The following is a 144,179-nucleotide window of genomic DNA, read 5'->3' as shown; positions in this document are numbered from 1 at the left end:
CTAGTCATGATGGCTTCTAGTATGGAGTGCATTTAATATCAGAGGCAACAAGTCAGAGCTTGGAGAAGGCTATTATCCTCATGCTCTGCTTAAGACATCGAGTTAGCTACTGTGAGAACTGTGGCAGACTAAATGGATCTTTGGTCTTATGCAGCTGGACTTTTCCTATGCACAACTCCCACCTTAAAGAGGTTTGGCTTGTCCTTTCTCTTTATATATATATATTTTTGGTAGCTTGTAAAAACAGTTTTTGGTGGTGTTTTGAGGTGTTTGTCTGTTTTAAACTGATCTATCTCCTTGATTGTGTTTTAGTAGCACTGTTTTCAAGCTCTATTTCTATTGTATTTCTAGTTTTACTTTTGCAAGCCACCTTGGGGGACCTATTAAGGCAGGGTAGAAATGATTTTTATAGACAAATAGTTAGATAAATACACTTTTGAAACAGAGCTCCTCACCACAGTTTGACCTGAGGCTTGCTCCCAAATGGACTAATCTGGGAACTGGTTTATTCAGCTAACTTGACTGCATAATGGTAGAAGAAAGAGAGAATATGAGGGTTATACAAAATTGTCTGCACACACACCCCCCACACACACACCACAAACAACCAAAAGGGTGAATCCTGAAAATAGCGACAGTGCATGTAAATAAAACAGGCACAGGAACTTTGCGAACTACACCGACTTTGACGCTTGGGTGAATCAGCCCACAGTAATGGCTAATTTGATACAACTTTGTATCTTTTGTGTAACTGTGGCAGCAGCAAAAGTTGCCAGAAAGTTCTTACAATTGTAAGAACTCTGGTGGCAATATTCCCCCCAAACAGTTCATTTGCATTAGTTAATGGCTTCTCTTCAATGGTGCTTAATCTTCTAAAGTGTACAGAAGAAAATCTCATTAAAATTGAATTTTGCAGAAATGTCTCTGTAGAAGATCTCTTTCTTTAATGGAGCTAAATTTCTCCCTTAGAAATAAAAGCTTCATCCTGTTGCTTCAGACAACGGAACAGAAAGAAGACCATGGAAATGTCTCAGATTGGTTTTAATCATTCAAAGGCTGTTTACAGTTAAATCTCTGCAATTGTGGTAGCACAACCCTTGGGGGGGGTACACACTTTGAAAAGAAGCACAACTGAGGAAACAATGCAGAAATCTCTCATTCTAAAAATAGACAATTTCATAATGCCTATCTTGTCCCACTGGGGCAGTGAAGGGTTTATGGGGTGTTAGGGGACGCGGGTGGCGCTGTGGTCTAAACCACTGAGCCTCTTGGGCTTGCCGATCAGAAGGTCAGTGGTTCGAATCCCCACAATGGGGTGAGCTCCTGTTGCTCAGTCCCAGCTCCTGCCAACCTAGAAGTTTGAAAGCATGCCAAAAAGTGCAAGTAGATAAATAGATACCACTCCAGCAGGAAGGTAAACGGCGTTTCCATGCACTGCTCTGGTTTCACCAGAAGCGGCTTAGTCATGCTGGCCACATGACCCGGAAAAACTGTCTGCGGACAAACGCTGGCTCCCTCAGCCTGTAAAGCGAGATGAGCGCCGCAAACCCAGAGTCGTCTGCAACTGGACTTAACTGTCAGGGGTCCTTTACCTTTACCTTAGTACCTCTGGTGGGGGACATGACATGCTCCTTCTGGGGTAGTCTGACCACCTTTGGGCCCCACCCTGCACTCATCTGTCACTTTTGGCTCCTAAAAGCTATCAGCATATGACAATGGCCACTGCCCAGGAAATGGCTTTGACTGGCCAGCTAAACCACGTGAAGCTAGTCAATGGGACTCAAACCCTCAGGGAGTTAGGCAGATCCTCTGCATGTGAAAACAGACTCTGGTGGATTGAGTGGGTAATACCAATAGTGGGGCCAACAGTCAAGAAGGCAGTTTCTGCATGTGCTGTAGAGAGAAGTAAGGGGCAGTAAAATCAGCCCTAACTATTGGCAAGCTTCAGTTCACTAGAAGTTGAGCACCAAAGAGGTGCAACAATGCAACCTTATCCTTTGATCAGAATGCACAATATTCGATGGGCTGAATGTACCTTGAGTAATAGTGAATACAGCTAATCATTTGTCAGTATACATTGGAAGAAAGTTGGAGTGATTATTTAGAATCAAATCCCCATGAAGCTAGCTGGGTGGACATTTTTACTCTCTGACTGGGAGGATAACATGGGGAGGAATGAGGTCTATTGCCTTCAGTTCCATGGCACCTTGAACTCCATGGAGGACAGGTGAGATTTTGAAAAGTAAAACAAATCAGTAACTACTCATCTGTATTCCCTATCATGCTGTGAGGAAAATCTTACTACATTCCTGTACATGATCAGAAGTCCAGGTTGTGGGATAACCAGTCTCTTATAACCAACATGGGGTTAATGCCATAGAATAAGCTGTCCTGCCCGGCTTAGCTAGGTCACTCCCCTGCATCTTGGGAAGAAACTCATCAAGCCTTTGTTCTCCCAGTCTACCCGAGCAGCTCAGCATGTAAAGAGGTGTGAGCTGGTTGTCCCAAGCTCAGACCGCATGGCTCTCACCAGCCTTTCTTGAGTTCCTATACCAATAATTTAGGAATTTTCACCACTGTAACTAGGCCAGTTTTGACTGCCTGTGCAACCTTTTCTGAACCGCGCTCAAGAGGGGAAGTTTGAAGCGTGAAACAGCCTTTAGTATTGTACCCCGGGATGGGGTAGGGCCGTGTTGTACCCCGGGGTCGGTGGGGAAGGGTGTGAGGAGAATGAAATCTTTTCCCGAAACAGTTTCACCACATATGTTCTAGCGCCTGTTAATTTAACGGGTTTAAAGCACTAGTTATACATATAACAGCTCCTTTCTTGTTGTCCTTCCTCCTCTGGCGAAGACTTTATTGTTCCAAATGACTTTGGGGAACTGACTGCTTTTAATGAAAGGGCTGGTGCCATGCTGCTTTTATTGTAATTTTTGGTATGGTTTTAAAATAAATTTTATATATGTATATAGTTCTAATTCCATCAATGTTTGATTGATTTTTCGTGGGTTTTTTTTCTTTCTGTGTTTTTAGTGGTTCTTATTTTTATTTGTAAGCCACCTTGAGTCCCATCAGGGGAAAAGACAGGAAATAGATAGATAGATAGATAGATAGATAGATAGATAGATAAAACAAACATAGTGCATGGTGAAGATACCATTTGGCAGAGCAGTCATTCATATTCAATCTTCAACATGGAGCCTATTTATTTACTAGCTGTATTATTATTTTTTATTACAAATCTAGACCTTTAAGGTCTGTTTGTTCATGTGGATCTGTACAAAAGACGTCACAACCAATTAATAGGCAGTAACTGAGATACAGCCGATTTCCTGGTGATCCCATACAAGTAATGATGCTCTAAATAGTCTCTCTTCTTGAGAGAATGTGAAAAATCTGCAGGTGGTTCATGTCAACACCTTGTTTTTGCCTGTTGTAGCAGAGTAACAGGGTCTTGGAGGCAGCTGCTGCCTGCCATGATGCAGATATGCCTGAATTGGGTTGTTTTGGTACTTCCCGTGTTTGGGCATAAATTTAGTCTCCTTCTCCCTAGGCTTGTGAGATACAAATAATTTTATAATGCAAGAATGCACTTACTGTTTGATGATCAGGGGTAGGGGAGCCAACTTGAATAAAATATTGGGGGGGGGAGGTAAGCCCCACCCCACATAATCAATCACATGACGTGGTTCACGCACTCTGTTTGAATGGCAATCCCCATCAATGGGGGGGGGGGGACACACAGCCCCCTCAAATATTTTATTAGGAGTTGGCTCCTAATACCAGGAGTGTAACCAGATACATGATGGGATTGTTTTTGCATCTTGCATCTTGTCATACTTGTGTGAACAAGTCTGAAATTAACCTGCCTACAGGTAAGCCTTCCAATAGGACTTTTCTGTTGTGGGATAAGGTCCACCCCCTCCTTTGCACAAATCTGTAAAAGGGCATCTGCATGTGTAGCTGTTCTCCCTCAACCCTCCGGATCATATTTGTTGGGGGCATGTAGTGGCAGGAGAGGGAGGAAACGTTGGGTTGTGCAAGAGGAAGTCCTTGGGTGAACGAGACAACCTTCTTGGATACAACGCCAGGTGTGTATATGGTGGCAGCTCCTTATAGGTTGAGAGGTTATGGCACCTTTGGTTATGAAACACCCTCCCATTCACCACAGGGTAGTTCTGAATGCTAATTTTGGAAACTATAATGCTAGGTATGTGTACAGTCTACCAGTATTTTAATCCCTCTCAAAAATGTGTGTGCATGCAAGGTCTTAATCCTGTTCCTCACAGAGGCTACACAAATCATTTCCCCATTTATGAAAGCAGCAGACCTGAAGCTAAAATTCCATATAATCTGCTTCTTTTGCACCTGTAATGCTGACTGTTGGATCAGGACATAGGAGAAATACTGAGGTTTACTGTGCTTCTGGGAAAAACACATTTTTACCTTTGGTGATAAAAACTGGAATGGAGCACAGCCTCCATATCCCCAGAGGTTGTTTTTTTTTAGGGCACTAGCATTATTTTGCTATATCAGAAGTGCAGCAGTATTAAAAACATAAAGAGTTGCTATCCAAATCTCTTTCTTGTCTTACAAAACAAATGCTATATTATAGACTCTTGTTCCCCCTCCTTACTTTCATTTTCTGTCATTCTTATACACTTACAGATAATGTTTAATTATTATTTTTATACCCAACAGCCCTGAAATTGACACAATGTTTTGCATTTTTGAAATTAAATTCTAAGAAATTAAATTCTAAGAAAAAAATGATGCATGCCCAGCCCTCTGTTGTCTTAACTGTTGTATCCTAGGGTGGAACACTATGTAGAGTTAAGACAATTGTTGCATCAGTGCAAGAATTTCTGCTTGCACAACGAAATGTTCTCCCTGACTCCTCCCCCTGCGTACCTCCTAAATCTGGTGTTTCTCTGACCCTCTGGAGCAGATCTGGGGAGGGTGTGGGGTGCATGCAGGAGGAGGAGGTGGGAATGTTCTGTTGCAAATGTGGAAATCCTTGTGATGGGACTTGTTAGCAGACTACTGTTCAAAGAGCCAGTTCAAATATCATTATCTTCAAAATATGTTCCAGCTTTTCCAGGAATCACTCGCTTGTCTAAATTTGGGTGCTTGGAATGTAGATCCAAAAGTACATTGTTGGCTGATATTTGAATGCATATCAGGATTTATTTACATGAGATTTATTTCTTAATAAATGGGCATGTAACTTTACCAATAGGGACACAGGTGGCGCTGTGGGTTAAACCACTGAGCCTAGGGCTTGCTTATCAGAAGGTCGGTGGTTTGATGGGGTGAGCTCCCGTTGCTCGGTCCCAGCTCCTGCCCACCTAGCAGTTCGAAAGCACGTAAAAGTGCAAGTAGATAAACAGGTACCGCTCTGGCGGGAAGGTAAACGGCTTTTCTGTGTGCTGCTCACCAGAAGCGGCTTTGTCATGCAGGCCACATGACCCGGAAGCTGTATGCCGGCTCCCTCGGCCAGTAAAGCGAGATGAGCGCCACAACCCCAGAGTCGTCCGCGACTGGACCTAACGGTGAGGGGTCCCTTTACCCTTTTAACTTTACCAATAGGTACTCTCTGTCTTATTCTGCACACACATAAGCCTTTGCTATGTTTTTTGCTATGTGTATTTCAGCACTTGGTTTTGCTCCACCTCCAGGAAGATTTTCAAGATCAAGGGTTTGAATTATGCACCAACAATGCCCAAGGGGTCCCTGCTAGTGGATTATTATAATATTTTCTGGGTCAGGTTAATAATTCATGGGCTATTTCTGTGTGAGAATAAGATACCGGTACATGGCTTGTCATTTCCAGGGCCTCTAATGGGCCTGAGAACAAGAGGTCCGTTTTTTATGAGTCTAAGCATCTGACACAAAAAAGTGGTTGGGAGCAAAGTGAATATATGTATGGGAAGAATCCTTGTCACTGAAGGTAAAACCAAAATAGTAAGGTGCTTTAAGGATGCGATTCACTGCGATTTTAAACTGGGAAAGGATTTAAGCCAAGCTGTTTCCTTTTAACGTCAGTAGGGCTATGGCTGTAAACCTAAGCCACTTAGTTGGATGCCTGTTCCACTGAACTCAGTGGCATTTATTTCCAGCTAAATACATATATTGGATAGCAATCACCTCTCTATGTCTTTGTTGCTTTTGGTACAACCACCTATGATTTAAGGAGGCACACTTCTGCCAACACTGCAACCTTTTAAAAAAATGAACTCGTTCCTAGAGTCAATGTTCAATCGGTTGAGAGGCTGCACAGAAGTCCATTGTGTGTTCTGGAAGTAGAACTGCCCTGAGATCTACGGATGAAGGGAGGTATAACCATTTAATGAATAAGAATAAAAATAATTAGGACCTGTAACTGTTTTTTTATATATAAATGTGCCAGACCCTGGAGTCCATTATATGCAGAAAGAGAACACTCTTCTCACAGTTAAGAGATCTAGAAGACCCCAGTAGTGATGCAACGCCATCACATCGGCTCATTCTGGGGGAGGGAGGGAGCGGCTGGGGAATGGCAACAGCTATGTGGCAAGTGTTGGGAGAGCTCTAGGTGGCAGTAGTAATTTATCCCCATCAAAATTTTGTGGGAGACTGTAGTCAAACATAACTATGCATGACTGTTAGTTAGTGTATGAATGGGTTAAGACTAGAGAGTTCTGTTCCTAGACTCAGCTAGGCCACATCCGCTCACATCTGTGAGAGAGGAAGTAAGGCTTCTTCTCTACCTGTTCTTCCCTCACTCTCTCTGTGCCATGTAATCCACCAGGGAGGACATGTCTAAGCTTTGCTCCAAGTTTAGAGGACATGTTTGAAGCTATATTTCTGCACTTGCTACCCAAGAGTATTCTGCCCGTGTTCTTCTTGCCGCTGTGTGGATAAATGCATGAACCTGACCTTTGGAAAGTTTTGTAAGTAAAGCATTTTAAACTCAACAGTGTGTGATCTGTTCATTGCAAGAGGGATAGAAAAAAGGGACAGCTGTATGCAAATAAAATAAAGAGGGATTAGCAGCCCATACTCCTATGTTATAGTGCTGCTTGACTTTCGTGTGTTTAAAATCTGCTATTGGTCTCTCCTTGTGGAGAGTGTCCAAAGAGCCCACATTTTGATTCCAGGCACTCAGCCAATTATTTTTTTATTTACCCTACACGCATGGGTCACAGGGATTCCTATTTTCCTCCCACAAATTTCGGCCTTCCTGCCCCCCAAATTCCTGCTAGGAAGGAGTTTGGCTCCCCTTGTGTCCTGCTGCCCCAAAAAATTGAGCCAAAGATTTGCCACAGAGAACTTTCATCAAATTCATACTCATCAGAACCTATGTGCATATAGTTTATTTATCTGTGAATGTTTATAAAAGGCCAGTAAGCTAAAACCTGTTTCTCTCTCTAAGCCAGGGGTCAGCAACCTTTTTCAGCCATGGGCTGGTCCACCGTGCCTGGGGTGGGCCGGACTATTTTTTTTTGGGGGGGGATGAATTAATTCTTAAGCCCCACAAATAACCCAGAGATGCATTTTAAATAAAAGCACACATTCTACTCATATAAAAACACACTGATTCCTGGACCGTCCGCGGGCCGGATTTAGAAGGCGATTGGGCCACATCCGGCCCATGGGCCTTAGGTTGCCTACCCCTGCTCTAAGCACATTCAGTAACCCTGAGGATGATACTTATTCAGTCCTCATAGCTCGCTTAGTTGCTTTAAACAATTGCTCCTGGTACCCAAAGAGTTCCCTATGTGGAATACCAGCTAGATAGCCTATTTGAACAAAAGGTTATCATTGAAGAAATACCACATGCGCCTCCTTTTCACATGACATTTAAAGCCTTCCAATTAGCAAGTGGTATTAGATAAGCTGTCAAAATCTCTGTTTCAGTAGCACAGCCTATGCACATATTACAAGATTTGGACATATGACTTTTTCATGACATTTTGGTTGGCAACCATCTGCCTCTGTAAAATAATAGATTTCCATTGTTGCTTTGGGTGAAAACCAGGTTATCTGAATGAAAGCCTGGAAGTGATAGGGAGACCCATACTTGCAACTGAGTTATCACCTTGACCTCACAAGAAAAGAAAATACTTCTGTGGCTGGTTTAGTTGTAGAGGATTTCTGGAAAGTAGGCTATCTACTCAAGCTGCCTGATAGGATCCAGGGTGTTGTGTTTTGGGATTTTCTTTCCCCCCTTTTTTTCTTTTCCAGGTGAACTCTTTTGGCCTTTATTTCCCCTGAGAACAACCCAAAAGACAATGAGGGCTGTAGGTTCATCACCGTGAAGTGCTATCACCATTTATTTAAAACAGGTTTATCTCTCGGTCCAGACCTACCTTGCAGGGTTGTTGTGAGGATAAAATAGGATAAACCCCAATTTCATGCCAAAAGCTACATGTATATAGTTGTGCATTCATGTACTTTCTATAGATTTCTGCATTTTTGAAATAATCTGAAACTTGACACACTACATGCAGTATTTAGGTTCTTCTCCAGAAGGCTCCATGATGTTGTCACAGAATTTGCTTTTCAGCATCATGCACAAGTAGATGTCACAACCTATAGTGCATTAATGAGGGTTCTTATAACAGTGATATACCATTGAATATGCATTTCTACATATTTCCATAATATATGATTTATTATTTTAACATTTTTATATGATTTTTATTGTATGGCTTTGCATAAAACTGTTGCAAACCATTCCGCTTTCCCTTTTCTGAATACTATATTACAACTAACTAAACAAATAAAGTTACTTGGGAACAAGGCTCATTGAGTTCTGTAAGACTGAGTAAACCGACAGAGGACTGGGCTGCACTATGCTTTGTAATAGGTTGGAGGGAGGATTTTTAAAATGGTACTTAACTTCTAGAAAATAGGAAGGCATTTAGCAGATCAAACAGTGAGAAAGAGTTCGCTCTTGCTCTTGGAAGCAGAAAGGCTAATAAGAGCTTTTAGTCTGCCTGATTCATGTCTGAATCTTGCTTGGGAGTGTTATGATTCCATTTAGACTGCTATTATCAGGTCATTAGACCTGCATCCAAGCATAGAACTGAAGGTTAAGACGCTATTAGAATTTTGTTTGTGCATCTGTGGATGGAGGAACGAGCACAGGGCTCATACCAAAAGTTTCAGCAAACCGGGTATCATCACGAACCAGTAATATAGGAAAAACAATATTGTTCCCTTGAAATGTTCTGCTTCCCATAAAGTTTACATTAGGGTGCAGTTCTAAACATCCTCCCTGGAAGATCATCCTATTGGACATGGTAGGACTTGCTTCCATGTAAATATCTGTAGGATTGTGCTGTTCTCCTAATAATAAAGGTGTAAAATACATGGCAAAGTATTCCTTTATTCTACACTAAGTGTTGCACCTGACTCTTTCAATGTTTTGTAGCATTTCATTCCATTACTATGGATATTTACACAGAGATGTAGGTCAAGGTGTGTCATGACTTTTGATTTATTCTCTGGTCCTAAACACTTGGATGTGTTTCAGTGAAATTTATAATAAGGGCTTGATCCCTTTTATGGTTGCTGTTCCTGTGATTTTAGCTTTGTTCTTACGTAACGCTGCCTTACTGCAATTTTCTTACCAGTTGTGTAGCATCTAAGGAGGTTTTTCTGCCGAAGGATGGCTTATAAATAAAGCAACAACAATAATTGCTGCTGGAAGAAGTGCCTGGGAATAAGCAGACAATGCCCAATCCTACATATGACGGGCCAGAAGGTTTCAGCACCCGAGATGATCCTCAACCACCCACCATTGTTGGGAAGACGGCTGCTGTCTGCAAGCCACCACTGCCAGGAATCAACCCTGCATGGACCCTATTCCACATTTGTAGCCCCCGTGTGTGTAGCACAAGGTTCATGTTGATTTTAATTGTGCCAGAGAAACCACCCCAGAATTGGGATTTTCCCTGACTTAACACCAGATCAAAATATGTGGGGTCACTCACAGAAATAACTAGCCAGATGGAGTGGCACCCCTGTGATTTGCCTTCTGGGAAGTAGTTCTGAAACCCAATTTATTTCTGAACCAGGCCTCAGTTATTTACATTTGGATCCTTCTCTTTCTCCAAGGAACTTCACAGACGGAACTGGAATGACCTTCACACCACGATCCAGATAGATAGATGGCGCTTTGCCTTAAAATGCGACACTCTTGCTATTAAGGTTTCTAAAGTATTCATCTATAAATGCAGGATGTGAATGTGGCAAGGGTTGTGAAAAATACAGGAATGATAGGTAAGATTGGCTGTGACTCCCTGTTGAGTATATCCATGGTGATGAATCCTGATTTGTTACACAGTGTGGAGAAAGGGAATAGAGAGACTTTTTTCTCCCTCTCTAATGAAACTAGAACCAGGAGTTGGTCAATGAAGCTGAATATTGAGAGCTATGTTACCTCACAGATGTTACCTCACATGGATATGTTACCTCAAAATGTGATGCTGTCCACCAACTGAGGGGGCTTTAAAAGGAGACGAGATAGATTCATGGAGGATAAGGCTATCAATGGCTACTAGTTACAATGGCTATATGCAGTGCTTTTTTTAATAGAAAAAGAAGGTGCTGGAACTCACCATGAACACCTCTCTCATTCTCTTAGAATGGCAATGGCACCCACCTGAGAGGTGATGGAACTGAGTTCCGGCGAGTTCCGGCTGAAAAAAAGCCCTGGCTTTATGACCTCTAGTGTTGGAGGCAGTATGTTCCTGAATGCCAGTTGCTGGGGAACAGGAGTGAGAGAGTGCTGTTACGCTGATAGGCTTTTACAAGGTTATGCATGGCATGGAGAAAGTGGATAGAAAAATGTTATCCTCCCTCTTTCATAACAGTAGAACCAGAGGCAGACTTTCATATTTCAGCAGCATCCTATGAGAGGCCCAATTTTTCACCCTCTGCCTCTTGCCTTCCATTCTGCTCAATTCATTACATCCTAGTTGGGATGCCCTGCAGCGTCTCAAACGTTCAGCGCCCAGTTTGGTCGCGCTGCCCTAAATCTGCCTCTGCTAGAACTCACTGGACATCCAGTGAAGCTGAACATTGAAAGATTCAGGACAGACAAAAGAAAGCACATCTTTATGCATCACTTAGTTAAACTATGGAACTTGCTCCCACAGCAGGCAGTGATGGCCACCAACTTAGCTCAGTTGGTTAGAACGTGGTGTTGAAAACACCTAGGTCACATGTTGGATCACCGAAAGGGACAGCTGCATATTCTGGCATTGCATGGGGTCGGACTAGCTGATCCTAAGGTTCCCTTCCAACTCTATGCTTCTAAGTGGCTTTAAAAGAGTGGCTTTTTAAATTCATGGAGGAGAGGACTCTCCAAGGCTACTAGCAATGGTGACTATGCTCTGCCTCAGTGATGCTTCTGAATATCAGTTGCTGGAAACCACAATAGGGGAGAGTGCTGGGTCTTTCTTGAGAGTTTCTCATGGGCATCTGTTTGGCCACTGTGGGAACAGGATGCTGAACTAGATGGGCCATTGGCCGGATCCTGCAGGCTCTTATGATGTCCAGCTTGGGGGCTTCTCAGAGCAGCTGGATGGCTAATGCAGAAAGCTAGATGCTTGACTAGATAGGCCAGGAGGTGGGCAGAGTGCTGTTGCGCTGATGTCCATCTTGCAGGCGTCCCAGCAGTACAGTATCTGATTGGTCAGGATCCTAGACAGGCTTATCTTATGTTCTTCGATCTGATGCAGCAGAACTTTTCTTATGCAATATATGAAATGGTCATTATAACCAGACAAAAAGAGTTCACATCAACATGTGTAAGAAAAAATGTACAAGTTATAGAAACATATGAACTATGGCAATAATTAGCAAAGCCCGATGATAGTGACATGCCATCATTGAAAAATGAAGCTGCAAACCTTTACCTACTTACCTGGAAGTAAGAGGCAATGAACACTATGGGACTTATTTCTCAGTAGACGGGGATAGGATTGCACTGTTCATGAATATGTGACAGGGTACTAAAATTCAGTGTGGTTGTTATATAGTTCAGTCTGTTTCGTTTCATTTCATCCTGTTGTCAGTTTATTCCTCTTTAGCATGGCAGCTGCTTAAAGAACATAACTTGTATCTCCCAGTTGGTATAAGATTTCTGTCATACCGACACTTGTCCCACCCAGTCCCATTCACAAGCTGAACTGAAGCTTTCATTGCTGCTTATCCTTTAAATTAAAAGGGCTTAGTCAGTCCCTTTAAACTGTCAATTATTTTAGAGATGTTTTGTTTTTTTAAAAATAAGAAGGCACACAACAATATAATATCTGACAAAAGCATTGCCCACACTACAAAACGAGTTAACAAAACAGATTGTCAGTTTCCTTACAGTAATTTTGCAGCAGGTGAAAACGACTCATTTTTTGTGTTTCTGCTCATTACATAATTAAGCAATATGCAGAAAATAACACAGATGTAGTTGGGTACAGAGTCTCGGTGTTTTGGAAACACGAACAGCATGCAAGGCATAATTACATACATACTACATTCTGAGCTAAATATTGTCAGTTTCTAAAACTGAAGGGTACAATTCTCAGTGTGCTGTTGCATATCTCCTATTCATCTGAAGGAGACTTGCACAGGAGATCCTAGTGGATTGTGCTTGCGTGCAAGTTACTTAGTACTATAAAACTCACGTCCTGGTTTTCGATCAGAAAAAGTTGGACGGTATGCTTTCATGCAACGTCATAGTTGATATTAAGCATATGACAACATTTGCATCGTGTCTTTTACCAAATCAAATCTCATTTCTTTAAATTTGCAACTCTAAACTGACAGAGTCACAGTTTGGTCCAATGTGCATATAAGCAAGTTGTGAAACTTATCAAATGCCCCAAAAAAACAACAACCCCCAAACCCACAGGTGTCTAAATGTGATGCCCCCTTCAAATTGTGGCCCCAGACCAAAGAGTCCTTTTGTGCCCAGCATCTCTGATTGGCCCTTTATGGATATGGCTGCTCCCAGAGCCCTAAAAGAACAACAATGTCCATTCTTGTAAGCTTCACGTCTGATGCTTGCCAGTAAAAAAATAAAATAAAAGCCAGATTTATTTGAGCGTGTAATGCATCCAAGAAACAGCAGAATAAATTAGAGCTGCCATATGTTCCTTTTATACCTGTTTTTGTTCTTGTATTGCCATGGACCTGCCTTTTCATTATCTAAGCCTGGGAAATACTCATTTTGAAAATAAGTAAGCGAACAATCAGGAGCAAAGGTGAAAATACCTGTTAATGATCAGCGTAGCTATTTAATTATCTGTTCTGGGCTCATGTGCAATAAATACATAATAGATACTGAAACTGGTCCTACAGGCAGGTACACAGTGGTTGAGATCGGCTTGTATTTTATGGGAGGGATTCAAGAGCACATTGCAAAGGTAGATTTGCACAGTGAGAGAGGATTGAAGTGCCTCATCAGCCTGGGCATAACAAATCCACTTAAAAAAATAATCCAGACTTTTTGCAGTTAGGAAAGTGATGCACTGAAAAGTGTGAGATGAGCTAACAGTTACTGGGAAAATGTAGATCCACTTTGCAAACAAAGCAGGATGAATTCAAGACAATGGCGTAGCGTAGTATGCTGAGGCGCCTAGCATTGGGAGGAGTCTCAATAGTAGGCAGCCTCCACAGCAACAACGGCAGGGAGCCATGGCAGGGTGTGTAAGCCTGAGCTCTCCCAGCACAGGGCCCCATTAGTGTGTCTGCCACTCCCATGCCTTGCCACTGCCACCCTTTCACTGCCTGGTCTGGCTGAGAGGAAGGGGGAGGGTGCCACTGTCCCTAACCACCAAGGAGAGGAGAAGAGGAAGGCAGAAAAGTGCCTCCCGAGCTCTGTTCGCCGCCCGCCTAGGCTTTGCACATGACCCCTCCCCTGGGTGCCAGCAACCCACACTATGCCACTGATTCAAGATGAAACTCATTGTCATACAACTTTCCTGTAAAAAAAAACCAATAACCATCAGAAAAAAATGCTCAATAAAGGCCAGATAGGATCTAACCTCCGCATAAACCGTGTGCAAACAAATCAGGATGAATGCTCAATAAACAGGTCTGGAGGAGCTCATAAAATAGTTTGGGCTGATATAGCAAGAGTAAGGTTACCAGATGTCCCCATTTCCCAGGGACAGTCCCTGGATTTACAAATCAGTCCCCATACAAAATCCATTGAAGTTGAAAAGTGTCCCCGGATTCATTGAAAAAAAAAATCTGGTAACCTTAAGCTAGAGGGAAATGGGCCAAGACTGCCCAGCTCTGCTGCCTGTGGTTTGTGATTTGTTGAATGTTTAGGTTTGAACTGCCCTTGACTTTGTTGGCTCTGGAGGAAAGCCAAGAGCAGCATCAGCCCTGCTATTGCACCCATCAATCCTGTAACAGCACAGCAGTGTCACATGGCCACGGCACATGAAGGAAATGGCTATGATGTTTCTACCAGAGCTGGCTTTTTCAGCTGCACCATGCTAATATGTTGGCTTGGCTACCATGGTAGTGCGATTCTGAGATCATTGTACTGGCAAAGCACTGCTCGCATTATTTCAAAAATGTTTATTTCCATTGGTTGGGTCGCTTGATTTTAAGTAAACTTTCTCTGAAGCGAGTTTCATTAAAACCCAAAGGATTTGAATGGAGTTTAGCATCTGGGACCTGCTGAAAAGTTTAGAGACTGGAGTGGCTAGATCCCTTTACTTTAAAACCAGGCTTGTTGCAGTTAGCTTTGTGCTTAGCATGGGTGGAAAGACAGTTGCCCAACACCATTGAAAAGGGTCCCCTAATCTTTATTTTCCCCATGCTACTAGAGACACTAACATGGTAGCTTCCTTCCATGCACATATCATGTCTAGCTAAAGTGGGACACTTAGGTCTATCATCATAATTGCCGAAAACAGGCACGATTTGCCATCTTTTGGGAAGCTGAACACATTAGACCTAGTTACAGGTGGGTAGCCGTGTTGGTCTGCCATAGTCGAAACAAAATAGAAAATTCTTTCCAGTAGCACCTTAGAGACCAACTGAGTTTGTTCTTGGTATGAGCTTTTGTGTGCATGCACACTTCTTCAGAATCTGAAGAATTCTGAAGAAGAGTGCATGCACACGAAAGCTCATACCAAGAACAAACTCAGTTGGTCTCTAAGGTGCTACTGGAAAGAATTTTCTATTTTGTTTCCACATTAGACCTAAATTGCAGCCATAACAATAAACAATGCAAGCATTCAGAAAAAAATCTAAATCCTAAGAACTCATGGATTTTCTTTCTGAATACATTTTTTTAAAAAAAGAACAAACCATTAATCCAGGCCCATCTTACTTTTAATGAGTGTTATGTTGTATTTTTTTATTGTTATTAGCTGGGTTGAATTTTGTGCATTTTCATGTGTAGGCTACAATTTAATGTTCTTTGTAAATTGTCGTATTCTGTTAAATCTCTCTAATTATTATTTTGCACCAGATAGGTATCCAAACCAGTGTTGATTTTCAGCATTACTCACAGCCATCAGAGAGATCAAGGGTTACTTGAGAGCACTTTTGCAAATCAAGCAGCTGCTATTTAGAACAGAGTACAACATAGCATTAACAACTGTGGTCAAAATTATTCTGTGCCAGTTTGGGTTTATATTTTTTTTATGCTTAGGAAAGTGAGGAGGTGAAATCTGTTAAGAGAAATGATTGACTGACAGTGTGTGATTTAAATTACCATTTGTAATTGTTGAAGATGATTTAGTTTGAAGAGCAGTTTCATAACTGTATCCTAAACGAATTGAGATTCTGCTAGTCTTTGTGAAGAATTCTTGAAAACAAGTGTGAGTTATAGCTGTTGTCTAACTATATTTCTAAAAATAGCCAAACGAAAACTGTCTCAAAGAACAGCAGGCCCACTCAGTGTCTGATCTTTATACAAACTTATGTTCTTTATCCACCCAGTTATTTATTGTTTTGAAAAAGATGCACTCCAGCACAATCATTTCCTTCCCAGTAGATGTGGGCAAGATGTCATCCTACTGCAGGTGAAAAGGGCCTTGTGGAATTATCTTCCTTAGGATAAAATATATGTGCACACACTGTGCTGAAATCACTATTGAACCAGAGTTGCAAAACTCCCACGTGAACAAAGACACCAGGCAAATCAACCAGGCTCATTTCCGCAAAGTAGTTTTCTTTGTTGACATTTTGCTTTCTTTCCTAAGTTAGATTACATATTGCATCTCCTTTCCTTTGGCTATGTCATCTCTGGTGCAAGTGCTTCTCACGGTGTTGTGGGACCACCTATGTACTTTGCACAGGAAAGCCATTTATCTTTCGAGAGAGAGGTCATTATTATCGCTTATCCAGGAACTACTTACAGAAAGCCTTGCTGATTTAGAATTGCCAAGGGATATATTAGGAGTAATGCAGAATTTTGGACAATACAGATGTGCTTTGCAAGCATACTTTATAACACTTTCCTTGGAGCTGTCTCTCCAAAATTTATTATTTGCTTTCAAGTAAACTCGGTTATGAGAAGGCTTGTAAGTCACCGAATTGTTGCTGTATTTAAAGAAGCTGTTTATATTGCACACACACACACACACACACACACACACACACACATTCTTCTTTTTGTTCTTCTTTTCAGCAAGCAGCTCTGACAGCTGATGAGCCAAACCACGGTTCCAGTTAAAGTGGCTTGCCTCTTAAGCTGCTATGTCAAACAACTATAGTAGAGAACCTTGACTGCCTACACGATTCTGTCAAGGTCTTCTAAGTTACTCCTTTGAACTGTAGCCACAAAAATCAAAGAAACAGAAGGAAACCTGAAGACCCACTTCAAGGGCAATGAACTTAAGAAGACCATCATACGTACAGACCTGTGGGAATCCCACAACCATACATTTCCTCGAGGCCCTTTCAAAGTCATCTAAATTAGTGACCATTACCACATTTTGTGGTAGAAAATTCTAAAGGATTCAACAGAAGAAGCGATACGTTGCAGAAAGTGCCTGCCAGAGAAACAGTTGCTGCTTGCTCAGTCCTAACCATACATTACAGAGGAAAGCAAAAGCAGAACGGCTGTCACATCTGCACCGTAGATTTAAAGCACTCTTAGGCCATTTCAACAGTTATGGCTTTCCCTGAGGAATCTTGGGAAACGAAGTTTGTTAAATGTGCCGACAGTTGTTAGGAGACACCTCACAGAGTTACAGTTCACAGCACCCATAACAAACTGCATGATTCTTTGGGAGGAAGCCATAAAAGTTCAAGTGGTACAAGAGGGCTTTTAATATATGGTGTAGATGTGAATAGGAACTATACTAGTTTAGGGTAAAATCCTCCTCTTTGGCATTAAGGATGTGTGAGCCATGAAATACTATGGGTACATCCTACAGTGCTTACAGTGGGTAAGAGTGAGCATGCGAGAGTACATAAGGAGGGCACTGGCTTAGCAAATTTATCTATTTTACTAATTTCGAGCACATCTTTGTATTGTTGCTGTTTCCGCCGCCGTTTGCAAACTGAAGAGGGAACAAATTGATGTGCAAATTACTTAGGCGAAGGTTAAAATGTCCCCCCCCCTCCCTTGGAAGCAGATTATTGTTAAGCAGGAAAATATAAAAGTACATAGATGAGGAATCTGAAATGTATGAATTGGCAAAGTCCAGATCAAAGAAAGAAACTGGGTCATAATTCTGAAAAGTCCTATTCATTTATCGTCTCGCATATATAAAGCTTAAACCAACTTGTTCAAAAATGCTAGTTGACAACATTTCAAAAGATTTTTCCCATTCCTAATCACCCGTTTTGAAAAACGAAATGAAGAAAAATACAGGATTGGCAGACGGTAGATGGCTAAATTAATTATTTTAGCAAAAACACTTCGCCGAGTTGATGCAAAGACAGCAGCTTGCAGAAATACAGAACTGGAAATAATAATAAAAAAAGTGTTTGAAAGCCATCCTGCAAATTGTCTTTCCTGACACCGAAGGATATTGCTGATGTTTCCATGGCAACTGCTTTTTATTTATTTCTTTTTTAATTGTCTGTGCATCTCATTCCGGCTATTACGTTTGCACAACTAAAACTCGACACTTTGTGGTTTTTGTTTCATTGATGTACAGCTTTTGCAGCCTACCACCTTTTGTCATTTTCCATATTTTTTCAGGGCTTTGGTGGTCCACTGTTCTTTTTATGCTTCACACTTTATTTATATGGCAACAAAGAAGGAGCAGCATGTTTTCATATGGTAATTTTGCAGTTTCAGATGCAAACAAGATGCAAGGAGACGGGTGCCTTGACACCGCTCCACTCAGTGTTTCTTGCATACAAACACACAGCACTTTGATGGCTGTCACTTAAGAGGACTGATAGATGGTAATGTTACACCATGTGTCTCCATTCATTAGATATTGCTGAGGATGTGGGTTTTGACATCAAGGCACTATGATGCAGAGGCAAATCCAGGTTTGCTCATGAGTGTCCATCCAGCAGGGAACTGTTGATTATGGCTTTCAGATTAGTATACCTGTAGAATATGAGCACATAGCAGCTTGTGAGCACATGTTTGTTGCCACCACATTTTGCATGTTGAGGTGTACCCTTAAAACATCTCACTTGTCCAGCTACCAAATTTAGTGTTCAATGGGAACTCAAAGGTCAACCAGCCCAAACCCTTTCTGATGTAGCAAACCTGCAGCTACATCTTCCCATTTAGCCTCTGCTTAAAGTCCTGAAATGAAGGAGAATCTAGCACCATAGAAGGCAGCCTGTTCCATTGGCAAACAGCTTTTTATCACCAGGAAGCTTTTCCAAAGCTTTAGTCAAATTCAGATTTTCTTGTCGTTTGAACCCTTTGGGGACCTTCCCTCTGAAGCACAGATAGTCAGAGTGAGGCACACCAGATATTACTGGACTACAACTCCCATCCTCTCTGACCACAGGCCATGCTAGCTCTGGATGCTGGAAGTTTGAGTCTGACAACACCTGAAAATCATCCCAGGTGAGTAGGAGGTGAAAAGCGTAAAGTTGCTCGTAAACCAGAGAGTGAGATTCTGTGGGTCCAGAGTGGACTTTTGGGGAGTGGCAGAGGGGAAGTGATCAGGCTCCCAAGGTGGGAAAACAATGTTGTTGTTTTAGTTGGTTGGATGGTGTTTTGTTAAATTGGATGGTGTTTTGTTAAATTGGAAAACTAATTGTTCTCCTCACTGATGTTTATTTTATTTGCTTTATGATCATAGAATCATAGAAATGTATAGTTGGAAGGGGCCACAAGGGTCATCTAGTCCAACCCCCTGCAATGCAGGAATCTTTCACCCAACGTGGGGCTCAAACCCATGACCTTGAGATTAATAGTCTCATGCTCTACCGACTGAGCTATGATGGAGTTGCTAATCTTTTTGTTACTTATTAGAATTGTTTCTATGAATCCTGTAATTTTTATATATCCCCACCCCCCAGCCCATATATCTTCATTCTTCTTTGCTCTGGGACTGAAATACTCAATGAATATAAATACTACTGCTGCTGTACTATTAGTAGTAACAGCAAAAACATCTGTATTTCCTTATCTTCGCAACTGTGTTCCAGTTTTCTATATCCAGCTTAAACTATGGTATCCAGAAATGGGCACAGTGAGATTTCTGGATACCATACCAGAGTAGAGTGGTATTTCTGGATACCAAAGCAGAGTAGAGTGGTAACATTACTTCTTGAAAGCTAAATTTAAAATTAAATGTAAGTTGATTTTTTGCGCTCTTGTTTTTTTTTTTTTGTATCTAGATATTGTTGTAAACGTCTTTGGTATTTTATATGACATAGCAGTGTATAAATATTTTTTTATAAACAAATACATTAATGGACAAGAAGTGAAGACTCTAGCACTGTTGCAGGGGAACAACTTGTCTCCTTGCAAGATCATGAGGGTCCGTCTCCAGCCCAACTGATATTTAAATAGCAGATATCAATGATGATATAGTGTGGATATACATGCTGATTTCTTTTTCTTTTTTTCAGAGACATTTTATGGAGAACCTATGGCCTTCCAGCTATCACTGGTCTGCATTCTCATTACTCCAGACAATTGGCCATGCTGACTGGGGTGGATAGGATTTATTTTCCAACAGCACCTGGAGGACTACAGACCCCCATCCTTGCCCCCACACTACATCCCGGTGTTCATTGGTTCTTCGATTGGGTGCAACCATCGGATCTTCATCTCTGTATCCTTGTAGTCAGGGAATCACGTGCCATTTGCCAAGCACAGGAAATAGCCTTAATGTGGAGAAGCAATGTAATAAAGCTAATAGCAAATAATCCTCATTTGGTGCAGTTCCAGTTTTTGGGGGGTGGAGGGGAGGTTGCAGTGAGAAGTAGAAGCTCCCTTTTCTTTTTCAAATGAACTCTTTACACAGTAATTGCTGGGGAAAGCAGAATGTCCTTAAAAAAAAGATTATGTGATCATGCTGGCTTAATGCATTGTGCTGAATGAAAAGTGCAGCATGTTTACAAGATGGATTTATGGTAATGACGCACATCGGCATTCATGGATATCTCTCTTCCGCTATTGTGTTATTCTGTAATACTTCATGTTGCCCCCAATACAGCAGCTTGAATCCCTCCTATAATGCATACGAAGGGTGTTTTTTGACACAAACAACACATGACACTCAGTTTGTCTCCAGTAAGATTATATGCTACAAAATTCAGCAACGGAGTCTTCTGTCTAGCTATTTTACTTACTTGTGACTAGGGATGGAGGGATAGGTCCATTTTAGTTTAGTTTCAGATTCTCATTTTCCCCAGGCTCAATTTTCAACATCAGTTTCCTTTTTTTAGGGCGGGGGGAGTATGAGTGGTCATGAAAATTCACCATCATTATATAGTGCACACATTGCCTAATGCACACATTGTTGCACAACAGCTTTTCTAAAATATCACCCATTCTTGTATTTCATAAGGTATTTTGGAAAGTGCAGATTAGGTAAATTTGGGTTGAAATGCGAACTGAATCAAATTTCTCCTCCATCCCTGCTTATGGCATTTGTATTCTGCCCCATAACAAAGTTCTCTGGATGGCTTAATAAACAAGCAAAAGAAAACTTAAAAGGGATGGAATTCCTATATAAATACAGCAAAACAACAAAATGGAACGTGCCACACCCTCCTAATAATAATAATAATAATAGCACCATGTTATTTAAGTTATTTATTAGTCTACAGTTGCTCTGGTCCATGGGGTCACGAAGAGTCGGACACGACTGAACGACTGAACAACAACAACAAACTCTTTGACAATAAGAAAGAGAAGAGAAGAGAAGAGAAAAAAGAAACATTTTACCAGTAAGGTGAAAAGGTACTTGTAGATGTGAGATTTTTATCAGGAAGACTTGGAAGTGTTAAGAAGCTCCCACTCATGCAGGCTTTCTATATTAGCAGCCCTAACTTGTAAAGAAGAACTACATGGTTACATGCAGCTGCGCATTCCTAACTGCTTGCCCTGAAATAACTTTTTGTCCAAACATGAATGTAACACAAACACAAAATGTATGTTAGCCAGAATACGTATTTGCAAAAACAAATGCCTCTATCCCACTATCTATTCCACATTAACAACAATCACATGAGAAAGACCAAATTGCTTGTTTTATTTTTCTGTACCCTCCGAGTACAGATCATTTAGCACCTTTCAGAGCCTCCCACTCAATCCCCCCCCCCCCGCTTGCTCTCACAAGGCACAATCGACAAGTCTCGGTACTATGCATGGTAGGCTAGACACTTTCAAGGATCTTGCCCACATTACAGGGCCAAAACAACTGAAAGAGTTCCTAGCAGACCTGACCCAACAGTTCTCTGTACAGTTCTCTGTACAGCTCCTTCAGAATTATATTATAGTGCTACATAGGAAGCTTGCTTTTACTAAGTCAGACCATTGGTCCATCAAGCCCAGTACTGTCAACACTGACTGTCAGCAGCTGTCCAGGGTTTCAGGCAGGAAGCTTTTCCCAATCCTACCTGGAGATGCTGAGGATTGAACCTGGGACCTTGGGCATGCAAAGCAGATGCTCCGCCACTGTGCTATGGCCCTTCCTCAGTGTTGAGTGCAAATGTGAGCAACTTCACCCTTAAAATACACTTAAGCTCAGCACAACAGACTTCTGAGTGTTCCAAAACCTGTACATTTGGGCTAGATTTCAACTTCCCATTAACCTTAGGAATAGCTTTGCTGATCAGCAAGCCCTAGGCTCTTTGATTTAGACCACAGCGCCACCCGCATCCCCTATAGCTATATGTCAACATTAAAACCAATTTAATATTAACTTGTGGGTTGATTCTTTCTACCATACTGTGGATCATCGATTTATGAAATCCAGTTTGATTCTGGAGCCCCGAATAGATAAAGCTAACTTATATGAGTCGGCTAAATCGTTTCCTTTACAAACTGTACAAAATATCTCTTTTGCTTATTTCCCTCTTGTTGTGATGCCCATAGATTTCTCTTTCCTGCAGCCTTCTTGAGTTGTCAGGCAGCTTTCTAACATCACTGCCCTGAATTCTAATGCTGTCTCATTTTCCTATTTTCATGCTTTGCTTTCTGAGTCATTGCTTGGTGTGAAGTTTTCTCTAGATGTCTGTCCCTGGTCCAAATGAGAACATTTATCTGAAGCTGCAGCTTAAGTCCCTGAGTGGGACTATGCAGAATGATCTGTAAGACAACTGGTCAGAACAGTGAAGATTCATTGGCTGCTTCTATTCAGAATAAACACAACTGGTACCAGAGCAGATGAAAGAAAAGTGCTGGATGGCCAGAAAATGTAACAAAGTTTCACGCAGGCAAAGACCAATACATTAGCATGGATTAAAAAGTGATTATATGTAAAACAGCTTAGGAATCAGACTGGGTATTTTACTGAGACTCTAAGTGGAATGTGAAATACCACTGACATATTGGGTCCAGTTCAGTTCTGGTCAATACTGTTTTGTGTGTGACTAATGCCAGAAAGTTCAGGCTTGGGCATGAAATAATTCCACAAAACACCCAGTGTTCCTCACATGCAGTAATAAACACCCAATAACCATGAAATCATAATTAGAATCAAGGCAGGTCTTCCTTCATTTCCTACAAAGAGACAGCCAGCAGCTGCTAAACTAACCAAAGAGATTGTTTTGCCTGAGGAAAGGACGTATTATAGTACCGGTAATAGACAGATTAGTAAGGGAACACTCCCACATTCCCAGTTACTCACAACATATACTCCCCGAAATACAACAGTGGTGTATTCATTCCAGTTTGCAACTTGGATTTGGGCATTTGTGCTTGCCAAACATGGAAAAATCCCGAGGGAGTAGGCTATATATGGATATAGCCTCTCAACAAACACCCAGGAGCTGAATTAGTAAGTAGCATGTAAGGAGAGGAAAATGTAGTTTATAGTAAAAGCTTGAATTTCTGAAATGAATTTTCAGGCATCATCCATGAAAACTGTCCCTCCCTCCTTCCTACACTTGGTTGCTTAATTCTATACTTGGCCTCATCCGACTCTAGCAGTGGCCAAAGCTAACTGGGCTCAGATCCCATTTAAAGATGGAAATCGTCCATTATTTCTTCCATTACAGGACTGAATTAAGCCTTATTAAAATACAAGGAATTATTTCCTTTGGGTCACCCTGTTTGTAACAGCCCACAAAGCCAGCCTCTATATTCACACCCAATCCTGAATATGGCAATAATTCGCTTCCATTGTAAAGAAATGAGAGGCATAATTGCTGGACGATCATTCAGTAATTGCAATCCAGGTATTCTCAGTTCCTAAATAAGCTTGGCTAGTGCATGAATAAGCCCTGGGGATTGAAGTCAATTTGTTTTTTGTTCACTGCTGTCATTTCCTATATTGATGGACTGAGGCAGTAGTGGAGTAATGTAAACGTTGAGCAATTAAAAATGTGAGGCGGTAGGAAATGCTCTTGGCTTGTTCACCAGAAATCTGACAGAAATGATTACCAGTTTTTATTGTCACTGCACAGATTGTTTAGGCTCATGCATTTTTATCTTATCTGTAAATATACTGTATAAATTCAAAAGACAACAGATTGGATCCTATCAAGTGCAAAAGAATGAAGGATATGATTCTGTATTTGTGTGTGTGTGTGTGTGTAAAAATTCCAGTACCATTTCATCTTCTTTGCAACATGGCAGTCTTGCAAATGTTCAGAATGGGATGAGTTTGGGAAATAATATTATATCTATACTTAAACTTCAGTTGGTTTCAACTGGCTTAGCAGTCAGACTTCTATCTCCTTTATAAATCCCTGGGTGATATCAAAAGGTACAGTAATAATACTCAGAGTAGACCCATTGAAGTGACTTCAGTCTGCCAATTGCAAGGGGTCTGCAATGCCTATGACTAACACTGGAAACCACCCTCTATAATTATATTAGCAGGAGCACAATTATCTTCTTGATATAGTTACTTGTTTGTTAAATTTGATTCCTGTATTTTGCCACAGCAGCTCATGGCTGCTGACGGTAATAAAGGATATATTACGAAATACACAAAACAACAACAGAATGCAACCGGGGGGGGGGGGGAACCATAAAAAGAAATAAGAATATATATTTATATTTTAAAGCACTCTTTTAAAGCAATTTATGATATGTTTTCAAGACAGCTTGTGGGCCAGAGGCATGTCTGAAGAAAAAATCCCATTGCCTGCACATCAAGGGGGCTAACCAAGGCCTCCCTCGTAAAAAGTTCCAGAGCGGAGAAGACTCTCTATAAAATTCTCTCTATCTGCACTTCAGTGGCTGGTAAAACAGAGAGAATGGCCTTTCCCGAGGATCTACAAAACTAGACAGGCTGCTATGCTGAAATCCTTTTTTTTTTTTTTTTATAAGAGTTTATTGGCATTTTCCAAACAACATATACCCACACCCACACCCACAAATACAAAACAAATATAACAAATACAAACGGTGTCAAGTTTCTTATAGCATCTTTCTAAAAAGAAAAATTTCTTTTTCCCTATCTTGACCTTTGACTTCCCCTGCCTTTTCACCTTCGATTTTATATCCTTAATCTATTTTATAACCATTTCTTCTGAAAAGTAAAAAAAAGAAAAATTGGTTCAATTATATAATTACATCAAATTATCTTTTCAACACCTTACTAGTAAATACATCACCATGATAATACCTCATCCTAGTTCTTCTTAATTCAATCTTATCAATTTCTTAACTTAATCTAAATCTTAATCTTACTCCTCTTATTCCATAAACTTATATACCAGCATCACTGATCCTCACAAGTCATTCGCATCAAATTTAATTCTTCTATCCTTAAGATTACTGCTAATAACATAAAAACTTGAAATATCTCCTTTCATGTTCAAATAAAAATGTAACAAAATATTGTTGACAGTATTCACCCTCCAATTTCGATTTGCCGTATTAGACTACTTTAAATTTTGTTTAAAACTTCACCCCACACCCCCTCTGTCCATTATTCTTCTCCTGGTGGCATCGGCACTGAACATCCATGTAACTTCTCTCTCCCAACGTCCACAGATCCAGGCACAGTCCATGTCTCTTCTTGCCACGAGTTCAGAGGTGTCCATCTCATCATCTCTCTGCTTCTTCGGTTCTTTGTAGCATTCCTTTTCTTCTTGTAGATACCTTAATTCTCTGTCCCTGGCCCCCGAGCTCACACCCCGGGGACTGGATATAACAAATCTTAACATCGCCTTGGGGCTGCCACCCCCAACAAGCGAAATTCTTCTCCGAAGTTGCTCACTCATTTCTCTCCATCTTTCCATCCACTCTCTCAGCTCATTAGCAAGACATTCTTCATAAGTGTCAAAAATTTTAAAAGCCTCCTCTGTGGGCAATTGGTTCCCTTTCAGATCCCCACACAAGACTTTGACTTTTCTATAGACAAGTTCCACCTTCAAGGCAGTGAGTCTCTGTTCATCTGTTAGTCCAGAGTTCAATACCAGTTCAAGGACAAAACCCAGCATACTGGCAGAGGAGGAGGAAGTGGGTGTTATATTTCTGCTCTCCTCTTTGTTCGACGCCATTTTTCTGAGCTGAAGCGCAAACACCGCAACTTTAAATGGAGATATTTTCCTCTAGTTAACTGCCCGAAAAAAGAGTTTGCCAGTCTCATGTGTCAATTTTAGCTACATTGTAACCAGTTCTGTAGCAGTAATCCATCAATTGGTTACATTCATCAGCTCGAAGGGAGGGAGGCAGGCTGCCATTCCCCTTCCCCCCGGATCGTTCCAAAAGCACTATTTTTAATCCAAATCTTTACTCACGACCACCGGGTTCCTTTAGCTCCATTCTTCACAGGTAGAACTTGGACGCTCACCGCGGGCTTTGTCGCCGCATTTGCATCCCGGTTGGGGCATGTCCCCTGAAGCCCGGCTCCGGTTGTCCCTTCACCCCCACTCCCCCTTTACAGGGGGGCAGGGGAAGGGTTCGGAGCCTCCGCGGGCACAGCCGGGGAGCCCAGGGTGCGGGACGCTCTTCCCGCACCCCAAACGGAGCCGCGCGCTGCGGTAGCGCGGCTCCTGACCCCCGGGATGGACAAGGCGCCTCGGAGCCGAGGCAGCCTTCGACCACCCGGCGATGGCGTCGCCGCCGGAAGTGCTATGCTGAAATCCTGTCTCTAGGGCTAACCAAACATTTCTTTGTCTAGCTCCTCACCACCTACCATAACTTTATACATACCGGTAACTCTCCCTTTTAACTTGCGCTTTCTTCCTACTTTTGTCAGTAGCATGTGGTCATTAGACTAGAGGGATTAGGCTAGTCCCCTAAATATTCCCCTGGTATCTCCTTCCCAAAGCCTGGGAAGCTTCTGCATGGCTTAGGGAGGGAGGCATGATGCTCACGCACACGACATCACACACGTGACATCATCTCCCTCCCCCCCCATCATAAACTGGCGCCTCTGGCCCTAACTGTGCTCCTGTGACAAATTTCACCGCATGCCACTGGGGTTGCTATCAAAGCTCTTGGTGGATGAAATAATCTATTGGAGAATTTCTAAAACCCTCAAAAAGAAACAATTCCCAGGGATGATTATTCAGAGCAGGCCTGAATAATGAAAGCAAGCTTATGACCCGCACTTACTGGGAATTCCTCGTTCATGGGGAAGAATTGCAATCCCCAATCCCCATCACAAATGGGGTTCAACGGGTTACCCGCACCTGTCGGTGTAGGGTAGACACATGCTGAGCCAGTCAGTGTAGCGCACATGCAGTCCCGGACATCTAAGGGCATCACAGCTAAGTGTATACCATATATGGGGAGTTTCCATAGAGTCATATGCTCAAGTCTAAATTTCTTCTTAAGGATTTTTGAGACATTTATTTTATTAGTATGTTTATTATAGAAAAAATCCTGAGGGAAATGGAGTGCAAGCTCAATTTGCATGAGATGTGCACTCTGCCACATTTCTCAAATGTTTTAATGAGCCGCTGTGGGACTATATGCATGCTTTCATCTTTCATGCTATATGAGAAGCTGCGGACTATATCTTTCAAATCCTGCCACACAGGAACGCAGCACATGTCTGACAGCGATTATATGTTGCATGCAGGAGCAAAAACAGCACTTTGAGAAGCAACAAGAGATTAAACGTTGCACTGCATTGTTAAACGGTAGTTCTTACTCCCCCTCCCCCCCCCAAATCAGTGGGAGTAAAGAAAAAAACCTGTGATAAGATTTTGAGAAGCTATTGAAAGCACAGTGTGCTCAGATCTGGGATGAGAGATTGCCAGACTGCTGACCGAAGACATTTAGAGGAACGGAATGCTTCCGAGGCCTGCCATCTTTTCCATCTTGAGTGCATGGCTCAGGTATGCACACCTTGAAGAGCCTTGGGGCTATGAAGCTGTATGTTGAAAACTGTCTTAGTAATGGCTGCTGTTTCCTACACTTGATGCTTCCAAGGAACTGGCTGCTTGTTGCATTATTTACTAATATCTGACTGCACATGGAGGTTTGATCACATCTGAGTTAGATATTTTGACCATCAATAACATAGGTAGTCTTGCCCTAACTGACAGTGACTTCTCCAGGGCTTCAGGTGAGGACAGGGGATTTCTGGATATGCCAGAAACTGAAGATGGGACCTTCTGCACACAGTGTGGATGTTCTACCGCTGAACTACAACCCTTGATAATGATTATAATGAACTTAAAAGATCCAACATTGGCCAACCAGTTGCCTATTGGAAGCCCAAAAGGCAAGGCATGAGGAAAGCACCCCTCTGCAGTTGCCCTCTCTAGCAACATTAAAAACATTCAGAGGCACACTGCCGCTAAGCCTGAAAGTAATATAATATAATGATTGCATGACTAGTAGCTTATATTTGTGGTAGTATATATGTGGAATTAGGATCTTAGGAGCATCACTTTTCACTTGCTTACATTTATCTGTGTATCACATTTTAATGTCCATTTACCCAATTTGGAGAGAGACTTTTTGGAGTGCCATGAAATCCCTTTTTTGTTTTTACCACCCTGAATAAAACGGCGTCATTGGCAAATTGGCCACATCCCTCACTGACTCCGAGTAATTTTTGAACAAAAAATGCACACCTCTCAATATTCTTCTTATCAAACCTTTATTAGGCATTTACGCCTCTCAATATTAATCCTTTTGGGATCTGTCATGTGAACTGCCCATTTATTTCCTCAGCTTCCTCTTCTCTAGCCAGTTACCCGTCATCTTTACCAGATGTGTTAAGTTTGCTGAGGTGTTTTCAGTGAGGAACTCTGTTTGTGAGATCGCCCCTATCCACCTGTTTGTTGAACTCAAAACATAAAATGTAAGTTACCTTTGCATGTTGATTAGTTTTCAACACATCTTTAAGCTAATTGGCCTTTACGTTTCTGGATCCCCGGTGAAAAATGTTGTTACATTGGCTCTGGGCTTTGTAAAGACACTGGTCTTTTCAAATCTGGAAGACAGCAGCTGCTTACTTCTCTCAGAAGCCATGTAGCTGTTCCCAGGTGATGATGGTTGTCCCAGACTAATACTGGAGGAAGAGGAGAAAAAGCTACATTGTAGACCAGTAAAGTTAGTGTGGGCAGGGATGGAAGTTACCTCAGAGGCCGAAGGAAGAAACAGCAGCAATCTGAAAGCGTCTCAGATGTGTGCGTTTCCTATAATTGCATAATGGTGATAGCCAAAAGGCCAAACTGAGTTCCACACTCTGTGCCAGTATTATCTGTGAACCACCCTGAGACCTCTGGGTATAGGGTGGTATATAAATTCAAAAATAAATAAATAAATAAATAAATAAATAAATAAATAAATAAATAAATAATCTTATCAGTGCGATCATGGCTGCTTGACTAAGTTGGTGCCTCTTTGTAGTGGAAAAAGCCTCCACATGAGTGCTACTATTTTAAGCTTTTGAGCTCTACTCAGCTTAATCTGTTGAGTTACATAATTTGGAAATACTCAGAGTGCAATGGAACTTGCTCCCAAGTAAGTGTATCTAGGACTGCAGCTTAGCAGTGCAGCAAGTGCCAGCAAGGGGGGGGGGGGCTTAGCTAAATCTTTTCTCAGCATATATATCAGTGTCTAGTTACTTAATGGGTCTGCTTCAAGATTTTGCTTTTTAAAAAGCCCAAAACATTTATTACAATGCCATATAGGAAACAAGTCACTTGCCTGAAAGGAGGTGGAAAAAAACCCCATCCTGTTTTGCATCCCTACAGTCTGTATTATTAAATGCATGCAGATTGTTTTGATTTAGGGATGGGAGCTTTGTTTTATTTAGTGGCATGTTCACTGATTCAGATCACAAATTCACAGTTCTCATAAAAAAACAGGCACATCTTCAGCTGTTTCAAATTCAATTTCATGCAGGACGAGATTGTTTTGTCTCCAATTAGCATCCCATTGTGAAGTGCCCATCATTTTGATTTATCATTTCAAGGTGGTAATTTTCATACTGCATCTAAGATGATTATTCAGAACAACACTCTTAATAAATGTTGTCATCCACTTTTATCGCTGTGGTTAAATAGATGTAGGAACTTTGGTTAAAAGTGCAACATATTTTTAATATGTGAAAGGTTCCCCGGTATAAAACATGGCACTGCTTCTTAGCATTCACTCTGTCATTCATTCAACCTACCTTCCTTCCTTCCTTCCTTCCTTCCTTCCTTCCTTCCTTCCTTCCTTCCTTCCTTCCTTCCTTCCTTCCTTCCTTCCTCCCTCCCTCCCTCCCTTTCTAAAATTAAAAGCATTTTTATAAGGGTCATACCTAATTGAGCATATACTCTTGTGCCTTGATTAGCTCCAGAGTTATTAATATAGTAGGGATTACTCCATTTACAATAAATTAATGTTTGCTTGATGTGCTTTGCTTGATTATAAAATTTACAACCTTTTAATGATTTCATTTATGTATTTGGAAAGCATTAAATATCTCCGACTCAAATGCTTAATTAAATGAGATTTAGAAATGCAAAAAATAGCAACTGCATTCAACTGCTTCTTTCCAAGTTTTCTTTTCTCTTGTTTATCTACCAGTGGTACAACTATATGGGTAAGAGCCCAGAGTTAATTTTCTTATAACAATCAAGTTATAATTATATTCGATGCTAGTAATTAGGTGTACATTAATAACTAAGAACTCCAGAGAAGGATGTGCATCTCCATTCACATGAAAGATCTACCCCAAATTCTTCAGTAGGTCTACAATGAGCATCAGTGCTTATCCACATGCAAATTTGCATCAGCTACATCCATGTGACCCTGAATCAGTTTGGGGATCCCCCTTATTGGATAAGGGGAACAATGTTTAACATGTGGATCCTGCAAAATGTTGCAGTGTACACTCACAGCCTGGAATGCTCCTGTTCAGGATTCTAACCAGCCATGCTTCAGGATCCTATAAACTGTTAGAAGCTCAAGAGGGGTATCCTAATCCTAGTTTGGTTTTTTGTTTATTTGTTTGTTTACTGCCACTCTCATTCCATGACTACTGAGTATGCTCAGTCCACACTGGTCTAGGTTTTGTTTCTTTATATTGTCCTCTTGGGTTATATATTTGTACTTTGGCAAAACCTGGGTGTTCCCAGAGCATGCTGAAACCTCTTTCATGTTCCTCAGTGGTCTGATTTTGGCTCCAATCCTATGTTGGCAGCCCCCACCTGAGTTTACTATTAGAGAGTGTAGTTCTAAAACAAGACACTCAGCGGAGATGTAAAACAGATATGGACCTCAAATGTCTTTGTTAAATAGGCTAATAGTCATTTTCCCTATTTGAAAGAGTGGTCATTGTAATATTCTCTTTAGGCCAGGAAACAGCAGTTAAGGCAATATATTTATTTACCGAGATATAAGAACTTGTTATTTCTTATTAATAACAACCGCTACCAGGTCCAGCCTGTATAAAGCTCTTTCTCAGCATCCAGGCATGTGATTAATATCCTCTTACGAGACATCCTTTGGGAGCTGCTCTGAAAGCAGAGGCAACATATACTACAATTATAGTGTTGAAGTATCATTCATGCAGGTGCTATGCTATTTTGTGCACTGCAGATCAGAGCCTGGTACCACAAAAAGGATAAGGGAAACATTGACATAATGAGTGGGAAAATACAAGCTTGGAAGCATGGTGGTTGTCAATGTCAGTTACTGTACTATCCGTGTCTTGTTCTTTGATATTATGACTTCAATGGTGTTATGTAAAAAAAAAATATAGTATTAATAATTAGCACCTTATATCTGAGACAAGAAGCTGATGCAGTCAAGATGGGTCTGGATTTGATCCTTCCAGAAACTCGTTCCCCAACAGGAGTATACAGTGCTTTTTCTGGGGGTACTCAAGGGAACACAATACTGACACCTCTTCCGCCCTCCAATGTGAAAAGTGTGGCACTTACTGTGACAACTTCATGGTGAGTACAGACACCTTAAAAAAAAAAAGCACTGGAGGCATATCAGGTCTGCCAAAGTGTTCCAATATCCTCCCAAGTCTTTGCTTCTTTTTCTTTCCTCTGTCTCCCATATTTTTGTTTCATTTTTGTAAAGCCTAAAGGAGCGTCTCCACCCACACTGTTCAGCCCAGACACTGAGGTCCAGCGCCGAGGGCCTTCTGGCGGTTCCCTCACTGCGAGAAGCAAAGCTACAGGGAACCAGGCAGAGGGCCTTCTCGGTAGTGGCACCCGCCTTGTGGAACGCCCTCCCATCAGATGTCAAAGAAATAAACAACTATCTGACTTTTAGAAGACATCTGAAGGCAGCCCTGTTTAGGGAAGTTTTAACGTTTGATGTTTTATCGTGTTTTTAATATTCTGTGGAGAGCCACCCAGAGTGGCTGGCGAAACCCAGCCAGGTGATCAAGGTACAAATAATAGTAATAATAATAATAATAATAATAATAATAATAATAAGAAGAAGAAGAAGAAGAAGAAGAAGAAGAGTAAGGCAACTTCTGTTGGAGGGTATTATAGCTGCCAAGTAACCCATGGCACAGTACATGCTTCAGTTTAACAGAGTAACATTAGTCATTCCACCTTGGAAGATAAATTTGAAACTGGATGTCCAACTACAACTCCCATCATCCCAGTTCATTGGCTATGCTGGCTGATGGGAGTTGTAGTCCAAAATATCTGGGCAGCACCAGATTAGGGAAGGCTACTCTTGACAATACGATGGAAACCTCTGGTGGTCTACTGCAGCAAAGGTAGCCCTACCGAATTGCAGATTTCCTGAAAGCTTGAAAAACATGGTTAAGGCTGCTGTACCCACTTAACTGAGAGTAAGGCCCATTGAGCAAAACAGGTCTGAGAAGACATGGAGAGGATAGCACTGTAAGATAAAATATGTCCAAGAAGACAATGCTGGAGATAAGTTGTGCAAATCAGGTCAGAAGCCTGAAGTAGAATAATTTGAGGCTGGTGTCAGTCACACCCTTGTATTGCCTTCAACAGATCAGAAAAGCTGACGATTTGCTGTGAATAGCAATAGTGTGAAAAAGCCAAACATCACATATTTTTCAACAGAAATATTTTGTACAGTCAAAACTGTGACACAACAACTAATCTCTATTATAAGCCTCTGTTACTAATAAAAAGAGTTTTCTCGAACTCATTAATCCTTGAGTTGTCTGTGTCCCTCCACAGCGGCCCACCACAGTAAATAGTTTTGGCCCTAATATAGCTAATTAAAAATAAGTGATAAACCAAAGGGGGGAATATTTTGGAAAGTGTTTGAACAAACAAGGCACAGAGTAAAGTTTAAATGTGCTTAATTTTACTGATAAAAGAAAACATTTGCCAAATTTATGATTGGGGGAAGGGAGCAAAGAGGTAGGAGAGCAGAGTTAGTGAGTTAAGGCATGCCAAATTTGAACAGCAAGTTACTTTCTCATATATCCAACCCCCCCCCCCCAACACAGTTAACGGAAAGGATGACTGACAAGAGTTGAAAGGGGAAGGAAACCTTTTAAACACCACCCTGGCTGACATGTTAGATTTCAGAAACACCTGACTGGTCACACTATTGGAAATGGAATGCTGGACCAGATTGGCATTGATCTGATCCAGAACAAAGGGTCTTATATTAATGTTATTTATATAAACACATGCACAACACCACACAAAAACAAAAGCTGAACAAATAGAGAAGAACATCCTGTTGGATCAGACCAAGGATCTATTTATTCCAGCATTCTTCCTGTTTCAAAAAAATGATGAGGCAAATGCCACTGGGAATCCTGAAAGCAAGGCATGAAGGCAGCAGGCACTCTCATTGTATCTCCCAGCAGTTGTTACTCAGAAGTCTCTTGCCTCTGAACATGAATAAAGTCAATACAATGTTCAGCTTTCTTTCTAATTACAGTTTCCTTTTTAATGTCTCATTATTGAGAAGTTCTTTCCCCCCTGAAATTAAATGTGCTGGTGGACTTTTTACCAAATTCCCACTCTCAGAGATTTCGAACTTGATAGTACTGAGGTCATTCTTCCTTAGTGGTTTGCCAACAGTCGTATCTCTAATGATCTCTATAAACAACTCCTGGGCACCACTCTGCGGTGAACTCCCTCATCCTTTCTTGGCCTCTTCTATTCAAAAGCACAATAATGGGAACATATCCCCCAAATTGCCAAAAACATTCACAGCGAAATGTGAGCATAAACAAAAATTAATGACCAATTATCATAACATTTTCTCTTTCTGATTGTTTTCTTCCCCTTGACTCTGATCAGGGAGGAGATAGTGTGCCCTCACTGCTGCATTACATGTTTGGTCTGGCAGAAGAGAAAAAGACTGGAGAAAGGAGATAATGTAGCACAGCTGGTTTGATAATTCTAGAATGGAAATTTGTCAGCAGGCCAAAGAGAATCTGCAGAAGAGTATGGATCAATCCTTAAGTCCAGATGTCTGAAGCAGCAGAGGTACTCTTGTCCAGACATTAAGTGGCATCAGACAAACATCTCTCCTCTGGTGAAAGAAACAGCACAGGCAACTCTTCCAGACCCTTCAAGTGTCCCTATTTACAGAAGCCGTCCTGGTTTCTAATTTAATCCCAGAATGTCCCACTTTTCCTTAGGAGCTCCCTATTTTCATCGGAGGGTATGGAATTATGAGACTCCAGAGCCAGGGAGCTAAGTAACCTTTAGAAGACATCTGAAGGCAGCCCTGTACAGGGGCGTTGTTAAATGTTTAATTATGTTTTATATATTTTGGAAGCCACCTAGAGTGGCTGGGGCAATCCAGTCAGGTGGGTGAGTTATAAATAATAAAAATATTATCATTACAGTACTATGGAATAGGACATCCCTTTTTTCATTGGGGAAATGTTGGAGGCTATGCTCTTCTGAGGAACAGCAGAGGAAGTGGGGCCACTTCTTCATCCCAGGTGACAGTGTGAGACACTGTTTGGCTTGGAGTGCTAAGTGGCAGCTAGCAAAACTAACAAGGGTGGTCAACCGAATAGGGGCATGCAAGATCTCCTCTAAAATGAAAGTTTATATGTTCCATAGACAGTGTAATTACTACTAGTACATGGTTGGGGCCACCACGTCTGCTGTAAACCAGATTCTTATTTCACACCACCGTTATAGGCCTGGCATTTATCTTCCGGATCCAGAGAGGGCATTTATCTTCCAGATCCATGTGGGAAGCTAAATGCAGACATTTGGAGCCACCACATGTACCCAATCACCATCATGATTAAATTGAACCTAAGCTACCGGTAGTTAAGTAAGAGCTATTAGTCTCAAAAAGGCTGCCTGCCTTTTTGCATCTCAAAGTGAGAGAAAGCACTCTAGCCCTCATTTCCATAGCGGAAACCTACTTACCTTAATTCATCCAATAAGCTCACCAATTTCACTTAAAAACTATCTGAAAACAAGCTTCTGGTGGCGACCAGAATTACAGTACTGACTCAGAGAACATTTCCCAGCCTGAGAACTGGATTAGAGGGTAATGATTTAATTGATGGTTGAGTGTGCAGGCGAAATGTATGTACAAAATAATTTCCCTAATTATATCTTTTCAGGGGGCTGCAAGCTCTTATTAATTGGGTTTCAGACAGTAATTACAAACCAGTTGCAGTTTGAGGCACAGTGTAAAGTGGGCCCATGCTGGTTGTCTTGGAGTGAAGAAAATATCAAAACAAACAAAAACACATTGTTTGAGATTGTGATGAAGAAAGGAATTCAAAGCCATTAAGTATTGGAGGGGAAGTAGCACTGAGGGATGTATGCGCTTTTCTGGTTGGTATTACAGATGAAGAAACTTATGATCATTTATTTAAATTCTTTTGCACAATCCAGCCAAAGTTAAGCATTTTCAAGTCCAACTAATATAAACAGAAGGGAGTGTGCATGAGCTTAACAGTGGAATCTAAAACATGACTACTTTGAACCCATTAAATTCATTGAGACTTACTGCAAGTTATGGGATTGCAGTCTATTTCTCCCATTTAAATTTATGAGTTATCTGTGCTTAACTTAATTTAATTTGTATCTCGCCCTTCTTCACAACAGACCCCCGGGGCAGCATCATGCCCATTCCTAAGTAAATGTATTTTGGATCTGAATAGGTTCCTGATGTTTCTCCCTCTTCATAAATTAGCAGCAGAGTGGAAAAAAGAAACACATCTTTCTGTTGTTTTCACCATTTGTGATCTTTGTTGATGTTTTTGTGACTCTACCTTACAAGAGACAATGATGTTTGAAGGAGACTGGATGCTGTGCTTAATTTGTACCAGCGTTCAGTGCCAGAGCTTAATCTGAGAATTCATGATGTTAGAAATGTGATTGTTCCCACCTTCACCACGGCAAGTACAAATAGGTGACCTGGCTGAGCTGGAGCTGTTGCACCAGTGCTGAGCAAACCTGGGGAACCTGTGATAGTCCACAACAGCTGGGGTACCTCAGGTTTTCCAACTCTGCTTTTAGACACTCCATTGGCCATGTCAACTGATGGGGCTGATGGGAGTTGGGGTCCAACACTGGAGTGCCACAGCTTTCCCAGTCCTGGAACTGCCTCTTCCTGGAACTGCTCAGGGCCAGGATCTAGAACAAGCCATGGACTTATGGCCTCCTCCCTGGTTGGGAAGCTTCGGCCTCCTAACTGGGTCTTGTGTCGTGGGACCCAAACTGGGCCTATCAATGCTAGTGCTCCCGAGGGTGAGGAAGGGGTGGTGGTGTCAGCTGTGATGAGGTCCCAACAAAGGACAGTGGGACTTGTTGTAACTCCCTCAGGCAGGGTGTCACTCAGAGAAGCATCTTCTGATTGTGCCTCGGGTTATCGTCTCCATTTGTGCTAGAGAACAGGACCTTGATCTTTTGGAAGGGCCATGCTCCAGTGGTAGAGCATCTGCTTTGCATGCAGAAGGTCTGAGGTTCATTCTCCTGGTAGGCTAGGGAGACAACTGTCTGAAATCTTGAAGAGACATTGCCAGTTAGTGTAGATAATATGAGATGGACCAATGGCCTCACTCATTGTAGAGCACCATGGCATTGATCGCCACATCTTTAGAGGAGGTCTTGTGAGCACTGAGATCTGGCAGGCCCTCACAGAATGGCAGGAAGTGTGCACGAGCAGTTGCACAATGCATTTCCTTAACTACTGGGTTACAAGAAAGTGGTCTTTAGTATATATATATAGAGGTAAGAATATTGGAAATTAGGGGGAACATCTTCCAGATCAGAAGTGATTCCAAACAGACTTGAGCACCAGTATCTCTCCCCTGCTCCCAAATTAAACACAGATTGAATAACAACCTTCAATAAAAGATTCGAGATACTGATATGCATACATTTAGCCTATGTGTATTTCCAAAAGAGCTACAGTATGTAGTTCTATTGGAATTGTGTATCTTCTGTAAGTATGTGGATTAAAGTAATGATTTATAGATGCATATTCATAGAGATATCTTAGCAGGGTGTTAACTGGAGAGAAAGAGATAACAGAATGGAAAATTAGCCCTTTTGTATCTGAACAGCTTTGCAACCCAGATATGTATCTCTGTTAAATGCAGAATCAGATCCATTATCCACACACTGAAAACTTACATTCCTGCATTTGCTCCCGAGACTGCTTCTTTGACTGAATTTATCTTAGGTTATTACAACAACTAAAACTGTACATAAACAGGAAGGATGTGGCACATAGAGAAACCCCTAAAGCCATCAATTTAGAGAAGCAGTACTATTAGGGACAGTTTCATAGATATTTGTACCTCCTTTGGCTGGAACAATTGCTAAGAGCTTCCAACAAGCAAAGCCTCTCTTCGCAATGAGGGGTGAAAAATGAATGCTGTCATTTTTGAGCAAAAACAAGAATTGCCTCACTCTGCTTCAGTGCTGCCTTACAGTACATCAGGCAGTTTGGGCTGACAGTGAAATGCAGGAATGAGGTGCAAAGCTTTTTTGAACTTCTTTGAGGTTAGTGCAGTAATCTGAGTGTTATACGAGGACTGGGGAGACCCAGGTTCAAATCCTCTCTTGAGGCGGTCACTATTTTTCAGACTAACAGAGTTGCTGGGAAGAACTGTGTATGATGCCTGAGGTCATTGGAGAGGTTGGCTACAAATGCACTAAATAAAGGTTTTGTTTCAACTTTCACATTGCAGACATTAGATTGTCAACACTGAACATTAACCAAAATCCTGGAAACATGGGCTGGCTGCAGTCCTGAGCCTACAACGAAGAGGGCACAGAGTGGCTCCTATTGTAACCTTCCCCTGACAGGCACAAAATTCTCAGCAGTACAGGAAGCGCTGGCAAGTTGTATGTTTAACAGTTTATGTTCAAAATTATACAACCTCCATTTAAATCTTGGTGAACAATCAGTTTTCCTACAAAGCAGGTTCACTGTTGTTTTGGGGGGAACATAAATAACAGCAATTTGCAATTCCAAAACATTAAAAGTATTCTAAGTTTTACCACATAAATTAAAATATGTGACCTTCTTGGTGACTCCATGAATGAAATTGAGGCTTGTGGTTTAATTAAATTGGAAATGGCAAACTCTTCTATATATAGTCTGTAGATTATTGATCACTGTGTTAAAAGGGCAAATCAGCTCAAAGACTGAGACAAAGGCGATTCTAAATGGTTCCTGAAATGCACTTTTTCTCATTAAGGGACAGGCAAAGTCTCTCTCACACTGCAGGCACAACTTGAAACTGAGGAGGAAGCCAAACATGTCCACAATGGTGACCTACCAGGTACTTAACCAACTCTGCTTTCACAGTCCTAGGCTGACAGAATTTTTGGGCCCCTGATAGGCTGCCATATATGGCTGATAGGCCGTTTGGCTTGGTCGCAGACTGGCCGCATTCAGCTTTGTAGTTCACCGAAAGCCAGTGTGGGGCTGTGGAGTGTCATGCAAGGACTGGGGAGACGGAGGTTCAGATCCCAACTTAGTCGTGAGCTCACTGGGTGAACTTGGGCCAAATGCTGTCCCTCAGACAAACCTACCTCAGAAGCGAGAATAAAATGGTAGCGAGAGACCTCTGTGTGCCCCCTTGTTGGGCAGGCCTTGTTGGCCTACGTAGTGCTGCAGTTTATCTTGTGGTTTATTCCCTTGTTCAAACTTGGTGACATAACGCTGAACCAGTTTGTGGCAAATCTATCAGATAAGTTGAAGCAGTTTATGATAACCATGATCTATCAGGTAAGTACTTAAATAAAGCCAAACCTGTATTAATAAAAGCAAAACATTTAAATGGCAATCATGCAATAAACTGATTTATTTTTGGTGCCTCCATATATCAGACATACACAATGGTTTGTGTACCCAACTTATCCAAGAGAGGATTTCGCAGAGAGCGGGGGGTGGTGAATTTTGTAAGTCCCCTCTTTCTCCTGCCATTCTCCCCACTACCTCCCATGCTCCATGTTCCAGGTGCTCCTGCAGGTGCCTGGAGCAAAATTTTGGCAGAGGACACAGAGAGAAAGGGAATGGAAAGGAACTGCCTTCTCTTCTTTCCATTCCCAGAAGTCCCTGCTGGACCAAAGAGCCTTTCATCAGCAGAAGGTCAGAATTGCCTACAACCTAAGGAATTTGCATTGATTTTGATAATGGATGTTGAGCTGGTATGCATGCCATGTTATATCTGCAACTGCTAGACTGTAGTGTGGATATATGCACACTGGGATGAGCAAAGAGGAAAAAGACGTCAAACCTACTCCTTTTGGGAGGAATGAATGTTAATGGGAGGAGACATTGGAGACAGATAAGCACTTGAATCTAGAAATCATTTTGGCCTCAGATCACCAGCTTGGGGATCAAGGAATTGAAGGCACTCCTGCTCCTCCTATTGTTCCAAGGACTACTTGCAATTCAGATTTAACAAAGACTGGTGTGAGAATAGTTCATAGTGCTGGATGTGACATTTTTGAATCATAAGCAGCCCTCATGATCAACCTTGGGAAATTGGAAACAATGGCTTCAGCTCAAGCCTTCCAGAAGTGTGTGTGTGTGTGTGTGTGTGTGTGAGAGAGAGAGAGAGAGAGAGAGAGAGAGAGAGAGAAATGGAAGGGGAGAAATGCCTGCATACTTTATGCAGATTATGTTGCACAAAACATTGCCAACATTCACAATATAAACAGAAGTAAAATGGCATTTAGCTAAAGTGCATAACCTTTTCTATTTGTATGGCTTTTGAGAAAAGTCTGAAATATCTTTACCTATTTTCTTATAATAGAAGGAAACAAGGCATTGACAAATGACTTTGGGGGCAGATGGAGCTAGCGGGAAGTGACTTCATCTGTTTATAATTAGACAGGAAAAACAAGTGTATGCTTATGTTTTACCTCACCATCAAATGGTTTATAGATTTTTTTGTGTTTATTTGTCAAGCCAGAAGCTATATTTATAAATGCTCAGGGTGGACCACAAGAGTGGGCCTTAAAATGACATGCTTTTCCATGGCAGTATTGGAACACAGTTGGAAAAGGAGCTTACAGAATGGGTACAAGTCATCTCATGTCTATAAAATATGTCCTGATAGAAAGACATACAAACAGCTCTGCTGGATCTGGTCCATCTAGTCATTCTGTTCTCACTACGCCTAACCCTAGATGCCTACAGGAAATCCACAAGGATGACATGAGAGCAGTAACTTTATCCACTTGATTCTCTGCAACTGGTATATTGCTTTACTTTTTAATACTATGTATGTTTACCTGGAAGTTAGCAGCACCATGTTTAGTGGGATTTACTCCCAAGTAAGTGTGCATAGGTTCTCAGCATTAGTCACCCTGAGTTTAATGCAGCGTCTCTCGGTGAGTAAAAAAAACCTATCTGAGTTATTCCAAATTCCTCTTTTCCTTGCATGACCACACTCTACCTAAGCACACCTAACAATTTCCCTGAATGACATGTCAAACACTGGCAGATAGAAAGTCAGTCTTACTCATTTAAACAAGAAAATTATACTCTTGTCACTTTGAAAAATTAAAATGTGAAACGTGGTGGGTGGGTGAACCAAATTGCAACACTGCCCTTAAATTGCTCAGTGGTGCTTAAGGAAATAATACTTAACTCTGCAGAAACTGTGTTTTATCCTGCAGATTTGCATTCCAACAGGGAACCCAAATAATGTATCTGTTGCATTGTCCTCTCCTTGTTGCATATGGTACTTGATTATTTTGCTTCCAGCCTTAATGTCTGGCTTTGATTCGGAGAAAATTACTCCACAGGTTGCTATCAGGGAACATGGAGTTAAAACACTTTTAAAGCACTGAATGTGAGCTCTTTAAACATTCACTTCAACTTTAATATATAAATACAAAATAGGCATAAATTACAATAGCACAATTTCTTACGTCATTTTATTAAGAACAAAATAATTCGTACAGACTAGATCTATATAAATGAAACCACAGTACATTTTACTGGTGTTTATAAGAATGTTATACTTTTTTTTATAAAATTAAGAAACGTTAAATTTATTTTGCCCCTCAAACTGTTACTGCAAATCAATCATGCATTACCTCTACTGAACGAAGAGAAAAAAAGTCCACCAAACTAACAAAGCCTTGACAAGGATGTGGGTTTACGCTCCAAATTAGACATTGAACATAGATGTACCAGGACTACTCATTGAACAACAAATATTAAAAGTATAGTACAATGTCTGTGTGTCATCAAAGCAAAGTCATATTTAAATACAACAGATCTCTTTACATACTTTTGTGATGAGCCTTAAATAAGAAAAATAAAAATGAAGGACTATCCAGCATGCAACCAAATAAAACATTGCAAGTTTGAGAGATAATTATGGGTGAATACAGATTACTGTTAACCGAGTCATGTGCCCTGTGCATCAGGGGTGGAGAACCCGAGGCCCTCCAGATTTTGCTGGACTACAACTCCCACAATCCTTGAGCATGACTGGTTTGATGGAAGTTGGGCACCCAACATCATCTGGAAGGCCGAGGGCTCCCCATCACTGATTTGCATCCTGGTGTGCTTGTAACCACTTTGTGAGCTAGCTGTGTTTCATCCTCCCATATCAGCCCTCTTTAGTGGTTCACACAAAGGTGAGTTGGATGGTGCATTTATGAGCCAGGGAGTTACTTCTACCCATGGAGGTTCCTCACTTGTTTTAAAACACTTATTTAAATCATCGAGTGGAAAGTGATGAAGCAAAGTGTGTGCATTACGACTATGCAGAATGCCTGAGGAGCGCTGTCGTCACGATGGTTTTTACCACTCCCGCCTCCTCAGATCAGGTGTGGTGGTACAGGCCTCCTGATCTGGCAAGATAAGAAAGCCAGCCAGCTTTCCAAGCAGCTACAAGCACACCGTTGCGTGTTTCCATTTGTTAGACACCTGTATTCACTCTGAAGTGGCCAAAGGAAAACAGAAACAGTGAGGAAATGGAAAACAGAGGAAAAAAAGAGCCTGGGTGCTTACAGTCCATCTTCTATACGTGCCTTGTCTGCGTTGTTTTTGTTAGCTTATTCAGCAGTGGAGGTGTGCATCCATGTTGCCCATTCTTCCTGAGTGAGACCCCATCACAGTCCTTTGGGTGTAACACAGTTCATTTCCCTTCATGGAGATGGAGGCCCTTTGAGAGAATTGCAGGACCCGGGCTTGCTTCCAGCTGCAGTTCCTTGCCCAACCCACTGTATTGGAAACAACCTTTTAATGCAGTGCTTGAAGATATACCACGCGGAATGCATAGTTCCATTAACATCACACCTCAGTTTGGCACATCTTATTTCTTTTAACTGGTTTTTTTGTGCACTATAAAACACAATTATGAATAAGGAAGCAACTATTAATGACAGGGGGAACAAAAGTAAAGAAAACATTAGTGCTCTCCCCTTCCCCCCCTTTTTTGTATCTAGTATTATTCTGTTGTGGTTTTCCACAGAAGAAGCTATTTTATAAAAATGGACTGTATGGCAGAATTCTTTCCTTATGAATACCACTGCCATTATTTTTCCAATTTTACTCTGAGGTACAGTCATTTTATAGTACATTGCTCTTGACAGAACGAAAGAACACTGTGATAACTCAGGACGTTCTTGCCTGCTTTGGTCCAATTTAAGTTATGCCTACTTTTAACTTTTCTCCCTTCCCCATTCATTAGCCATTATATGTGTGTGTGTGTATCTGTACTTCTAAGTGTTCCTGAATACTGAGCACTGAGAAAAAAGACAGCTCCAAAATAAGTACCCCACTGATTCCTTTCGCCTGGTTTCCTGCAGTTTAGGTAGGCTTGCCGTCTCTCCCTACCCTCTAATATTTCAGAAGTGCTGCTATAATCTTCAATGCTTTCAGTGGTGGCATGATTCATCTCACTTTTAAGGGCTTCTATGCATGCTCACTGCAAATGGAAAAAAGGATTTGAAGGCTGAACTCATGTCTTGGGTCCCAAACCCTTCCATGATTAATGTCAACGTTAAATTTAACATGGAAGTAGGCTGAGGTCTCAGGTCTGAGGACAAGCTCAAGTAATATTTACCAATGCTAATTATTATGGGACACTCCGTGCAGCTTAATTCTGTGACTATAGTGCTCACAACTCAGTTTAAACTTCTGCAAAGAACAATGAATATACCTCTCAAGTAATCAAGTAATTGTCACCTGAAAATTTGACACGTAGCAGCAGAGGGAGCCAGAAAATTCCCAAAATGAGATGTTCATCAAAAATGGTGGAGCAGAAAGGTGGGAGGAACTTTATTTGCTATGGGTTTTTAAAGCGAACCTAACCATTCCACCCCCCACCCACCCACTCCCGGCCCTTGTATCAATTAGAATGTAGATATATGTAATTGTCCACATAATCTACAAACTGATACACACCTGGATATGGCAACAGTGCTTACGAGATGGTCTGAGGGCTGCCTTCTTTCTTTTTAAACCTTTTACAGCTGCTTTGATCAGCTATTAAGTCCACTGTGGCTGTGCAGGTTAAAAAGTCTTTAAAAATGCTCCCAAGAAGTGACTGTACACCATACCATGCAGTCCCTTCCTGGGGAATTGTACATAGAAAATGTTGGCTGCCCCCAGCTTTCTTTTTCTGTGTAAACATTTTTACCTGTGTGGCCACGAGGGATTTGTTTCCTGCTCTCAGCTGTAAAATGTTAAAAAAGAAAGAAAGAAGCCATCAGACCACCCTGTAAGTACATGCATACTTATTAGGGTTCCTTAAAAAAAAAGAAGGAAACACCTATACGTAAATGATACACAGACCCATTCCATATATGTGAAACTGTCGCAGGATGGAAATAGTCTGTTCTGTACTTGAGGGCGATGAGGGGGCTACATGATGCATGGATTAATCTTTTAAAAAATGTATCTGTTACTTACGATCCTAGATACTGCGCCTGAATATGGCATAACAAAAAATTCTCCTTTAGTTTGCTTTAAATTGCAATGAGTTTCAGCACAACCCATTACAGTTTCTGCATTTCATATGGCCTACTGTAAAAGGAACCAATTGCATAGATATCAAATTCCATCCAATGGGTGGAATTCAAGGTGATGCTAAGTGGGGTAGACACGTGGGGAATGAGGCCAGCTCACACAGTGGGACTGCCTCCCATCTCCTCCCCTGTGCCCCAATATTGCTCTGGAGGTTCCTCAATCCCCCAGAGCAAATTTAGGAGGTCCATGCAGGTGAGGAGAAGGGGGAAAGTCGCATTCTGTGATCAGTCCTCATTCTGTGCATGCAAGAACTTAGTTGAACCTTGCCCCGTATCATACTGGAAACTATGAGTTTTCTATAATTGCCATTATTTTCTCCTCTTATCCAGGAAAAAATATAGAGGAAATGACGGGCGTAAAATTAATTTGCAATTCTTACTGCTTTTATTATTCTTAACTATTCCTTTTTTAGAATGGGCTTCATTAAAATGTACTGATTTGGGGTGTGCGGCTTCATATGTGCTGCGTGGAAATCCTCATGATACCGTCAGGAAGGTGGTAGGCTAGGAAAGAGCTACAAAGTCTTTCTGCTGTTGGCATTTTTACCAAATAAAACAAGGCAACAGTAGGCGATAGGAAAGGCTTGGAGTAATTCATGTTTCAGACTTGGATGCTTTTGAGAGCATGCACAGTTGCACCCAAGCATGCCAGAAAGCGAGAAAAATGCAGTTCCCCAGCTCCCCAACATCCCAGAACTGTTTTGGTCCAATCTGAAAAGGAAGGGCAAATTGAAACCCAACCCAAAAATTCTAATTCTATTATATTACTATGCAAGATTTAAATAATAATTCATTGCAGGTGCCGACTTGATGTATATATGGTTAACAGGACAAGATTAAGTGATAGTTATGGAAATGATTTATTCTACAAACTTGGAACAGTTATTTGACAACTTAATATGGATTCACAAACAGAATATAAATATTTCATCTAAGTTCTTTAATGACTAGACAGTGCTCCCAATAGCAGAATGACTGTGGCTTACAATTGTATTTTTGATTTGTCTTTTTTACTTAGTGATGCACATTATTAATATCAAACATTCTATGCACTGGCTTTTCAGATTGACAAAAATACCCAACTCCTCTCCCTCAAAAAATGTAACAAAGATGGATTGGTTTACATATTTTCCATTAAGGGTCTGATAGTCATTTCACATTTTGGTATATAACAATCTCCGCATACCATGTAAAAAGTGCTTTAGTGGTTTGTTTGTTTTTCTCCAGATGAGGTGTTGCTGCTGTGTTGAAAGTCTCTCTCCAAAATTTGCTAATTGGACTACAGTTTATTCGGCCTTTCCCAAAGGGAGATGACTGGGGGGCTCAGATTTTTCAAACCCTTTAGGATCAGAGCTGCAAAGTAAATATAACAAATTTGAATTAGGCCAAACAAATTGTAATCTAAATAGCAAAACTTGCCAAAAGACCACCATGTTATAAAATCAACAAGTCTGGCCGCACCACAAACCTACTTTATTTGCTTTCGATTTGAACGCGTGCCTGTAGAAGAATGAAGTCCACAGGCTTTTTCGCCAAATGTTTTTAAACCACTAGAATCAGCCTAATATTGTTATCTATTCTTTTTAATCTAACTCTTATATTTGTTTCTTTAATCGTACTTGGGTGGTTTCCAATTGCCAAAACTACTCAGTGCTTGACTCATTCCACGAGACCCAAATTCTCAAAATGCTATGGGTTGGAGTAACTTGTAGTTTCGTTGTACTGTAGTGAACAAGAAATGCAAAAAGTGGAGAGAATCCAAAATGAACCCAAAACCAAAAGAGTTTCGCAGGCCGTTGAAGAAATGTATGGATTTTATTTTCACAACAGCCCAAACTCTTTTTGGCTTACAAAGGTATGGAGAACTTTTGGCCTTCCAGATGCTGTTGAACTACAACCCCATTGCCCGTGCTTGCCGGGGCTGATGGGAGTTCTGGTTCAGTAACACCTGGAGGGCCAAAGGTTTCCCACACCAAGTGATGGCTTCTTCAGGGGCTGTAAGAACATATACAAACTGCATATGAGCCTATGTATACTTACTTAAATTGACAAATGGCTTGCCCATATCTCTGTTCACATTAACTGGCAACTGGAATTGTTGTCTGAAGGCAGCAAATGGCGTATTTTCTAATGAATCACACTCAAGTGTTGTTAATTTGTGATAAAAATATCAAGGACTTTCACTTGTAAACATGACAGTACAAAAAACAAAACAAAAAAACCCAGGGGCATGTCTCCAAGTGTGGAAGAAAATCCAAGTCTTCTTTAAGCTCATGTGGCACCAAAGTCTCTAGCTTCAATATGCACTCCATTTCTGATTCATGTGGTGTATTATTGTGTTTTTGTAGCCCTTGAAGAAGACCTTTAAATAGTCATTGGCCAAAACACGTTGGGCTGTTCTGAAATGTGCCCAAAGGCCAAGCTACACCGGACATGTTTGCAAATGTGTGGTTTCCATTTCTGACTTTTATTAATTCCACCTCCAAAGGGTTCCACCCCTCTGCTCCACATGCTCTTGACTTTTGGAAAGAGTCTGTGAAGGTTCCTGTTTTTCTTCTGTATTCTGCATCCTGGTCTTATACCTCATCTCTCTATCTTGTTCTACAGGAAAAATGATATGAAATCTGCCTTTGTTCAGTTGTACTTTATTTATTTTTTCCTACTGTACAACTGCATTTTAAAATTAATAAGACACACACACACAATTATATATTTCTTCAGAGACATGCTCTCTTTCGGTTTTGGGTAGTGTAGTAAGCCCCTGTGTTACAGTATTTCTAAAATCTATGGTGTGGTCAATCACAGAGGCACAGTACTGCTCTCTTGGTTTTGTGTGGGCAGTTGCCACTGATGGTTAAAAGGGATAAGACACACAACTTACTGGAACTTCCATATCACTATTGTATTGTAATCCATACATTATGAAAACAAAAACTGTCTACTAATATAAAGTGGCGTTATGTATATAAAACAAAGGAATTCCATCCCCCTCCCCCACCTATGACAATACTTATCATAATACTGTAAAATGTTTTATTTTCCATGCATCTCAAAAAATGCATTAATGTGGGTTGAGACAACACGGCTAATAATGAAATTCATTTAAGGAGTATAGATGACAATATGGGTGTTACAGATAGACATGGGTATCTATGTTAGAATCAAAACTACAGAAAGCTTCAGAAACAAAAGTACATTTCCATCTAACAAACAGAAATTTTGCATCTTGTGGTTTGGGATTAATGTATTCTGGGGTTGGGAAAGCGGGTGAGGGTTAAATAATGGAATTGAAGGGATGTCTTTACCCCTTTGGACTCTCTGCGGAATGGCCCCTGAGAAAATGGCTAAGAAAGGGTTCAACAGGAATGCCAAATTTCTGCTGAATAGGTTAAAAGAGTGAGGAAGCCTCTTCGGCAGCCATCCATGCGCAGAAGGCCCGCATAACATTTCTGTGGAATAGGGCCCTAAATGAAGACAAAAGAAACAGAGGAATCTAATTGTAACTTGAGGAGAGCTTTCAACTGCATGTCCTGAACTCTGAGGACATTTTTAATTTCAACATAATTTGATATCCCTCTGGACACTGGCGTGGACTTACATTATTACCAGATAATAAATCATTATTTCTGTCTTGTATATAGACATAACTATAAGCCCTGTTATTAGTTTCTTCATATGTGTAATCCAGTGGACACCACCATCTGTAAAAGACAGATGTAATCCAGTACACAAGGATGTACTGGTGTATGTACCCAAAGTTTTAGATATTATAAAAATCCACATATTTATGATATATGGATTTACCTTTAAGTTAGAAGTATTTTCACATTGCACTAAAAATAAAATCTCTCGAGATCAGATTTCGCTTGATCTCTACATCAGTCTTGCTTTAAGCTTCCGGATTCCAACGTGTCTTAAAAGGATTTAGTCTAAGCAAATGGATTCTTGTTTGAAGAGGGGGGGGGGGTGTTTTCTCCAGGACTAGGGTCATGTTAAGAGCTTCTAGCATGATAGAAAAGGCAGTGTGTCAGGCAAAGGAGTCTTACCTCTGCAAGCAAATGCCAGTGAGCGATGGGCTTCCGAGGGTAGGAGAGCATTTCGTTCCAGTGGTCTCGCCCAAGGCTTTCCGCATCGTTGCCTACTTGACAGACTCCAATGATCTCATTGTGACCTACACTGTGAAAAGGTTCAATAATATTTATTTCTTAAAATTTCACATCCAGGAACCATGTAATTCAAACCCTCTCCAAGGGTGAGCATTTGGAAACACATCTAAGGACTAAAGTTGGCATGACATTTAAATGTATCTTTTTGCACTTAATGCTAATGGGATCTGAGCAAGCATGAAGAGGAAATTTGCACAGAAAATTCTTCGCTCCATAGCAGGGGAGGAAAGGGTTAAATAAACACCACCACCACCACCACCATCCCGTTTGTTCTGATCCTATTAATTATCATTCTCCCTTAGTCAATGCAATTTACAGTTGTTGTTGGGTTGTTGTTTTTTTAAAAAAACCTTCACATGAGAGGCAAATAACTATTTAGCGGCATGTGTATTTTGGTCTTCAGGGAATGGAAGTTTAGTTCTTGTATATAAATTTGAGCTGGCGGAGACAACTGCAAGCCCCATGTAAAAGTATAATGACATTTTAAAAGTCCCATTTACTGTTCATACTCTCAACAGTTTCACGAATTCTAGGGAACATGTTGGCAGTGTGGAGCCACCAAAGGAGCTTCTGTTGGGTGAAGCCAGAAAGGAATGTTATGTGTGTGCTAGTCTACACCTCTCCCTTGCTACTGCACCTAGATCTGTACTGGGTTCTGGTGTATCCCTAGCCTGGAAGCGCCATTTAAGATATCATACCTCCAGCCTACCAGGAAGGTTCCCCATCACATGAGGCAAAAAGCACACACAAACTGAGGCAAATGAGGAGAAATAAGAACTGCCCAATGTTAACTGATTTTCCACTTCATAAAGCCTTGGAGATCTCACCAATGAGCAGATCCGGAGTACAGCCTATGATGTGTACAAGCCCTTAGGCTACCACCTCTCTTAACTGGCCCAAAACTCCAATATTTTTAAGCATTCCAGTAAAGGAGGAGTTGGGGAGTGTGACACTCCCGACAGTCCCTCAAAAGGGTCTGCCTCCAAATGGTCACTAAAGTCAGTTCCACAGCTGCTCTACTGAGTCCAGATCTCTCTCAAAATACCTGCTGCCACCACCTACTGGCTTATAGAGAGTAGCAGGACTCTCCCTTTATATATTACCTCAAGTTACACGTACACCAAATGCATGGGATGAAACATATTTATCAGAGAATCCACCCAGATGTGAATTAAGGAACATAACATGCAGAACAAGCAGTCTTTATATACAGAATTTGAATAGTTCCAGTTTCCTGACTTAGCATGCCTATCTTAAACTATCCTCATTCTTTTAAATATATAATTTAATATCTCCCTCATCCCATTTCTCCTTTGGTCTCTCTAACTCTCACAGCCACACTGTCTTTTCCCAACCTACACTCTCTGTCCATCACTCGTTCTAAGTCCACCCAAATCCATTTCCCTGATGCCATTCATTCACCCCCAGCTCTTTTGTCAAAGGGATATCTGGTTTCTTCTCTCTGGCAGTTTAAAGAGATCTCAGTGAGAAGACAAAACCAACTACTGTCATTAGATTCGATTAGGTCACTAGTCTGAACAGATGTCCAGATATCTCACCGGTCATAATCCATAACGGCTATAAACAAGTTAATTTGGTCAATGTTTTCTGGAGGGACATCAAAGACTATGGCTTCATTATAAACAGGATTAAGGGTGTTCCTCTTAGTGGAAGTCTTCCTCTTCTTCAATCGTCTCCCTTCACACATTAGTGAAACCTTCACGTAGGGATCTGTGTGAAGGACATAACAAACATACTGGTTTATTTCAAAATAATTACAAGTTTAAAGCAATAATGCATCAAATTTGTTTCTCGGATACCTTTTCTTTGGTGGCAATTCAGCCGAATCTCTACCTCTCTTTTAAATCGGAACCAGTGAAGGCAGTGAAGGTCCTGTGTGAGTGTCTGGAGGCAGTTGGAGGATGGATGGCGACTAACAGATTGAGGTTGAATCCTGACAAGACAGAAGTACTATTTCTGGGGGACAGGGGGCAGGCGGGTGTGGGGGACTTCCTGGTCCTGAATGGGGTAATGTGCCCTTGAAAGACCAGGTGCGCAGCCTGGGAGTCATTTTGGACTCACAGCTGTCCATGGAGGCACAGGTCAATTATGTGTCCAGGGCAGCTGCTTACCAGTTCCATCTGGTACGCAGGCTGAGACCCTACCTGCCTGTGGACTGTCTTGCCATAGTGGTGCATGCTCTGGTTATCTCCCGCTTGGACTACTGCAATGAGCTCTACCTTTGAAGGTGACCCGGAAACTACAACTAATCCAGAATGTGGCAGCTAGACTGGTGACTGGGAGTGGCCACCAAGACCACATTACACTGGTCCTGAAAGACCTACATTGGCTCCCAGTATACAATTCAAAGTGTTGGTGCTGACCTTTAAAGCCCTAAACGGCCTCGGCCCAGTATACCTAAAGGAGCGTCTCCACCCCTATCGTTCTGCCCGGACACTGAGATCCAGTGCCGAGGGCCTTCTGGCTATTCCCTCACTGCGAGAAGTGAGGTTACAGGAAACTAGGCAGAGGGCCTTCTTGGTAGTGGTGCCCACCCTGTGGAACACCCTCTCATCAGATGTCAAAGAAATAAACAACTATCAGATTTTTAGAAGACATCTGAAGGCAGCCCTGTTTAGGGAAGCTTTTAATACTGGATGAATCAATGTATTTTAATATTCTGCTGGAAGCTGCCCAGAGTGGCTGGGGAAACCCAGCCAGATGGGCAGGGTATAAATAATAATAATAATAATCTTGTCATCTGTATTTTAAATAAAAGTAATGTTCTATAATTAATAACCTTGCTCTCTGTTGTGTCTTAGATGACACTATTCATTCATAGGGGAAGATTTATACCCCAATAGGATCTCCATTTAAAAACTAGGGTTGATTTGAAATACAGGATTTGTTAAAGGACTAGAAATATGCAATAAAATGTCATGCCAAACCCACAACCCAAAATGAGATAGTCAAAACCTGTAGTGGCACTGTACTGCAGGATGATGCCTAGTTTTTCTGCCCTTTGTTGACCACCGTACACTGGTGCAAGGTGGATGGCAGAATCACAGTTTTGCCCTTCTTCAGTACATATGAGGACAGTGTATAGCCCCTCCAACTCAAATGCTTGCAAAAAGCATTGGAAATCAAGTGGGATGGTTTTCCTACCCCAATTAAAATAGCCGTGTAGTTTGGTAATGGGTGGAGTGCGTGTCTTACCTGCAAATGTCAGGTCTATTTGGGATGTATTTCTACTCTGCAGAGTGCTTTTATTCCTGGTGCCTGGCTATACTTTGGATGAATTGTGTAACGAAGTACTGCTGACAATGTTTTCAAAGAGGATCACTGCAGACCCCTTGCACATTTTTGCAAGGAATGTCCCTCTGGGATATTCCACTACCCCAGTACAGAAAAAAAATTAATGAACTGGTTGAGGACCAAGTGTACTTCCCCCCTCTAACAAACTACTGCATTTATAGTACTCAAAGGAAAGAGAATGCTAGGATAGGCATATGCTGAACTTGTATGATTACTTTCTAAACAGTACATTAAAATTGGAATGAAAAAAACATTCCTACCTGATGCTCCTGTTATGTCCATGGCCTTCAAATTTCTAGCTTTTATTATAGTAATAGTTAGTCTACCAGCAGTTGGAAGATAGCAAAGTGAAAACATCAACTCGCCAAGATCCACTTTGTCCTGTAAGACAATAAAATACATTTGAAGCAGTACTGAAAATGTCTCTCTGCATCAGTTAAAATATCCAAAATAATGTTATGTTTGCCATGATACAATATGGATCTAAAGCAAGCACAATGTTTGTGCCTACTTTTCACACTGGGGACTCAGCTACATTAGTAAAAAGAAGAAGAAGCTTTGGATGTACAGTGATACCTCTGGTTATGAACTTAATTTGTTCCAGAGGTTCGTTCTTAATCCGAAACGGTTCATAACATGAGGCGCCCTTTCGCTAATGGGGCCTCCTGCTGCCGCTGTGACTTTCGCTCGCATCCCGGAGCAAAGTTCACAACAAGGAGCATCTACTTCCGGGTTAGTGGAGCTCATTACCCAAAGCGTTCGTAAGGAGGATGGTACGTAACCCAAGGTTCCACTGTACAGTATTATAAACATGCAACACCAGATGGTGCCAGAGAGCAAAAGAAAATTTCTGTGCGATTTTTACATAGCTTTTTTTTCTTTTGTTATAACAAATTAATTTATGACTTATTTATAGTGGGGTTTTTTCTCTGTGTAGATCCACCCTGGCACTGTCTGCCCTTATACCTCAAAGAGTACCATGGCATGATACCAGAATTTAGCAGTCAGCGGTGAACTACTTCCATATGTCACTTTTCTGATGTTGTCATACATTCAAATGTTTGTGTTGTTACTGTCGTAATACATTCCAGACATTCTTTTTTAACAGATGTGACATGTACAATGTTTTCCCCCCTCTAACCAGGCAACATTCCATGGCCATTGAGCATGCTATGTCTTCGCTGGGCTTTTTATGTGTTTATATGTGTGCTTACCTTCCTAATTTGTTTTCTCTAGTTTTTCTGCACTTCCGTACCTTGCTCTTGTGTATGGCTTGTGCTTTTGGCTACAGAAGGAGCCACCCAGGAAGGATTAATTATTAGTATAAAGGATGGTATGAAGTACAGTTAAATGAAATCTTCACCTTCAGAGGCAATATTTTGTGAGGTACTGGGTGGCATTCAGCAGAATAATTGCACAAGGAGAATGATTCACCAAGCGAGGGAACAAGGTTGGAGAAGGTTGCTCTGAACCATTTCAAAAGTTCCTGAGGCCTTGCAGGAAGTTCCTCAGGTCTCTCACATTTCACCCCTCACTTCCTGTTAGCATAGATGCCTGCTAGAAGCAAGTCATTATTATCTGTGGCCCAATAACCAACCACTCCTGCCAAGCAGTTATGCAAACTGAGAGGAAAGGCTGCCCTACTAACACCAGGAGACATTTTATTTTAAGTATAATTTCACATTTGTATTCTTTGAATCATAATAATCTTTCCCATTTGGTAATAAAAATCTACACTAGGAAAGAAGTCTCTTTTTTAGAGCTGTTTGATTATAATTGAATTTGAAAACACCAGAAAGCACAAAGCTTACTGTGTACATTTCCACTGAGTCATATTAATATGTGATCTTGAAACTAGAAATCTCCACATTTTGCATCAAACTGAAATAATGATTTGTAGTAAAACAGGGATGCTCTTAACGCTTCAAGCAAATTTACCTGAAGAAATCATATTAACTAGAGTGGAAAATTTGAAAAGCCTGCCTCTTCAATTTCAATACTTAAACCTTTATTTGGGATTTCACACAATTTGTCTCCGAAGCTTATATTTTCATTAACAGCAGTTGCATTTATTTTGCATTATTCCTGTAATGAAACCAAGGTAAGAACACAATCCTTTTAGAATTACATATGCTATGATAAGATCAGACTCACTAATCAATGTAAACTTCTCCATCAGTTACGCCTGCTACAATGAGGATAGTGATGACCCTCGGATGATCAAGGTTCAGTATTGACGTAGGATGGTATTGTTAAAGATAAAAATATCCAAGCATTTAGAAGAACAAGACTTGCTGAAATAGAGTCAGCATGGCTTCCGCAAGGGCAAATCTTGTTTCACAAACCTAGTAGGTCTTTGAGTGTCAACAAGCATATAGCCTGAGGTGACTTTGACTTTCAAAAAGCTTTCAGCAAAGTGCCTCACTAAAGACTCCTGAGTAAGCTTAGCAGTCATGGAATAAGAGGAGAGCTCGTCTTGTGGATCAGAAATGGGTTACGCAGCAGTTAAGCAGAGAGGAATAAGTGAACAGTTTTCCAAATGGAGAGATATGCAAACATGGAGTTCCCCAAGAAATTGGTAATGGGAACTGTGTTTTTAATTGGTTCATAAATGATATAGGTTTAGGGGTGAGCAGTGAGGTGGCCCTGTTTGCTGACAATACAAAACTGTTCAGGGTCATTAAAATAAAAAGAGAGTTTGAAGAACTCCAAAAGGACCCTGCCAAAACCGAATGAATGGGTGGTAAAATGGCAAGTGCAGTTCAACGTAAACAGGGTAAAGTGATGCATGTTAGGGTAAAAAAAATAAATCTTAATTTCACATGTGGTTCTTATTTGGTGGTAGGTGTCTAGGAATGAGACCTTCAAGGTCATAGCAGATAGCTTGATGAAGATGCCAACCCAGTGTGCAATAGCTGTCATTAGGAAAGGAACTGAAAATAAAACTGACAATATTATAATTCTGCATTTGGAATATGGTGTACAGTTGCCTTACCTGTATTGTAGAGTTGGAAAAGGTTCAGAAAAGAGCAACCAAAATGACCAAGGGGCTTGAACCCTCTATCTTATTCATCTTTTTTTCCTAAACTGAAAACCTTATGCTCTAAGGTACAGTATTCGAGGATTTTCAGTTTAGGAAAAAAAAGTGAATAAGATAGAGGGGTATAAAATTATGTATGGTGTGCTTAAAGTGGATAAATTAAAGTTTTCTCCCCCCTCCCCTCTTATAACACTAGAAGTCAGGCACATCCAAGAAACTGAATGTCAGAAGAGTCAGGACAGATAAAGAGCTGCTTCTTCATGCAGCATCTAGTTCAGCTATGGAACTTGCTCCCACAGGGAGGGTCACCAACATGGCTGGCTTGAAGAGGATTACACAATTGATGGAGGACCTGGCTCTCAACAGCTACTAGCTCTGATGTCTATGTTCTACCTCCACTGACAGTGTGCTGGGAGTTTTAGATTTACCATTTCGGCAAAAACACGTTTCAGTATATAAACATAGGAAAAGGTTTTCAAGAGGGGGAAATACAATGCTGGTTTTTTGCTTAAAATACTGTTGAGTTGCTTTGCACTGCCGTGGCAAAAAAAAAAAGTGACTAATGAATTTAATTAATCATCACCATCTAGTACGTTTGGGGTACAGATGTTAAGGATAACAGGATGGGAACACAGAACTGAAATTGGAAGGCAAGAAAAGTCAGCACATCAGGGGACACTATTCAGAATAAGTACCTATTTTTAGGGGGAAACCAGGAGACGTCCGGAGATCCGAGATGAATCAACAAGGCAGTAGGGCAGAAAGCGAGGAATGGTCAGGGGTTTTGTTTTTTTGTTGCAAAAATTGAATTTATTATTAACACACACCCCTCCAGGAAAGGGGCGATGCCCATTTAGAGGTCCCTGACCAATCAGAGATTGAAGTTTAATGTCATGATTTGTGGAAGACAAGAGAAAGTTGACAAGAGCAAGGAGGAGAACCCACAGCTACCTGCTGTGAGGTTGAATTCCCACCTCCAGAGGTGACAAATGTCATCTTCTACTTGTAAGTGTTTAAACTCTTTCTGGGTGAGAAGGATGCTCATCTATTTCTTTTCTTGCTAAATAATGCAATGCCCTACACTACGCTCGTCTGCCAGCTAGTGGTCCAGGTGATGCGTCCCCTAAAATGAAAATAAAACCCATGTCCAGAAAAGCACAAAAGAAGAAGTAAAAGGGGAAATCAAACTCATGGTTTGAATCTCTACCTTAGAGCATAAGGTAAAACATATGAGACGTTGAAACACCATGGCAGTGATAAACACAGGGGCTCAGTACGGCTTCAGATGTGCAATTCAAATTTTGCCATGGGCAATATGTTGTCGGTTTGGAGAACATGTGGCGCACCTATGCTCAAAAGCCAGCTTTACAAATCAAAAGAGGTTCGGATTGAATCCTTAGAGGATTACCCACTGTTTAGCCTGCACTGCTCGCATCTATTACAGCTCCTGGCAAACTTTAATAAAACTGAAATACAAAGGAATGATGTGACAAACACCAGCAAATTTGATAAATCACACTGCGTGTTTTTCATACAGCCCAAAGCGACTGTGTAGCACAAGTACCTCTACCACATGCCGAGATGTTTTGGAAAAATGCTGGGAAATAGTGGATCAAAGGGATCGTGGCAATTTACTGTGTTGGGAAAATAATAATAAAGATGCAATCTTTATTATTTTGCACCTTCTCATTTCCAATTAGATTGTCAGGATTCAGTACATGCTGGGCACAAGCCAGCCTAAGCATGATTTTAGATATAACAAACCTTCAACGAATAACTGAACTAAAATAAGCCCTTAGGGTGCAAGTGCCCTGAGCTTGACAGAGACTTCCCTGCCCTAATTCCAATTCCCAATCCACACAGAAGCTGAAGGAGCAAGAAGAAGGGAGAGTCACCAGCAGCACACTCTGAGGGACTCTGTATTGTGTGCATTAGCATGCGCAAAAGAGTGCATAGGAAGAAGCATGGAAGCAAGAAGGGGTGCGGAGGATCAGCTTCCCTCTGCTTCATTGCTCTTGACTGTAAGATGATGCTCAAAGGTCTTTTGAGTGTAGGACTTTTATCAACCAAGAATTCACATTTTTTGGGTCTCATCTCCATTAAGACATGAGTCCATTAAGACAAGGAGCTGGCTGGCAGCTTCTCACCCCCCTCCCACCATGCAGCTGTGGACAGAAAACACCCCCCAGATCTCTCCCCGCTCCCTGTGGCATCGGGGGAAGCCACGCTCCCACCTACTGGCTGGCTACTTCTCTCCCCCCCCCCCCGGTGCCAATATCCGTGTACTGGCTGACCCCAGTTTTTTGTACATGATTTTTGAGTCAAAAAACCTCTTTCAGGCTTCCGGCGAGGGCGCCATTGCCGACGGTCGGGGGTTGTCTCGGCTGCGAGACGACCCCGGTTTCCACGGGGGCTAGGAGCTCCGCATCCGCACAGCGGGCTCCGGCAAGCCGCGGGAAGAGCGTCCCGCGGTTTGGGCTCTCCAGCGGGTCCCATAGTGCTGACCCATTCTCGGGGGTCCCTTGTAAAAGGGACGTCCGAGTGAATGGGCAACGGGGCGGGGCTGTGGAGGTTTGCCCCAGCCGGGGAAACTAAGCGGCGGCTGGCGGCGGTATATGAGCACCCCGTTCTTCTTAATTGGACTTAAAAATGAAGAACCCCGTAAGCTGTATGTACGGAGTTAATTGACTGCTAAAATTGTGCAATTTGGCTTTTGGGGAGAAACGTTAAAAAGGAAGCCCGTTTCTCTCTCTCTGTTGACAAGAGGAAAGTAACATAGTATCTGGCTGTTGCTACTCTTGGCTGATATAGATGTTTTTGATGATTTTTGCTTAATTCGTGAAGAGAAACCCCTGTTAGGGGAGGACTGAGACTTTTGAGGTATTTCCTCTCAAAGATTGTGGATTACAAAGTGGGAATTTTCTGCACTCTGATCAGGGGGAAATGGCGGCTGTAATTTGAGATTTCAAGATGGAAAAGTACTGAACTTTGTTATTTCCTGCCTACTTCTGCCCTTTTCGGTTTCGCTTTTTAAAATGCCTCCAGACCCAGAAATGATGTTTGGACGAATCCTTTTGAAACTAGAACTGTTGAACCAGAATGTTACTGAAAGTTTTTTAGAGATTGGAACTGCTTTGAAGAACATTGCCAAGGAACTTAAAGAAAAAATTGAAGAGCGATCCCTAGAGATTTTATCTGAAGTGGAAAAGAAGCAACTCCAAAAAGAAGAAAAGCCCTATCGACGTGGGAGGTCTAGGGCTGGACAATGTGACGTTATAACGGTTTTTTGGGGTGAGAGCCCAGAAAACCTGGAACAACAATATTGGGAATTACAATCACAATCTGATTTGATGACTGAACTGGAGAAGCTTGGTGGTGACGTATTAGTTCTTTCGAAGAGTTTAGTAATGAAGTTTTGGGACAATGCTCTGGTGTTTGGACACCAAGGGAAAGATGACATTCTGGATTACGGCTTGGGGAAAAACTGGGGGGAAGTCTGGTGGTTGATTAAGGAGGGTGGAGAGAAAATGGCAAGAAGGGGGGTAGGGTGAAATATATGATTAATAGGAAGGCTTACCACGGTACCCCGACGTCAGAGAGTAAGAACTGATTTGGAAGAGAAGAAATACTTGGATTGTTTTATGAATGGTGTTGGTTTATTATTTTATAAGGTATAAATTAAGAGCAACAGTTTTATGGGAATTAGAGATAGATAAGGTTATAAGAAGTTAAGATTTGCATTAAGATGTTGTATTTTGATATTTAGAATTTAAAAGACATAAGATGTTGAGATGAAGATTATGAATATTGATGAAAGAATTGTTAAAATAGGTAGAATAGTTACTAAAGTAAATTAGAATTGAACACAGAAGAGAGAACAGGGGAAGTCCCCCTAATTAGATTTGGAAATAAGATTATGATTAATAGTTGGAGTGTTGGTGTTCCTGTGGGTGAGGTATGTATTTGTTTTTTGTTTTTATTTCATTGATGTAGTTTGTAGTTTCTGTTTTGTTGTTGTTATTATTTGTTGATTTTTTTTTGTTTCGGTTGTTCCCTGTTTTTTGATGTGGAAACCCAATAAATTTTTGTTTTTTTAAAAAAAAAACTCTTTCAATACACGGAAAAATACAGTAAGTCTCCCCTGTGTCCTAGATGACATATGAATGGTGAAATCTTAATAAATTAAAGATTCTTCCACACAGCACATCTCATTTATCCAAGTTGAAAAAGATGGACAAGTGCACAGGCCTCTGCTGTAGCTTCAATACACATGGCCACCCAAAACCCTGTGTCTCTTAACAACTTGATTAAAAAAAATGAATGGACACAGGAACAAAATTATCTCATAATTCTCAGAGAGAGGAAAGGGGGGTGGGGGAGACAGAACAGTCAGTCTTGACTAAATCCCATCTAATGGAGCGCCAAAGGGAGGGGAAGGAGACGCTATGCTGGCACAGTGATCTTGCTACACCTGAATGAAACACTGGAAGTAAGTTTGGCTCTTGACTGTCATTCACCTTTCCTTAGCAATGAAAAGCCTCTCCTGTGTTACCAGCTGTGGTGAACAAGCCAGCCTACTCATTTCCTGCACTGTGTATGAGAGTCTACTTCTAATCAGATCACATTGAAAGGGATAGAAGCTCAACGCTTAGGCAGTACTGATGGCGAGAGAGGCGGCGGAAGCAAGTGCTAAGAGAGATCCTTACCAAGCTGTACAAGAAACTTTTGTAAGCATTATTAGGCTTACTTAAGGTAGGATTTTATGACTAAAAAAAAGAAAGAAAAAATCCAAGTCTAGTAAAGGAACGGCTTTGAAGAGCTCGTAAGGTGTTTGTAAGTGCAGAACTCTCTTCAAAAATACCCCAATGGTAAATCTATTTAGATGAATGCAAGACAGATTGAAATGTGATCCCATGTTGTGATCCCATGTTGCATTGCAGCTTTGCAAATCTCTGGGATCCCTGAACATGTGACTACAACATAATGTTGAATGCTACCAGGCACCATGCTGGTAGGCAACCATCCTTAACTAAGATAGTCATCTTGAGGCCATTTACTCGTATGTAAAATAAATGGCAGTGGTGGCTGGTGCCCATTGGGACTGGTAGGGATCCAGGTGGATCCAGAGCCACTGACAGGCAAAGACAACCAGTTCTAGTTTTGTCCCCAACCCTCCCCTCCTCCCCACTCAGTTCTACAAGGGCAATGCTGAGGCCCAGGAGAAGGAAGCTGGCAAGCAGCGCCAACCTCTGCTCTGTTTGGAAATAAGGGGTTGAGGGCAGACTGAGATACGCGCCAGCAATCCTCTCGCCTTCCTCAGGCTAAGCTAGATTCCGAAAAGCCCTTTTGGTTGGTGCACCCCATTGCCCCATTCACACTGAATGGGCCAGCCTCCACTGGGGCTGCTTGTAAGAAAATGGTTTCCTACTTGTACTTCAGGTACTTAATCTGTGTGGAAAAGCATTAGCGCTGAAACAAAAGCCTATACAATGGCACTCCGCGACAAAGCTTTCGTGACACTATACACATAATAAAATGTCACATTCACTTTATCGGCGGCGCTCGCCTTAAAATAACACGCTCTTAATCACAGTCACACAATTTCATTCAGGACTTCGTTTACTTTTCTGTAATAGGCTTCAATGGCCTATAGAGAAAACATTTCAGTATTCTGAAACAGAGCAGTTAGAATTAAAGAGACTATTACATTAGCAATGATACTCAGCGGATGGTTTGGGTTACTAGGCTAAAGGTTGTGGATATATTTGAGAAGCCTACCAGAATGATACTAAAATGTAATCAACAGTCTGAAGCATTAACAGGTAGTAGAAAATTGAAATCTGAACAGAAACAGAGTTACCTTTTACTGGACTAACCAGGTTAGCCGAGCGCAGAAACGTAAGCCTGCTCTTAGCTTATTACTACTGAAACATACCAGCTTCTACTTCCTGGTTCCTCATCACTTATTTTCATGAAATTGATATACCCCTTGATTGTAGAAAAAGCCTCAAAGCATTTTACAAAAAAAGATAAGGCAATAAAATAAACAAGCCCCCCCCCCCAAAATACAGTGTCATGCCATTGAGGGTACCAGCTCCAGTATGAAGACACACTGCGCAATGATGTGGGTTATAAAGGGGTAGGGGGAATGGACTGAGAAAAATAGGGCAAATTGGATGAGGTAGTTTGCCTCAATTTATTTTTTTTATTTTTTTAAAGTGCCCTAGAGAGCAATCTAATTTAGCAAGCAAAGCTAAACACTTTGGGAAGTACCCAACAAAGTAGTTCTGTTATGCAGGATTTCTGGCAGAGCAATTGTGCTTTGCCTCCATCTCCTCTACCCACCCCCACCCGCCCCCAATCTGTTCTGACCTTTCCCCTCAACCTTCCAGAGTGGATCTGGGGAAGGTGCAAGGGTGCATAGGGAACGTGAGCGAAAAGAAATCCTTGTGCAAAAGGAACACCTTCATTTGCCTAATAATGAATTTGGAATGGCCATCAATTAATTCCAGTTACAGGTGGGTAGCCGTGTTGGTCTGCCATAGTCAAAACAAAATCGAAAATTCTTTCTAGTAGCACCTTAGAGACCAACTGAGGTATCTGAAGAAGTGTGCATGCACACGAAAGCTCATACCAGGAACAAACTCAGTTCATCAATTAATTATCACTATGACTCTACTCAGGGACCCAGGTGGCGCTGTGGGTTAAACCACAGAGACTAGGGCTTGCCGATCAGAAGGTCGGTGGTTCAAATCCCCACGGTGGGGTGATCTCCCGTTGCTCGGTCCCTGTTCCTGCCAACCTAGCAGTTCGAAAGCACATCAAAGTGCAAGTAGATAAATAGGGACCGCTCTGGCGGGAAGGTAAATGGCGTTTCCGTGGGCTGCTCTGGTTCGCCAGAAGTGGCTTAGTCATGCTGGCCACATGACCCGGAAGCTGTACGCCGGCTCCCTCGGCCAGTAAAGCGAGATGAGCGCTGCAACCCCAGAGTCAGACATGACTGGACCTAATGGTCAGGGTCCCTTTGCCTTTACCTTTTATGACTCTACTCTGATCAAATATTTGTCTAGTGGGAAATGAAGTAGACACTGGCTTAGCCCTTGCAGATTCTGAATTCTGTAAGGAAATGTCTGTGCTTAAATGTATAATGAATCAAAATAGTGAAAGAGATTATACCAGTAACCTAGAAATTAAAATACTCAGTGAGAAGAAACATTCACCTAGCAATACAGTTGATGACATTTAATACAAAACTTTGCTAAAAACTCTCATAGGGTTCATATCATGAATGACTGCAATGGCCTATGTGTCTGCTAAGTGCAAAATCCTCTTGTGCAACAACAAAATCAGATTTCTTGTAATGATGAAAGTAGTTAAAGATCATCCAACTGCTATCAAAGAGGTTTATGTAGGTCCAAAAGTACTGGTTGTGTTCAGGCATCATGTTAAAACAATGGCCTAGCACGATACAAACATGCCAAGCTTTCACCTGCTTAATTAACAACAACAACCCAACTTCAAACTGTGGTTTCAGCAGCTGGCTTGTTAAAATTAACAGTGGTTAATTTTAACCATAGTCCACAGTTGGGAAAACATGGTTAACTGAAAGTGAAAGCTTCTGAAATCATTTTCTCTTGGATGTGCAAGAAGAAGGCTGCGGGGTGTGTGTTTGTGTGTGTGTGCACGAGCCCAAGGGGAGGCCACATTCACTCACAACACCCTAAACGATGGCTCAGTTTGATGTTCAAATGTGGTCATTGGCTGGATGAGACAGCATTTCTGTCACACTGTATATGTAATGGCAGATTTCCTGGATCCAAATTTAATAAATACAATTTTGAGCTGCCTACGATAAAGAATACTCATTCTTAAGACACATATTCTCCCCTTAGCAGCTGCCCTATGCCTTTTATGGCAACCAGATATTAAACAGGACAATGTTTTTTTTTTGTCAGAATGGAAATGTAAAATGGAAAACCTTCACCTACTGAGTTTTTATTCTTTAGGCAGCTGTTAATAAAGCACAGGAGCTCCGCTGAAGGGGGGGGGGGATGCGACAAAGATGCCAATTTGAGATGTGATCTAAGGACTGGTGATTTTCTGGGATAAACGGCAGCTGTTAATTACGGCAACTAATGGACTGCCTTAAAGCCATCCCCTCCGGCTAGAAAGCCATTCCCTTTAATCTAGTCTAGCTCAGAGACTCTCTTGCCTCCCCTATTTTACATAGACCAAATCTCAATATTAAAAACAAGTTTCAGGGATGAGACCACGCTCATATTTAAAGGAACTTCTTTTGCAACAAGGTGTATCTTTAAAGCAGGAGGTTTCAGGCAACACTATATTCAAAGCCTCTGTCTTCCAGATCTACTAGGTCAGGTGGTTCCGAATCCAGCAATAGGCCTACTTTCCCTAAGAAAATGCACATAAAAGTAGCTTTTAAGTTATGTTATTAAAAACCTTTGAAGTATAATCCAAGTACCCTTAAAAAGGGACAGTTGCTCTGTGCTTGAGTGTGACAGTCTAAATACAAAATGACAGGCGACACCTCAAATATGAACCACCCACTTCTATTATTATCCCAGTCCTTCTCATTAAAGCTGAAGACACAGCAGCTGTGCATGTGTGCTTTGTCCCTGGGTATCCACACGAGTATTGGGACGCGGGTGGCGCTGTGGTCTAAACCACTGAGTCTAGGGCTTGCCGATTGGAAGGTCTGCGGTTCAAATCCCCGCAACGGGGTGAGCTCCTGTTGCTCTTGCCAACCTAGCAGTTCAAAAGCAAGTCAAAGTGCAAGTAGATAAATAGGTATCACTCCAGTGGGAAGGTGGTTCGACTCCCCGTAACGGGGTGAGCTCCCATTGTTCGGTCCCGGCTCCTGCCCACCTAGCAGTTCGAAAGCACGTCAAAGTGCAAGTAGATAAATAGGTACCACTCCGGTGGGAAGGTAAACGGCGTTTCCGTGTGCTGCTCTGGTTCGCCAGAAGCGGCTTAGTCATGCTGGCCACATAACCCGGAAAAACTGTCTGCGGACAAACATCATCTCCCTCGGTCAGTAAAGCGAGATGAACTCCGCAACCCCAGAGTCATTCGTGACTGGACTTAACTGTCAGGGGTCCTTTACCTTTATCCACACAAGTATTGTAAGAACCTGCCCTCGGCTCCATTGAAGTAACAGCATTTACTTGAAGCTGGGATGAATGGTCTTCACAATTTCCAAACCTTTTCACATTTTTGAAAAGTCAGTGGGTAGAGTCCAACGTACCACTGATATAATCATTCTGTCAGCACAATTCTTTTTATTTGCCATTCAGAACGATCTCCCCCCCCCACTGTGCTGTTTTTGGGGTTCTCCCACCCTTCCATAGTGGATTTGTGGATGGAGGGGGGAGAGAAACCCCCCCGGTGCATGTGGGAGTGCTTGTTCTGGCTTCCACTAGCAGACTGAATTAGTTGAAACCAGCAAAGTATCTTATTTTCCCCCATTACTCCACACTAAGGACTACAAATGATTAGGTGGGAAATCAATTCAGGTGAAATTTCCCATATTACTGATGCCTTATCAATGTTTGCACTGAAAAACAAACCTCCCAAAAATCTGGCACGGCCTAAACTTACTTCCATGTAAATGTTTTTTGCACATCAGAAATAATAATAAAGAAAGTTTATGTGCCCAAAAATTCAGCTTAAAAAAAAAAGGCAGACCGTACAATCAAGTGCATCACAAAACACACTTCAGGTGCTTCAAGTAGGGCTGGATCCAGACACATCAAAGAAGCAGTTCAGTTAAATGCACTTTAAACTTTGTATGAGAAATCGGGTTGGCACAAACGGAACTCCAAAGCACCATCTGGTGTCACTGTGTTAGAATGCACAAACAGTGCATATAAAGCGCTTTTTCTTTGCCAATGTAGCTGAGTCCCAGGTGAGAACTGATTGTGTGAATTGTGATGGCAGATCTATTTCCATATTTCTACATTTCGGTATCTTTTGCCAGCAATATCTGGACTATCTCCACCGTTAACGGTTTTTCATCTTTGTTACATATCAAATGAAAAGCTAGGAAAGAAAACTGAAATGTACCAGTCTTAACCAATGGGTTTATGTTAGGTTTACACTTATATCCCCAATGCACAATTATTTATTGCTGAAGGCATTAAAAACAGTCATCTTACTATCAAGTGAATGTGTCTGCATGAACAGTGAAATTTCTCGTAAAATGTTTGTTACATCCATCATATGAATGCAATTTTATATTACACTATGTGCCATTTTTGTGTAGCAGATCACCCTGCCCAATGGACAATTTCCAATACACCAATGGAAACTTTTTATTTTTCAGTTTGATAAACAGCAAGGAAGTATTCCACCATGTCATACTAGTGATAGCAACACAGCTTCTACACGCAGTTAAAATGCATAAATCTTGAAATGAGGTGTGTTGACATCCCTTTCCTTTTCAACCTGATATAAAATTTCAATTCTTTTCAACTGCTGAAGCATACACTTACTAGCTATCTAGTAATGTGCCATTTTGTTGTTGACTAGTGTTGTGAGAACTATCACAGAAACCTCATTAGTAGTTCACTGTTAAATACAACAATTATACTTAGCTGGGTGTAAATATCATCGATTTTATTTGGACTTACTTCTGGGTAGACATGCATAGGACTGCTATTACTTACCTCTAGAGGAGCCAGCAATTTGAGCACCTTAGGGAAATCAGCATAAAGTTTTGAGACTTTGGTTCTTTCAGACAAACAACAGGCTCTAAGATTATTATTAAAGTCTGGATTCTACTTTATGCTTCTGAATGCAAAGTGTGGTTAGGAAAACATATGTAATAGATTGGCAAAGGGAAATTCTAACTACCATTTTAGTACCTTTCTCTATTATCATTATAATTAAGCTGTCAATATCTAACATCCAGCTATTTTCCAGATTGATTCATTTTCTCTCTGATAAAAGGGCCTTGGATGATTAAGCACTCATGGTGGTGACAAGTTATGCCTGCCATTTGTCTAGGAGAGAATTTCTTACAAAGATTTCAAATACTATAACAATGCAAAGGCAAGCGGTCATTTTTCCTACACAAAAACAAGACAGTTGCACCAGCCCAATGATGAAAAGCAAGAAATATATACCAAGATGCTTCAAGAAAGTAATTTTTTGTTCTTAGAAGATGGAGATATTTCAAATCACAAAGCCCTCCCTTTGGGTTATTTTAGACAGTCCTTCCATTCTTTCAAAGGAACAAGGACTGTCCTTCAAGTTCCAAGAAAAGCAGAAAAACGAACTCCTGCCCTCATAGTGAGCAGCTGCTGGGAGGGACAGAGAATCCACGTGGCAAGTAACCCTTCATATTAAAAGTAGAATGAGTACAATTCACCCACATAAGCTATTTTCAGCAGTATCTCTGTGGAAACGATAGAGGTCTCACTTGTGAATAAGGCTAAACCATTGTTTACTGAACCATGGCTTAGTGGGATTTGTAAACCCCGGTCTTGATTTCTTTACTGCCAACAACACACAAGCTGAAGCCATGGTTTGTTCTTGTCTTATGAACCATGCTAGTTTTAACTCTGGCTTGCTGTTTGTTGCATGTGAATTCTGAACCACTGGCTAACCATAGTTTGTTTGATCACACTACTCATCAAAACAAAAGCATGGGAGGAGCAGCGGTAACTAACTTTGGATAAACAAAGCTATGGCTTGTTTAAATAAAATGTAATTAGCATTTTGTGTGCTCCATTCTCTAAAAGAAGTTCATTGTGAGGAAGGGAAGGCACAGAAAGACGTTTTCTGACAAATTATTGCTCCCCCCCCCCGGCCAGGCAGTTATCTATTAATGGCTTTCACAAGACGTCTTTGCAAATGTGGGTGAAGCTGCATAGCTCAGCTGGTGAGAGCGTGGTGCTGACAATGCCAAGGTTGCAGGTTTGATCCCTGTATCGGACAGCTACATTTTCCTGCATTGCATGGGTTGGACTAGATGATCCTCAGGGTCCCTTCCAACTCAATATGATTCTATGGTATTCTATGGAACAGTGAGGATATGTGAGCCAGATAAGTCACCATATTTTTTGCTCCATAAGACGCACCTGGACATAAGACGCACCTAGTTTTTAGAGGAGGAAAGGGGAAAAGCCCTGCTTTTTTGAGGATCAGCTGAAAGTGGTGCAGCTTCTTTTTCAAAGAGGAAAAGCCCCATTTTTATCGGTTTCAACTCACAGTTCTGCAGCTTCTAGTCCTACAGCCATTTCTACAGTTTCCAGACAGATAATCTAATCAGCCAGTCACATGTCGCTGGGGAAACAAACAGCCTCCTTCTGCATTCAACAATGGAGGCCTGGGCAAGGGAAAGGGAGCCTTATCTCTCTCCCGATCACTTGCTGAACAGCTGTTCAGGGGCTTCCTTTCAACACCCCCTTCTCTCTTTGCAAAAAAAAAGAGCACGATCTGCTTTTGGCACCTAGGCAATTCGGCTCCAGGGACCATGCATTCACTCCATAAGATGCACAGACATTTCCCTTTACTTTTTAGGAGGAAAAAGGTGTGTCTTATGTAGCGAAAAATACGGTATATAAGACTTTCCAATGGATTTCATGTCCTGTCAAAGGGTGTCTCAATGGGTGTCAGGAACTGGGCAGAGGAGGAAGAGGAAGACAGTATAGATTTACAACAGGGGTCTAAGGGAGGTCACAGCTCAGAGCCAGATGAGGGGGAAAGTTGGGAAATCATGGGAGAGCCAGAGCAACACCTGGCTGACATGTCATTAGAAAGCATTCTGGACTCCCCTCTCCCAGAACCTGGAGAGCCTTGGAAGTAGGAGAACAAAGAGCTCAAAGACAGAGGGCATGTAGCAGCACCCATAGAGGTGATGAATGAGGAAGTGGGAGAGCAGGGGGCTGGAGGTTCAATGCCATTATCCAAGAGGCTGGGTTCTATAGTCTCTCTCTGTGAATACTGAATAAAAATCTCAAGCAGGCCTGCTAATCTCAAGCAGGCCAAACATGAGCAGCTGTGGAACAAAGATAAAACAGGATGTATGTTCTATACATATTGGCCATTTTTACCCGTGTAATATACCATCTATATTGTTTCATTTTTAGGTTTTGAAGGACCATCTTTGGCCACCTTCTGATTGTGCTGGCTGGGGATTATGGGAGCTCTATTCCAAAACAGCTGGAGGGCACCAGCTGGACTGCTTGAACCATACAATAAATCCTATTGTCAGCTCCGTTGGGTGTGTGCACCAGAGAGACCCGATGCTGTGCTTCTGCCACCTTCAACCCTTTGAGAAAGCTGTCGCCTGTCTCCAAGCACAAATTACTTAATTCTAACTTAACAGGAACTAGCATAACATATTTTTAAAACCTGTCAGTTTCTAAAAAGAAAAGGGAACCAGAACTGGAAAGGTGGCTTGGAAAATGTGAATTATCGCACAATGTAAAACAAGTTGGTGTGTGTGTGCGGGGGGAGCTGATAGAGCAGTGAAGCAGCCGAGGTGCTACAGAAATGGTTTCTTCTGTGCAGAGCATGAAGAGCAATTATATTCCTTTCTCTCTCTGTGTGGTTAGGGTTTTTTTTTTCCTCCTTGTGAAATTTACATCTCTTGATACTCAACACTTTTTTATGTGCACAAGACCTACAGGTCCAAGACCTTGTTTAACCTTCCTTGCATACTTCATTAAAGAAGGAATGCTAAAACCAGATGTCTTTCTTTCCACCCCTGCAAGACATCTATATGACAGATTTTTCTACCTACTCCTGAGGCTCTAGTCCAGCCTTCACCCACCTGGAGCCCTCCAGATGTAGCTGCCATCAGTCCCAGCCAGGATGGATTGAGAAAGGTTGCTCTGGCCATACAGACAGGTAAAATGAAGCAACTTAAAAATATTAATAAATGTCATATGTGACACTTGATTATTGGTCTGAGGACAGCCTCCAGCCAGCCCTCACACTGCTCTTACCAACTGTTTATACCATCTCAGAAAAGTGGGGCAAGGACACATATTCAGCAAAGTTTAGTGCACAGTGATCTATGACAGCTTTATGTGTAGAATGGAAATGTTGCAAAAACACACAAAGTGGATTATATTTCCATGATTTCTTTGCATTGCAGATTTTAGGTTACATGCATTAGTTCCGTATTCCCCTTTGGGGATTCCAAAAATTCTTACAGACAAATAATTGCACCACAGAATTGTAGAGTTAGAAAGGACCTTGAGCATCATCTAGTCCATTCAGGAATCACAACTAAAGCATCCATGACAGATGGCCATCCAACCTCTGCTTAAAAACCTGCAAGGAAGGAGAGTCTACCACCTTCTGAGAGAATCTGTTCACTGTTGAACAGGTCCTACCATCAGAAAATTCTTCCTGATATTTAATTGGAATCTCCTTTCTTGTATCTTGAAGCCAGTGGTTCGGGTCCTATCCTCCGCAGCAGGAGAAAACAAGCTTGCTCCATCATCCATGTGACAGCCCTTAAGATATTTGAAGATGGCTATCGTATTGCCTCTGGTCTCCTCTTTTACAGGCTAAACACACCAAATTCCATTTCTCCTAAGGCTTGGTTTCCAAGACCTTCGATAATCTTGGTTGCCCTCCTCTGTATATGTTTCAGCTTTTCATTATCCTTCTTAAACTGTGGCACCCAGAACTAGAAGCAATACTCCAGGTGTGGTCTGACCAAGGCAGAATAGAGGAGTACTATTACTTCCCTTGATCTGGACACTATACTTCTGTTGAGGCAGGCTAGAATAGAATTAGCTCCCCCGCCCACTGCTGCATCACACTGTTGACTCATGTTAAGCTTGTGGTCTACTGAAACCCCTAAATCCTTTTTACATGTACTACTGGTAAGCCAGGTGTCCCCCATCTTATATTTGTGCAGCTGGTTACTCCTGCCTAAGTGCAGAATCTTACACTTGTCTCCATTGAAATTCATTCTTGCATTTATGTAGCTCTGCGTATATGTAGCTCTACTCACTGCTACTCTATAATTTAGTGTAGATCTATTTCTTATATATTTTGTCCCTACTGAGATTCATTTTGCTAGCTTTGGCCCTGTTCTCCAATCTCTTAAGATCATCTTGAATCCCAATTCTGTCTTCTGTGCCAGTAGTTACCCCTCCCAGTTTTATATCATCTGCATATTTGATGAACAACCCTCAGTTCTTTCATCCAAATCATTTATAATATGTCAACAACAATGGGCCCAGGACAGAACAACCCTCAGTTCTTTCATCCAAATCATTTATAATATGTCAACAACAATGGGCCCAGGACAGAACAACCCTCAGTTCTTTCATCCAAATCATTTATAATATGTCAACAACAATGGGCCCAGGACAGAACCCCGTGGTGCCCCATTTGCCATTTTTTTTTTTTTTTTACAGAATGGCAAGGAATTATTAGTGAACACTCTTTGGGTTCAGTCAGTCAACCAGCTACAAATCCACCTAACGGTTCCCTTGTCTATCCCACCTTTTACTAGCTTCTCCACAAGAATATCATGGGGAACTTTGTCCAAAGCCTTACTGAAATCAAGATAAACTACATCCACTGCATTTCCCTGATCCACTAAGCTTTCTTTCAAAAAGAAAGAAGAGAGATTCGTTTGGCATGACTTGTAATCACAGTGTCGTTTTCTAAGTGCTCACATATCAACTGTTTAATGATCTTTTATAGGACCTTTTCTGCTATCAATGTAAAGCTCACCAGTCAGTTGTTACCTGGGTCTTTTCTCCTTTTTTGTGGAAGATGAGGTCAGAATTTGCCTGCCTCCAGTCTGCAAGAACCTCACTTGTTCTCCAATAATTCTAAAAGATTATAGATTATAGAGAGGCTCTGTGATTACACCTGCAAGCTCCCTTAATACCCTTGGGTGCAGCTCATCAGGCCCTGGAGATTTGAATTCACAAAACTGTCCTACAGGAGAAGGAGCTTGCCAGAAGTCTGTGACGTAATGTGGTTAAAAAAAAGAAAAAGAATCAAGTTAGGTAATTACAAGAGGCCTGGATGCATTTCCTTCCCATCATGTTTCCCCCTTTATTTCTTCTAGCAGAAGAAATTGCTCCTCTCCTCCCCGCAAAGCATCGCTGGATAAATCACTTCCCTATGAAACTGAGTGCAGCTTGTCCTGGGAAACTATTTCAGGGCAGGAGCCACTCAGAAATCTCAGTGTACATATGGCTTGTAGATCAGCCTGCTGGATTAGTCAATGATATGTTTCAAGTTTTCAGTGATTGCTATACCTGTTCTGTGCTGCATCAAATACATGTTCTCAGCTACAAAAAAAATGTCTTAAGAAGCTGCGCACCTCAAAATTGAAAGGACTGTTATCTTTCCTGGTTTTTCTTTTCTTTTTTGTTAGAGAGACTGGTTTTCCTCCTCATTATCAGCTTATGAGGAAAGATATGCTGAGAAATGACAGATTCTTCTTCTAGGTATAATCTTTTGCAATCACAGACAACATTACGATATTGTCTCGAATTAGAGCAATCTTTGAAATGATATATAATCTGCTGCAGATAATGTAGGAACCTTTTACTTTGATCGGAAGAGGAATAAGGGTATAACGCTGTGGAACTAGGAGCTATTAATTCCATGCAGGTTTTTGTTGCTGTTCCTGAGTAGGGTAGCTTGATTTAAACCAAGTACATTTCAGATAAGCAAGAGAAGAAACCAATTTTCATTAATGATTCAAATCAACTCTCCCATGTGTTCACCCATATTCATCTGTATTTCCTAGACAAACTCCTCCTTGGCCCTGCATCCTGGTTTGTCCTTCCATCTGGACTTACTCTAAACATAAACTGGAAAAAATTATACTCAAGATTTTGCCAATGTTTGATTACAATGATAATCCAATATTTTTCTGTGATTCTGATTACCTTGACATGCTTACTTTGTTTAATTAATTACACCTAGGTACCTCTGTTTGTCCTCTAAGGAGCTCAGGACAGTGTACATACAGCTCCCAGGCAGGCTCTGCTTCTGGGGAGCATTTAGAGTGAAGCTGGAGCAGTACTTCAGCAGTAAAACTGCACCATATACATTCCAAGAGTTATCTGCGCTATTTGCTGGAGGCCATGCAGGTGGCGCTGTGGGTTAAACGACAGAGCCTAGGGCTTGCTCGAAAGCACGCAGTGCAAGTAGATAAATAAGTACCACTCTGGCAGGAAGGTAAACGACATTTCTGTGCGCTGCTCTTGTTCACCAGAAGTGGCTTAGTCATGCTGGCCACATGACCCGTAAGCTGTCTGTGGATAAACGCCGGCTCCCTTGGCCAGTAAAGCGAGATGAGCATCGTAACCACAGAGTCACCCATGACTGGATCTAATGGTCTGGGGTCCCTTTACCATTACCTGTTATTGGGCTCTTGAGAGGGTTCCCCTTTTTTTTGGTAACAATGGCTCAGGGTGGCCTGTCTTTTCCTGTGGGCATTGCAAGGATCCATCAAATCTCCATGGTGAGATCATATAAACATTGAAGTGAGGGCCTAACTCCTCATGGGAACCCCTCAGTTTTTCAGACTTGCCTATTTACATTGCCTTCTGGTGACTAGGGTTGGGTGGGGGAGAAGAGAAGTTTAAGTGGATAATCCCTTGGAAAGTGTTGACCCAAATAATGGCAACACCAGTCCCAAATCAGAAGTAAAATGCAGTTGGTTATATGGTAAATATGTTTTGGGTCAAAATACATAAAATACATTTCCTTTCGAAGTTTGAAACAGCCAAGATTTAGAGTTGAGTATGGTCAAAATGTGTTTTGTTTTCTGTCCTCTATAATAAATCAGTTCTGTTTTCCTTATCATACAGCTCAGTTGAAAGGTTCATGAGCTCTGGCAAGATTCCACATATTTGATGGAATGAATTTTATGCTGCTTTGGAGGGTACAGAACAAGGAGTTGAGGTTGCTTTTACAGTGTTTGAGAACAACCTCAGGGAAACGATAAGTAAGATATGCAAGAGTTCTTGGTTTATATTGTTAACTGTCCATAACTTTAGTGCCTGAATCACATTTGCAAATATTCAAAGACTATAAAGCTGTAATATCTTAATTTGAAAACAGTGTGCTGTTAAAAACATCATTAATCTCGAGTTTTTCATCAAGGAAGCTTCCAGTTGGGTTATGGCTCCTGCTGAGACTCATTTGCACTTGGGGGTGGGGGCTGTCCCACAATCAAAATAAATACCAGAATCCCTTGATCAATCTGTACAAACCAGGCTCAGCATAATAGATCAATGACAGGGTATCTGCAGTTAAATCACTTTCAACCAAGTTCCATCTGAACAACAAAATGAAGAATGTGTATGGAATGAAATTCTGCTCTGCATGTAACTAATTCGGATGCTCTGCTGTTAGCCTGAAAAGTATCCAGATAAAACCGTGTGGACTTCATAAAATTATAGTATCTTGGAGGAAATTAACTACTGGTAAAACTTTCTGATTTGTGGCACCAGTTTTGTTGCTTTGGTTAAATTATTTACTTGTGGTACTCATCTTATATTTTATTCTGTGAACTGTCCTGAGATACTTTGATGAAGGGTGGTATATAAATTTAATGAAGAAAATAATAAATAAAATGAATACAGTAGCATTCAGTGATCAAGCTTTCACCAGCAAGGATCTAGTTTTGTTGTTTTTACTGCTGGTAAAATTGTTAACCTCCCCGTAACTGTTAAGAAGAAATGTCTGCCTGTTAGGAATATTAAGAGGCTTCAGAGATTATAGGTTTCGAAATTTAGGGTCCATAACTATTCCTATTGTGGAATTAGTGCCACAGATATCAAGAGAAAAATACATTGATGCTTTGAAGCCAGAAGTCTCTCATCTAGTGCGCAATGCATCATTTCATTTACTGCGAAGTTAACTTTGTACATTATGGCTGCCAAATCTTTGCTTAATGATTCGGTAATTGCCTATGGATTGCTGCCTGTTTGCTGTCATAAAAACACCCCCTCCCCATCCAGCATCTGCCCTGACTGCTGTATCACTGGCAGAGGAAGAGGGGGGTGAGGGGAGCGCACCGCCCCCGGCAGCGCGATCCCAGTGGGGTGCCTTCGCGGCTGCCCCCCCGCGCTGGGCGCCATGCCCCCCAGGATGCGCACCACGCCCCCGGGACGCGCACCAGCCACGCCTTTGTCTGCTCTCCACCCCCAGGTGCTGGAGCATCAAGCTCCGCCACTGCATGCAGCTGGGCTGTGGATGCAGTGGTGGCAACACTGCTCCATATAGTCTTACCAGAGGTTAGGATTGCTCCCTTAGGCTTAACAACAGTAGGAATAGATGCTTGTAATAATAATAATAATAATAATAATAATAATAATAATAATAATAATTCATTACTTATAGTGAGCCCTGAGTGCTCACTAGAAGGACAGATCCTGAAGTTGAGGCTCCAGTACTTTGGCCACCTCATGAGAAGGGAAGACTCCCTGGAAAAGACCCTGATGTTGGGAAAGATGGAGGGCACAAGGAGAAGAGGACGACAGAGGATGAGATGGTTGGACAGTGTTCTCGAAGCTACTAACATGAGCTTGGCCAAACTGCGAGAGGCAGTGAAGGATAGGCGTGCCTGGCGTGCTCTGGTCCATGGGGTCACGAAGAGTCGGACACGACTGAACAACAATTACTTATACCCCGCCCATCTGGCCGGGCCTTCCCAGCTTGACAGAAAAGGTAGGTTTCAAGGACAGAAAGTAGGGAAAATGGAATTATGATGACAGTTCCATGCATGAGGGGCAGCAAGGAAGCAGGAGATCTACAACAGCTGAGGATGGCAGAGCTCCAATGTTATCCTAAAATGTCTTCCTTCCCCTTGTTTGTGGATAACCTCATGAGACAGCTGCTGGTGCAAGAGAGGGGAGGAAAACTATATGGAGAGTACAGCAGATTAAAGCCTCACAAAATGGTGTGGCTATACCAGGCTTCCTCAAACTCAGCCCTCTGGATGTTTTTGGCCTACAACTCCCATGATCCCTAGCTAGCAGGACCAGTGGTCAGGGATGATGGGAATTGTAGTCTCAAAACATCTGGAGGGCTGAGTTTGAGGAAGCCTGGTCTAGACTGCTGGTGGGGTCAGAATACTACCAGCATATAATGCCAGGGTTTAAAAGTTTGCACCAGCTGCCAAAATGCTATCGGGCGAAGTTTAAGTCTTTAAGACTGCGGTGTTAAGCAGTACTGTATATAAACTGTTGAAGTAAGTAATAATGAATAAATATTATATTTTTTCTACAACTCCACAGTCAAGAGACAAATGTGTGGTTCGCCAGTGGTGTAGTAGTAAATTTTAAAAGGCAGGAGCCCAATCTCCATTCTCCCAAGGAGAGTTTAAAACACAATGGCTGTGCTTCAGTTCACCTGTTGTTTAGGAGAGAGCAAATTATGTAGGTTCACCTTTAAATGCGAACTGAATCAAATTTCTCCCTTACCCTAAATACAATTTATTGGGATCAGCATTGCTGCTCTGCTGCGCAGTTTCCTGCAAGCAAGTTCCATTGATCTATTTCAGACTGCACAGATTCAGCTTGTAAAACACACTGGGCCTCAATAACAAATCCCCAACTACCTGAAATGCAGCCGTTTCTTTTTAGTTAGAAATGCAGACAATTTTGCAGAAAGCTACTACTGCAAGAATGAAGTAGGAACCTTATGAAAGGAATGGAAAGGCCTACCCAGCCACTACTTGGTTATTTCCTCTTTCTGTGACGTTTTCTATACAGTCATACCTTGGGTTATGGCTACTTCATGTTGCGTTTTTTCATGTTAAGAACATGGCAAACCCGGAAGTGTTTACTTCCGGGTTTTGCCGTGCGCACATGTGCAGAAGCATTCTGCGCGCTTTGCACATGCGCAGAAGCTCTTGGCACTTCACTCATGTGCAAAAGTGCTGCTCTGGTTCCGGACTTTTCGGGGTGCAAACGGCACCCTGGAACGGATCGTGACCGCAACCAGAGGTACCACTGTACCGATCTTACAAATCTGAAAGCTTCATTATCACCTCATTCACATCCCAGAGCAAGGAAAATCCCCCAATTACCACAGCGCTAAGGCTGATGACATCATTGCTCCTGCTCTAACAAACAACCTGGAGCTGTGCTACCCTGCAATACTTATCCACTACACCACTGCTGGTTTCTCTCAGCGGAACTAATCAAGAAAAAACCCCCCAGCATGCTCTACTGTTCATGTACGTGGCACAACAAAAAGTCTCCTAGGTTGGTGAAGTCTTCAAAGCCGTCCAAAGATTATGGAAGTGTATCTATGAAACTGCAGTTACAGAATCAAAAATGGCTCTTGGAAAGCAATGGGGGTTGGGAATGTAACTTTGGAATTCTAGCTGAAAAATGTAAGGCACTAATTTTTTTCAGAACATAACACATGAGCCTACCAATCTCTAAAAAGTTATCAATTCTCTGTGATAAATCCAATGGAATATCAAATTAGCAAGGAAAATAATATTTAAGAATGAAATTCAGGGGAAAGGGACAAGCTTTTATATAACACCACAATAATTTCTCCATAAAGAATGTATTTAGTCTTTGGACTAAGTCAGTTTCAGGTAGATACATTAAGGGGTGACTTCCATCACAAATCGACCACTTTGACAGCAGATAAACTGGGCAACAATGTAAAGAGGCAGAAAATAAAATCTCAAAATAAAAAGGGGGGTCATACTTACATTAGTGACATATTCAATATCCTTCCAAAGATTACACTCCCTGGGAAAGTCCGACAACTCTAAAAAATTATCCACTATCACTTGGCCAATCAAGTCATGCCTGGAGAATCGGTCAAAGTCATATACGGAGAAGTGGAGTTTCCTCGTGCTCAAATCATTATAAGGAACAGGAAATAAAAAAACTTCATCAAACACTGGGTTCAGGGTCTTTCTATGCACTTTAGTCTGGTGTTTTGTTTTCCTATCTGGAAGTAAGTAGATCTTGACATAGGGGTCTGAAGTCCCAGAGAAGTCCTTTGCTGGCAGGTTGACAGCTTTGTGAATCTTCACTATCAGTTGCTCCAAGTCACAATCGTATTTCACAATAAAGTTGAGCTTCCCACAAGATTTGCTATTGTTCCTCCTCCCATCATCTGTGTCCACCGATCTTTGTTTATACAGCTCTGGCTTGATGCGCCCAATCCCTGTCAGCTGGTCCTGCTTTTGGATCTGCTGGATGTTGAAGTCTGGGTTTGAGAGATTGAGCTGCCTTCGGAATGAATTGTGCCTTGAATAAAAACAACAAAACAGACTTGATTAGACAGGTGGGATTACAGCATCTCTACAGTGTTAAAGGAAATAAAAAATATATAATTTTAAAAAAAATGAAAGCTGAAATCATGGTTTTGGACAATTGAGAACATTTTTAGATTTGGTTTCCCTACCACACCACTCATCCATGCAACTCGTTTCAGTCGTTGTGGACTTCTTACCAGTCATGCTTCTAACTTGACTGCATCATCTCTTTCCAATCACCTGCATCACCTGAGCAACAAGTAAGAGGTTGGTGGTGCTTTCCTCCCTTTGAAATTTCCACTATCCCTTGATGGTTCCTCTCACTGTAACCTAGCCGGAAGCAAATTTTACATTGCCTCTCAGTCAAAATATTAGTCTAATTCATCCTTGATCCCTTCCACAATTTATGTGGTTACCACAGCTTTCACACTCAGTTTCTGACTATGGGTTCTCATGCCCTGCTGCTGCTGCTGCTGCTGCTGTGTTCTGTTCTTCCAGTTGCTCCACCTATATAGGTCATTCATCTGTTCTAAATCTTGCCAGGTCAAAAGTGCCTTGCTACTCCCCAAATACAGTGGTACTTTGGTTCTCAAACTTAATCCATTCCGGGAGTCCATTCAACTCCCAAAACCATTAAAAAATCAAGGCGCGGGAGCTGATTTGTTTGGGAGCCAAGCCTTCAAGTACCAAGGTACCACTGTGCATAGGAGTATAAACAAGTACGCATTTATCTACTCAATGCATCTTATGGTTTTCATTACCATAAGATGTGGTACAACCATTATACTAATAACTTTTGAAAGGCAGGGACAAGTTTATAGTAGATGGGTGTAATAATTACTATTCATTACGATAATAAAAAAATTGACCGTCTAAGGTGCCCCATTGGCAGAAGCCCTGTGCGAGAACTTCTGCTTGCACAATTGGGATTCCCCTTCTCCTCTCCCCATCTGCCCCTTAAAACTGGCTCAGGAGGTCGGTCAGGAAAACCCCCCAGAACAGTGTGCAGGGGAGGAGAGGGAGGTCATTCCATCCCGCAAGCTGAAATGCTTTTGCAGATGATGCGTATCAGCACAATGTGGAATTTCACCCCATGTGTTTGGAGAGATAATATACCTTTGTTTACCAGATGATGGGGCAAACTGCAGAGGAAAGCTTTCTTCATCACGTCTTGCTTGTGAGGTGGTTGGACACAGTCAACAAGACTGAGCTGCACTGGGTGAGCCATAGATCTGATACAGTTCAGCAGTTTTTATGTTGACTCTGCCCCACTATCATTAGCTCTCCCATATTTTACATACACTCCTCTTCACGCAGTTTTGTTCAGTCTGTCTCCCCCCTTGGTGATTTCACCTCCCACCCACTCCACCAAAGCTGTGGCTAAAACCTAGCACTTCCTGTTTCAAACTCTCCCAAGTGTTTTATTAACCTGTTCTATTTTTGTTGAATTCTGTATCAGCACCCACAGCTGCAGAGGTAAGTGAAAATGAACATACTTTGCAAGATTACATTGAGGCAGCCCTTCAGCTACTATAGGATTTCAACAACCTGGCAATTACGTCTAGCTCATAAAACAGCAAAGAAAAAAGAAAAAGTGTGGGGATCTTTCTATACATTGCCTGCTACGACAACATTTGCAAAAGTACATGCCATTCAAGTCCTTTCAAGTACTTTCGCTAATTCTCTGCAGTATTACTAAAAGCTTAACTGTTCCTGAACTGTTCCTGTTATTTGGGGGAAGTGCTTAGTCAGCATGCTCAGCTATTTTTTTATTTTTATTTTTACTGAAAATAGGATTTTTTTTAAATACAAGTAAAATAACTTAAGTAATGATGATAAAGAAGCTTACAACTAATAGGTGAGTCAGAATGTTTGCATAGATTTCTCAAACCAAACATCTATTTTTATAACACTTTTCAGATCAAGGTGGAATCTACACACATATAAAAACTGTTCTGAAAATGCTCCGTTTTAAAGGGTTTTTAAAAAATACATTGAATTTTCCATAAGGCTCACCATCGCCTAGTGTCACATTGTGTATTGCACTTAAAACACATTTAAAATGTTTTCTTTGCAGCTGTATAGCTGAGTCCCAAGTTATAGCCAAAACTGTATACAAGGAAGAAAGGTGTGATGGATGATTTTACAAGTCCTAAATTTTTATTGAAATTACATGACTTTTACCCACATTATGAAAACACCCTGAAATGCATTTACCCTCCCCTTTTTTGTAAAAAGGAGGAAGAGGAGGTGCTAAGCAGCAATAAATGGGATGGTGTAGTGTGGACAACTTACTGACTTGCCATCCTTTGGGATGTTTTCCATCTTCTGAAGCACTAGCTGTACTAATGCAAACCAACACACTTACTGACACACAGCTGCAAAGTGCCAAGGGGTACCAAAGAGATTTTGCCTCCCTTGCTTCACACAGGATGCTGATTTGTGACCCAGTGTGAGGAAGGTGGTCAGGCGAGCCTCAGGCGGCTGGAGAAAATGAAGTGATCCCCTTGGTTCCTTCTCCTAATTCCCACTCTGAACACAGTAAACTTTAGTGGCCCTTTCTTCCTTGAATTCCCCTTTCCTCTGGCCTTTTATGTTTGATCTTCCAGCCACACTGGTTTGCTGGCTCCTTTGTCTTGATTACAACCAGGCCTTTACTCAAAAGTATTTGGAGTACTTTTATTCATGAGGCCTCTCTCAGGATCATGGGAACTGGTGAATGAAGGCAGGGGATGCATTGGTTGCCCATCTCTCCCATTATCAGGAATGCTATCTCTAAACTAGTCTCTTATGCCTTCTTCCTTCTCCATCAAGAATCCTGCTCCTGCATTTGATAAAGCAAACACAAACCTCCACCTGTGCAGTCCTTGGTGATCAAGGAGCCTGTTAGCTGAGGGATACTTTTTGGCACAGTAAAGCTTTTTTACTTTGGGGGCAACTCTATTCCTTACTGGAGCTACTGACCGTGCAGAAGGAGTTGGCTCCGTGATCTGTCGATGCATCCGAACATTATGCACACAGTTTTCCTTGGTCCCTGTCTTAGCGTCCAAAGGGATGTCAGGGGATGTGTGGCTAATCTTCATGGAAGAGTCGGGGTAGGTGGTAGGTTGTCCCAAGTAATCCTCGCTATACTCGTGGTCATTGGTCTCTGTGTCTGTATAGTTCAGGGACTCCTGCTTGTCTTTGTTTCCAGGCAGGCCACGTTCTCGCCAAGGAACCCAACACAGCTTCCAGGACACAAACAGAGACACCCCAAACAAAGCAAGTCCACATGCTGTGACAACTAAGGACAGTAAACTCACCGTGATATCTGAAAAGAAGGAAAATAAACACATGTTAACACTGGAAGGAAAAATCAGTTCTAAGACAAGAGACTTTAACAGAAATAAACCTTGGATTAAGGACGGAATACCAATTTAATAAATAAAACAATTTTCTTTGTGCACAGAAGCTGCTGTGTAGGTCAAAAATTTGGTACAGTTTTCTTTCCCAACTCTCCACTCAAGAAAAAAAAATATGACGTATCATCAAACTAGCACAGGACTTTGTGATGCTCACTGAATGCTGTTTTACAAGACACATTGTTTTATCATCCAGACTTCAAGAATACCTAATGCCTCTGCTTTATGTATCTGTCTCCCCTGCTCCGCTATTTCCACACTTCCTCCTCCTCTCTCCTATTCTGCAGGCCCCTTTGCACACACACCTCGTTCTCCCTGCACAAATGTAATGCCTGGAGAGAGCAGGGGCGTAGGAAGGGGGTACGGGGCTCCCCGGGTGTCATCCTGAAGGGGTTGACATTCGGCGTGCCCCCCTGCCTGCGACTCCCCCAAGCCTGGCGAGCGACAAAGTGGCGAGCGGCAAAGCTGCAGCTCTCCCCCTTCCCCCAGCTCGCTGTAGGGGAGCATTGCGCCGCCGCACCGAGATTGGTCCCGTGGGTGGATTGCCCCACCCCTTGGGCAGATCATCCCCACCCCCATGGACCTATCGCTCTGCCCCCGGGTGCACGGCATGTGTGCCACTCCAGGTGCCGGGGCACCCAGCTCTGCCCCTGAAAGAACATTGCTACAGCAGGAAAACAAACAGAATAAAAGCTTCTGCCGTGGGTTGCTTGTTTTTAACACGGTTTACAGTTGATCTGTTTCATACTGCCATCATGGTGCATCTGCAGCAGCACAATTAAAAGCCTTCATCTGCCCCAGCTGCAACAAAACAAGACTCTTCCGTATTGGTCTCTACAGCTGCAGCAGGCTCCGATGGTTTGACTTCACTCCCAAAGGCTCATTCCTCCATTATTTCCTGAGACAGATGGATGCCAACTGGCATTCGGACACCTTTTGGAGCCTAATGAATGGTAAGACAAGGTATAAAGATTTTACATAAATGAAATAATAAAAAGCCTGTTTCCCTTTTTGTTCTGTGTGTGTCTCACTGTGCACGTGTGCACACACACACACACACAGAGTAAGAACATCACACAGCCTTCAAAGATGTACGTGATTAACATAGAAGATGTTGCTGAATTTGTGAAAAGTAGCTGTTTCTCTTTTCAAAACAGCTGCAAGAGCACAGATGCTTTTTGTCACGCAGGACTATTTACCCTTTTGTGGATAACAATGTCAGGCTTTTATTTGGGTACTCATTCACAAGGCCCTCAGAGAAATTTTAGCAGGGACCTTGCAAGGCAGTACAACAATCCTTGCTAGTGACTAAGCGGCAACAGAAAGAAGAAAAGCCTTTTGTATTGTACATGGTAAGTGGAAGTCAAGAGTATTTCCATGTTTCCAAAAACCCGGTGGCTATAAGAACTCACAGTCTATAATTCTGGGTAACAATCATCCCTTCTTCAAATTGTTCTTTAACCTGGAAGCCTCCAAATGGCTCACCTGTTTTGCTGCTTTTTTCAGCAAAGCTTTCCCCTCCTATTTTCCTGGAGCGTTCTAAGTCACAGGGAACTGACAGAATAGGCGATTTGCTCACCTTTCACAAAGCCCTACTATTATCTTATCTTGTAGCCATGCTGACACATCTGGGTTACTACAGAGAGAAACAGCAGAAAGAGGCTAAAAGAAACAGCCGTTTACAGAGATTTTTGAAGAGCTTCTTAAATATGTGCTGCACCAAATATACAGAAAACATTCACAAACAGTGAAGCGCTCCTTGGAGAAAAGCAGCAGTGTGGTTGGGGGGGGGAGAGAAAAGAGAGCCTTGCAGGTATTTTTAAAGGGTTACAGGAGAGCTACTAATGGCCATGCACGACAGAGGAAGGCTGCTCAGCTGCTAAAGAACAATTAAAAATAAAATCACAAAGCTGTGTGGGAAATGAGTCTGCTCTTTGTCGAGAAAGAACAAGAGCCTGGGAGATTTATACAACCACAGCCTCATCCCTGGCCCTATCCCTGATGATGTGCTCCCTTCCCCCATGACATCTAGGCATGGTGTGTGGTGTCTGTAATGGGCAAGTCTTCATATGTACTGTTGAAAGCATATTCCTTTCTTCACAGATACCTAGGGCTCAAGAGGTGTGATGTTGCAGGTGTGGCCAGGAGGCGTGGCCTCCTTCCTGCATCTATATGTTTAGCCAGTGCTTTTATTTCTAGGTGCCAGTACACACCATGAAGTTGCTACAGTAAATGCCACACTTTTTAACAACAACAAAAAGAGGTTCCATTGCTGCATATCCTTGAGTACCCCCTGAACCCACACTACGTTTAGCTATAGGTGTGGATGGCAATTTCTGAGAAGGGGCAACTACTGCAATGGAATTGCTAGCTTCTAGAGCAGGCATAGGCAACCTCGGCCCGCCAGATGTTTTGGGACTACAACTCCCATGATCCCTAGCTAACAGGACTAGTGGTCAGGGATGATGGGAATTGTAGTCCCAAAACATCTGGCGGGCCGAGGTTGCCTATGCCTGTTCTTGAGTGAGGAAGAAGGAAAGGTAATCTCCTCTCACTGACTGCTGGGAAAGTAAGGATGCCCTACAAGAAGCTTTGCAAAATGACTCACTATTTCATTTGTTTATTTTTATTTTCTGCCCCTCTATCGGAAATGGTTCACAAGGCAGTTAACGTTAGAAGGGGGGGAAACGCACAACTCAAGCAAACAACAAAAGATGCACGCTCCCCACCTACAGAAAGTGAGCAAATTAAGAAGAAATTTATTTATGTGTGTGTGTGTGTGTGTGTGTGTGTGTGTGTGTCTGTCAGTGGTGTGCAATCAATGGACTAGGGGGACTAGGCTGGTCTCCCAAATATTTTCAGTAAATTAGACTATTAAATCCTGGTGCCTCCTTCCCAAAGTCCAGGAAGCTCCTGCCCAGCTTAGGGAGGGAGGCGCGGTGCCCACACGTGGGATGTCAGGATATCGCCCTCCCTGAATCGCCCTCACAAGCTGGTGCCTCTGGCCCTAACTGTCCCCTACGGAAAATTTCACCACACGGCACTGATCTCTTGAGTGTATATTTGTAGCCATGCATTTAGGAGATACTAACGGATCAGTAAAATGAAATGCTTTGCTTTTTCAGCACATTCCTTTTTTATTCCTCTTATTTCTTTTATGCTGATGTGTTTCATAGTCACACACACACAATTTACTACGACTAAACGGTGCTGCTGACAAGGCAATGGTTTGCAAGCAATCCCTTTGATTACTGAGTATATGATTCACACCAGGCAGGCCCTATTCCTTTCACTATTCATAGCTATTAAGTCCCTTGGGGAATCCTTGGAGTAGAGGTGCCTCAGGTAATGAGTGTTCCAAGCAGTTGTCTCTCCAGTGTTAAAAGACTCTATTCCTATGGAGCTGCCTTCATATTACCGGTACTTACACTTGTGATTTACCCTCAACCTCACTACATCTTCCTTGGTGCAGTTCGGCTCCTCTGAACCTATTTATCTAGCCTAAATGTATTTCCGCAGGCTGTTATTTCTTGGCCCGGAGTCAGGAACTTGTAACCTCCCTGCAACAGACCCCGGCTGCCCAAATGTACAGAAGCATCAATGGAATGGTACAGTTTTCAGGCCTTTGTTAATCTCCAAGGTAAAGGCGATTTTTTCTTACAAGCTCGCTTTTCAAAAGAATCACAGCAGTGCAGCAGCACCTCAACAACAGCTGTAAAGGCCGCAGGTCAGCTGCATTGACAGCAAACACAATTTTTTTTGGGGGGGGGCTATGTGTCCCACTTTTTCTTGCAGATAATCAGAATCTCCTTTATATCATACAGGAGAGTTTCTAAATATTAAGGCAGAGGGGAGGGGCATATAATTCTACTATCGTAATGCCTGGAAATTCTAATCTTCACCAAATCAAGGTATTTGTCCTATCTCCTTGGAAAACGGTGTGGCATAGCTACCTTGTGGCCGTTACCAGCAGACCATCTTTGCTTTTGCAATGGTCGGCAAAGGCTGATATGGCCCATCAAAGCTCCCCTCCCCCTCCCCTTGTCTTTCTCGTTTTCTATGGTGGTACATCAAGGTCAGCAGAAGTGGTTCATGCGCTGCTTCAAACCAGTGACCTTACTTTCCCAGGAGATTGCTGTCTCTCTGCTGTGTTTAAGGAGGTTTTCAACAACACTAGGTCATACTACTGTCAGGAAGAAAACATATTTTCACTGACTGCATTTTTGTATGTATCTGTGTGAAATTCAAACTCCTTTCCCCCACCCCTACCCGCTTAAGATCTAAGAGTGTGAGCATCCCTAGAGGTCCAATTTATAGCATTTAGGCTCCTTATGCCTCCCCATAAGGAAGAGTAAAAGCAGTAGTTTAAACTTTTAATGCTTCCACATTTTCAGAAAACATATTCAAGGAGGACAGCCTCATTGTCATCCGTTGTTGTCTTTCCCAAAGGAGAGAGAGCACTAAAGAGTTACTAAACAGCATTAAACATTGAAGTGGCAGGCAACTTAGAAATACACACACAAAACAGAGAAAGGAGAAATCTGAACTACAAAGATGCTTTACTTTCCCTTAGCTCTTTTGTGTATACTGTACAATAAACGCTGCCTGTTAATCACACTTATGCCCCACCCACCCACACTTCCCCAAGTGAGCGGATTCAATGCACCTTGGCATTCCTACCTTCTACTGACAATATAATTAGCACTACAAAACACCAAGGATGTACAAAAATGTAATCCTTACGGATAATTCAGTAATTTGCATGCTTGTCATATATGTGGATCATTGCTGAACACATACAGGACATGTGTGTGTGTGTGTGTGTGTGTGTGTGAGAGAGAGAGAGAGAGAGAGAGAGAGAGAGAGAGAGAGAGAGAGAGAGAATACTGTAATAGCTAATAATATAATCCTTCTACATGGAATCCTACACAAGGAGCTAGATGTGTATAATTGTACGATGTTATGAGAAAGGGCTGTGGTCTTCTAGTAAGACTGCAACTTGAGAAAATACAGTCATAAGGGTGGTTGTCTCCCTTTAAAGGTCATCAAGATAAGGCACCGGACAACCATAACTCTTGGTGACTTGGCAGTCATTTGAAGCCACCAGTTAGGAGTGTGGAAAATTTTTTTATGAGATCATCATAGTTGGCATTCATCTGCCTTGTGGAAGAGTGCCTTTGGAGGCGAAGTCAAACTGTTGGGAGGTTGCAGTGCCTGCTGTGGCTGCAGAGACATGTTTTGTTGCAGCTTGGGCAGATGAAGGCGTCCGGTTGTGCTGCTGCAGATGCACCATGGCGGTTCTTCTTTCTGTACTCCTCCCATTGCTCATCAAATGACATTAAAAATAGGATAAAGCCCAGTAATGCCCTTGCTTAATGGGAGATCCCAATGTCAGCTACAGTCAGACAGAGTGAAAGACTGTTTTGTTGTTCTGGAGGAGCTCTTCCAGCAACTCAAAGGGCCATGAGATCTTGGCTCTTTAATGCTTTGCTTCCTATTCTTGCATAGCAAATAACCCCCTGATAAAGGATCGACTTGGTGTTTCTTTTATTGCCTTGAAAAAGAGCCCCTTTCCCTTTGGCAAGACAGCAATCCCACACAATTCTGGCCTACCTACATTAACTATGAACGGGACAATTTTCACACACACCTAAGCAAACTGTAAGTAAACAGTGAACCGCATGGGAAAGGCATAGATAAGAGCAGCAAGTCATTTGGGAACCAGCCCTCATAAACTTTCCTGCAGCAAGCTAGTTGCAATGGGGGTGAGGGGGAAGAGAAGTATAGTCAACAGCAAGTGCATCTGTGGGATTGCCACAGATGTGGAATTGGATATATAGCACAAAATTCCGCTTACCTTGCTTCATGGATACAGAAAACTAACACATCGGCAATACCTAGTGGAAGAAGCCAGATGAGAAGCAAGTAACATTTCTCATGGCCAGGAAGTGAATTTTCGATGGCATTTGCAGCTTTTTTTTTTTAACCTTACATTACACTGCCTCCTATTTCCTGGAACATGCCATTAAAGTCCACCCATCCACATCACCTCCATTCTTTCAGTCTTTGCCCCAAATAATAGGAATGTAAGCAGCTAGTCAGACCACTGTTTCCTCTAGCTCAGTATTGCTTACACTCCCTGGCAGCAGAACTCCAGGCAACTTTCCCAGCCATTCCTGGAAAAACTGGGACTGAATCTGGGATTTTCTGCATGCAGAGCATGTGCTCCATTTAATAATTTCACAACGGATCCTGGGGAAAAACAGGCCATGGGCAGCACACACCTGTGTAATTATGGTTATTTTGGATAACTTTCTCCGAATCTGGAGTATTATACTGCAGAAAGTACACAGCCCAGCATTAATAGTATAGCTCAGAATAAAACACTAATATTTTTCTGTAAAGCTAAGTAGCATATTTGAAGTTTCCCACTTTATGAGCCAACAAAGGTTGTCTGCAGATTGCTGAGTTTACGCTGAGAAGGAAGCCGCTTGTTTGAAAACAGCAAATACATACATGCTGGACATTTCTCCGCACCTGCTGTTCACCTCCCATTCTGCTTGGATTCAAAATGTTATTGAATTTACTATAGAAATGTTAAGCACCCTTTACAAAAAGAAAAGACCTCTGCAGAGATTTCTGTAAGAAGGGACCTTTATCCCCTTGAAGTATGAAAAGATGCAAATGTCAGAAAATGTAAAATGAGCTTACTGTGCCAACCCACTGAAAGAGAAAGGGCACTCTGAAATCTATCCACTTTTGCATGAAAAAGGCAAGAAGCCTTTAATCCTCACTAGGGCTAGAATATAAAATTTGATAGGTTACTATGAACTACAGCAATGGGAATACTTTTTATTACTTATTCATGATCTGACTTCTTTATTCACACAGCATCTTTTCTACTAAAAAGGGTGACTGAATAATAATAATAATAATAATAATAATAATAATAATAATAATAATATTTTATTTATACCCCATCCATCTGGCTGGGCTTTCCCAACCACGCTGGGAGGCTTATAACATACAGTATTTAAAAACATCAATCCTTAAAAACTTCTCTAAACAGGGTTGCCTTCAGATGTCTTCTAAAAGTCAGATAGTTGTTTATTTCCTTGACATCTGAAGGGAGGGCATTCCACAGGGAGGGTGCCACTACCGAGAAGGCCCTCGGAGCTGGACCTCAGTGTCTGGGCTGAGCGACAGGGGTGGAGACGCTCCTATAGGTATACAGGACCGAGGCCGTTTAGGGCTTTAAGTGTCAGCACCAATAATTTGAATTGTGCCCAGAAACGTACTGGGAGCCAGTGAAGATCCTTTAGGACTGGTGTTATATGGTTCTGGCGGCCAATCCCAATCACCAGTCTAGCTGCCGCATTCTGGATTAGTTGTAGTTTCCGGGTCACCTTCAAAGGTAGCCCACATAGAGCGCATTGCAGTACAGTAGTCCAAGTGGGAGATAACCAGAGCATGCACCACTCTGGTGAGACGGTCTGCAAGCAGGTAGGGTCTCAGCTGGGATTAATGCATGATATTATCCCATTGCACCCTATTGCTTCTCACCATGCAACAAAACAAAACAAAGCAGGATTCTTAAAATAACTGAATAGGTCATAAACTTCTGTCAGATTCTTCCAGGCAAGTGGGTCTATAGAATTGCAGCTATAGGCACCTTTGCTATGCAACAAGAAGGCACTGATCCACCACTAATTTGCAATTCTTAGTTATGTTAATCCAGAACCCTGCAATTTGGAAAGCGCAGCAGGCATAGGGAGTAAGCACTATTGAACACAATGGGATTTACTTCCGAGTAGAAATGCCTAGGATTAATCTGTCTCTAAAAGTATATTGCCTTTAGAGACTGGTTTTGCAGATGGCTAACAATAATTAAAATGGACAGAACATTTCCTAATGGCTATGGAAGCACACTTGGAACTTTGAATCAGGCTGTTAAAAGAAGTAATTAAAAGAATGGAGCTGGTCAATTGCAAAACAAGGAACAGGATCCATTTTAACTTGCTGCTCTGCCCTGATCCTATATGGTGACACAGAAGCAACAATCTTGTCTGAGGGAAACTCATAAGTGGTTTATAAATCCTTCCCAGGGAACTCTACCAATTGCAGCTCTGTAAGGACAGGATAGGTCTTCCAATGACTCTCCGCACCCTTAACAAACCAGTTCCCAGGATTCTTTGGAGGAAGTAACAACTGTTGAAAGGGATTGACAATCTTTTAAATATATAGTGCAGCCCCCGCCCCCATCTTCCGGGGGGGGGGGGACTTTGCATTTTATATCCAAGAATACCATGCAGAGAACACTATGCTCTCCAATCATTTTATATGATCAGTAAGAATTGACTGTATACTAATACAGACGAGAGAACTGATAGTGGAGGTTTTTTTTTCCTTTTTAAAAAACCTGTCATTTTCCATTTCTTTCTTCTGTTAGATTACAATTCTTACCTAAAGACCTACTTAATCTCTTCACAGTAATGCTGCCACAGGCAACATGAAGGATACAGCTATTCGTGTCAATCATCTGTGCGTTCTAAATAAAGCATAGAGTAACACACCCATATTTCAGATACAAATCAAGAGACATTCCACACATTTCTTGCTCCTTAATACTCCTTCGTCTTTCCTTCCAGTCATTTGAACTAACATCTTAAGAAGCAAATTACCTTTCAACTTCTTAATGCAGTTATTACACATACCTTCAGAATAAAGGACAGCATAGTAATTATTTGTTATTTGCAGACGAGTTGTTCCAATAGGAACTCTGTGTATGTATGCTGATGTTTTTACACAGTCTCAAATTCAGTAGCCAAGTGATGGCAATGTGTAAAATGGAGAAAAGTTAATTGTACTGATCAGAATGCTTATTGTGTCTTTTCAACAGACTGACAGTAGGCATTGCCTTGTACCCAGTTAGCGGGGAGAAGAGAGAATAATGAAGTATTTTTCTTGTATACAGTTTTAAAAGATCCTGCTGGGAGTGAGACACACATCCATATAAAATCTAGCACAAAGCAGCCCCAATCATAATCATATTAATAACAGTTTAGTGCAAAGACAATCAAATGCACAGAATGGATTGTTTAGGATGTCTTTGCTTGACTATACAGTAATGTAACTCAGACAATGAATCGCTACTCTTGAATTGTTCTAATCTAATTACAACCACAGGTAGAAGAGTAAATAAATATATTTTTGCTTCTGGCCCATCAGAGTGGTTTGCAATGTTGAAAACCTGCACCATAAATTTCACAAGGATAAAGCTTGTAACAGCTTACTTTGAAAATATAAATCAATACTTGAAAACTCCACACTGGAGCAACAAAGCTGGTCTCCCGTCTCCCCCCAGCTACCTCAAAAGTTCTCATATTAAAAGGTGTCATTATGCTTAACCTCCCACACCAAAGAGAGATTAAATTCACATAAATGTTATTTTATGGAACAGTTTTTGTTGGTGGTAGTCTATGCATTCTCTTGAGTTCACAGAACTGAAGGTTGGTATTTGATTTGTCCAAAGCAAACACGAAAATCCTTGATCATTATATCCTTCGTTGTTGTGGTTTATTGTTCAGTCGTTCAGTCGTGTCCGACTCTTTGTGACCCCATGGACCAGAGCACGCCAGGCACGCCTAATATCCTTCATTATAAAATGCTAAATTATCACATTGCATGTTTGCAAATTCATGGAGGCTTCAATATATCATTGCCTAAGAGTTGGCAGAAATTGGATCCCATTCAAAATGTAAAATTCATGGAGAAAACCAATATTTATGAATACTTGATTAGGCTGTGAATCTGAGAATGCCATATAAAGCCAAAGCAATCAATGCTAAGTACCCAGCCTAGGAAGGAGACTGAGACTGAGAGAGATAGAATCCACAAGGGAGCTTTCTTCAAGCGCTGGGAAATGTGCTAAGAAGCCAGTGTTACCAGCAAAGATACACCAGTACAGTATTAGGAATCTGAAATCAAACCAAGTGCATGAGATTTTTTTCAAACAGGTTCAAAGTACCTTTTGCATATGGAATGCTATTCTCCTGACACTACCTTATTCTGCTGTCGAAGGGGATGGATCCTCATTCCTGGTTCTGGAACAGCTGGCTTTGAAAAATGTTACAGTGATAAAACCACCGCCAGCAACCAGGCCAATTTACCTGCATTTTCTGCAACATCCATTTAACCTCTTCTTGTACCATTTCTGAAACACGCATCCAATTAAGCTTTACATAAAAGCTTTCCCATTTAGGGCAGCAAATTAAACAAGAGGAGCTCCCACAGGGAATGTAAACAGCACTGTGTGATCATAGCTTAAAGAGAGGATCTACAAAATAGGCAGAGAAAGGGAAAGTGTTATGTATTGAAGTTCTCACTCTGGTCACCAGGGGTGTTGTGTATGTAGTTTTCACTCAGGTCCACGTCAGTTAATTTAGGCGGGAAACCCTGGGCTGTTGTTACAATGTTGTCAGCCGGCTGACTATAAAAGCAGGCTGGCTGAGCTGTTTGTGTTCAGTTCCAGCTTACTATAAAGAGCTTCTTGGAGAAATATCTGTGTCGTCTGTTATGTCCACCCACTACTTAATAGAAAGCAATGTTCTTGTGTCACTGATACCCACTCATAGTGACTGGGCATGCAATAATTTTATTGCATAAACTGCTTTGAGGATTTTTATAATAAGGCAGTCTATAAGTATTTCAAAATCATGGTAGGAGCAAGACTGAGGAGAATGGGATATTGCTTTTCAGCTTACTTTCTCCCTTACATTTATTTTGTTTTTTTACTGCAGTGTAGTTTGGTTGCAATGTCTTTATTCTCTTGTTATTTGTATGGCATCTAGATAATTTTATCATCATAAATATAATAAATGTTACATGACACTATTTTTGTTTTATAGTTTTTAATCTTACTGTAATATTTAAATTAATGTAGTCTTCTATGTGGGGGGTTGTGCCTGTGTCATATTGTGCCCTGAGTATTAGGGACACAGGAGGAATAAAATCTGAAGAACAAACAATAACACAAATTATTTAGCTGTAAGTGGGTACATGCTAATAGAATAAAAATACAGGCTGTGTTCAGCCCAGAGACTGGATAAAACCACATCATAAATCAGGCATGACAGGTACAGGAGGTATTCCTACAAATTACCAAGCTAATGCAATTTAAGAGAGCAAAAATGTCTTGCAAAGCTGCAGCACTATGATTATTTTTGATTTGTTGCGAACAAAACTCCTAACACAATTATACAGCTTTGCCTCTCTGTATGAAGGAAGCTGGGAAGAACTCTGTGTTCTAAGATTTCAAAAATATTTTAAAGAAAGCCTGAGCATAAAGGAACCTGCTCAGTCACAAGTAATGTTGCCTGTCTGCAGTTATCTCCCAAGGGACAGTCACATATGAAGATTTGTGCCATTTAGGAGAGAAAATAAAACTTCAAGCATTTACCTACATGTTCGCGCTGTTTGATAGAATTTAGTAACCAATCCTGATTTTGCCTTGATGTATACTGGCACTTAAAAGTGAATGCTGCTGGCCTCCTTGGGAATTGTCAACAGCATTACTGATCACCTTGTATTTTCATTCTTTGTTTACATAGGACAGGAGATGTTCAGAAATCCTTCTAACACTTTTTGAAGCAGCACCCCCTCAGGTTGCCTTGCCTGGATTAATATGAATGTCTGCATTGCAAATGAACAATTTGGCACACAGTCCTTTGCCTGCTTCCCTGAGGCTTTTGGGCAGCAACAAGAAAAGGACACAACTGCAATTAAATCTACATTAGGACTCATACATTATCCAGTGCTTCACAGGTATCTGAAGCACCTATTGGCTTCTGCTAGCAAAGGGAAAGCCATGTGACAGCTGACATGTCACAGTTAAGTGTTTCAATGTTGAAAATTGCCATGTGACTCTATTCTTCTGCCTCCCACTGATTCACAGGAAGGTAGGACAGATTTGGCTAGTAGCTGAAGACACACACTTCTGAGGATGAAAGGAAGAGCATGGGCAAGTGGATCTGAATGAAATGCTAGAATGTAAGCTCATGTAGCCCTATTGCACTCAATGGAAGTAATAGATGAATCTTAAAAGCTGTACCACATAGGCAGCTTAAAATAGGGTATTCCCATAGCTATACTGGGGTAATGTTACATACACAACAATACAAAGTGCTAATGGGAGTGCACTGATAGAATTGCAGGCTATCTAAATCCTGAAATACTCCAATTTAATGAGACTGTGAACAGGTGAGGTCGGATGTGCACATACCATGCATAACCAATGGCTGCTTCCTTCACACTCAAAATTTATCAGTGGGAGGTTGAAAAGGTTTACTATCAATTCAGAGCAGGTCTCCCCATCTTTTAATTTAAAGCAGATTCAAAGGGCTCCCAACTGGATCAAGCGAGTGATCAAGGGGGGGGGGGAGTTTCCATTCAGAATCTCTAAACATCTCATCTACTTTGGTCCAGAGAGTTAACCAAATGCATAAGATATGAAGTGTTAGAAGCAACAGGAATGTCCACATTTGCTTTTACGCATGACGCCAACAGAGGGAAGATGGTAGCTGGAGGTGGAAGCAATTCAAAGCATCTTTCAACACTTTGCTAAAAAAAAATTTTAAATGAAAACTCATCTATAATTCCATACTTTTAGAAAACATTAAGGAGGAGCTTCAGTTTTCTCCCATATGTCTGAACCTGTGGCTGCTTTTGTACCCAACCTCTTATTTAGTCAGGTCTTGTTTTGGGAAAACCTGCAATAGTTATACATTCCCTTTTCAAGCTCACCAAATGTACTACCCTGCTGTAATAACAGGGAAAATCTGATTCACAGGGCATCTTAAGAAGAACTCTAGTGCAATTAGGAATGCATTAACACTTTATCATTCAAAAGTGCTTTTTCATACTTCCTCTTCTTCTAAACAAGATGTGTCACTCCTATCCAATTATTTGACTTTTAAGCATGACTCAGCAAACTCCTCAGAGGAACTTTCTGCAGTAATAGGTGCCAGAACTCAAGAAAGCTAAGGGTGGAATTCGATCCTGTGCAAGCATTTCAGCTTGCCCTTTTTCTTGGGGGTGCTCCCAAACCCACCACCCCCAGAGCCAATTTCAGGTGTGTGGCAGCATAGAGGGGGGAAGGAGAGAGAGGAAATCCCCATTGCACAAGCAGAAACCCTTGAGCAAGGTTTCCACAGATGAGGTTCATTGGGTGAATCTCATCCTGTGTTTTCAGTTTTTAAGAATCCAGTACATTAATACTGACCGCCTTGGTCCTAAATGACGAATCCCTCTTTGTTACAGAGTTCTGTCACCAGAAACACCACAGCTGTAACAGTTTAAAAACAAAGAGGTATGTAGCTTTTAGTTGTTCTGTTACTGGCATCAACTAGCATTAGTGGGAGCAATGTAACATAAACCAAGAGCTAATGCATTCTACCTCTAAAAAAATCTGTGAAACTCAGGGCTGGCCCAATAAATTTTACTGCCTGAAAAAAAAGACCAAGCTCCTCTTCCCCCTGCTCCACAACCCCATGTGCAAAAGGCATCTGAACTGGTGAAGGGACAGTGTTCTCCACATTATCTTAGGGGTGCAGTCTAGCTAATGGGGTGCAGCACGGGTCTGTCCGCTAACACCTAAACAGCACTTCATATCTCCACTGCCTGAGACAGCCAACTCACTCTCTCTAATGGCAGAGATAGCCCATGTGAATGTACATTTAGAACTTTAATAGAAGCTCACTAAAAACCCACCATGGCTCAGGTAGACAAATTTCCATTTCAGGCATTACATTGCTCATGTTAGTAGAGCACTTCATACTAGTGACAAAAAAAAATCAAGGCTGGTGTCTCAATCTCTAGGTAAAGGTAAAGGGACCCCTGACCATTAGGTCCAGTCGCCGACGACTCTGGGGTTGCGGTGCTCATCTCGCTTTACTGTCTGAGGGAGCCGGCATACAGCTTCCGGGTCATGTGGCTAGCATGACTAAGCCGCCTCTGGCCGTTGTTTACCTTCCCGCCAGAGCGGTACTTATTTATCTACTTGCACTTTGATGTGCTTTCGAAATGCTAGGTGGGCAGGAGCAGGGACCGAGCAACTGGAGCTCACCCCGTCATGGGGATTTGAACTGCTGACCTTCTGATCAGCAAGACCTAGGCTCTGTGGTTTAACCCACAGCGCCACCCTTGTCTCAATCTCTACACAACTCTAAATACACTTGAATCTTTGGAGCATATCTAACGTTGCTTCTATACAGATTTTTAAGGTACCCAGCTCAATGTGAGGACTGTGGATGGCAGCCTACTTGATAAAACTTTCATTCACATACTTCCATAGATCATGGAAATAATGGAGGGGTGTAATGTGAACTGGCTATTAAGCTATCTCACATTCAGTAGTTTCAGGCAATTAGACCACTGATACCATTTGAAAATCTGATTTTGAATATGAATGAACAAAATATTATAAATTTTATACAGAATACTTACTGAACTGGCCATTGGATAATGTAATTCGTATGCTTATATCCTGTTTTTTGAAAATTAATAATAAAAAAATAAAAACACATTCTTGACTCTACAGCCCAGGGAATAATACCTAAGATACCACATTAGCCATTTTAATGCCTGATGTACTTTGGGTTTTCTTTTACTCTTAAAAACATCTGGCATGCCAGAAGTAGATGTTATGAGTATTTTTTCAGCTGGCATTTCAGAAGGAATTAATTTTTGGGTACTGATAGGAAATAACTTTTTATATATGCTAATGAGTTAAATGTTCACGATCTCTGCTCACAGTGGCAGCTTGTCAGCAAAAGAAGAAACAACAGGGGTTGCAGGTCAGGGGAGACTACAATGAAAGTATTTTCCGGCGTATAAGACAACTGGGCTTATAAAATGACCCCCAACTTTTTGAGTTAAAATATAGAGTTTGAGATATACTCGACCGCAGATTCTCCACCCGGCGTATAAGATGACCCCCGACTTTTGAGAAGAGTTTCCTGGATTAAAAAGTAGTCTTGTATGCCAGAATATACAGTAGTTTTTGATCTATCAGAATGCTTAGAATGTGCCCTGAAATTTGGTCACAACTTAGGAAAAATTACCCTTTTTGGAAACCATAAGTCTTCCTTCCTTAATTTATTTCACACAATTTATACACTGCTTGATTGTAAGAAATCTCAAAGTGGTTTACAAAAAGACAAGACAATAAAACCAGTAAAAAATTACAACCCTACTTTAAAACGTACAAAAGTTAAAATACTAAACTCGATTAAAATTACCTTAACTTTCTAAGCATCTGTGTAGGCTCGTCTAAACAAGAATATTTTTAGGAGGCGCCGAAAACATTAAAGCTCATCTAAAATGCAATATGAATGCTTAGTACTATTGTTAAATGTGTTTCATCATGTTTGCTGTACGTGTATTATAGCCACTTCTTAAGAGTTCACACTTGAGTTAACTTAACACTAATTAATCACTCCATAGCACCCCTTAGTAAACCTGTCATACACAGTGAGGGTGGTGAAAGAATGGATTTCTTTCACCTTTTCAATGAAGTGGAGGTGATGTGGAGATTCTGATCCAAATTAGGACTCACAGCTTGTGACTGTATATGTGAGGAGTTCATCTATATAAAATAATAGAAAGTACAAGGATGGATAGAGTGATGTAACCTATTGGGTTATGTCCTCCTCTCACAGATTTGACTGGCACCAACCCATGAGAGTTTTGGGTGCCAATTAAAAACCACACACACACACACACACACACCTATCAGTATTTAGCTAAACTGGATCTGAAGTTCAATAGCTTGCCCTGACTTGTTGATTTGTGGTTTGCAATGATAAGCTTTAATATTATACTGATTTTGTGAAATCTGCTTTTTCATTAAGCATTTGTTTTGCACATTGTACCCTGTGCTGGGATTATATTTTAATGAAGAGTGGACTAGTGAGGCTCTAAATAAAATAAATAACAGGATAATCCAAACCCTCGATGTTGAAGGAGAAGTTGAATGGAGTGGAAATGTCCGCCATCCTGGCCGTCACCATTGGAAGAACTCTGCCATTGTCAGGGAAGTCCCACCAGAAAGGTGAGCCCAATCATGCCTGCCAAACTAGTAGGCTGAAGGTAGTGTTAGCAGTGATACCACTGCTAACAGCCTGTGGAAAACCCTGAAATGGAGCGTTTTGACACAGGGCTCAGGGCTAGCGCAGGACACACTGGGTCTCACCTTTAGTCTGGTACAAGCAACAGAGTTATAGAAATGGCTATGCCTCCCTATTGAGCCCCATCACCGCTGGCCATGGATTTCTGAATCCCATTTTTGAAGCCAAGCTGGTCCAATGGAATATACCATTTCCCCTGCTGTCTTTCCCACATGCCCTTTCTGGTACAAACTCTTATCTATTTAGCTCTATTTGACGCCTGGTATTCTAAGCTGCACTTCCAGACAATAATTAATTAATTAATTAATTAGTATTAATTACGTGGGAGAAGGTCAGAGAAAGAAAGAAAAAAGGCACAATGGAAAGAAAAGAGAGTGAAAATGAGGCCGCGGAAATATTGAGATGACTCATTTCCACTCTTTTTAATCCCTAAAGTGATACGAGAAGAAAAGAATGGATAATATCAAATGAACAAACAAGAAATGCATAAAAGAAAACAAGAAGGCTTGTGCTAAGACAAGAGCTTTGAAGGCTGGATGGCACGTTACTTCGCTACCACCTTTAATTAGCAGTTATAAACCATGACAGACAAAGCATTTAACTCTGTCTTTTGAAATCTTAATTAAAAGATCTAAAGATTTATACACACACACACACACGAGATACTCTTGGGACAATGGAGATAAGATATATGGATCAATTTGCTTCAGGTGTCCAGGCTTTGCATATAAGACTGTTCTGTCCACAAGAAATTTCCTAGTCTTCACATTGGAGGAAGCAACTCCATGCACATGTTGTGTGTGCTCAGAGTTTCCTTCTCCACATAAGAAAATGGGAAATCCTCAATGTGGCAGCTCCATCCAAGGACACACAATGGTCTTGCTTGGTCAGGAGGATGTCGGTCAGGAGGATACTTGAAAGTTACATGGTGTTGTGTTTGTCCACAAGCAGGGAACAGAACTGAGGAAAAGAGCACTTAAATAGCAAGACAATGTTGAGTGAGTTAATTTGCTACATTAACAGATTAAATTCATTGACTAAAAAGGTGCCCCGATTAACTGACTGGTAGATTTGCTGAACTGTTTAAAATACAAGAGCATATGAAGCCTGTAGAGGACAGGCTCCATCTTAGAAAAGTCATTCTCCCTTTATAAGGAAATGCTGACCAAACTGCAAGTCTGACCAAACTGCGGGAGGCAGTGGAAGACAGGAGTGCCTGGTGTGCTCTGGTCCATGGGGTCACGAAGAGTCGGACACGACTGAACAACAACAAGGAAATGCTTCCAACGTGGCGGTTGGAGGATGGATGGTGGCTAACAGATAGAGGCTGAATCCTGACAAGACAGAAATACTGTTTTGGGGGGACAGGATGTGGGCAGGTGTGGAGGACTTCCTGATCCTGAATGGGGTAACTGTGCCCTGAAGGACCAGGTGCACAGCCTGGGAGTCATTTTGGACTCACAGCTGTCCATGGAGGCGCAGGTTAATTCTGTGTCCAGGGCAGCTGTCTACCAGCTCCATCTGGTACGCAGGCTGAGACCCTACCTGCCCGTGGACTGTCTTGCCAGAGTGGTGCATGCTCTAGTTATCTCTCGCTTGGAATACTGCAATGTGCTCTATGTGGGGCTACCCGGAAACTACAACTAATCCAGAATGTGGCAGCTAGACTGGTGACTGGGAGTGGCCGCAGAGACCACATAACACCGGTCTTGAAAGATCTACATTGGCTCCCAGTACATTTTGGAGAACAATTCAAAGTGTTGGTGCTGACCTTTAAAACCCAAAACAGCCTCGGTCCAGTATACTTGAAGGAGCGTCTCCACCCCCATCGTTCTGCCCAGACACTGAGGGCCTTCTGGCAGTTCCCTCACTACGAGAAGCCAGGTTACAGGGAACCAGGCAGAGGGCCTTCTCGGTAGTGGCACCCGCCCTGTGGAACGCCCTCCAACCAGATGTCAAAGAGAAAAACAACTACCAGACTTTTAGAAGACATCTGAAGGCAGCCCTGTTTAGGGAGGCTTTTAATGTTTAATAGATTCTTGCATTTTAATGTTCTGTTGGAAACTTCCCAGAGTAGCTGGGAAAACCCAGCCAGATGGGTGGGGTATGTATAAATAAATAAATAAATAAATAAATAAATATTATTATTATTATTATTATTAGCTGTTCCTTTTGCAGGAAGGGTAGGGTATAAGTTTAATAAATAAAAGGAAATAAACCAGGTGTCCTCTAAAAGCAAGGAACCTTTTTCTTCTTTAATAGACCAGTAAATCAAGCAACAAATATTTCTTTATTTCTTAATCTTTATTTATTATTCAAAATACCTAAAATGTGGCAACAGACCTAATCCAGCATTGAACAATACACTGCAGGCATGTCCCTATGTATTGTTTCCTCTGAATTCTAGTTTTGTAAGTGGTTAGAGAAGAAAGCAAAACTGACCCTACTCAGTGGGCATATCATGGCTATGTGCCAAGACTGGTAACCATCACGATCAATCCAATAGTTTCAGTGTAGTAGCAATATTAAGTATATAAAGTACTAACTGTTATGCAAGAGTATCTCACTTTTCTTTTTTACTGGAGATATAAGAGCAACAAAATAAACTTCCAATCACAGAGGTAATAATATATATGAAAATAAATTATGTAGTTGGAAAAACATTTTGGGAGTGTGTGGGTGGGGGTGGGTGGGAGTAATCCAAAGTAAAACAAAAACCCACAGCAAAAACCAAGTGAATTTATGCAGCAGTCATGCAGATTCACTCATTTGTTTTTCTATCAATTTGAAAACAGACATGTCACAAGATGCACATCAAAAGCAAAATACAGCTTTAAACTGAAATAATCTCTTTGTTTCCCCAAAACAAATAAAGCTGCAAAACAGCTTAAACTAATGCCAAAAATGCAGCTGAAATCCACAACAATACAGCAAGTTTTGAAATACAGCTTTGTACTAAGCAAGCGCAAAACAGGCTAATAAAACAGATCTCTGATTGGAAGGAGTGGGACAGGGGGAATTACAAAAATACAAAGTTGAAGCAGGAGTCAGTTCAATAGAAGACTATAGAAGTGCCCTAACTGAGATGATTCAAGTACTAAAAGACTTTCCAGGATCAGCAGGAAATGATAAATATATATTCCCTTTGGAAATATAGCAACAAAAGATGCAATGGCCCGTTTTCATCCTCACTAGCATTTGGGTGTCACAGATTTTACTGAATGCAGCTTCCCACAAACCACCAGTTTAACAAAATGAAGCTTCTTTCCACCCCAATTTATTGCCTATTTATAGTTTTCAAAACATTTCTAAGAAACTTAATATTTAAAAGTCTCTAAAGGGTATGTATAAAATAACAAAGAAACAATGGAACAGCATGATTAAATGGGGGGTAAAAACAGTAATTATTACAATGTGTGGGAGTCCTCTTCATGAGGTCACAGGAGGCAAGTAGAAGATCGTAAGTAGCCAAAAACACCAGAAGGAAAGCCCAACACACAATTCAATTTTCTACTATGTTTGCTTGCACAGAATAATTTGTCGGTCTTTCAAAACATATGTTAAAGGTGTAATGTATATATCTTCATTGATAACTATGTTGCTATTATACTTTTAACACACAAACAGTAAAAGAAAAAAATGTTTATTCACAAAACAGCTCACATTTTAAAGCAGAGATCTGTCTGTATTCACAATTGGAGCGTACAGGTCCTATTTCCTCAAAGTTGGTCTTAGTATAGACCCTCTTCACCACTAAGCATAAACCACTGAGATGAGAAACATGATTTACTTGCTTTGGTGGCGAATGCTACCATTTTGCTAGTACATATATACATCCTGAGACTCCCTAAATAAAATACTCTGCTCCAGCACTGTCAGCTGAAGGAAAATGTTTCAGACCAAGCCAGAGAGATCACCATATTTTCACGAGTGAAAATTCTCAGGTACAGCAGCAAACCAACAGCCTCTTCCTGTGTGCAAAGAGGTCTAGATTGGGAACCATTAGAGAAGGCAGAGGGGGATCCGCTGATGTGTTCAAGCCACATGAAATTATTCTTCAGGAGTGCCTGTATTACAGGATAAAGCATTGCCCCCCAAGCACAAAAACCTTTGCTTTTAAAAGGGGTGGGGGTGTACCATGGCTATAGTTAGTAGTGACTGGTGGGGTGGCATGGGTGGGGCTGCATTGCTCTCCCAGTTTCTGACTGTCACTGCTGTTTGCTGGGAGGGTGAGGGACAAGGCAGCGGGTAGACTGGCAGGTTCAGGCATGGTGGCAGAGCCAGTCCGACACTCCTGCTGCCGCGCCCGCACTCTGCCAAGCTCTCTGCTGCTTTGTCCCACCCAGTAAGTGGCAGCGACTTGCGGTGTTTGGAATGTGGGAGAGCAATGTAGCAGTGCTATAGTTATTACAAGGCATATATAAAAAGGAATAACTAATACATTAGGTTGCGTGTTAAGATCCCAAGACCTCCCCCAATAAATAAAGACACAATTGACACGGAATTTAGTTTAAGGTTATTGGCATAATTTTGGCCACAACTTTATTGATTACAGATCGTAAGTGGTTTGCTTAGGCATTGGTTCCCGACTAGCTGCACCTGACCTCAGCAGGGCAGCACGGACGCCTGGACTCCGGCAGACGTCAGTAAGGGAAAACATCCTGAGGGAGCATTGGACCAGGTTCAGACTCAAGCGCACTCCAAATGCTCCCAGGGGCTCTGGCATGGCCCTAACCCCTGGGAGGGGATCAGACAAAAGCAAGGCGAGCCCCTGGATTCCTTTAACAGGATACCCTTTGCGCATGGGAGGGGCAGGTGTGACAACCTCCCCTCCCCTCCACATTGAACCAATGCCTAACCGCCAAACCTTACAAAGTTGTGACAATTTACTATGCGGCAGGCAAAACCCAAATGGCAACAGCCAATCAGCCAAACGGGAAAATTCCTACCGGGCCCCTGTCCCAAGAACAGAGGACCCACAACGGCGTAGCAAGGTCATAATGAACCCTAAATATAGGGAGGGTAGGTGGGTGATCTAATGCACAAAGCGAAAAAGAGGAAGCTCAATGCAATGTGCAGCGGTATGTAGGTCCCTCGGTTAATGCATGAAATGATCCCATTGGCCAGATTTACGCCAGCAACCAAGGGACCACCACCAATCGGGTTTTTGTGGCTATCCAATGGCTCCCACCCACAACAGCAGTGAGGTCAGTCCTGATGATCTCACCACAACACATGCTCTCTGGGAGGAGGACATGATTGGTTGGTGTGCAGTTTACTCTTGAATAGTCCTTCCCTTCTCCCTCATCTGAAAAGAAGACCCTGCCATAATTAATTTTTATTTTTAGGAGAGGAAATTGCAATTACCAGTGTGACTCTCTACATGTCTACTCAGAAGTAAGTCCTGCAGAATTCAATGGGGTGGATTCCAGGTGAGTAAGTACAGGATTTCAGCCAAAGATAACAATCATAACTGCAATGGGTTAGGCTTAAAGGCTGGCATTTCTCCCTGACATCTCTCTTAAAAAGATGAAACTGAAAGTCAGCAGCTTTTCTGAACTGGTTGTCTTTACTAATAACTAGGTCTGAAAATGACAAATCTGAGATCTATTTAGTTTGGGTTTCTTTTGTTTCGGTGGTAAGTTTTTACATTTTGGTTGATACTGGTTAAAAAAATAAATTGATTGATTTTATACTCTAATGCCTAGCCTGAGTCAAACATGCCTACTACAGAAATACTGAAAACAACTGTGACCTGCAGTTTGACTCCTATTATTATTTTCTTGTGACATTTGCTTTGGTTTTTAAGATGAATAATTAATGGCAGCATTTACAATTCATTTATCCCAGATGTCCTCTTTGGGACTCAAATGTTTTCAAAGGAACCACAGGCTTGTGCAACATGTTGCCTTTTATTCTGAAGATGGCATAAAAAGGGCAGGTGGGAACAGCAGGGGCAGGGCAGGACTTGGGAGAGACTCTGGCAGTATCATCCTTATGGAGGGTCAGTAATTTAAGCGCAGCATATTTCACCTAATACATAAGCACCTGTGTAATGTAAATGTGCAAAGTGCTTGTAAATCTTCTTTGCCTGTTCTTACAACAATGCTGGCAAATGCTCCAATAGCAGTTGCTGTACTGAGGCTGCGGGAGAACATTAAAGTTGTGCTTTGCAACAGGGTCTGTCTGATTCAACTGGGCCTCCCATGCTGTGAACAAAGGGCAGTGCGGGCGCCACTTAGGGCTACACTGAAATGCACTATTGGTCAAGGCAAAGGTCACCTGCGAATGACATAAAGGCATGCAAATAATATTGTTTGCCTCTTGGAAACTTAATACTTATAGGAATATAGGAAGTTGCCTTATACAAGTCAGACTATTAGTCCAACTAGTTCAGAGTTTGGGAATATCCACTCTGTGGGCCTAATTCATTTGGGTTTTCCCCAAACCACACCCACTTGCCCCTTCCTGACATCATATGTGATGTCAGGTGGAAGGTAGGTAAAATCATGACCTTCATTCACTTTGTCTTAATTCTTGTTTTTATTATGTATTTTGTGGTTTTTTATCTTGTATTTTTATGTGGTGAACCGGTCTCAGATTTATAGCTGAAGGAAGGGAGTTATACAAATCATATTCTTATTCTTCAGGAAATGGTAGGCAAAAGTCAGCCTCAGGCTTGTCTTCTGGCCAATTTAGGAGAGAGGGATCCATACCCTCCAAATGTCCCGATTTTCCAGGGACAGTCCTGGAATTATGAAATAATAATAATAATAATACGGGGTGAGCTCCCGTTGCTTGGTCCCAGCTCCTGCCCACCTGGCAGTTCGGAAGCACATCAAAGTGCAAGTAGATAAATAGGTACCTCTCCGGCGGGAAGGTAAATGGCGTTTCCATGCACTGCTCTGGTTCACCAGAAGCGGCTTTGTCATGCTGGCCACATGACCTGGAAGCTGTACGCTGGCTCCCTCAGCCAGTAACGCAAGATGAGCACCGCAACCCGAGAGTCGGACACAACTGGACCTAATGGGTCCAGGGGTCCCTTTACCTTTACCTAATTGTGTGCTCGTGTCCCTGGATATGGGCCACATCAGCGTGAGGGAGACCGGAGTGATGAATCCCGGGCAACACTGCGTTGGGGGGAGGCACCAGGCCTCGGCGTTATCACCCAACAGTGGAGCGCTTATTAAGTGCTTTGTGCGCCCGCATCTAATCTTGCCTCTTTCTAAAATGTATTTATTGGTGTGTGTTTTTCTTTTTGTAAATCTAGCAAAGAATAAAATAGAATCAGGATTAAGGGGTTTTCTCAGGACAGTAGAAGGTGTGTGTGCTGTTGGCGTGGTTGTGGTTGTGGTAGCACTTGCCCTTCTTCTGCTTGTGGGGGGAGGACACAAATAAGGTTCAGTTGGGGGGGCAGTGAGAAATCTCCCTATTTTCATCTGCAGAATATTGGCGGGTATGGGGATCCAGAACAATCCCTGAATACCTGCTTCCTCCTCCTTTCTTGCTACTCACATGACCACATAAGGAGGACTGTGGGTGAGAGGTGGGTACTGCCCTGTTCTGGATCCGACCTTGAAGCTGCCACTAGTCCTTTCACCCATCCTTGGCATCTATTTTAATTACAGAAGCAATTCCTTTTCAAATGATATTCCCCCTAAATGCTTAAAGCTAGTCACTTTCATTACCTGTAAGCTAGGCTCTTGTTACCACCTTCCATGGGACAGATGAGGGGAACTGAGGCAGACTGACAAGTGCCTCAGACAACCCTGTAAGGGCATAGCACAGCTGCCACACGATTTATTTTTAAAAAACAACATTGACACAGAGAAGTGAAAAGACATCTCACACACACACAGAGTTCCTCACAAGTATCAGGACAAAGCTTTCCCCATTTCTCAGTTAAATGGTATTGTTCGAAAGTTATGGGCCTGCTGGTGGGTAGAAGCCACAAATACCATTAAAATCCAGATTGTCACAGTTATGTAAAACAGCAATTAGAAGGACCCAACCTTGCTTGCAGGAAGCCGGAAGACCCCATTAACAGATATCTTTTAGCCAGTGTCTCCAAAGATATTTGGCAGTTACTGCTTTTTCTGCCTTGTAACCCGAGTACTTAAACATTAGCCACTGACACTAATTAGGTTAAGAGCCTGTCCCTTTACTATTAACGTTCACTGTAGCCAATTAATTCAAGTACAATTTTAAAGACAAGTTGCAGATATCTCTTTTAAATGCCTCAAAAAAAAAAAAAAGATGACGGAACCATGTTTGGGGGCATGCTTTAAACCCTCCTCCCCTTGTAAACTACTTATTATTAATGCCAGTGCTTTTTCTATAAAAAAGTACTGGTACTGCTTGAAATACCTCCAGGAAAAAGCACTGATTAATGCAATATCTGGGTCAAAAATGTCCCAATTTAATTATAGTTTTAAAAGGACCATTCCAATTTACCAATGTAAAACAATAAAACTGTATTAAATGTTTTATAGCATAGGGGGTACAGCTATAGTATTTGGGGTCTTTAATGATCTCCCCCGTTAGTTTCTGTATGTATAATGGGTCGCTTCCTTTCAACTCAAATCTCCCAGAAATGCACATTTTGAAAATGTTTTATGTTTTAACACCTTCACTGCTGCATCAACTTAGATCTTATATATTTTCAGTGTACAGTGTTTTGTCCTCCCCTCCCCCACCCATTTATTTTCATTTGAGTCTGACCACAACGTCATTAATAAAAGCTTCAGATTAAAGTGAAGGAAGGACGAATACATCATGCAGTATTAAGTGGAACAGGTTGGAGAGGAGAGTTTTATGCAATTTGTGTAGCCATTTGAGACATTTGTGTATGGCATTTTAGAGCTACTGGCTCATTTGCAAGCTTTGCCAGAATGCTCAAATTGCTGCCATCCTGCACTTCATTGAATTCTTTATAATTGTGCCCAACACGGATAAAACTCTACCAAACCAGGATGTCTGTGCCATTTATAGAGTCCATTTGCACTTTTATAGAGGTGTCAAAATGTTGGTAAGTGTGCCCCTAATTGAGTCCCATCACAGCTAACTTACTACATCCTAAGCCTCAGCTTGAAAGAGTTACTCCACCTATAAATCCACAATTCCACGCTATCTCGACTTTATAAATGTTCTTCCCCTTCGGCTGAAATTTGTCATGCTTAAATTAATCTTTACGAGCTCATGCCGTTATGAAAATGTTTGACCAAAATCAGTTGAATCGCTTTTGAGTTATTCAAGCATAAAATATTATATATATTCCTTCTTTAAAAATGTAAGGCATCTTTTAAAAGAAAAGGTTATTTCTTTTAGCTTATTTCAGCTTCACATTTGCTAACGATTTAACCCCAGTTAAGGATTCTTCAAATTAAACGAAGACCTATGAAGGAAGTGAAATAGCCTGTACCAAATGTTTGCAAGGGAACAATTTCAGGGCATTGTGGGCATTTATTCCCCAAACATTTTCCTAAATCCTTTTTACTCCAGCACTATTTACAGCCATTATTCCCTATGCTGTTCCAGCATTATTTAATTCCTCTAATCTCTACTTCATCTCAGCCAGTCAATAGGCATGGAGGGTGAGGTAACATAACAGAGGGAAAATATTATATTGAGAGCAATTCCTCTTGGACTGGTGACTTTAATCAGGAACGTAATGCCCCTCTGAGCTGCCAAACCTCCTGAAAATTGAGGTGAGGGTCTTAAGTGGCACAGGCTGCCTCCTTTAAAGTGGAAACAAAATTAAAAAAAATTCCTCCCAGAGCACCTTAGAGACCAACTAAGTTTGTTATTGGTATGAGCTTTCGTGTGCATGCACACTTCTTCAGATACTGTAACTTTCTTCCTTTAAAGTGGTATCTTGTACGCTCTTTACAACTACATTGTGCTACATGGCAAGCTAGCTGACTGCAAATCTGCAGATGAAGGATGTCTGTTTGCATGTGCAGACTTAATTCAAACCAAACTTGCAAATGGACAACTTCAAATGGGCTCACTGGTGGTGCCGATCAGCTGATAGGCACTATTAGAGATGTGAAGGCCCAGAAAACCCCCGGGGAAAAAATCGGAAAAACCCCATTTTTTTCCTTAAACCTTTTTGGTTTTTTTCCAAAATAATGGAAAAATTGAAAAAATAAAAAATAGATTATGTTATTTTAACATGATGAATATTTTAAGATAAGGGGTTCAAATATTTAATAAATCATTTCTTAAAAAATATGTATGGTATCAGATTATTCTAATTTCTGTGAGGACAAGCAAGTCCTAGGTTACAAACTGAACTCTCCAATGCAAGAACAAGATACATTTCTTCCTTTAGGAGGTGCTGTTGTCACCAGAAAAGAAAAAGGTTTTGGTTCTGGTTTTGCATGCGTGTGGTATGCATTGGTTCTGTTGCTCTTCACTAGACCTCAAAGCACTGGAAGAAAATACAGAGCAACAAAAAGGGCCTGAAAGTATATACTTAATTACAGCTCAGAAAATGATTCTGATTAAATTTCATGCCCATTCATTGAAACTTAGTCCCACTTCCTTCTTCAGTTCTATTTATGAGAATGTTTTTTTTAAATACTGTGGAGAGGAAATATGAATAATTGTTACTTCTGGATTTTTAAAAAATGTTTTGTGGAGTTTTTTTTTGTTCCACATAAACTAGTAAACAGTTCAGGAGATTGTTGCTCCATTTGTTACAAATACAAATAAATATTATTTTAAAAGTAAATTCTGTTTGTAATAATTGTTTGGATACACTATATTTTTAGTATGCTAGTTGTGATAATTTTATGCCCATTAAAATTGTCCAAAGTTATATTTTATGTTTCTAAAGTAACAGAATGACTTTCCATCTGGAAAAGAAAAAAGAAGTGCTAATGTAGCTTTTTTTCAATTTTTCTGAACATTTCCGTTTCCCCTGAAAAAACCGGGTTTTTTCCCAAGCTTCAAAATTTCCGGAAATTTTACATCTCTAGGCACTGTCGGTGATTCCCACTTGCTAAGGAACAACTAAGAGGTGCCCTTTAACTTCCCAATTGTTCCCTTGCAGCTATATCTTGACCTGCCCCACATGTCACATGGGGCCAATGGATGTGCTTTGCAGAGAATGGACATGTGGACCAAATTAGATCCCTGTGGCCTAGAGCTGTCCTAGCCAATTCCTGTACATGCCCCACCCCAGCACAATTTTCTTTCAAAGTGCCAAAGACTGCTACATTAAAAGGAGGCAATCTAAAGTGTGATCCCTCATCTTCTCTTGGAAAGACACTAACTAAAGAGGGCAGAGGCAACAGCTGCAAAGATTTTTGCCCCTGTGTGCTACCCATCCCTCAGATTGCCAAAAGGGAGGCATTGGAGCGTAAGGTTGCACAGTTTCCTTACTTAAGCCCTGTTTGAAAAACTCAGTCTCTTTTTTTATAAATATCACAGAATCAATGGATGCTTAACAGTCATTATTTTAATGGTCCTGACAGTAAAACTGTCTTTGATAAGCCAGTAAATTTCAGACCTAGCTGAACTAAGCTTTTCTCTTCTCTTTTCTTCTTTCTCCTCCTTTCTTTTCTTTTCACTATTGACCCACCTTCCCAGTCTCAGCAACCATGATCCACCAGATTCCACCCTAGTTCTTCTCCTGTTCCAGAATATGGAGTGCCAGTTTACTGAAATTTAAATGTGAAAGCCCTAGTGTTACATAATGGTACTAACACAACGGACAGCCCCGGAGCAACTAGTGTCATCCAAATTACAATATATGCCTCAAGTCAGGACCAGGACCAAGCAAGATGCCTAAAGTGAGCCTGCACTATTCAAACAGCACACTGAGAAAATAATTCAGGAACCAACTAACTACAGTACGTAATACCAAAGTCACATGCTGCACAGAAATATGCTTCTTCCCCACTTATATGGCTAGTCAAGAACAGGGAGCGGAGGCTTCTCTGCTGGAAATATTCCGCTCTATGACAGATTAAGCAAAACACACCCCACCCACTAGCTTCATCAAGCATAATGCAAAGCAAAACTGAATTGGATATTTTGTGCACATATGATACACATACAGTAAGAGGCTGTACAAACAAGAGAACATTCCAAATACATGCTATACAGGGTGTTTTCACTTTTAGTTTTCCTGTTGATAATTTATGCTGCTAAGTTATTCCCCCGCCCGCCCTTTATGCAGAAATAAGAACACACATATACAAGTAAAATATTAATGACAAGACCCTGATTCCACTGGCATAAAAATGTCTCACACAGTTCATTCAGAGCCTATCTGACATCCTTGACTTTGTGGGGTTTTTAATTTCCTAGATCTAAGCATCTGCTCCTAACTTGAATAAATGATCAAATGTGACTTTTCATTCCTTTTGCTCATAAGCTCCAAAAATCCTAGATCCTCTGTTAAACCAACAGCATCTATTTACACTGTAATTTGTCAGAAGCTGTTTTTAATATAAATAAGTAGCAGCGGGCCCACTGGCTTGTTTTCTGGGCTTCAAAAATATGCAGCCCAGCATGGCAATAAGGAAGAGAAAGCTTTATTTGGTTTTGGTAGTCTCATTCTTCCACTCAGTGTGGCATTAATGAAATTCAACATGATTAATGGTCTGGCCTTTCTATTTATCATCCTTATCTGCATAAGTATTTCCTGATCTCTCTTTTCATCCTATTCTGGGGCTTCACCACAGTCTCCTATGACCTTTATGAATTTTTAATGGAAAGTTCTTAGGGTCAGATCCTTACTAGTTTCTCAAGGAAGAGACCCGTTCAGAGTGAAGAGCATGGAGCACAGCAGTTGCTAAAAACCATTGTTATGACTGACAATCTTAGGTCACACCTTTGGCCCAGGTCATGCATGCCCACCAATGTTAACAGGTGCTACCCTAGCATTACTAGAGAAAACACTCACAGTAGTCCGAATTATCTGATGGGAATTGGAGTGAAAAACATCTGGTTAACTCCAGGTTGATATGTGCCTTGTTATTTCTGCCACAAGAAAAAGAGTGGGACTGCACTGAATGCAGTCATTGCATACTCAATGTTCCTTCACTGGCTCCATGTCCCTGGAATTTGTTGGGCAGGTGGGGCTGAGGATACTTGCAGGAAGATAGGCATGTATAACCCGTAAATGTTACTAATTAGACAATTTACAAAATGCTCATCAAAAACACACACACACACACTATTAGTAGATCCAACTCAACTCCACCCCAACTAAAAAAATAAGCAGAAAATTAAGGTCCAAAGGCCCAGGTAAATAGTAACGATAGCAATAGCAATGCTTGGCTTTTAAAAACAGAGAATATGCAGCCTTCCCCCAACCTGGAGTTATCCAGATGTTTTGCAGTCCAATTCCCAACAACTATTTTGGCTCCCACCACTCTTCCTCATCCAGCCAGTCCCTGACAGCTACGCTCCTTACCAACTGCTGTTCCACACTCTCTTGAGTACCTTTGCTTGACTGAAGTGTACTCTTTGAAAATGTCTCTTGCTTGCCTGCATGGAGGGCTCTCTCTCTCTCTCTCTCTCTCTCTCTGTGTGTGTAATCACCTGACTTTTCCATGGCTGTATGTAAAAGTAAGTCATATCTGCCGTTCCACCAAATTTGCCTCCCCCCCCCCCCAGCAGCACTGTCATGCAACTCCTAGAAGCTTCCCCACATAGAAGGCAGCCCTCGTCTTCCACAAGGGGCACATTCAACATGGCGCTATGGACTCTGATCATTTAAAAAGCTGATAGGATAGAAGCTTCTACTGAGCTCTTATGCTGATGCAATTACCTTAGAGGGATAAACACACAACATCCCAGGGCATGGTGCGAAGGTGCACATGAGATTACCACCTTGCTGAAGCTAAGCAGGGTTGGATTTGGTCACTGGGAAACTTCCTGGGAACCACATGTAAACTGCCTTGGGCTCCATGATGGAAAAAGAGAGGGGATATAAATGCAAGAAAATAACAGATAAATTACCTGAGACTTTTCCTTAACCAGCCAACACCTTTAAAATTGGCTTATTTCAAACAAACCATAGTTTTGATTAACTACAGTTTATTGGGTTCGGACAAAATGACAAGCTGTGGCTAATCCGAAACGAAAGCTTTTGATCTTGTGATCAGAAGCAAGGGGGGGGGGGGAATGAGACTGAGGCTCAGTGCAACTCATTCCCATCATGATAAACTATATGCTGAAACCAGCTCAATGACAGTGCCACATTTCTTCATTTCTGTAAAAACAAACTGATGCTTCAAGATCAGTTAGGATGAATCTATACTCATCATATTTCAGACAGTAGCTGGTCAATATTTACAAGGGAAACGACAGCTTAACAGCAGTGCATTGCCATAGTGCTGCCTGCTGCTAGGGTCACATGCTGTAGGACTATGTGACTCTGTGTTGGCCAGCAGGTAATGGCTTTTCCTACCTGCCTTGCCTATTCTCCAGCCCCGGGAGCCTTCATTAGGGAGCTGTTTCCAGAGGAAGAACTGTGAAGGGAAAGATACCCTTGTTTGCCATCAGCAGGTGGGCAGTTTCACTTGTGCTGCCCCACCTCCAGCCTGAAGAACCTTCAGAAGGAAGTTGCTGCCACAGGCATCACGTGGATGTGTTTTAATGAGATAAATAGAGTGAACGTTTATGAGTCAGAGAGTGCAGAGAGTGTGTGTATGAACTTAACAGTGCTTTATTTTTTGGCTGCTATATTGTTAATGTTGTTAATATTGTTTTATAGATGATAAATGCTGTATTGATTTGCTAATCGCATAATATGACATTTGCTTTAATTGTGATGTTTGGCTTATTCTTTTAGGTGTTGCTTTGTTAACAGTGTTTTATAGAGAGTAACTGTTTCACCGATGATCTGTTAATTATGCTATATGATTTATGCTGTATTTGTAATGTTTGATTACGTTCCATCATGTTACTGTTATTCCTTGTTTGTAAACTGGGATTTATTGGGATTCATTTGAATGAGAAATATATACACTAATCAAAGAAATATAACGAATCAAATAAATTGCATTAAGCCAGTACTTTTTTATTTCTAAAAAAAAAAATGTTTAGGTGTACACTCCTTTCCCTACTCATATTGAAATACTGCCCCTCAATGAGGCCAAACTTAGATTCACAAAATGTTTAGGGGTATGCAAACCCCTGCATCCACTAGACCATCATACCATTTGCCCAGCAGACATTATTTGAGCAAGCCTCTTTTGGAGTCGGAATATGAACGTGTAATGGAATCTGTGCAAGGAAAAATTAATGAAGCACTGTGTCTTGCACTACTTACAGATGGATGGACAAATGTGAGAGGAGAAGGAATTATAAATTTTGTTATAACAACACCTCAACCAGTTGTTGTTTTTTACAAAAGCATTGAAACAGGAGAGAATAGACATGCTGCAGAGTATATCAGCTGTAAAATATGTGATGTCTTACAGAAAATTGGGAGTGGTAAAGTATTTGCTTTGCTGACTGACAATGCCAGCAATATGAAAGCAGCATGGGAGATCATAATGGATAAGTATCCACATATTACTGCAATAGGATATGCACCTCATGGGCTAAACTTGCTTCTTAATAATATTATGAAACTGGACACCCTTCAAAGGATCTATAGACAAGCAAAAGACTAAAATAGTGACACTGAAGCTCTGTAGTAGCCTAAAACTCGGTGGGCTGGAGTGGTGATCTCCTTCGAAAGTTTACTAAAAAACAAGGAAGCTCTTCAAGAAACAGTAATAGTTGAAGATCTTAAAGTACCCAGGAGTGTAATAAACACATTTTTTTTAAATCAGGAAGTCTGGGTTCAGCTGCAAAATTCCCTGAAGATTCTAAAGCCAATTGCTGCAGCAATCACTGCATCTGAATCAGATAGTGCACTTTTGTCAGAAATTCCTTATCTAATGACAAAGATAAAAACAACTGTTTTTGAACAACTCAGTATATCCAGCATATTTGCAGCTTGCACTTACACTCCACTTACAACTATAGAAGAAAGTAAAGTGAAAGATTTTATTTAAAAAGGGAAGAATTTTGTTGCCATCCAATTCATGCAGGGGGTTGGACTGGATGGCCCTTGTGGTCTCTTCCAACTCTATGATTCTATGATTCATGCTGCTGCAAATCTGCTGGATCCAAGATTCAAAGGTGACCATATAAGTGATAATAGTACTGTTACTGCATTTGACTGGATTACAAAACAAGCATCACATTTAGGACTTGATGTTGGGAAGGTACTTTCACATGTTGCGGAATATAGAACATCTTCAGGGATTTGGTCCAGGAATGCAATCTGGGATTCTGCCAAACATATTCCTCCTGCAACATGGTGGCAAGGTCTTTGTACAACACAGCCTGACTGCTCTTGCTTCATACCTTCTTCAGATTCCTCCATCTTCTGCAGCATGTGAAATAATCTGATCTATGTTTGGAAACACTCGCACTAAATCAAGAAATAAACTGACATGTGAAAGGATAGAGAAGCTTGTTTCAATCTGAGCAAACATCCAGTTTTTAGAAGTCCATAATAACTGTGATAATGACAGACACAACAGAGTAGATGCAGAAGCAGAGACTGAAACTGATACTGATCATTACAGCTCAGAAAATGACTCTGATTAAATTTCATGCCCATTCATTCATTTAAAAAAAAATACTGTGGAGAGGAAATATGAATAATTGTTACTTCTGGATTTTAAAAAAATATTTTGTGGAGTTGTTTTTTTTGTTCCACATAAACTAGTAAACAGTTCAGGAGATTGTTGCTCCATTTGTTACAAATACAAATAAATATTATTTTAAAAGTCAATTCTGTTTGTAATGATTGTTTGGATACACTATATTTTTAATATGCTAGTTGTGATAATTTTATGGCCATTAAAATTGTCCATAGTTATATTTTATGTTTCTAAAGTAACAGAATGACTTTCAATCTGGAAAAGAAAAAAGAAGTGCTAATGTAGCTTTTTTTCAATTTTTCCGAAAATGTCCATTTCCCCCTGAAAAAACCCGGGGGAGAAACTGGGTTTTTCCCCGAGCTTCACAATTTCCAGAAATTTTACATCTCTAGCATCTCCCCCCCCCCACCCCAGGAAAAAAGCACAGCATTAAGCTATGGATACACATTTTCTGCACAATGAAAGACTGTAAGGGCATGTGGAATTGAAACATGCCGTACATATGGAAGCACATTCCTAGGCAGGGGCACTCGCTTGTAGGGAGGCTCATCTCACTCAGGAAACCATGGGCTTTAAAGGAAGTATTGATTTAACTGAGTACTCACTATGTGCAGTATGTAAAAGAGTAGCAAAAATGCTTGCTCTTCATATCTTTTATTCATCTAAAACATCAACTATCTTATATATTTCTTAGCAACCTTCCCTATAATGATGAAATCCCCTAATGCAAACATTTTTTTACCTGAATTAAGCTAAAATATTAATGATGTTGGAGTCAAGCTACTAATTAGAAAGGTATTTTTTTCTCAGTTGGCTCCATGCTGTTGCCACCATTCTTCCAGTCCTCGAAAACCTGAAGAGACATTCTTCAGAGCCCATTAATTGCCTTCTACTAACTCAATGAGACGGCTTGTCTGAATAAATCAAGCTGTCTTTGGCCTGTCTACTATTGATGGGTTTCTGCCGAGCTACAGAGAGCACTACCTTCCTTTTTTTCTTTTTGTAAACTCAATATATTGTTTTCCAACTAGGATGAGACATTCAACTTCATGGCCAGAAAAGCACACAGCACGGGGATTTCTTTTAATGCGTTCTTCACACAGTGATATTTCAACCACTGAAAAGTGAGTTAAATACGAAGTCCTAAAACATATGTACATATCACTTCCTGTACAGCAACAACTATAAAGCCATGTGAAGGCATAGATTTTACCTTGAAAGCACAGAAGTGTATCTCATTATGTAGGAAAGCAACGTGTCAAGAACCACTCAAGAAGGTTGTATTTATGGTATACATGGTTTTATTAAGCCCCAGCACCCACAGCAAACAAGACCTGTGCATATTTCTGTACCGGAAGATGCAACGGGGTCTTTTGTACATAGGGCTCTTAGCTGAATGTTCACACTCTATGAGGACTGTGTGTACAACCCCCAATATATAAGCCAGCCAAAACAGCACCAAACACAGTTAACACAGGTACATTTAGCTTGGAGAAGAGGAGACTGAGAGGAGATGTGATAGCCATCTTCAACATCTTAAGGGCTGTCACAGGAAAGTTAGGGTGGGCGATATATCAATATCTTGTCTCTTATCGGTATGAACTCCAGACCACAATAAAGGTTTCATATTTTTTCACTCTGTAATATATTGAGACAGCCAGGAAGCAGCACTTTACTGCAAAGTAAAGCCTTTACTGCAAAGTAAATGGCCATTTCCTGCCTGCCCATCTGTAAAGCAGAAGTCCCTGCCACTTCTCAGCTGCCTAAAGGTCTTTAAAGGTAAAGGGACCCCTGACCATTAGGTCCAGTTGTGGACGACTCTGGGGTTGCGGCGCTCATCTCGCTTTACTGGCCAAGGGAGCCGGCGTACAGCTTCTGGGTCATGTAGCCAGCATGACTAAGCCGCTTCTGGCGAACCAGAGCAGCGCACGAAAACACACGTTTACCTTCCTGCCAGAGCGGTACCTATTTATCTACTTGCACTTTGACGTGATTTCGAACAGCTAGGTGGGCAGGAGCTGGGATCGAGCAACGGGAGCAAACCCCCATCACGGGGATTCAAACCACCAACCTTCTGATTGGCAAGCCCACCTGCCGTAAAAGCTGCTTTCTGTCTGCACAATCTGCAAGGTGCAAGCCCCATGCCTCTTGCTAGAGACAGACCCAGCATAGCAATAGGCTTCCCTGTTGAGGCAGGGAGATTTTGATTAGCAAACAAAGTTTCTTTTCTCCCCATAAGATTCACGTTGCTTTGAGGCACACACTTTGCCTCTTGCTAGGCTGAATAGAGACCCAGCACGATATCCAGCTAAGCATGGTATCAGGGTCTCTACTCTGCCTAGCAAGAGGCACAGTGTGTGCCTTAATGCCCCGTGGAGCTTATTCGCAGATAAAGAAACTTGGTTTGCTTATTGCAATTCCTCAACAGTGCTGTGGGAGGAGATTCCGTTCTTCATTTTAAGATCAGTGTGGCTTGGCTCCAGCTTCTGTTCTGAAAAGGATCTAGGGGTCTTAGTAGACCACAGGCTCAACATGAGCGAACAGTGTGATGCAGCAGCAAAAAAGCTAATGCTATTCTAGGCTGCATCAACAGAAATATAGTGCCATAGCCCCCACTCTATTTTGCCTTGGTCAGACCACACCTGGAGTACTGTGTCCAGTTCTGGGGGCCACAATTTAAGAAGGATATTAACAAGCTGGAACACGTGCCGAGGAGGGTAACCAAGATGATCGTGGGTCTTGTAAACCCAGCCTTGTGAGGAATGGTTGAGGGAGCTGTGTCTGTTTAGCCTGGAAAAGAGGAGATAGAGTAGCCACGTTCAAATATCTGAGGGGGTGTCACATGGAAGATGGAGGCAGCATGTTTTCTCCTGCTCTGGAGGGGGCAGGACCCGAATGAATGGTTTCAAGTGACAAGAAAGGAGATTCTGTCTAAACAACAGGAAGAGCTGTTCGACAGTGGAAAGGACTCCCTTAGTAGGCGATACACTCTCCTTCCTTGGAGGTTTTTAAGCAGGGGTTGGATGGCCATCTGTAACCTAGTTTTCAGGCGACATGTGGCACCTAGACCTGGCTTTCTAGCACTGCTCTACACCAGTTCCAAATCTGTTACAGGGCCAAGTTCAAGGTATTACTATGGGTATATAAAACCCTTAACAGAACATTAATATGTTCTCCAGAAATCTTTAATGGTTTAGTTAAGCATGCTATCACTGAGTAAATTTTCATTTAATTATACGCATCAAATTTAGATTTTTTTAAAAAAATATTCCCCATATTATTATAAGCCCCAGCCTTATTTCAGACATTGTGATATATTGAGGTATTGCTTGTTTGGAGGTTCTAGCAGGGGAGCGCAGCTATCGTATACCCTTGACCGAAGAACGGTACACTCCTTCTATCTGGGAAGGTCGTCCTCTTCCACCGAGCGCGCAGCTTCGGGAGGGACGCACATGGAGCGGTGAGGGAGGAAGGGGACACCCGCCTAGCCAGCCAGATCAGCCGAATCAACCCTGGCGATCAATGGGGTGACAGATGTCGCAGCCAGATCGCCCTCACATCCGATTGGAAGGGAGTTAAGATGGCGGACTATCAACATCCTCCCTTCTGACCTCCGTATTTTACTGGTCTGTTTTTATGATTTATACTGTTTTTATCTGCTGCTTAGGTTTTATCTTTGTTTTACTTTTATTTTTATTTGTTTAAGTAAGTGTAGATTGAGTTTTAAATTTCAGTCATAGGTTTTTAAGGGGGTTGTTTTAAGTTTTAGTTTTGAGTTTTTCTTGTCCTCCACTTGGGAGAGCGTCGGGGCCGAACGGTAATTAAGAAAACTTCCAAAGCTGCGACCGCTTTTCATCTTTATCTTCCCTGCATGTACTCCCTGCTTTACTGTTTTATTATCTCAGCTAACGAACTGAAGTGAGATTCTTACCAACCTGATTGTAAACAATCAAATAATGGTGACAACCCGGAGTGGCTGTAAAACCTCAGGCTTCCCTAGGAGTAACCAAAGACCTCTCTCCAAAAGAGTTGCCTCAAGGGAAGTGCAATTAAAATCCTCTCGGCTCCACAAGAAGAGGGATAAGGTGGAGTTGTTTGAGAACCAGCAGAAAACCGAAACTCCCCCCTCTCGTATGGAGTTTCCCTTCAGCCACAATGAAGGGCTGGCAGTGGCAGTGCAGAGAGAGGATAATGTTGAGGAATGTCAAAACCCTGGGTCGATAAAGTTGAAAGTAACCTCTAGTACACCTGGTGCAGACTCTGAATTGCTCCCGGAACAGAGACTTAATCCTCAACCTCCTCCTGAACTATCCCGAGTCCAAAAATTGGAGGAATTAATGTTAAAACAAATTTCAGAACTGTCTTCGGGAAACTCTAAAACACCAAAAGATTTATGGTTCCAATCTACAGAGACAAATGATGAGGATTTACCTGTAATTAAATGGCTTATGCTCCTAACTGAGGACATTGAGCATATTAAATCGTATCTAACTACCTGCACAAAAATCCTTACTATAGTGACAGATATCTGTAAAACCTCCTGTGAGGAACCAGGCAGAGTGATTGTTGGACTGAGTAACAACAATTTTGTCCCTACCACCTGCAAAAACAAATCATTGAGGAAGTCCAAGAGTTCCTGCAGGACTACTGCCTTGAAAAGGAGACCTCCTAATGTTAAAAAGAGCAAAAATGTTAAAAATTTTAAGGCAGGGCGCTACAAAAAAATGGATTTTAAAAAACTTTTTAATCTCCTCAAGAGTACCACAACCCCCAGGTCCAGAGGGGAGACTGAGAAACACCTTTCTAGCAAGCTATCCAAACAAGAACCTCCTACAAATTCCCGCACTGATGCTGCATTGAAATGCCTGGAACCTTTAGCACCTGGACCAACACTTAACTCTAAGCAAGACCTTATGATCCAAGACCCATGGTCCCATGTTCTATCTGTAGAAAAAACCAAGCCCCCTGAGAGGAGGACTTTGACAGATAACAACTGGAAATTGGTGTTGTACCAAAACAAGCTTGTTCTATCAAACTATCCTAAGCCCCCAGGTCTTCTGTCACAAGAAGAGCGTAAAGCTCACCTACTGAACTTTCTAAAGATCTACATACCTGGTATCCTCAATAACCCTACTGATTTGGCCCAAGTGGAATATCTATATTTCAATGGACTCCTTGCTAGAGCGGTGGTCACATTTTGCGACGGGGGACTGGCAAAATTGGTGTATAAATGCAGAGAACATCTGATCACAAGTGGTGTAAGAATATCAAGATATTTTAAAAATGAAGCACCTCCAACTCCACTTTTTCTTCAAACTGCAATTTTGCCAAACTCTCTCCGACACAAGGTTGACCAACACGCTCTAATTGACATAATCTCGGCTGATGAAACCGTTAACCATCCCACTGACTTGGCCGCTAAGGTCCCTCAAAAGCTGGATTCTTCTGAACCTATGTATGCGGTGAATCAGGGAATCATCCTTGACAGCTTTGATAATAATTTACTTCATTCTTATAGTGCTCTTACACAAGAAGCTCAAAACGAAATACTCTACAAAATTGATACCCTTCGTTTCTGTCTGGCAAAACTGACGAAGGAACAGCTGGAACTACCCAAACAAAACATCCCTGACTGTGCTCCATACCATCATGAGCTGGATCTGTGGGTTGGGAAGGTGTCTACTCCACCCTGCCATCAGGTGGTTGCTGAGGTGAACCCACTTTCTCATAACCAGGAGGCGATAATCTCTCCACCAGACCCAAGCTCCAAACATCCCTCTGAGGCCAATAGGGCCACAACATCTGCTTGGGACAAAATGAGAGAGCTTAATGATCTCGAATTGGGCTCTCCATATAAAGTGCCCCGTATGGATGTGTCTCCTTGCAATCATATTCATCCACTCTCTTCAAATGTGAGCAGGCTCCATACATCCATAGACATCATCGAATCGGCAACAGAACCAGCTGAACCAGCCCAACCACTGAAAGAATCTTCATCCGCATCAGGAAAAGTGCTGAATAATACACCAGTGCCTATGCAGAGAGCTCCTTCTAGGCAACCAGTACAGCCAACAGACGTCAGGGCAAATCATCAAATGAGGGATGATTCTGAGACATCAGTAGGCCTGAAGATGGGCTCAACAGAAGACCCCTTGGGCCTTATAAATAAAATTACCTGCCCAAGGAAGCGTCAAAGGAAAATTACTGAGTTTGTTAGAACTGGAAATCCCATGAATCTTGACCCCCTCCCCCTCCCTTCTTGACCATCATACTTCCAGACAGATCAATCTACACTTTCATTTCTGTGCTGGAACATTGCTGGGTGGAGGGGAAAAAAATCAGACCCAGAATTCTTAAAGTTTTTAAATCTATTCCAGATTATATTGTTACAAGAAACATGGGAAGATGAACTAATGGAAATGAATGGGTATGAACTTCTTTTACTTCCTGCATGCCCATCACTCAAAGGGGGTCGTGCCAGAGGTGGCTTGGCCATAGCAATTTCACTTAAACTGCACGCTAAACTTACTCTTATAAAATCCTCCCCCCCTTACGCGATCTCAGGTCTGATTCTAAGTAATAAGGTAGAGTTAATAGTTACAAACGTATATTTTCCGCCAGGCGGCCAAACAGCAGATTTATACTCTAGATGGGGAATTTTGGATGACCACCTTACCTTCTGTTATACTAAATACCCTAACGCCCTCTCCGTAATGGGAGGAGATTTTAATGCGCGTATTGCAGCAAACTGGGACTCACTTAGTAACTCTAAATGGTGGATCACACCTGACCACCTAATTTTTGATCTCCCCACCCATGTTTTTAGGGAATCTAAAGATTCTAGGGTGAATGTGGCAGGCACTCTCCTTTATCACTTAATTTTACGATTGAATTTAACAGTTCTAAACGGGAACTGTCCTCCCGATATCCCAGGAGAATTTACTCATTTAAGTTCATCAATGAGCAGCGTCCTTGATTATTTTATTGTATCTAAAGAGGCTTTCCCAAAGTTTTCTTATTTTAAAGTTGAAAATGTTCAACTAAGCGACCATCTTCCCTTAGTTGCAAAAATGTCGATTGATTGGGCACTGGTAGGAAAAAGGCACCCTACCTACATAGGAATAAATGCGGCGATAAGAGTCAAAGGATCTAAATGGTCTGCAACGCAGGCACAAAAATATTCAGAATTTTTTCATCAGACGGTAATACAATCTTATCCTGAGTTTGGTTCAAACCTGCATCAACATCATCAAATTATTAATCTATTTTCCAACTTATTGAATGACCTTACGTCCTTTTTTACTGTCCCCGCTCATCGGATTAATCGGGTTCATTACAAGATAGGTGCCCCGTGGTTCTCTATCCAATGTAAACAAGCCAGGCAACTTCTTGGTGCCATTTATAACGAATACAAGGCCACTGGAGCGGAAGTGCTTCCTAAGGAATATTACCAGGCAAAAATAGCGTATAAACAAACGCAAAAAAGGGCTAAACAGGAGTGGCAATCGAACCGATGGCAGGAACTAGTGGCTGTCTCTAAGTCTCGGAATTCCCGCCAATTCTGGGCTTTAGTTAATAGTAAATCTAGACGATACCCATTAACAGTTATCTCTGCTCCAGTATGGGAAGATTATCTGAGGAGTTACTTTACTTTACCAAATACCAACATTAATTTAAAGGACGATTTTTATGACCACCTCCCCCTCTGGCCAGCCATTGACCCAGCTGAAATTTTAGATATCATCTCCGAATTTAAAACCGGTAGAGCTCCTGGCCCCGACTTGATTCCAGTGGAGCCTATAAAAGTTCATGCAGAATGGTGGGCAAAAGTTCTAGCTATCACGTTCGATGCCGTGAACAACAGTGGTAAGATTCCAAAAATATGGAAGGAGGCAATTATTATTCCGATCTTTAAAAAGGGTGCACCAGAAAACCCAGAGAATTACAGGAACATCAGTTTACTGTCCATAATTGGGAAAATTTACGCACGTTACTTGCTAAAAAAGCTTACAAAATGGGTGGAAGATAATAAATTGATTGGCTTTGAACAGGCGGGATTTAGACCCAATCAATCCACCACTGACCACGTGCTAATTTTACATCACTTAGCTCAAAAATACTCTTCCCCAAAAAGAGGACAACTTTGTGCGGCCTTTATTGATTTAAAGGCCGCTTTTGATAGCATCCCCAGAGAACTATTGTGGGAAAAATTAGCCCGATGGGGAATAGACAGAAGGCTTTTATGGCTGATAATCCAATTACATAGCGGATCGGCTGCCAGGGTGAGACTTACCCCTGCTGGCGACCTTTCAAATTCAGTTCCTATCAATAAAGGAGTGCGCCAAGGATGTATACTTGCCCCATCTCTTTTTAATCTTTTTATCAGTGACATGAGGACGCCATTGATAGAATCACAGGAAACTATTCATGCCCCACGTCTAGCCCAATATCGTTGTCCCCTTTTACTTTATGCGGACGATGCGGTGGTCCTATCCTTTTCTAGAGTTGGCCTAAGGAGAGCATTAAATATTTTTGATTCATATTGCAAATCCAATCTTCTTACGATAAATCACGCCAAATCTAAAGTTTTAATTTTCTCCAAAAGCCGGAGATCTTATAACTGGAAAATAAATGGAACACCTATTGAGCAAGTTTTTAAATTCCAGTATTTGGGAGTATATTTGCAATATAACATGGTCTGGAAGGCACACCTCACCTATACAGTAAACAGAGCGAAAGCTTTTTCATTTGCGCTTTTGCGCTTCTTCTTTTCAGACGGAGCCTTTCACATCCCATCCGCACTAAAAGTCTTTAACGCTAAGGTGATCGCCACATTGGCTTATGCGATCCCATTATGGGGGCCTTTTGTAAATCTTAACCCTTTGGAGATAATCCAAAACCAGTTCCTGAGACGGTTATTAAAACTACCCCGATGTGTAAGCAACTCGGCGATACGTCTGGAATTGAATATAACATCACTTGAAAGCACCCTATGGAAACGCATGTTTAGTTATTGGTTGTCATTATGGTATAGACTCCCTAACCATTATCTACTGCAGTGTCTCTGGAGAGATAATTTTCCCAGCCCTTGGGCAAAAATTCTACACTCTAAACTGGTGTCCCTTGGATTATCACCATCTGAACTACTGGGAATGGGTTTAGGCCCTGCCAAGAGAGCTGTTAATATAAGGCTAAAGGAGGTTGATCTCCAGCTTAACATTCTGACAGGAGGTGGCACCTGTTCACCAACAAGCCTGGGGTTAGCACCAATAACGAAATTACCATCTTACTTATCTTCTATTTCTGTGGCGGCGCATAGGTATGCCTTTATCAAGGCCAGATTTAATGCCTTTCCTTCTAATGTCATGGACAACAGACTCTCAAATGGCCAGATCTCATTGCTATGCAACTGTAATAGTGGTTCCGTAGAAACATTACAGCATATACTTTTTTCCTGCCCAGCTTATTTGGCAGCCCGGTCTAGATTTCTGTCCCCACTTCTGATAGGACAGGCTGATAGAACCCAGGAGGCTAAATTAATTCATTTATTGAATGATGAGGAACCGAGTAGATCTCTTACAGTCGCTAGATTTTTGATAAATGTCCTATCCCAGAAAAAGAGAAATGGGTCACTGCATAGTTTCGATACTTTAACTAATACTAAGTATCATTAAGAAGAAATTAAGTTATTAATCAACTCTTAAATTAAGTTTTAACTGAATCCCTATGCTGTATATGTATTAACTAAATTGAAGTAAAATGCTGTTCTTGATGGGTTGCTAGATTTGATATTGTTTAAATTGCAGTCTTGCTGCCTCGTGTTTTTTTTTTAATTGTCTTACGTCAAGTTGTTTTAAATTCTATGTTTTGTTCGCTTGTCTGATTTGTTCTTGATATGGGCCAATGGCCGTAATAAATTTTACTTACTTACTTACTTGAGGTATTGCATTGTTTAGCTGGCAATATATTGTGATATTGAAATATTTGCTGGTGAGAGGAATTGGATTGACCCTTTCCTCCCTCTTAAACTAGCAGTACTATTGTTGTTGTTCAGTCGTTCAGTCGTGTCCGACTCTTCGTGACCCCATGGACCAGAGCACGCCAGGCACGCCTATATTTCACTGCCTCTCGCAGTTTGGCCAAACTCATGTTAGTAGCAGTACTATTAACAGGTTATAATCATAAACACATGAATGTGGGTGGACTTGTGCCTCCATCCTTTTTCTGTTGCAGATGGGGCATGCTGGGGCACTGGAAGCCATTATTAACCACATACTACTTGTGAGACACCACCTCATTTCCCCCCCTCAAATAACCACCTCATTATTTGTAAAATCTATACCCCACATTACATCTATACCCCACCTTACATTATCGATGGGGTCCTCTTGCCTGCAACTACAAGCTATCAACGGTTTTAAAACTCAGCTAACTTATACTGCAGCTGGCTGAAGCAATTCCAGAATTCTCACTAGGATATGGCTAAAGCTGTATGTACAAGAGCACTGTGGACTGCAGAGAAAGCCTTTCAGTACAGTCCAAGTGAAAAGCATCCTGGACATCTCAGAAATGTCACTTGGAACTCAGGAGCATGACAAAGAACAAGTGAAATGGTATTTCTGTGAATTCCTTTTGACAGATTTCTATCAATCACACCAAGTACAAACTAAATAGTTTAACTTGTGAAGCCCATGCTCAATTTGTTTTACGCCTGCCAATTTAGGTTTAACTTTTTGTTTAAGTGTTCTTACTTGAAATGCTTAATATTATTTCAAATAAAAGGTTGTGTAAACCCCACTAAAACTTAACTTATTCTATATAAAATTTGATGCAAGAAATGGCTCAACAAAATAAGCTTGGTTTGTGAATAACCAATTAACTGAGTGCTTATGGCAAATAACTGTTGCTTCTGGATGACCAGGCAAGGAAGTTTGGCTAAAATGGAGAAAAGTTAGTTCTTGTTATGTTGTCAATGTGCCACAAATGCACAAGTGCGCATGCACTGGTGATCTAGAAAACATCTCCATGGATTGATCACTTTTCCATGCATAGTCACAGGTCGTATTCACTAAATCAAATGGTCCTGAACCTTTTGAGAACAAGGATCCACCTTTAGCCCAAAGATGCAAAAAGACCCAATTTTTAATTCCACACTATATACTTGTACAGTGGTAATGTTCCTTAAAGAAATCAGCCCTGAGTGCTCCCTGGAAGGACAGATCCTGAAGTTGAGGCTCCAGTATTTTGGCCACCTCGTGAGAAGAGAAGACTCCCTGGAAAAGACCCTGATGTTGGGAAAGATTGAGGGCACAAGGAGAAGGGGATGACAGAAGATGGAAAAATCAGTGGAACCTAATTTGCTTCTGACTCCCCATTAAGAAAATTATTTACTTTGTTTCCAAGATTCAGGGTTCAGTGTCAATTCTTATTTAGCTAAAATGGGGGCATCCACACACAAGAGGAGGTATCAGCAGGCTTAAGGAAACCTCAAGGTTCGCAGATGTACAAAAAATGTTTAGAAGAAAAGCACCCTCAGGGCAGGCGGGGAACCCAAGAACAACCCAACAGGGAACATGTATGCTCAATAGCAACAGAAAATTGGAAAAGAAAATGGACATGGCTGCTCAGCTTCAAGAACTGCTGATCAGCTAGCTGAGAAACAAGGCAAGAAGATTAAAGGAGAGAGTAGAAGGTACACAGTAATATCATTAGGTCTTTTCCTCCATTGCCCTTCAGTCTATTTGTCACTTTCTCCTTCATCCTCTAAAAGGTATGAGGAAACACAGACACAGATACAAGAAGTATAGAGAGAATCTTCTTATAGTCTAAAGTGAATTCATTTGCTGGTTCACACTGAGAAGCTATTTTTAAATGTTGTTAGGAACAGAAGAAGTGAGAGCTTCCCAAAGAAGCCAATGGAGAAATCCAAGATTTCCGTGTAACCAGGATTGGACACCAGTGTAGCCACCAAACCCCACCTTCCCCAAATGCAATTCATTGTCACCATATTGCAAGTTGGAAAGGCTGTGGATGAGGAAATGGTTTATGACAGGCCTGCAGTGTAGTTCACGTGAAATACTGCAGTTTAGGCTCTGAGTGATCTACAACAACTCTTCAGTGATGTCCAGAAATATTAGACCCCAATCAAAGGTTGGATTCAGGCTAAGTGAGCAGTTTTCAACAGCACTGCTGCGGTATTATCCATTGCTCTTATTCCCACATTGCTGGTTGGCTTGAGAAATATGCAGTGCAGTTCAGTATTGCATCCTCACTGCAAACTTATGGGGCACAGTAGTCTTCTGTTAACATTGCTGGGCAGAGCTTTGGATTTCCAGTCAAAAATACCCCATACATCTCAGGTTGCAATAAAAATCTAGCTCCTTGCGTTTCCCTCTGGAACCTCATTCCAGGCCAAATCCATCAGTTCAATTGACTTGCATTCCCCTTTAAATGTCCAAGAACTAACAATATAAATAAAACATACATGAATCAAGTTCCAAGTTACAACAGGGTGGGACTCCTGTATTCAATGTTAACTCCCCCCCCCCATTCTACTTAGCCACAGGCCCTGGTAATACCTGTGGCACACTATAACATTTTGTTGCAGGACTCCATTTGTAAGTAAATCGGGTGACTTCAGTAGCGTGATCCAAGAATTTTTCCCTTGAAGTCCCGCTAAGTTCAGCAGAATTAACTTTGTAGTTAGTAACCCACAGTTTCAGAAGAATACAGTATAAATGCCACTAAGGAGGCACTTCTTCGTAGCTTCCCATACTCACAGCTTAGTGGTAAAGTAATCATCAGAAAAGCCGAGGCAGGTATGATATACAATGAGAGCACTTCATGTGCATCATACTGTATTGTGTTAGGTTCATGATCTACGCTAGCCCTGCGAACAGTTATGCTTCCAGTGCAAATGGGTTGAAGAGCAATACGGACTAAAGACTTGCGCTTAGGAGCTGCATGTGCACTAGATAAAATTTCACACACAGAAACAACGCAGATTCAGCTTAGGCCTTTGGTGATTTATCAGGGAAATACATGTGCGTATTTGTATCAGGAAGATCTCTGATCTTCTTCAGCAGCCACAGAATGGGTCAACATTCTTGCAGAAAGCAAGAATCCAACAAAGCAGCTGGAGGTGCTTCTTTAAGAAAGAAGCATTTAAATCAGAACGTTTATCAAAAGGAAACCAAAGGCACTGCACTAAAGACATAATCCAACATAAATCCCATAATCAGCCCCAAAGGCTGGTATGCAGTCTCTCTGGTAGGAAACAAGAGGGAGGGGACTCAACAAGCTTGTCAGTGAATAAAAAATGCTACTGTGGGACATAGTATAGGATTGTTCCCAAGAAAAGCAATAATGTAAAAACCCATCTGCTGCAAAGTATAACATCCTGCCTCTACCTCCCACCCTGCAACATCTTAAGTGCGTTTATGCATAAGTCAATCCTCTGTGATTTCAGTAGGACTTATTTCCAAACAAGTATGCTCAGGATCAGAGCTCAGTGTAGTCATTTCAAGACAGAACAGAAGCACCTATCAGTTTAACAATTCAGCATGCCCACCTTACTTAAATCCTGATCCTGGTCAAATGAACTTACCAAAGTTAGCTGCTAGCTTTCAAATAGCTCAGGAAGCAAGCAACTTCTAAGCTATCCAGTGAAAGGATTACAACTAATTAAACGGTGGTAGCATTCCTTTGCTCCATTAGTCCCAATACAATCAGCCCCCCCCACCAGAAACATGTTTTAAAGAAAACAAGGTCTGCTGCCAGCTGATTTTCATAACGAAACCAAAGATACAGAGATTTGTTATATTGTAAAATGCTTATATTACTTGTAGGAGATATAGAAGAGCAATTTAACGCTCTGTCACATTTTATTTGATTGTTGTGCACGTGCGCGTGTAAGCAAGGCAAAGAAACAATTCCTGTAAGATCTGAATAGCCTAAGAGCTACCCAGCATGTGATGCCTTTTGAACACGCCTTTGGTCCCACTCTGAGTTCAACCAGAGCCACAGCCATGATTTGGTTCCTGGAGATGTGTTTATTCGTACAGTCCTGCATACCTGCTGGTCTTACAGCAGCAATAGAAATTCACAGGATCTAAAAATAGTTCACAGATGGTACCTTAACTCTGCCCCATGACCATGTCCAAAACGCTGTACACACACACACGTGTTACATGGGAGCAACTCTCACTCAACTCCCAGGGACTTCCCTCTGAGTGAGCACGTCCAATATCAGGATGCAAACCCATGATCCTTAAGCCATGCTTAAGAGTTAAGTTCTGTGAAAATCAACAGGATCCATTTCTGCATCCATTCAAATCAGCATGTAAGATTCCATTGAAACCAATGGGTTTGGCGCCTGGATGTGACAGGGTTGGGCGCTGCGTCCAGGAGGACGGCGTGCTCTCTCGCTGCACAGACCGGGCGGGAACATCAACCCCGGCCTCACCATTTGGGAGTAAAGTCCTGGCCGTCTCAAAATCAGGGCGGAGGGAGATTTCTGAAAAATGGAGGGATGGGATCGGGCGATCACTGACGCGCGCCACCAATCCAAACCCAGCCAGCGATGGACGCCTATAGATTTCCGACGAGGGAACTGAAGCCCCTTGTCCCACTGAAGTTCCTTCCCGGCCACCCACCAACCCTGGCACCCAGGATCGCGGCGCTTACCGGAGTCTGTGGGCCGGGGTCTGCCGCTGTCCCGCAGGTAGTAGTTGAACTCGAGGCAGCGGTCGTTCTCCACCGTCCCGTCGGAGCAGAGCTCGACCAGCAGCTTCAGCGCTTTCTGGCAAATCTCGTCCTCCCTGCCGCCAGGCATCGCCCCCCAGCATCCTTGTGAGTGGAGAGGAGCTCTCCGGTCGCTCACACGCGCTTCTTCGGCTGCCGCTGCCTGCCTCCCGCTTGCCGCCGCCGCCGAGGCAACTGGGGAGACGCCGGCATACTGGGAAGAGGGAGCAGCAGCAGCAGCAACGCCGCCCCTCCTCGCCGCTGCCCAACTTCGCCTGGCCGGCCTCGGCACTGTGCAGGAGCCGCCACCGCCGGGCGTGACTACTACCCCGCCCGGACGAGGAGGAGAAGGAGGACCCCGCCACCAGTTGCGCGCAAAGCCAGGCTCCCAGCCAGCCGCGCCTCGCTCGGCTCCAGGCGGCGCCCGAACGGCTCTCCCTGGCGGCCGCGAGCCTCACTGCAGCAGCCCGGCGCCAATAGGGAAGGCGCCTCCTTCCTCTCAGCGCCCAGGCTGAGGCGAGCTCGGCGTTTCCCCGTGTCTCCCCTTCCCAAAGATTGTCAGCTATCGCATTTCTTTCCCCACCTTTCTTTTTCTGGAACAACATTTCCCCGGAGACCTGACGTTCCAAACACACACGTGGAGCAGAGCAGCGCAACTCAATGGCTGCCTGCGTGTGGAATTCTCCTCAAGTACTTGGGGAGCCACGTGAAGAGAAAGTGCTGTTTTCTTGAGGCAAATAAAACAAAGCTGATTCCTAATCTTGGTGCTTTTAAAAACAATTCTCTCATAAAAAGTTTCCTTTTGGCAACACAGCTTTCCTTCCCTCAGTGTACAATGCACAGGCTTTGGTTTCTGGGCCTCTCCATTTCCCCACGTACTGGGCCCTGCAGGCTATTGTGAGTGGGAAGCACCACAATTTTTCCAGAGAATGGGAACCAAAATGCTTCTCTTCCTTCTTATTTATTCCAGTGAAAGATCAAGCCATACAAAGCCTCTCGCCTGTTTTTTTCATCAACCACTTTTTAAATGGTGGTTCTGTGTTTCCCAGGCATGCACTCGCAAGCTATAGAGAAGTGAGAAATCCTCCACTGAACATTTTTGTGTTTCGTTTTGCTAAGTGTGGGAGGGCCTGAAACAGACAAAATCTGCCACACATGGGGTTGTTTTTCATTTGATCAAAATAGGGTCAGTATTTTCCAGCTGGTTCAACTGCACACGTACACCTGCTAATCCTTACTTTAAAGTACCAGCTGGTGTCCCCAGAGGAATCTTACCACCTGCTAGTGCCCCCCCCCATTTTGTGAAATAGCATGAAGTAGCTCCACACGCAAGGTACATACATACTGCTAAGTAATACTATGTATTTTCAGGTTACGTTGGGTCACATCATGGAGGCACAGTACATTTATTTATTTCCCCAATTTATAGTTTGCCTTTCCACTTTTAACGGAGTGTTCAGAGCATGATATAAATAAAAGAGACGACAAGAAGCACATTAAAATTGTAACAATCCTCAGTTCTTCTAATAGCAACTCAGCTGCTGAGTACTAAGAGCTGTGGCCAAACCAAGGCCACTAAAAACCAAGAGGGATATAGCAGCCTACTCAGGGCAACCTCAATATTTTCAGAAGTACGGAATAAAAACAATGTTTACAAACAGTCAAGTAGGAGCCACAGAGGGTAAAATGGGGTATCCTGGCAGAGGACATAGCTGGCAGGAACCTTAAACAAGAGCACTCCAAATGACAACATTTTGCTCCCAGTGGAGAACTTGCTGGGACACCCAAAGGAGCAGAACTGAATTCTCTGCGCATCAGCTGACAGGCAGGGAGTTCAATTCTGCTTTTCTGCAGCAGGATCTAACCATGTCAGTCTCTACCTGCCCTGCACATGGTGCTACTTATCACATCAGATGTGAGGCAAATGGGGGCCAGGTTTGGAGAACACACCATGGGGAAGGAAGCCTGGTAGGTGACATTTGTCCTTCAAGCTGGAAGTTCTAACGCTAATTCGGGGCCAAGCCTGGCAGCCAGTAGTTCTTCAGCTGCCTCTTTTTTCTTTCTCTACAATGGCTGAGCAAGAGAAAGGTGCTCATGTGGGCAACGCTTCATGCAACCTTGTGTTTCTGGTTTAGCAATTTGGCACAAAGCTCAGGAAGAGGGCCCAGTATGAGAAGGAAAGAAATGAGAGTTGTACATGTAAGATTTTCTCATGTAGACCTTTTAAATCCAGAGATGTCCCCCATCTCCTATGCAGAACTGCTAGGCTGTTAGGGTGGCTGTGACTTCCTAGGCTATAGTGTATATATACCTTGTGATACCTGATTTGGGGTAGTAAGGAATGGCTGAAAACTCAATTCTGCCTAGGTATTGTTCAGAACAGCACAACCATGGTAGAAATAGAAAACCTGGGAGGGAGTCAGAGGAGAAAGTGTGGGAAACACACACAGAGAGGATAAAATGTCAGGATGATACTAACACCATGGGTAGTCAGCAATTAAAGGAGATCTTCCTTGTTGATTCTTGTAGAGGAGGAGGCCGTTCTTCTGCACAATTCTGCTATAATATTTATAAACAGTTGGTGAAATGCCATATGTTTTCTATGTCTCACTACCTACTCCCATTCAAAAATCATTACAGTCGCTCAACTAATTGTTTTGCAATTATTTTCTATAAATAATGCATGTGCAGACTGCCGCTTCTGACTGTTGGAAGGAAAAAGCCTCATATTTTACAACATTAAACAAACCCCTTTTGGTTTAGGAATGGAGATACAAACAGCTTTTTATACAAATGGAGAATGTGTCTGTGCCTAAGTCGGGAATAGTCTTCAGTATGTGCCACATCTACTTGACCTATTTTAAGGTACGCAGCATTTTACCATGAGCTGCTTAGCACAGACTGGATGCAGAACCACCAAGAACTCAGGAGTTCCTTTAAAAAATAAATAAATCCATCAGTCACCCAGAACCCAGTGGTATGTGTCTGTTGTGATATAATTTGAGAAGGATAACAAGGAGTCTTAAAAATCTCTTATATCACAGGTCTGCAAGAGATTGCTTTTAAGATGGAAAGGTGATTATTACAGTCTTTATGACAGTTTATTCTCTTTAAGTTGAGGGGAACTTTTCAACTAATCCTTCAAACTGCTTTTAAAACCCCACCTGCACCCACAATCTGAAGCAGCAAGGTAGAAGTGGTTAATGACGTGTTCCTTGCAATGTCTGCTCATACATCATGGAACATACTGTAGGAGCATTAAGTCTCTCTATAATAAGGCTCTGACTTTACTGTAACCATACAGTAATTTCCATACACTAAGGGGAAACAGCTGGAACAGAGAGAGATAAAAATGGTGGAAGTGAAGCTCTGCCTTTTACTCAGGAGCCAAGTCAGGTACTGTATCATACTGTTAGGCATCTGCCAAGGCCAATTCAGGGCTTCCGCTGCTGACCCTAAAGGTGCCTTACAGCATACATTCACACACCAAATGCAAGAACACATAAAAACTATCAAATATAGCAAGATAGTGACTGTATCTTCTCTACCACGTTTCAGTTATATTTTTGTATGCCCTTTTTATTTCCTGTAACAGTGCATACAAATGGTATTCTTTTCAATAAAAGCAGAGTTTGGTTAAAAATAATCAAAGCTACTAAAATCCACAACATACTATAAAGCTAAGAGTAGATTCAAAGAGAAAAAAAGGGGAAAGCAAGCATAAAAGTAGGAGAGACAAACTTCAGCCAAGACTAAAAGTCAGTGAATGCACTTAAAGCCTTAATTTGCTCTCCTGAGGCTTAAAACACAGGGGGACAAACAAGCCATCTAAGCAGGAAATTCCACAGCCTGACTGCCACAATAGAAAATGTCCTGTCTTCAGTCTCAACTAATTGTGTCTCTGAAAGTGATGATACACATAAGCAGAATGCTCTGGTGCAACTTTCCCCAACGTGATACCATCCAGATTTTTAGGACCACAACTCCCATCAGCTTCAGCCAGCATGGCAAAATAGTGATTCCTGTGGAGCACACCTATGAAAACTGCATTGGTTTTTGTTCTGAAAACTGATGTCCTGCTCTGATGTTTAGTGTAGTGCATGGGCGGCAATTTATTAGCTTGGTCTAGGGAAGTGGTCAGTCACTCTCTGTTCTCCACCAAATGGATCAGTGCTGTGATAGCAGTGTGTGTGTGTGTGTGTGTGTGTGTGAGAGAGAGAGAGAGAGAGAGAGAGAGAGAGAGAGAGAGAGAATGTTTTGCAGTACTGGGCAAAATCTCTTAGTATTTGCTGTGGGGAAAATCCCCCATTGGCATCAGCAAGTAATTTCCCCCAATGCAAATGTTAGCATAAGAGAAGTGATCCCCCTCAGGACAGTAACAGGGAAGGAAATGGTAAAAAAAAAAACTCCCCTTCCCATCTGATAAGATCCCAGTAATTACTGCCCCTTCCAACTGATGCTATTAGCATCTTTAGAAACCTACATGAGATGAATTGAACATCACATCTAGTTGGACCCTGAGTCTGAATATTCCTTGCCCTAGGATGATACTGTAACGTAACTACTCTTCTAGGACAGAAATTTTTAGAAGCCAAGTATAATTCTAGCAGTGCAAGTCTATGGATGCCTACCCAGAGTCACACAAAGTCAGACAGAGTTTAATAGGATTTATTCTGAGGTAAATGGATAGAGGAGTTCAGCATATTTCCAATAAATCACTGGAAGTTGGGTTATTTCATCTAGAGATGATTCATTAACCATTAAAGACACCTTGAACTCAGCACAGATCTGCTGTGACGCCAAGTATTTTTTTGGGTGCAGTGAGGAACCTCGGATTTTCTACATTTCCATTCCAAAACCAGTTGCTTAACACACTGTGGCCTTTCATTCGCCCGTTAATAAACTTTGCCAACCCATTGAATAATTGTTGGATGCAATGCTTCAGGGATGCTAGAAATAAATCAGCTTTTGAGTTTGGCTTGTTTGCTACTTTTCTTTCTCTCCCCCCCCTTTAAAGCGTTCTATTGCATTGAAGCAGGTGTCATCCATTAACATCCTTTCAGGTTTCCCAATATAATACCGTGCATCAGTTTTCAGAACCATAAGCAGTGCAGCTTTCATAGGTTTTCCTCCATGGGAGCCCTGTAATCTGCTTGTGTGTCAGAATTAGTTAAACAGCATTGCAGGGTTCTGCTTGGTGAATGATAGCTAGGCAACTCCAACACAGCATGTCCTTATACAACCGTAGACTGTTTTGTCTTGTGTTGAGCAAAGGCAACTACATCCAAATTACTTAAATACTGAAAACCATCCCTAAAATCCCTGCTGCTGCATTTAGAATGTATTTATTTGATAGCAAATATTCCATCATTTAGACTAAGAAATATTTCCGGAAATGATTCCGAAAAAAAGACTAACGTAAAGAAAGTAAGTGGATTGGAACCAATTCTACCCCCCAAAAAAGCCAACTTGAATTTTGCTTGCAGCTAAAATAATAAACCAGCAATTCAAGCACGGGATTGGGTGCTACCTAGGGAGGCTCAAAAGCGGGGAATGACTTTCCCTTCCTACACTGTTATACATTATCATTACGCAAAAGCAGCCACACTCTGGTTATGATCAGGCATCAAAGTGCTTCCAAATACATTGGGCTGTGCTTTCTCCTCCCTGCAGTTTAATCTTCAATTTTAAGAAAACAGGCTACTACTTCTTCTTCTTTGCTCTTCTTGTGACTCCCCCACCTCATCCTCTTCTACCTGTCATCCAAACTGACATGGATCCAAGAGAAACCCTTTGTAGCCCAAGACAAAGAGACAGGATTACAACAAAGTGTTCCAAGGAAGATATAAAATGGCACAGCCTGAAAACATGTCATCTTTTTTAATCACACAACTGAGCATTCCAGGTGCCAGGTTTGTTTCCCACAAACCATTTACAGCTGATTCATTTCCCCTCTTTTGATTCCTGTGCCCATCATCTTGTTACCAGAGGGGACTAGATGTCTCAAGGTGCTACAGCTCCTCCAGATAGGCTGTTTTTGCCACCTGATGCTACATTTAGGAAAATGCAATCAAAGTCAATAAAATCTGGGTAAAAAGCTTTCTCTCTCTCTCTCTCTCAGAGTCCATCTTTACTTCTGTTGTTGTTGTTGTTGTTGTTATTATTATTATTATTATTATTATTATTATTACTTTCCTCTTCTTATCTGTTGTGAATGTTGCTGTTGTGAATGTTACTCTCTCAGGAAAACATGCACCCTTGGAGAGCTTTTTTCCTGTGGTATTACTGTACTTGATTTTCTGAGCCTGCCTGCTCCTCATCACTGTCTTAAGGCAGAGCGATCTCACTTCTCTTTACGCCTCAGTTGCATCTTGCATGTACGGAACTTCCTCACCTATTGTGAGCTGCCATAATGTGGGTATTTGGTGAGGCATGTGAATGTCAGAGAAGATCCATCAAGTCTTGTTGGGTGTATTTCTTGGAGCTAGTCCACACCACAGAGTTTACCATACATTTGCAGCTGTTTACTTTTAATTTGTGTAACCTGTATAACATGACATTACCCTAAAACAATGCCAGTCCTGATAGTAAAGGGACCCCTGACTGTTAGGTCCCGTCACGGATGACTCTGGGGCTGCGGCGCTCATCTCACTTTACTGGCCGAGGGAGCCGGCGTACAGCTTCTGGGTCATGTGGCCAGCATGACTAAGCCGCTTCTGGTGAACCAGAGCAGTGCACGGAAATCCCGTTTACCTTCCCGCCGGAGTGGTACCTATTTATCTACTTGCACTTTGACGTGCTTTCAAAATGCTAGGTTGGCAGGAGCAGGGACCGAGCAACGGGAGCTCACCCCATCACAGGGATTCGAACCGCCGACCTTCTGATCGGCAAGTCCTAGGCTCTGTGGTTTAGACCACAGCGCCACCCGTGTCCCTTGCCAGTCCTGATACTTTCCCCCTATAGATTCGGATTTACCTGATATGAAGGTAACCTGGGAAATTGAGCTCAAAACTGCTCCACTTGGGGTTGCAGGTGATTTATTTTGTTGTTTTGGGTGGGTTAACCAATCATCCCTTGAGACTGTGTAAAATGTTCTCAATTTTCAGTATTTTGGTTGAACCCAGCAATTTCAGCAGGGTGGAAATGCTTCCAGAATTTTTTGGCTTTTCCCAGTCCTGTTCGGTGCCATTGTTCACTCTGTCTACTGCTGCCTCCCTGGCTGCTTTCTCTTGAGATCTACAAAGGATGGTCCTTCAGAAATGTCAAGGGCACGTGAGGAGGAATTTTAACTCAACAGAACCAACGTCTTGATTTGGAATCCACTTCCTTTGTTGAACATTGGTCTTGATGTGTTCCAGACCACTCTGAGGTGTATAAATATTATGAACTAAATAAACAAACTTCTCAGTTTAGACTGGCTTTTAGTGGCCTCTGTTTTTGCTTCTTTTAATTTTTTTGACATTTATTGATGCACATGTCTATTTTGTTTTGTGTGTCTGTGGGTGTAGGTGTAGCACTTTGATTCTTAGGATCGGTGGCAACCAACAAAAGGGCACAATCCAACAAACATACTCATAGGATTCAACAGGAGAATCAAACATGTCCTTCATATGGACCCATTGGAATCAATGAGACTGAAAAATGCTTCACTTTGGCTAGATTGTGCTCAGAATGCTCTGCTTCGTTGCAAATGCATAGCTGGCCTCTTTGGGTAGTTGACTTATGTCAATAATACTGTACACTTAGCATTGGGACACCAAGTGCCTTCATTTGTGGAAACAGAAACTGTAAACTGTGTAGTTCAGCCAACATTTTAAAAATATAAAGGTCTTTACAGAAATTCTAAAATTAACCATGGCCACCCCCATGGGAAGGAAATACATGCAAAAGAACAGCCTGCCATCTTGCCCTCTGTCAAGACTTGCTTGTCTCTGCGAGTTGGAGAGAAGGTTGACCCTCTTGCTGCAGCTGGTCTTCTAACCGACCGTGGGGAAGCAATGTGAGATTTGGCACTCCATGAATATACTGAATTAGTATAAGCGGTGATTTACCAAGGCACCTGCTGAGATTATGTTTTTTCCCCCCCTGTCTGACAGCCTTGGGCACCTCCTTTCTCAGCAGAGGCACTAACAAAGACGTCTTTCTTTGTTTCGGTTTAAGCAAATCCCAGAACGTTACAGGAATAAATGAACTCTGCTGCTGTGCATGATGATTTAAAAAGGAAAGTTGACTTGCTTCTTTGGGTTGACATTTTTAGTTGCTGGTTGTTGTTCCTAGAATCCCAGCCATGCTAACATGCACAATGACAGGGTCCCAGTGCTAAAGCCACATAATGACATGAAACTCTACATTCAAGCTCTTAGAGGTAAAGCATTGATAAAGCGCTCAATAGATAGACTACAAAATCTGTTTATAGTTACAGAATAGCTGAAAGGAACATTTTCATCTAGACAAAAGTGGTGCTAACAGCAGAAAGGTCTAGTGGTGTAGGAGCTCTGAAGTGGAACCTGAATGGTAGGCTGGGGTATACCACCCCATACCAATATTCCTGCCACTAACACAGGCAGCCTCAGCTGCATTCCTGATGCTACAACTGTGCATGTGGAAGATGCTGGGAAGAAGGGCTAGGAGGATGGCATGGGTGGTGGTGAAAGTGTATTGATTCTGGTCTTCTTTGGCATTAAGTTGCTGTGGTGCCATGATCAATGACACTGCACCACCTCTGGCCACACTCCTCTCTCGAACCATAGAATCACTCTGCAGAGCTTGCACTCAGGGGTGTACCTGGTCAAGGTAGCCCCTGCCTTGGGCACAGGCCTGCCCCCCCCCACAAAATTACACCTTTCCACTGTGGCTTGGAGTGGCCAGCAGCCCGTCTGTCTGCACGCTACCCAGGTCACTCCTGTGCTGCTCTGGGCAGCCAGACAAGATGCAACTCTGGCAAGGGTGCAAGGGGCAGGAGCTCCGATACATATGCTTGTCAATGGTGCAAGGGAACCTAGGTGCACCTGTGCTTGCATAAAATTGACAATCTTAGCATTTGATTTAGCTCTGGGCTGCTTCATGGATTTCCTTTCCAGAGAAATTGGCTATTGTGGCTGTTCCATATGTGTATCAAAGGGCTCGTCCACATTTCTACTGTGCTGTACCTATAAAGCATGGGTATGAGTGGTTTTCCCCTTGCCTCACTCCTTTCCAAGGGAAAGCCCCCTCTTTAGTGATTGATCAGAACAAATGGCAATCTGCCGTTTGCTCTGATTGAGCACTAAAGAGTTATTTTCCCCAGGGGAAAGCAGTGGAACAAGAGGAACTGTGGATAACACCAGGTGGGTGGTAAGTTGAGGGGAGCCCAGCATTGCTGTCCTTTTTCTATCCTAGAATTATTGCTTTACAAGGGGGAAATACCATACGAAGTGGCTCTTAAGTATTGTTTCACAAAACGATTCTTTGCTTACTCACCTGCCCTGAGGCACTTCGTGAACCTTTTGCTTTTTGCATGGCAATTCCAGGGGAAGCGGTTTTTATTTGTGAAGTATGGTGGGGGGGTAGGTTTGACATGAGAATTATCCTGTTTTACAGCAGGAGGCAGTGCTATAAGAACTTCGTGTCTCCTGCAACTCTATAATTAGATGCTTTTATTATTTGGTTTTGTGCTTTTTAGAATAAAAGCCACTAAGTGCCTCTATGGAGAACCAGTCTCCATGGCAAACTGGCACCTGGCATTATTACCAGGGCCTTCTAAATGGAAACAACTTGACCAGCTCTGACAGCACTAAAGTTCAATCCCCACCTCTATCTAAAGATATGTGGAAAATGTCCCTTTGTTTTCCATGGATTTTTCTGCTTTGCTGCCCCATAGATATTCATGAAATTGCCATCAAGTGCCTTTAGATAGCCAATTTTTTTGGAACTACAAGTATACCTAATTCAGATGTTGCCCTTTGCTTTCTGTGAGATGCAAATTCCCATTCCCAAACCCTTAGCTATCTAGGCAGGGACAGCCACACCCTTAGACAGAGTGAGCCTCTTCTTAAAATGGGCAGAGGGTGGACCTTCAGTTTGACCATGAAACTGTGCCCACCCACTTTCCCTTTTTTTTGTCTTTTGGATCAGTGGTTTATTTACATATATATACAACCTGAGCCTGAGACAGAAATCAGGCATAGCTCTTCAAGGGAGACATTGCATAAGCTTCTCCTCTTGACTACATAGCAGGAAAACACAGGAGGAGGTATGAACCTAGGAAGAAGCTAGACTCATTCATGTCACACTTAAGGTAAAGGACCCCTGACCATCACCTTCAGTAGCTTAGTGCCTCATCAGACCTGAATCCGGCCCTGTGTGCAAGTGACTTGATTTATAGAAGTGAACATTGTAAAGTGTGCCAGATGATGAGAACTTTGATGCCCAGTTCGTGAGTGGCGATGGGGAAACTCTACTAGTGGTAGAAAGTGACAACAGAGCACAGGAGACAACAGAATAGTGAGCTCATAAGCAGCTTATGGGGTATAATAATATTCCCTCTTAGCACACTGGTCCTATGGAAGCTTCTGTTTTCTCTTTTGGAAAAGAACCCATCCCCAATATGAAGAGCTCTGAAGAGTCATGTTAATGTTTAGGGAGGTTTTTAATGTTTGATGTTTTATTGTGATTTTAATATTCTGTTGGGAGCTGCCCAGAGTGGCTGGGGAAACCCAGCCAGATGGGCGGGGTATAATTATAATTTTTATTAATTGTTGATGATTTTTTTCTTATACAAGTTTGCATGATGATATGAGCCATTGTGCTCTGAAACAGAAATGGAATAGAATAGAATAGAATAGAATAGAATAGAATAAATCTATTGTGGGAACAATGAAATTCCTCGGTTGCTATATCAACTCAGATAAGGCATTCCACATAATTTAAAAATACTAATAAACACAAGACAATACAGGACAATATAACAAATAAAATAGAAAAATCACTCACAGCATACTGGGGTTCTTGTTTACCCTTACTTTCCCCATCAAGGATGAATGTGGTTCACTTTGCCTCTTTGAGGGCAAGAAACTTTCCAGGACTGCGGAATTAGCCCCAAAGCCACACCATAGCAAACACATAAATGCTCTATATGAATGGAGCCTAAAATGCCTCACATTTCTGCCAGCAAACATGGCTATCTATATGACCAGGAAGGCAAAACAGAAGAAAAACTTTTGCCTAAAGGGCAGCAACGTTATATAGAACACATTTTGTGTGTTCTGACCTAGAGACCTCCCCCCTAAATAAATCCACACTTGACTCAAATTTTAGATTGGTTTTTGGCAGAATTTAGGCCACAACTTTATTGATTACAGACTGTGAATGGTTGCATAGGCTCTGGTTTGACTAGCTCCCTGCACCCTTGCAGGTAGCGCTGACCCAGGGTTCCAGAATAGGTCACCAAGGGTGAACACCTGGATAAGCGGAAAGCCGGGGACATGCTCTACCCGCCACCCTCTCAGGGATTGACCAAACCATTGAGTCCCTGGATTCCTTTAACGGAATACCCTTCACATAGGGATGGCGAGAGCATTCTCCCATCCCTATCACCTGAACTAGAGCCTATCCGCAACCTTACAAATTGTGACGATCTGCTACGCGGCAGGCGAAACCCAAATGGCAACAGCCAATCAGCCAAGTGGGGAAAATTCCTGCTGTGCCCCTGTCCCAACGACAGACGACACAAGGTCAAGCACAAAAGCCCTAAAAGTAGGGAGAGGTGGGTGGGTGTTCCGATGCACATGCTGAAAGAAGAAGCTCTGGGACACGTGCATGGGTATATATAGGTCCCTCGATCCATTTGGACTGCGCCCCATTTGCCAGATTGAACCCTGCATTGAGGGACCTATTAATCGGGTGTTGTGGCTGACCAATCTTACCCACCCACAACACAGGAGATCAGTCTCCAGGTCTCACCACAACACGTGCCCTCTTTGAGGGAGGACACGACATACCAAAATGTAATATGAATCTACTAAGTGTACTGTGTTATGTACTGGATGAACTATCATACTATTTTACAAAAATAGTAATAATAAAATAGTAAAAAGAGGTCTCACTTTTATCCAAAGATGAACAAGTAAAGAAACAGAAATTTGACATAGTTATAGTAAATGAGAATTATATTGAAGATTTAAAATTATTATTTTTAATTTAGCTTTTTATACTATATTCAGTTTTACCTGCTTTCTCCCCATCTCCCAAACCAGTACCCATTACTAAGCACTAGAAAACATTTTCAGGGAACAGCCAGATCTTTATAATATATTTTTGCTATTATCAACTTTACAAAAGCATGAGGGATCTAGCCATAACCATTAACCTGATTTAGTCAAATTAAAGCTAATTTGCTCTTGACTTGCTTCCTGTGCAAATGAATTCATCAATCATATTAATGCATTCACAGCATCCTGAGATTACTGGCAATTCTCTTCTACTGTGCGAATATTTGCTAATGTAATTGCCAACCATTTTGGAGGGGGTTTATGCTCTTCCCTTTGTTCCTAAATTTCTTGCAGCTTGCTTGTGTAAAAAAATCACACCCAGGTATGATTACATAACAATCAAAGCAATTATAGCCACTAGTTTAGATTACTTTAAGAAAGGATTTGAGAAAGTCATGGAAGTCTGGCCTAGCGGCAGTATATACAGATGGCAAAGTTAAACACGATGTTTGTCAGATGATTTGGCCTTGCATAGCTGCTTTTTGTTTAAAAAATAACCAGTGCTAGACCAGAACTGTGGAGTGGGGATGCTTTAACCCAGTGCTCCCCCCCCCGGCCAATTTTTTTTTTTTTTTTTTTTTTTGGAGTACTCTCATTCTGTCTGAGATTCAGGAAACACTGTGGCAGGAAATGAGGCCGCCTTTGGGGGTAGCAATGGAACTGACGATTCACCGTGCTAGAGAAGAAACTAATTTTTTTTAAAAAAAATAGTTCCTTTTCCCATTAGATTCACAAAATGTTTAGGGGTATGCGTACCCCTGTGTCCCCCCAGAAAAAGCACCACTTTAACCCTTTGACCAGAATTCTCTCCACCCACCCAATACCATTCATGGGAGCTTTTCTCCCACTGTGAACATAGTGACCATTCCAATTGGGTCGGCAATGGACGTAAAAGGGTTAAAGCACACCCAGGCCACAGACAATTCAGTTTGTGGTCCCACATAAGCTCTCTGCTAAACAAAAATCAGATGTGCAAGGCCGAACTATGAGAGAAACCTTGAGCCTAGTTTTGCCCAGAGACAATATACTTCTGAACACCAGACTCGGGAGATGAATGATGTTTACATCTGGCACAACACTGCTAGAAATACAATAGTGAAGAAGAAGTTGTGATCTGATCCAGAAAGCCAAATGTTATCTTCTGATATTCGCATGTGGTTATGGGCCCAGCCATAGGTACGTTTACTGGAAACTGCATAAATACAGGATTATACAACCCTGCAACTGAGTATCCCAGGATGCTACTGGAGGACTTTTACCTCCCTTATCCCCTACATAGAGAAATCAAATGTTTTCAACTGAGATTGGATATGTTTCTACAGTGCTTTTTTTCCTATATATATATAAAAAAATAATGATGAGGGGTACTCACATTTTGACTCAAGAAAACCACCATTTTATAGTTCAGATTGGGAGAAATAAATATAGTAAATGGGCAGAAGTACAAAGATTCACAAAATGTTTAGAGGTATGCGTCTGCTCAGAAAAAAAGCACTGTGTTTCTATGTCCACAATGAAGAAGAAAAAATCACAGACATTTACATACACCTCTGGTGAAAGGTACCATTATAGAGTGCATGTGGTTGATAACAACAACGCCTACTACTTTATAATTTTAAACAGGAAATTTTAGCTAGCTTGTGTTGCAATCTCCTGTTGACAGATCCCTTCTTTCATCTCTGGCTTTCTTGAAGATAATGTTCTACTTGATCCGTAATGCTTTTCATTGCTTGATTCGCCCTCCGTCTCTGTATTTTCTCCCTAATATCCTTTGAATGCATTCTTTCAAAATTCTTGTACTTTATGCTTTGTTCTTCCTTTTCCTTTCTCTCAGATGCTCTAGCTACGTAGAGAACGTGTGGCTGCTCTCCTAGGGTTTGCTTTAAAATCCACTGAAGGCAATGAAACTCTTCAAAGGCTTTCTCTCAGGCCCTTAATTATGTCCCTTTCCTGCAGGAAGAAGGCTGTGTATGAGCCTCCATGAGCTTACACCATTCCCCACGGCTATCGTATCATATCACCTGCCTTCATTGCAAAATACCTCGCTGATTTTTCTGTTCAGCACAGGTACTTCTGCTCATTGAGTGGTCTATGGCCAATCCTTTCTTTACAGGAATTTGATAAGCAAGATACATAGCTCTTATCTCCTGTCCATGAAGGTTATTGCTGAAGTGGCTAGTTCAGTAGAAATGTGTGTGTGTTTAAATATAAATACATAAAAAGAAATATTTTGAGCACTGTTTTCCTTCCAGATGAAGGTAAATGGGTGGGTTGCCTTTGAGACATACAGCCGTACCTTGGTTTTCAAACATAATGCGTTCCGGAAGTCCGTACGACTTCTGAAATGTTCAGAAATCAAGGCGCGGCTTCTGATTGGCTTCCGATTGCGCTGGCGCACCGGAAACAATAGCAGAAGTTGCATCGGATGTTTGGCTTCCAAAAAAAGTTCGAAAATCGGAACACTCACTTCTAGGTTTTGATTGTTCGGGAGCCGAAATGTACGAGTACCAAGTTGTTTGACAACCAAGGTACGACTGTACTGCACAATCACATACATGTCTTCTCAGAAATAAGTCCCACTGGTTTATGTTAGGCCTTCTCTTAGCTAACTTGGCATAGGATTACAGGCTTTGGCTATAGCCCTTTCATTTAAAATTTAAAAATCTTTTAAGGAATCATATAAGAATTAATTTTAAAATGGGTTCAATAGTTCTCCCTTTTCATTTTTGAATACATTCACATACTGAAGCCAGGTGAGCTATACACTTACCCTGATCCAAACACAGAACAGCAGAGATGTCCAACAGATTTTCAATCATAGAACCATAATATTGCAGAGTTGGAAGGGAACCCAATGGTCATCTAGTCCAACCTCCTGCAATGCAGGAATATGCTGGCAGCCTGTATGGGAATCGAACCCATGATCTTGGTGTTATCAGCACCATATTCTAACCAACTGAGCTAACTGCGCTTTGCTGCAGGAAGATTCTTATCTAAATGCACCCAACCTATTTTAATAATGAATTCATGAATATAATCTGCAAAATTTGCATATTTATTCAGAGAATCTACAAAATCTTCATTAGTAAACACTGTTTTATAATGAGAGATTAATCTAAGCATTGTTTTGTCCCATTAGTTTGAAGGTTTACAACTTTAAAAAGAGGACATAATCTCTGCCCATTCTGTGCCTCCCATAATTTTAAGGCACATTATACTATTGTTGGTAATTATTATAAGATTTTAATGAGTTTCTGGAAAGTTTCAAAGTTCAGTTATGGATTTTACAGTGCTTATCACTCACTTCACTCAGCTTTAAGATAAGAGATTCCAGGAATTAAAAAATGATGGTGCGGCTTAATGCTCCAGGCTGTATATGGACATTTTCTTTGTATCTAGAGCGAGAGGAGTGAATTTTTCCTCGCCATAACAAAGGAGTTAACCCCAGATTTGCTTCAGCAGAGATCCCTTTAGGCACTCAACCTCATAGGATTAATAACTGTGTGTGCTTGGAGGGCGGAAAAAGAAGGTCTATGCCAGCTTGACCTGCTTAGTCTTCATACTGTGAAAAGCTTTACTAGCTGATTTCTGGTGATCAAGCCACTATTAAATACTATTTATTTTCCTGGTCAGTTGGCAACAATGCTGAGCCCTAACTCAGTGAGTAGAGCATCTGTTCTCCAGGCAGAAGGTTCCAGAATTAATCTCTGGCATCTCCA

The 144,179-nt window shown here is 41.7% G+C and overlaps 1 protein-coding gene across 6 annotated transcripts; it reads right to left on the bottom strand.

Annotated features, from left to right (window-relative positions):
* Window positions 1-41,305: 41,305 nt before the first annotated feature.
* On the bottom strand, window positions 41,306-128,610 carry SYT9 (synaptotagmin 9). Of its 6 annotated transcripts, XR_004426822.1 has the most exons (8): window positions 128,156-128,610; window positions 80,168-80,513; window positions 76,649-77,195; window positions 52,172-52,292; window positions 50,156-50,327; window positions 48,477-48,606; window positions 47,736-47,894; window positions 45,272-45,783 (listed from the first exon to the last, which is right to left on the bottom strand). XR_004426822.1 is itself a non-coding variant. In XM_033151863.1 (7 exons), exons 1-7 carry the CDS (start codon window positions 128,301-128,303, stop codon window positions 42,547-42,549), a joined length of 1,539 nt encoding a protein of 512 aa, XP_033007754.1. In that variant the 5' UTR covers window positions 128,304-128,610; the 3' UTR covers window positions 41,306-42,546. The 6 variants fall into 6 exon arrangements, 5 of the variants coding, with proteins under 5 accessions (XP_033007754.1, XP_033007765.1, XP_033007742.1 ...); XM_033151863.1 differs by lacking the exons at window positions 45,272-45,783; window positions 47,736-47,894 and adding an exon at window positions 41,306-42,621; XM_033151874.1 differs by lacking the exon at window positions 47,736-47,894 and having other exon boundaries at window positions 128,156-128,608.
* Between the last annotated feature and the right edge of the window lie 15,569 nt (window positions 128,611-144,179).

The sequence above is a fragment of the Lacerta agilis genome, chromosome 1, assembly GCF_009819535.1.
Source record: "Lacerta agilis isolate rLacAgi1 chromosome 1, rLacAgi1.pri, whole genome shotgun sequence".
Classification (NCBI taxonomy): Eukaryota; Metazoa; Chordata; class Lepidosauria; order Squamata; family Lacertidae; genus Lacerta; species Lacerta agilis.
This window is presented reverse-complemented; position numbering and strand designations above follow the sequence as displayed.

What these genes read in the sequence shown, in the direction of transcription:
- SYT9 (XM_033151851.1), bottom strand. Translation starts at nt 128,303, where the DNA reads ATGCCTGGCGGCAGGGAGGACGAGATTTGCCAGAAAGCGCTGAAGCTG. An exon ending in GGACATAACAGGAGCATCAG is followed by an intron (nt 50,328 to 52,171) that starts GTAGGAATGTTT and finishes TCCTTCACACAG; the next exon opens with ATCCCTACGTGAAGGTTTCA. An exon ending in ACTGGCATTTGCTTGCAGAG is followed by an intron (nt 47,895 to 48,476) that starts GTAAGACTCCTT and finishes GTCTTCATTTAG; the next exon opens with GGCCCTATTCCACAGAAATG.